Raw genomic sequence first — 124,818 nt, 5'->3', positions numbered from 1 at the left:
GCTGGCTGGGCCTGATCCCTTGGCCATCCTGTAGGTGCTGTGTGATTGCACTCCAGATGACCTGCTCCATAGTCTTGCCTGGCACTGAGGTCAGGCTGACAGGCCTGGAATTCCCTGGTTGTCCTGTAGCTCCTTCAGGTACTGGAAGGCTGCTCTAAGGTCTCCCTGGATCCTTCTCTTCTCCAGGCTGAACAGCCTCAGCCTATCCCCATATGGGAGGTTTTCCAGCCCCTTGATCATCTTCATGGCCTTCTCTGGTCCCTTTCCAACGAATCTGTGTCGTTCTTATGCTGGAGAATGCCTGGGGCATAGTGACCACGAAGGCTGTGGACGTTGTGTACCTGGACTTCAGGAAGGTCTTTGACACAGTTCTAGCATCCTCCTGGACAAGCTGGCTGCCCATGGCCTGGACATGCACACTGGGTCTAAAACTGTCTGATGGCCAGGCCCAAAGAGTGGTGGGGAATGGAGTGAAATCCATTTGGTGGCTGATCTCCAGAGCTTGGTGTTGGGTCCAGCTCGGTTTAACATCTTCATTGATGACCTCCACAAGGGGATTGAGGCAGTTAAGTTGCAGATGACACCAAGTCAGGTGGCAGTGTTGATCTGCAGAGGGACCTGGACATGCTGCATCAATGGGACAAAGCCAAGTGCCAGGTCCTGCGCTTGGGTCACACCAACCCCATGCAGTGCTACAAGCTTGGGCAGAGTGGCTGGAGAGCTGCTTGGCAGAGACCTGGAGGTACTGGTTGACAGCAGCTGAACATGAGGCAGGGTATGCCCAGGTGTCCAAGAAGACCACCAGCATCCTGGCCTGGATCAGCACTGGCATGGCCAGCAGGAATAGGGAGGTGATTTTGCCCCTGGACTGGCGCTGGTGAGGCTGCACCTTGAGAATTTGGTTCAGTTTTGGGGCTTTGCTCCAAGGAAATAGAGGCACTGGAACGTGTCCAGACAAGGGAGATGAAGCTGATGAGGGGTCCTGAACACAGGTCCTGTGAGGAGCAGCTGAGGGAGCTGGGGTTGTTTAGCCTGGAGAAGAGGAGACTGAGGGAGACCTCATTGCTCTCTACAGCTCCCTGAAAAGAGGTTGGAGCAAGGTGGGGGCCAGACAAGTGACAGGATGAGCAAAAATGGCCTCAAGGTGCACTGGGGGAGGTTCAGGTTGGAGATTCGGAAGAATGTCTTCACTGGAAGGGTCACTTGGCACCGGCACAGGCTGCCCAGGTGGTGAAGTCCACATCCCTGGAAGTGTTTGAAAGATGTTTGGATGAGGTGCTCAGGGACCTGATCTGACAGCTGTGCACAGGGAGATGTTAGGTCATGGCTGGACTCGATGACCTAAAGGTGTTTTTCAGCCAGGTGGGTCTATGATCCTTCAATACACTTGGCTTTTCAGGCTGCCAGCTTATGTGGGCAGCTCATGTCAAGCACCTCATCACCCAGCACCCCCAAGTCCTTCTCTGCAGGGCTGCTCTCACTCCACTCGTCATTGAGCCTACTCTTGTGGTTGGGATTGCCCTGACCCAGCTGCAGGACCTTGCACTTGGCCTTGTTGAACTTCATGAGGTTAGCTTGGGCCCAGCTCTCAAGCCTGTCCAGGCCCCTTCCCTCAAGCATGTCACCTGCACCACATAGCACAACTCCTATTGAGCTCCCACCACTGCCAGGTCAGGGTGCTGCCAAGAGCCTGCATCCAGACAGATGCTACTTCGCAAACCCTGTACCCAGAAAACAGCTGAGCTTTTGGTATTTTTCATTCAAAACAACATCAGTTCTATCTGATCTTGGGTGCAACAGGAAGAGCTGCACCAGCAGCCCATGCCATGGCTTGGGATGGGAATCATGGAGCCAGCCCAGCTGCAACGTCAAAGCATAGACACAGGAACACACCAGCAAGTCACTGCTGCTGTCAGGGGCATCATCAACTGCAAAAAGATGTCATCCATAAACAGGGCATAAAAGAGGAAAAGGAAGGCAGCAGCACACATCCACCAGGATGGCAGCAAAGAGGTGCAAGTGGGACAAGGAACTGGCAAAGAGAGCCCAAGAGACAGCTCAGAGGGAACATAAAGAGGAGCAGAGGCATCCAAGAGCACCATAACTTTTCACCAGAAGGACAAGAGCAAAAGGAGCACAGGGGACTGAAATGGGGACTCACACCCAGGTACTGATGGAGTATTTGGCAAGGAACAAAAACCCAACCCCAAAAAGCCCTGAAAGAGGCTCCTGAGTGCCCAGCTGTGGGATCAGCCCTTTCACTGCTACTGAGCTGACTGCCAGCAGCTGGATCAGCCAGGCTCCACCACACCAGCTGCTCTAGGATTGCTGCTGCTCCTGGGGACACCAGAGGTTAGCTGGTTTCTGTTAACTGCAAGCTTTTGAAGATCATGAATTCTTCTCCTGGCCCTTGGCCATGACCCAGCCTCTGTTGCTCACTGGAGTCTTCTGTCTTAAGTTTATGCTTAGCTTTGTGTGCAGACACACAAGTGGATGGCTTGAGTTAGTGACCTCTTTGCTCCCCATAAAACTGAGGGGCTGAGGTGGAGTTTAACCAGGGGAACAAATCTGCACAGAAAACACTGAAATACCAAAGAGTTTGGTACAATTGGAGTCATGTGAAAAGAAAGCAAAGGAAAAGCTAGGAGCACATTCCTGGAGCAGGGCCAGCCCCAGGCTGCCACACAAGCCTTGAACATAACATCAGGAACTCTGGAAAAATGTGATAAACCCAGGCCTGCAGAGATAAGGCCATAACTTAGACATAAAAAACCCAACCTAATTCCAACTCCCCTTCACAGGCTAAAAAACGTTTCCTGGGAATGGTCTGAATGCTTCTCACCACCCTCTCAGGTTCCAGGCACTGGGAGATGCAGGAGCTATGCCCACTGCCATCATCACCGTGGTGCCTGCTCATGGTCACACTGGCAAGATCACTATGGTGGTTTCAGTCCATCTCATCTCTTGGGAGTCAACAGCCCCAGACACAGGACTTCCCTGCTGGCCCAGAGTGGAAAGCCAGACTGAACCCCCATGGCAGCCTGAGCATGGGGACAAGCAGCCCACCAGCATCACAGCAGTACCAGGGAAGTAACCCTGGCCCTAGAGCCCCTGAGAAACTGCACCAAAACCCTGTTTGCTTCCAAAAACAACCCCATGTTCCCAGTGTGCACGCTTCTGACTTGTCAGAGTAATATCAAGAGTCTCCTCAGTGGCCTGAGCAATGCACACTTTCCATGCCTCTGGGGTCCCCAACAAGAGAGACATGGACCTGATGGAGAGGGTCCAGAGGAGACCACCAAGATGATCAGAGGGCTGGAGAACCTCTGATGTGGTGACAGGCTGAGACAGTTGGGGTTGTTCAGACTGGAGCAGAGAAGGACTGTTTTGAAGGGCCTGTGGTGATTAGATGAGGGGTAATGGTTTGAAACTGGAGCAGGGCAGATTTAGGTTGGACATCAGGAGGAAGTTCTGGACCATGAGGGCGGTGAGACACTGGAACAAGTTGCCCAGAGATGTGGTAGAGGCCCTGTCCCTGGAGACCTCCAAGATCAGACTTGATGTGCCCCAGGCAACCCACTGTAGTTGAAGTTGTTCCCTGCTGCCCGCAGGGGAGTTGGACAAGATGCTCTTTGAGGGACCCTTCCAACCTGATACAAACTGTGACTATAAATGAGCCACAGCTCCAGCTGCTGGCCTGAACCCCACCTGCCTGCAAATGCACTCACCTCAGACAGAATTTTTGGAAGGGGAATAGGGCCCAAGAGATCACAGTGCCCAAGCAGCAAGGTGCACGTGGAGGGATGGCACAGCAGGTGTGCAAAAAGCATGGGGAAGCGTGAAGCTTTTCGTGCATGACTGCATCTCATGAGGACAGCCCAGGTTTGCTCTCACTGGAAGGCTGAGCCTCCACAGGCACCTGCTGGGTTTTTATGACGGTCTGCACAGGCAGAATAAGTAAGAAGCCAAGCTGCTGCACTCTGTCCAGCCAGCCTCTGGGACACAGGTGATGGACATTTGCAAGCTTAGCTCATTCAAAACCAGTTTGGGTCCCTCCTGGCTGCCACTCCTGCTTGGCAAAGCCTAGGAATTAGAAATCAAAATTATTAGTAATTTTTAAAGGGTATTTCAGCCTGAAAGAGCATTCTGCTAGCACTCCCTGCTTAGATCTTCTCTCAAGGACTATCATAGAATCAGTCAGGGTTGAAAGGGACCACAAGGATCATCTAGTTCCAAACCCCCTGCCATGGGCAGGGACACCTCACACTAGATCAGGCTGGCCAGAGCCTCATCCAGCCTGCCCTTAAACACCTCCAGGGATGGGGCCTCAACCACTTCCCTGGGCAATCCATTCCAGGCTCTCACCACTCTCATGGTGAAGAACTTCTTCCTCACGTCCAGTCTGAATCTCCCCACTTCCAGCTTTGTTCCATCCCCTCCAGTCCTATCACTACCTGATATCCTAAAAGTCCCTCCCCAGCTTTCTTGTAGGCCCCTTCAGATACTGGAAGGTCAAAATAAGGTCACCTCAGAGCCTTCTCTTCTCCAAACTGAACAGCCCCAACTCTTTCAGTCTATCCTCATAGGAGAGGTGCTCCAGCCCTCTGATCATCCTGGTGGCCCTTCTCTGGACACCTTCCAGCATGTCCATATCCCTCTATGAATGTCAGCACAGGGGCCAGGAGAGAAAATAAAATTATTTTAACTGAAAAGAAGACTAGAATGGAAGGGACCAGACACAGGAAAAAAGAGTCACCTATAGGAAGATCTAACAAACCTGAAAAAACAGCCACTACCCCACAGGAGAGCCGGTTTTCATGGCACCATCACCCAAGTAACACCACACTCCAGGCAGCAAGCAAATTGCACCTAGATACTGCAAGCTCTTCACAAGGCCATCCAAAGGTAAGATGACAAACTCAACGGTCATTGGCAGCCCAAAGGCAGCTGTGTGCTGGGCTGCATCCAGAGCAGGGAGAGCAGGACAGCGAGAGGATTTTGCCCCTCTACTCTGCTGAGGCCCCACCTGCAGCACTGCCTCCAGTTCTGGGGCCTCCAGCACAAGAAGTGCTGGAACTGGTGGAGAGGGTCCACAGGAGGCCACAAAGATGATCAGAGGGCTGGAGAAGCTCCCTGTGGGGACAGGCTGAGGAAGTTGGGGCTGTTAGCCTGGAGAACAGAAGGATCAAGAGAGACCTTAGAGCAGCCTCCCAGTACCTGGGCTGGGAGTGACAGGATAAAGGACAATGGCTTTGAGCTGGGAGAGGGGAAATTGAGACTGGAGAGGAGGAAGAAATTCTTGAGAGTGAGGGTGGGGAGACACTGCAACAGGTTGCCCAGGGAGGCTGTGGATGTCCTCTGCCTGGAGGTGTTCAAGGACAGGTTGTATGAGGCTTTGAGCAACTGGCTGGTGGAAGGTGTCCCTGCCCATGGCAGGAAGCTTGGAAGAAGATGATCTTTAAGGTGCCTTTCAACCCAACCCATTCTATGACAGTAAAAAGATGTCTTCTCAGTTGGAGCTGTCAGCTTGAGACCAGTGCTGTGTGACCGCACAGCCCTCTATGAAGCCTTCCCTCCACTGCAGACTGTCTCTCCTGGGCATGCTGCTCAGCACAACTCAAGGAGGCATGCACCTGCCAAGGGTAGGAAAGGCTCAAGAAAAGCTGCAGGACACCCCTGCCTGAGGGAGCTTCACACCAGGCTGCGAGTAAACCCCTACAGCTTGACCTCCCCCTTTTTACTTCCATGCTGTGCAATTTTTGGACTTCTGTGCTCCAAGATAAGATCCCAACCCCTAACCCCACTTCCCTTCTTCAGGATGAGCCCTGTAGAGAACTAAGGCAGCACTAAGTGCTTCTTGGCCAAACACGACTCCATCTCAAATGAGATGTTTGAAGACTATTGCCCTCAAAAGGAGCCTGCAGCATGCTCCAAGGCATCCCTGGCACAAAGAAAGGCAACTCAGAAATCAAGCTGCTACTGCAGGGAACAGGGGCCTGAATGCATCCAGTGTATGGCCTCACATTCAGTATCACAGAATGATGGCTGCGCTCAGAGGACCAGGGACCCTCCTGGACAGCAGAAGACTGAAAACCTTGAGGGGACACAGGCCAACACAACCATGTTGATACTTATATCATCTCTGCACTTCATACGAAGTGTTGCTAGCACCCCCTGCACAGGACAGTCACCTTGGTGCATCCCTGCATGAAGAGCTGCAGTTCTTTGCTTACAGTTTCAAGCCAGGGCTTCTGAAACCTCTGCAAAGCCCCAGGAGGTGGTGGGAGGTCCCAGGACTGGGTAGATCCCAGGAAAGGTCATCTAATGGTGCATCAGTGTTAATATTAAGGACACATTAGGTGGTCTTCCTTGATGACTAAAAATGAAAGAGTTTAGCCATCAGCCAAACAAGGACTGAGCACAGCTCCCAGGGGCTGCTGATGTTGGGTCATGTGTGTGGGGCCCAGGACTCCTCACTGCAGCAAGAAGCTGGAGTGATAGGGACAGGCAGCCAAAATTACCCCTCTTAGAGACAGGGAGTTCAGAGACTCCTTCATTTGCTAACAGAATGTATGAGGAGGGGCCCACGAGAGGGAGCAGAAGCAGCCTTGAGGAGAACAAAGCCAGGTTTACAATCCCAACTGTTCCAAAGAGGCTCCAGCAGCAGACCAAGACCACTTAAGGAATAAGGAATAGGAACCATCCCAGAGACATCAAAGCTGCTGATATCACCTCTGCCCTCTGTGGGTCCAGGCTTCTGAGCAGCCCCGGATGCACTCAAGCACCCAAGAGCATCACGTTTGCCCCTTCTGCATGGTGGGCAAAGCCACCTCCAGCACACTGGATGGGTTGTCAGACTCTCCTCGCAAAACACTTCACTTAGTGCAGGCCAAGTAATCAACTGCAACATCCAAGTGGCTCCAAGCTGCTCTGATTTGCACACCAAAACCAGGATAAAGCTGTAAAACTCATCAGTATCCTTGGGCTGAGTAGGGACTCCAAGAAGGTCTCTAGCATCAGCTCCTTGAGGTGATGCTCCACTAGCTGACTCAGTCATCTTGGCTGAGAGGAGGTATTGAATAAAGACCAAGTCCAGAAAACCTGTCATTTCAGTTTAGGAAAAAGAAATAACCAAACCAAGCCTCTCAACCTTCTCCCCCCCATATATTTATGAACTTATTTTGAACACACATGCATCCTTCTAACAGAAATTACAGGGGAACTAAAATAAATATATTGTCAGCCTGTTCCTAAAATTGTCTTGCTTCCAAAAACAAGCACTGTGCAAAGAGACCAACCTGTGCTTCACAGCAGACAGACCAGACTGTGAAAATATAGAACAAATGGCTGCAACTGCTCAAAGCCTGAGCACATGCTCAGCTCCAGCAAGAGCAAAATGGGGACAGCCCTCTGAACGCAGGGCCCAGCCCAGCAACATGCCAGGTCAGAGAGGAGAACAACGCACAATACCATGACTTGGGTGGGTTGTAGGTAGGATCAGACCTGGAAAAGGTCCTAGCAGATCACACATCATCTCATTACTTGAGTGGGTTTGATTCAAGAAGCAAGCAAGCAAACAGACTTAGAGGCCTTGAGCAGCTGAGTCTAGCTGAGAGGCAGCCCTGCCTATGGTGGGGTGAGAGTAGATGACCTCTAATGTCCCTTCCACCTGGAGGCACACTGTGACTCTATGAAAAAAAAAAATCCAAATCAAACAAAGCTCCAAGCCTTCTGTTGATTGGTGTCTTCACAGATAGAGATGCCAGATGAGAAATTTCATGGCCTTTTGGTTGCTCAGGCTCTGCTGGTTTTTGCTTCTTCCCCAGCTCTTCCCAAACCTTCCCCCAGCCTTTGTGGCAGCACTGCTGGCTCCAGTCTTGCCACTCTGAGTCTCTCTCAGGTCAGGGCAGTATCAAAATTAACAGCAGATTCTTCCAAAATCCTCTCTCAGAGAGAAAACAATGACAGCAAGGACTTTCAGGACACAGCTGAGATTTCCTAGGGAGTGGGGAGGGGCTGGAAATCTGTCCCACTCACAAGAGGACCTGGGGGGACAGAGGGGGATCATCCCCAAAGGAGGACAGACACCATGTCAAGCTCTACTACAAAGACAGTCAACTTTATTCAAAGCCCAGAGTAGTCCCACAGGCATAACATCCTACAGCTTGACATCAGCACCTGAGCCTTGGGCAGGATGGATGCAGACATCAGAGTGCTGTATCTCAGCATGGAAAACGGAGAGCAGCACAGAAGGAAGTCCACCACACCAACCTCACAGTCTTCTTCATCCATTCTGTGCTGAGCAGGACTTGTTCAGCCCCAATGGCAGCACATGGCTTGTACTGATCCAGACCACGACATCAACCCCAGGCAAGCCGCAGAGTAACACAAAGAGCAGCTCACAGTGTGAGAAGACTGAGGGACTTGAAGTGCTGTTCACCACCCACACCATCCTCCATCTCTCACACCACAGGAGGGGGACTCTGCCACAGAGGGAAGTGTAAGTGGCAGGAAGCATCCCCATTTCCATGGCTTCAGGGCAGAGCACAAAGCATCTGCTGGATGGGCACTAACAAAGCAGGAAGAGTTCAAGTAGCAGAGATGTGGGCACACCTGCCAAGGAACTGCAGAGACCAGTGCTAAAGAAAGTTGCAGCTGAGGGCAAGAGAAGTGAAGTCCATTCAAAAACCTTGGAGGATGCAGACTGGGCATAGGTCTGGCTGTGGCTGCAGAGCCAGGGGAAGCACAGGCTCTCGCTGCAGCTCCTCTGTCAGAGGTGCAGAGCCAGGCTGGCTGCTGTGCGCAGGGAGAGGACCTGCTGCTCCCCCCTTGAAGACCAAGGGCCTCTTCTCTCTATTCCCAAGCTGTGGGTGAGCAGCAAAGACTGCTTATGGCTGGATACCGAGCAGATACTGAACATCTGGGCAGAGCCCAGAGAGTGGTGGTGAATGGTGCCACATCCAGCTGGCAGCCTGTCACTAGTGGTGTCCCCCAGGGATCAGTGCTGGGCTCCATCCTGTTCAATATCTTTATTGATGATCTGGATGAGGGGATTGAGTCCATCATCAGTAAATTTGCAGATGACACCAAGCTGGGAGCAGATGTTGATCTGTTAGAAGGTAGAAGGGCTCTGCAGAGGGACCTTGACAGGCTGGACAGATGGGCAGAGTCCAACATGATGGCATTCAACAAATCCAAGTGCCGGGTGCTCCACTTTGGCCACAACAACCCCATGCAGAGCTACAGGCTGGGGACAGAGTGGCTGGAGAGCAGCCAGGTGGAAAGGGACCTGGGGGTACTGGTTGATAGCTGCCTGAACATGAGCCAGCAGTGTGCCCAGGTGGCCAAGAGAGCCAATGGCATCCTGGCCTGCATCAGGAATAGTGTGGCCAGCAGGAGCAGGGAGGTCATTGTACCCCTGTACACAGCACTGGTTAGGCCACACCTTGAGTACTGTGTCCAGTTCTGGGCCCCTCAGTTTAGGAAAGATGTTGAATTGCTGGAGCATGTCCAGAGAAGGGCAACGAGGCCAGTGAGAGGCCTTGAGCACAAGCCCTATGAGGAGAGGCTGAGGGAGCTGGGACTGTTTAGCCTGGAGAAGAGAAGGCTCAGGGGTGACCTCATTGCTGTCTACAACTACCTGAAGGGAGGTTGTAGCCAGGAGGGGGTTGGGCTCTTCTCCCAGGCAACCAGCACCAGAACAAGAGGACACAGTCTCAAGCTGCGCCAGGGGAGGTTTAGGCTGGAGGTGAGGAGAAAGTTCTTCACAGAGTGGTTGGCCATTGGAATGTGCTGCCCAGGGAGCCACGTGGTGGAGTCACCATCCCTGGAGGTGTTCAAGAGGGGATTGGATGTGGCACTTGGTGCCATGGTTTAGATAGTCATGAGGTTTAGGGTGACAGGTTGGACTCGATCTTTGAGGTCTCTTCCAGCCTTCTTGATTCTATGATTCTATGATCCTCAGCAGAGGATGAAAGATACCAAATAGCATTCAGCATCAGAAAGGTTGCAGGTGCTCCCCCAGTCTTCTTGGAAGGGTCACCAAGCTGGCAGGGACACGGATCCAGCAGGACAGCCAATGCTATGGGTCTATCCCAGACAGCCCAGGCCTTTTACATGATGGGGGAACAAAATCTCTTGTAGAGCTTGAGCCCCAGGACACACAACAGCAAACTGGTTTCCTTTGCCTACAGGATCCACCTGGATAACCCCCCAAGCCCTCCAGCTGCCACCACAGCAATCCCTGGATCCCTCCTGCCACCACAGATGGCGTTTTCATTTTGCATGTCAGAGCACAGCCCAAACCCCCAGTCTTTCGACAGCCTCCCTAAACCTCTGCTTTGCCCCAGACACAGCAGCACCTCCAAAGCTCAGAGAAGGCTTCAACAGAGTTGTTTCTCCTTTTAAGGACTAAGCATTTGAGAGCAAGTTTCTGGAGAAAAAAGATAATAATAAATAAATGTGCTGGCAGTGTTCAGCCCCTTGCTCTCCTTCCAAAATGTGCTTCATGAATCCCCAGCCCCATCCAAATCCGAGCTGCTGGAGAGGGGAGGCAGCTGCGGGGGAGGCTCAGTGCCAGATGCACCATCCCTGCCCAGGGGCAAGGGATGTTCTGGAGAGGAAGAGAGGCCTGGCACAGTTCGGTGCTGTTCTCCCACCTGCACAGCCACAGCCTGCAGCAATCCCAGCACATGTGGTCAGGTTGTTGCCACTGGGACTTGAGGAACCCCAGCAGCACTGTGGTCCGACGGTGACTGCACCCCACCTCACCTTGCTCACAAGCAGACTCTGTGCCAAAAAGTAGGATTTGATGGGAAAACCTCAATTTCAGCAATATCCTTGAGAGGGAATGCTTCACAGCTGCTTCGGTGAAGGCATTACAGGACAACCTGCACGTTCAGCAACAACTGACCACCATGGCTGGGATGCAGCCTGCCCTGCATCCATCCCCTGCTGCTGCCCCAGGGCAGCTGCTTGACACCTTCCTACTGCCCATGGAGGCCACGGCCCAGTCACAGATGCTCTAAGGATGGCTCAATGAGCCTGTGTCACTGCAACCACCCACTGGGACATGGCCCCACCAAAGTGGGCAGCAGGTACTCAAAGCAGCTGCAGATCCATTCAAGCATGAGGTAGCCACAGTGAGGTACCCAAGGTCACACAACTGCTTCCTCTTGATGTCTGCTTGGGACACACCAGGGAAAGACAAGATCCTTGCAGCTGGAGCAAAGCTGGGCTTTATCTACCTTGAGGAGTATGTCACACAGTATCTGCCCAAAGTGGGATTCAAAGCACTTAAGAGGCCACCACTGGGTGAATATAACCCTAAAATTAGACCCAGCCTATCGCTGTGTTAATCAGGGGAATGGACATAGGGTAAGATGAAGAAATGGAGCCAGAACCCATACACAAGTCTCCTCTCTTGCTGATGAGCCCCAGCACTGTGGGGCTACCCATTGTTTGAAACCCTGCTTAGTGACCAAGAAGCTGAACAGGGCTTGCTCCTGTTTCCACGACCTCTAAGTCTTCCCACCTCTTGCCAGTCACCAGAAACTAGTGAATCAGAGGTGAGCAGGGTAACTCTTCCCAACGCTGACAAGGCTGTGCCCAGGGCCAAGAGCGACACAGTGCTGCAGCTACAGGAGACCATGCCTCTGCCAAAGGATGAAGGACAAAACCCCAGACCCCTGGAGAAGTAGTACATGCCAAGTGCTCTCTCTATGACAATGCAAGTAATGCCACACAGATGACATCCCTGCTATTTCAAGGACACAGCAACACCCGCTGCCCCCTCTGTCATTCTAGGAATTACTGATAAAGGTCCTGATTTATCCAGCTTACTGGCCAGCTGCTTCAGGACTGAGATTTACTCTTCACAACCTCCTGTAACACCACTACTGCTTTCAGGAATTCCTCTCAGCATGAAGCCCTTGCAGCCAAGGACTCTGCAGCTGCTGCCTTGACCAGTCGATGCTAAGGACAGCGGCACAGGAAGAGGAGGCTCCACAATCAGAAACTCATCTGCAAAAGCTGCCCTGCCACAAACCCAGTGACTGCTCCACTGCCCGTGCAGCAGCCCACATCACAGCCTACAACCAACTCCACAGCCAGCTGGTCACCATCATTTCTGTGCATGGGTAGACCACCCTGGGTTTAGTGACCACGCCACGTGTCGCACCAGCACAGACATGCCACAGTGCTGCAGGGCACTGTAGAGTTTCCCACACACAGAAGGATAAAACAAGAAATTTTGTACCACCTCTGTTGAAGGGAAGACCCAGCCCATAGCCCCTAGAACAAAGCAAAGCAGCCAAATGCCAGACGGTCCTTTAAACCGGGCAAAAAGATACTTTTTGCCACACAAGGGAACACTGAGCAACAAGGAGGAAATGTTTCGAGGTTTCTGAAATGCTGTGTGAAGACTGGGAAGACAGGAAGAGAAACCTACAGCAGCAGCAAAGGGAAAGCCATCAGAAGGTACCTCAGGACAATGCAACGTCCTTGGCAAGAACCTGCAGGGACAGGGACTAAAAGGACCTCTTGAGACGCTCACCTCTGATCTAAAATAACTCCACCAACCAGAAAAAAACACCACCACGACTTCAGCTTTTCTAAAGGAAGTGCAGGATCTGGCAGCAGTGGAGGATAGGGGCAGATCAAGGCTGTCATTACAGGGTGAAGCACCTGCAAGGCAAGGCTTACACCAACAGCCCAGTATCACCCAGGGTGCCAGCTTTTGACTCCCTACAAAGAGGCAGACCCAGAGCATACGGCTTTCAAGCACCAGTCTGCAAAGCTACTATCCGAAGCAGAAACATTTCTAACTGCATGGCATTAGCAAAATAATGGTCCTCTGTCTCTCTCCATTTAGAGGGCTGCCAGTCATTTATTAGCCGAAACACAGAGGCTCTTGAAAACTTGTGCACAACAGAGAGGAGTTTCAAGAGACTGAGTGATGTCTTGGCTACCAGAGCCCACAAGACCCTGGTGGCTAGAAGGACAAAACAAAGATGACAGTGTTTGATCACAACTTTTTTAGGCCTTCTCATTCTTTGGCACATCCCTCTGGCTGCAGTTGTCTCTGTTGGCTCTGCTGAAAAAAAAACGAACAAATACAGAGATGCTCTTCCAAGTATTAGCTGTCCCTGCTTGTTAATCATGACTCAAGTTAACCACTGCAGTGCCAGGTGGCAGAGGAATTTGGCAGCGAGTCAGACGAGCTAAGAATCACAGGGCACACACACCAGCGGCTGCTATCAGGAAACTCACTGCAATGGGACTCCATGCAGAGGAGCTGCTTCAGAGTCATCATTTTCCCTAGCCCAAAGCATATTAATTTCCTCTGGCAAGGGAAGACAGGCAGCAAATAAAGAGACAAAACCCTCAGCCACAGAGTTCATAAACCCTTCACAAAACAATGTGAATTTTTCATGAAAATTTCCTTTCCTACATTTGTTTTGCACATAGAAATTGCTGAAGGAAAAGCATGTGAGACATGGCAGACCAAAAACTGCACCATGCAACATTAGTCCCCTCCCACACACTTGTCCCAGGGAACAGTGAGTGGCTCCTGCTCTATGCATGCCTTGATTCTGAGAAGCTCACCCATGGATGAGCAGTTTGGGATGAAAAACATAGCCTGGCTTTGATCTTTTCCCATTGTTCTAATTCTGATGTAATAAACCATGAAAAAAACTTCCTCCAAAAGGAAAGGCGTGCTAAAGGGTTGCCCTGAACTGACATTCTTTGCTGAATCATCTCCAAAACATTATGGGCTGTATTTCAACCTCCACATCATGTGCTACACACTTGCACCTGTGAGACCAGCAGTGGCTATAGCAACACCTTCCAAGTACAAATAAACACCACTACCAGTTATGTGCAATTCTGCTGCTGTGTCATCAACAAGATCTGGCTTGATTTGATGAGAAGGACTGAATGGCTCCTGAATGGCTCCATCCTGACTCACAACACAGTCCCAGCCTGTGGAGAAGTGAACACCTCTGTAGCTCACGTGGCAGAACTGAGCACCACTAGTCAAAGCCCAGACTGTGCCTTGCTCTCACTGTGGCACAGGCAAAGGTGAGATTATCCTTCCCCAAAGGCAGCCAGAAGCAAGCTACCAGTGAACAATTGCCTCCGTCACCAAAGGCACTCAAGATGAGTCTCAGACGTTTCTCAGTTGTGACATGCCCAAGAGAAGAAACAGCTGGGCTGTGTGGGCTGGTACCATCCTAGGCAGGCTCCCTGGGCTCAACAGCCCCAGGGAGCAGCAGCCCTTGGCAGTGCCTCTGATGGTACCACAGCTCACACACCCTCCTGCAGTGCCTCTGATGGTACCACAGCTCACACACCCTGCCAAGAAACAACAGAAGGATGCAGTCTCTACCTGCAGACAAAACTGAGTAACTTCTTGCCCTGGACCAACCTCTTGCAGGCCATGTGCTCGTTTCTGCAGCTTCTCCAGGACAGAGTAAAAGGGGACAGGGAGGCTTTTACAGTTAATAGCCACAGTTTTGTAGAAGAACTCCCAGCATAAGCAATGGCCCAAACCCCACCTTTCCTACAGCTCCTCAGCAGGTGGCAAAAGCTTGGTGAAGGTATTTAGGACACACTTCCAATGGAAAGGAGGCTCATACAGGTGTGCTAATAGGGCTGGGAAAAAGCAGATGTGCACTTGAGGGTTTTAAACACAGCTAAATTCAACTCCTGCCAAGAACTGCTGAGGCACAAGTTTGAACACACAGGGTTATTCTGGTTAAATGACCAGGAGACAAGCAAAGAAATCATGCAGACCACAGCCTGTCCCAGATCAAGTTCAACTGGCAGCTAGTATCAGTATCAATAGTGATATCAGTCCAGGCTGGGTGATGATGAAATTGAGAGCAGCCCTGCAAAAAAAGACTTGGTGGGTGAGAAGCTGTACAGGAGCCAGCAATGGGCACTTGTAGCCTAAAAGGCCAATAGCAGCCTGGGCTGCATCCAAAGCAGTGTGGCCAGAGATGGAGAGAGGGGATCCTGCCACTCTGCTCTGGGGAGACCTCACCTGCAGTGCTGTGTCCAGCTATAGGGCCTCCAAGATAAGAGAAACATGGACCTGATAGAGTCCAGAAGATGCCACAAAGATGAAAGGGCTGAAGAACCTCTGCTATGGCGACAGGCTGAGGGAGTTTGGGCTGTTCAGCCTAGAGAAGGCAAGGCTCCAGGGAGATCTTTGAGCTGTATTTCAAGATCTGAAGGGGACCTGCAAGAAGGCTGGGGAGGGACTGTTCAGAAGGGCCTGTAGGGATAGGATGAGGGGCAATGGTTTGAAACTGGAACAGGGGAGGTTTAGGTTGGACATCAGGAGGAAGTTCTGCACAGTGAGGGTGGTGAGACCAGTTGAGGCCCCAGCCCTGAAGACATTCAAGATCAGACTTGATGTGTCCCTGGGCAGCCTGATCTAATTGGAGGTGTCCCTGCTGCCTGCAGTGGGCCTGGACAAGACAACCCAATGCAATCTGTGAATCTGGTGCTCCCCTTGACCAAGTCAGTCTGAAATAAACACTTAAATGTCTGTGCGTAGCTGGAAGAAATAAATGTGTCATCTGTTTGTGCTGGGTTAATGGGGGAAAGAAAAGATAAAAAGGAAAAAAAAGGCCTGGGTTTTCTTATAAATAGTACAAGTGGGCTCAGCTCAGGAGATGGCTGCAGAGCTGGCAGCCCTGGACAGAATCTCCAGAACAACATCACACACAAAAAAAAAAAAAAAAAATCCAGGAAATCCCCAGTGTCACTTCTCCCCACAATTGATTTGAAATGAGCTTATCCTCACACTTCATATATAAGGAAGAAGAAACTTCCTGGCTGCAAGGGGGGGAGCACAGTTATTAATAGCATCATAATGAGCAGGGCTCAGAACTTATGCTGCATCCCTGAAAGGTTTTGGCTGAATTTTGAAGATCTCTGTTGCCATGGCAGTACTTTCTATACATGGTAACAGTAAACAGTGGTGCGAGAACAATTTACTTTTTGATTTGGTGCCCAAAACAAGTTCCTTTTGTTTTCTCTCACCAAAATCCAAGCATTTATTAGCTTGTGTTCAGTCCAAAACTGAGCTTTTCACTTTCAGCAACAGCAGGGAAGGCAGCAGAAAAAGGGGAAAATGCAGAGAAATATCAAATCAGGAAGTGCTGCGTCCTCCTTGTACAGCACAAACAACAGACTGGGGCAAAGACCTGGACCACATTCAGCTTCCCCTTATATTTGATGTCCATCTAGACAGTCTTCATCTGCCTCCAATACAGGGCAGCTGCCACTGATAAAAAAAGTAAGAGCAAAAAAACAGGCATTGAATTCCATTTCCAGCAGTTAGAAGCAAGGACTTTTGCACCACAGGGTGACCTGGCACTCAATATGCAATGTGACAGCAGAGCATGGCGGGGTCCTGATTTCCTCGTTCTGCCCTCTGCTCCCCTCTCTGCTGTTCACGACCTCCTCCTCCCTTCCCACAACACTGCTGAATCCCAGCAGATATTTTGGCAGCAACACCTACTACCCCCAACAGCACCCCCAAATTCTGGTGATCAGGATTTCTTGCCTAGGTTCTCAGAGCCCATCAGCTCACACAGGGACTCAGCACAGCTGTTCCCAACCACAGCTTTCAGCCCTTTTCTAGACCACGTACAAACACTGCAAGCCACAGAGATCCCAGCCTGGCTCCCCAAGGGACAGTGGAGTCAGGCTGAGAAGATGAGGAGTAGGCTGCCAATCTTTTAACTATTTATCCATTCATGATGTCCCTTCCACAACACGTCCCATCCATTTACATTCCTACAGAACGCTGGTTCCTGGGAACTTTCAAGAACCTAAGATGGTTGCAGCCAGCTGTCTTTCCATCTTATCTACAGCTGGGACAACAGCAGAGGTTTATCAGGTGGAGCTCATGAGCCTGGTCACACACTGCTCCAGATCTCCATTCCAAACTAAAGAGTCACAATATTTTTACTTTCCCAAGGCAGGTGCTTTGTCCCTCTTTTTTCTTTGTCTTCTCTAAAGCCTCTCCAACACCACTGTCCCTCTCAAGATGTAGAAACCAGAAATGCATGCAGCCCCCAAGATACACACCCCAAGATGTTATAGAGGGTCAGAACGATGCCCTCCTCTTCAGCTTCCTTGCTGGTAGTGACCAAAATCTATTGGCCTTTTTGGCTAACATTGCACACTGAGCTGATGATGGCAGAGCACTGCTGCTGCTGACTCCAGGTTCAGCAACACACAGACCTGGTATAGGCAATTTTCTCCTACAGGTACCTCACATGTTGCTACACTGAAGTTCATCTGTCACTTATTTGTCCCCTTACTCAGTTCTGTGAGGTCTTTCTGGTTTTCTTCATCTTCAGTGAGCTATCCAACCACCTGAAGAACCTGAGGATCCTCTGCAAACCTGCGCCCCGCCACACTGGATGAAAACCAGTCCTAGGGCCTCACTGCTGACTCAGACCCATGCTTGCAGAATTACTTAAGCCCTACCCTCTCCACCCTGTGCTTTCTTTCACTTGCTCTCACAAGACCTTTCCTCCATGCTCATAGCAACTTAGTTTCTTAAGACCCTCTGGTGGAGAACCTTGTCAAAGGCTGTTTGCAAGTGCAGATCTATGAAGTCTATATCATTCATGCTGCCCAGATGCCCACTCAGCTCCAGCAGGCCCACAAGGCAGGGGTTGCCTCTACACAGGCTCTGCTAGCTCTTTTGCAAGAAGCTGTGCTTGGCCATGCCTTCAGTGATCTTGTTCTTCATTGCAGAGGAACAGGCATGGAGGTTAAACACATCAGCCTGTGCTCTCCAGGACCTCTACAGTTGTCTCCAGCAGTGCATCTGGCACGTCCTGAGCGACCCGATGTGCACCTCTTTGACTTCCGCAAGGTTCCTCCCTTTAAAAAATGCCATTGCATTGGTCACCACCAATTGCTGCGACACCAGGGACAGGATACACACAAAAGCATCTCAGCAATTTCAGATTTGAGGTCCTACAGTGCTCTTGAGTCAATGCTATCTGTTCCTTAGAGTTTCTTATCAGTTCTTCTATTTGCTCTAAAGCTACTTCTACTGACATGCAATCCAAGACAGCTTCTCAGACAGCTCTTCTGGAGTGAGCTTGTGGTTTGCAAAGCTACAAAGCTCCTCCACAACGGAGTCAAGATGGCCAAAAATGGTTTCATATTTATGTGATGGATTCCATGCCTCTCACACCTTGATTTCTTCTGCTGCTTGTCTCCAAAAGGTTTCTGATGCCTTTAAAAATTAATTCACTCTTCAAAAGTCTCACTCTAGCCTGCCTTAGTTTGATTTTATGTTACCTGCTGAAATATAAATTTTTTCTTGTGTAAATGCAGCTTTCCCTTTTCAACCAATGTCCTTCTCACTCCACCACCTCTGTTCCCCTCCACATTGCCTTTTGCTTGATTGTTTTTTAAAAAAAGCCTCTTACCTGTTCTTGGTAGAGATACGCATTCCCTCAGAGCCACCCGTGCCATCACCACATAACTTCCATACCACCTCTGCTCCTATCAGCTACTCTCTAGCAGAGGGACAGAGCCATACAAGGCAGACAAGCATCAGGGCTGTTACATGACCACAGCAGCCCCTTTTTAGCAGGCTCAGGAGTAAACACCAGCTTTATGGCAGGGCAGGCAAAAGTCTCACTGGTGTTATTAATGCTGCCTCTCATCAAGAGCCCATCATAACCACAGGCTCAGTTATGGTGACTGTTCCGAGGCACACACCTATGAGTTTTCACAGCTGGAAGCATGTTACACGACCAAAGCAACTCCTGAGGCACCCACCAGGCGAGAAGCAGAGGGGTCAAGGCTCCTTCTTCCTGGGACAACACAGGACCACAAAGCCCAGCCAAGATTCCAGGAGAGCAGTGACCTGTGCTAACCTCTCCCTTCCAGGGATGAGTCACAGCCTGGACCATCTCCCTTGTTTTCAGTACTGCTGAGCACACACAGCTGTAGTCAAGGTCAAGGCCCACATGGTTTCTGCCAAGGTCCTGCCAGAGACAAGAAGCAAGGCCCAATTGCTAAGAAACTGCAAGACAGGTTTAGTCAGTGACAGGCTTTAATTTAAAAGAAGAAAAAAAATCACCCATCAACGTTTGCCTGAAGCACAAGAAACAGAGAGGGGTTACCTCTCCAGGCATTCGTCGCTCTTCCTGACATCTTGGCACAGCTCAGCAGGTGAAGCCTGGCACTCTTCCACGTCTTGAGCAGCAGAGAAAGCTCTACATGGGACTGTGCCCTAGAAGGGGGCTGCCTGAACACCCCCTCCAGCAGCACTGGCATTGCTCTTTGTCCACAGGCCATGAACCACCTGTGCCAGTGCAGGCTGCACCCCCACACGCAGCACCAGAGCACTCCAGGCCCTGGCACAGACATGGCACCACTGGAGATGTTCATGCTCACAGGCAGCATTTGCCTTTCCCAGGGAAAACAGCCACTCTGTTAGGAGAGCTTACAGGTACAGGAGAAGAAACAAAAGCTCCTGCCACAGTTAACAGCCCAAAAATGGCCATTTTGTGGGAACTTTTTTAGCCCAAGTCTGGCTGGGACATTGAGGGCATGAAATGAGCAGCCCCACGAGAACCAGGTCTGTTCTCTGACCCTCCCCACACATTCACTTCAAGGAATGGTCCCTGCTGCATGTCACAGAGGTCTGACCAAGGTAAGAGGAACTGCACCCATGCCCTCCCAGTCTGCAGCACACTGTGCCTAGGGCTGGGCTCTGCACTGGGCAGGTGCCATGCATGCTGCCAGCACTGTGGAAAGGAAGCTGCTGCCACCACATCCAGGGGCAGTTTTATTTCAGGGCCCAGAGTGCAAGATGTATGTGGTATCACCAGACACTGTCACATAAGAAACTGCTCTTCCCCAAAGAGCCTCTGGTGCAAGATGAAGCCCAAACTCAACAGGCCCTGAGCACAGCTCACCACCTAAGCCATGCAGGCCAGGCAGCCACTGCAGCTCCCTGCTTTTACATTGGAAGTTGAACTCTGGGTTGTTCCACTCAGCTGGATGTTGATCACCATGCTGTCCACCCTTTCCACCTGCAGCCCCTGCCTCATGCTCCAGAGCCAGCAGGGTGGACAAAATAGCCCAAGATGAAGTCTCTCTCTAGACCCTCACAAGCACACCATGCACTGAACATGCTGGGTTAGCAAAATCTTCACCTCCCCCATGCACAGGCAGCTCTGGCAGCTCAGGAGAAGTTTTCTTCATCCAAACAGAGATACAAGCAAGTGATTTCTGCCCCCCAAGACACGTTTAAGCACACAAGTGCTCAGCTGTTACAGGCAGTGATGGGTGGCAAACGAGGGACTCTGCCACTGCACAATGAGTGGCCACCTTGCTGAGGAAGAGTTATGGGGAGCCAGAGAGGCTGAAATCACCAACATCTGACCCTTTGCCAAGTTTCATTCAGTGCTCCTTGTTTCGATTGCAGAACAATAAAACAGGTGTTGGCCACCAAAGGGAGTTCTGCCCCACAGCAGCTCTCCACCAGCCTCCCCCCTTTGGCATTCAAGGCCAAGGTCTCAACAATGCATCCAAAAATCACCCCTACAGCAGGGTGCCCTAAGCTGGTCCATGGTCAGCTGGGAGAGGGAACCAGATGATAGCTAGTACTGCTTTCACAGCAGAGCAGATGCAATGACTTGCTGCTGCTGGCAGGAAGAGTTCCCGCTGTGCTCACACACACCCTGCCCCACAGCGCACCCCCAGCACTCATCACACCAGAGCACTGGATCTCCTCAGGTCCCACACAGAGCTAACTCAGCTCGCTAACTGAAACCCATCCAGTTTCCTCTCACTTCACTGAACTCAGCTATTCTGGTGACAGGAGCTAGGGCCAGGAGAAATGAAGGTGACAGTGCACACCTTTTACACCCAGATGGTTATCACTAGCTGTCTTATTTTTTATGCTTATTGCCACCCCAAAACTGGCTCCTGCTTTAGAAAAGCCTTCAATCTCCAGAACCGCAAATTCATGTTTTGGACCAACTCCAAATTACAGCTTTAGGGAATTCAGGCTGAGTTATCATACCACCACTCACCAGGCATTTCCTCAGCAGCATCTAAACCAACAGTACAGAAAGGACCACAGCAGTTCCTTTTCTCCCTCATTTTCAGTGAGTTAAAAGCTAAATTTGTGACCAAACAGCTTACTTCAGGGGTGAGCTTTCTAAGGTGCTTCCAAGTCAAAACTGCAACTCTGGCGTCTGTGTTCTAATGCAGGACTGGAGGTAAGAGCCCAAGGGCAGCACTACCACAAGCACAAAGCTGCCCTCCAAGCCCCAGCACTGCTTGCTTCACGCTCATTTCACTTTACCAGCTGAATGCAGCTCTGTGCACCCTAGCCAGACCATCCATTGTACCACAGGGGTACAAACTGCTGAGGACAGAGAGGCTGAAATCACCAATTCCCATGGGCACCTGCCCATAGGCACACCTTGGTTCTCATGCTCGCCATGCTCTGGGCTCTGCACCTCAGCTCACAGCCCTTTTGCTTCACTCCATGTTGTTTCATCACCAAACATTCATAAAGCACCTGGAGCTTCTCCTCTCACCATAGCTTAGGGTAATGTTTGGAAGACCAATTAAAAAAACAAAAACAAAACAAAGAAACCCCCCAAAAAGCCCCCAGCAAATTACTGCAGCGAGGGTGCAAGGAAGGGCTAGAGAGTGTGGCTGACACACAGCTGGGATTTGTAGCTATCAAAGGACTACAATATACATGAGGAGGAAACAGCTGCCAGACCAGAAGACGACCAAATATGGCATTTACACTTTTAGAACAAACTGAACACATTGAAAGGAAAGTCACTGGCCCTAGAGTTACTGTTGAAAAGCACATAAGAGAAACTGGCAGCCTGGCCTCCATTGTGTGCCCATCTGCATCTCACCTGATGTCTGGAAAGAGCCCTGCACACAGGGCACCAAATGCACACAGGGGACAAGTCCAAAGCAGAGAAGGTTGCTTAGGGAGCATGGAAGGTAACGACTTAATTCTGCTCTTGCGAGACCCCCACCTCAAATACTGCCTCCAGTTCTGGTGCCCCCAGCAAGGGAAGGACTCAGAGCTGTTGGAGAGAGTCCAGAGGAGGCCACAAAGATGATCCAAGGGCTGCAGCATCTCTGCTGTGAGGACAGGCTAAGGGAGCTGGGGTTGCTTAGCCTGGAGAAGAGAAGACTCCAGGGGTACCTTAGAGCTGCCTTCCAATAGCTGAAGGGATCCTAAAGGAAGGCTGCAGAGAGACTTTTCCTGAGGGTGTCTACAGACAGGACAAGGGGGAATGGTTTGAAGCTGGGTTAGACTGGAGCTAAGGAAGAAGAAGTTCTTCAATATGAGGGTGGCGAGGCTTTTGAACAGGTTGCCCACAGAGGTTGTGGCTGCCTCCTCTCTGGGGGTGTTAAGGCCAGGTTGGACGAGACCTTGAGAAATCAAGTCTAGTTGAGAGGTGTCCCTGCCCACAGCAGAGGGTTTGGAGCCAATAATCTCTGAGGTCCCTTCCAAACTAAGCCGTTCTGTGGTATGACCAAGCTCTAGAACAGCTGGGGTAGCCAGGATCAGTTAGTTGGAGCAAGTCAGGATCCTGACAGCCACCCCAAGTGTAGAGGCACCAAAACCTGCAGCAAACATCCACTGCCTGGTCTGGCCACCGCCTCTGGAGAGGCATCATTCCAGGCAACTCTATACAGCTCACCCACTGCAGCCCCCAGGTCTGCATTTAATTATTCACCTATAAAGTCTCCCATGAAAACTTTTTTTCTCTGACTTCTTTTTGTTACTGAAAATATTTTACACCAATTCATCCTTCTCCTAACCTGAACCCTGGCTGCTGTCATGCATGGAAGCTCACTTGCAGAGCACTGCACTGCTTCAGAGTCAAAAAACCCAAGAGAGTTGAACTCCATGTGGTTAATGGGGATTTGCAGAACTCTGTCCCACCTCCTCTAGCAGCACTGTGCAGGGTTTTACTTAGTATCCACTGGTGATGGAGACAGTAAGCCTCTTTGTAATTCTTCTGGGAAAAAAGTAAACACAAGCAAAACCAAACAGAAAAAAACTCAGATCTACAGAACAAAGAAATTATCCCTGCTACAGTGCACCTGGCCCTAGGCCAGCAGTTCATGTCCAAGATTACACAAAATCCCACTACGCTCAGGCCTTTCTGTCTCTGAGTTTTCCATCCGGAAAGTAGCAACCTTGTTTGCCCAGGTAGGAAACAGTCCCACCTGCCAAAGCAAAGTGCCTGATGGCAGTGCCCCACACCTGCCAAGTTACACACAGGCTGAGCCCAGCGCACGATGAGTTCCCCCATGCTCACCACTGGGCTTGTCTGCTTTCGGTAGATCACAGACCCTGTGGCCAAGAAAAAAAGTCTGTTTAGAAGGGCCCAGGAATGTTCTGCTCCAGGATGAAATAGGAACATGCAGCAAGTTCAGGGAGCATGAGGTGCTTGCTGTCATCTTTGCTTCGTATCAGCTCAGAGGAGTTTTCACTGAAAAAAGGATAGTGCAGCATGTTTGTCTTGGGGAGCTGGGCACAAGCAGAATGAGAGAGATAAAATACATCCTCTGTGGAGAAAGTCTTCTATTTACCTCTGGTGGCTGATGAAAATGCCAGTGAATACTTTCACTGAATCCCAGTATGGTGGGGATTGGAAGGGACCTCTGGCAATTATCTCCTCCAACCCTGCTGCTAAAGCAGGGCACCCACAGCTCTTGCCCAGGACCACAACGGCCAGCAGGGGTAGAGACTTCACAACCTCTCTGAGCAGCCTGCTCCAGGGCTCCAGCACCCTCACACCGAAGAATTTTCTCCTCATGTTCAGGTGGAGCCTCCTGGGTTCCAGTTTGTTCCCATTGTCCTGTCCCTGGGCTCCACTGACAAGAGTCTGGCCCACATCCCCTTGCCCCTCACAGGTCCTTTAGCTGAGCATTGATCAGATCCTCTCTCAGGCTGCTCTTCTCCAGGCTCAACAAACCCAAGTCTCTCAGTTTTTCCTCGTCACACAGAGGCTCCAGGCCCCTCAGCATCTTCATAGCCTCCATTGGACTCTTTCCAGTAGCTCCCAGTCCCTCTTGAACTGGGAAGCCCAGAACTGGACCAAATACTACAGATGTGACCTCACTAGGGCAGGGTAGAAAGGGAGAACCTCCCCTGACCTGCTGGTCACACAGCATTTATGATCAGCTGCTGCCAGCACCCAGTGAGTGCTGGTAGAAACCTTGCTGGGAAGATCAACAGCACAGACCTGAGTTTCTGTCTGTCAGGTGAGACTCCTGTCATGTTCACAGAACGGCTCAGTTTGGAAGGGGTCTCAGACATCATCTACTCCAACCCCCCCTGCCATCATGGACAGGGTCACCTCAACTAGACTTGGCTCCTCAAGGTCTCATCCAACCTGGCCTTGAACACCCCCAGGGAAGAGACATCCACAACCTCCCCAGGCAACCTGTTCCGGAGTCTCACCACCCTTGTACTGAGCTCTCCCTCAGCTTCAAACCATTCCCCCTTGTCCTGTCACTGGACACCCTTGTGGAAAGTCCCTCTGCAGCCTCCCTGTAGGATCCCTTCAGGTATTTTCTACAGGTCTGCCTTATAGTCCAGTGTGTGATATCAGCAGTTCCCTACTCAACCACAGCCATCTTGTTATACATCCTGCACCAGTGGCAAATCCCACCCCTATGGATCCTGTGATCCCAATCAGACCTTGGGAATCACTACAATGTGTTCCATTAAAGCAAAACAGGAGCTTGGTCATGTTGGCTCAGATCATGTCGGCTCAGATCATGTCATCTGCTGTTGATAGCAAGCCTTTACACTTTTTAAGGTGAAACGTACAGATCTTTCAGGCTTCTCTGTTTCCTAAATTCCCCAGTACTTTACAGCATAAAGCCCTCAGGGGCATTTCATAAAAGATCTTGAGTCCAAAAATAAAAAGATAAAAGAGCCTGGAAAAAAACGCCAATCTCAGCACCCCTAGTGCTTTGGTCTTTCAGCCTGTTTCTTTCAGAGGCATTTTCTCAAGCCGGTACTGTCCAACCCGAGTCCCTTCTTCCCACCTCAAGCCCGTAACTGCAGGACCCAAGCTCTTGAGAGCTGCTATATTCACCACACCAATGCCACCCCAGGGATCACAGAGTCCTTTCCATTTCCCAAGCTTTGCTGCAAATGAGTGATGTAGATCTGCAGAATTCTCAGGATAAGCTTCTCAAACCTCTCTGCATAGCTATTCCAGCTACATTGCAGTTTGCTGATAAATATTCAGTTAGAAATACAAAAGACTCTTACTTCCATCAGTAACTTCCAACACCTGGAGCAGTAACTAGGATGAGCAAATATATCCAAAATAATGGTATTGTTTCCATTGCACCATGAGACAACGAGCAAAAAAAAAAAAAAATTCTCTTGACCTACAGTGTCTCATTCCAGATGTACAAGTCAGATGTACCTCAGGTCTGCTGCTTTAGTTAACACCTTTCTGCCACTCCAAAACCTGACTCCTATAAGGAGCTGCACAAAGCAGGAGACCAATCTTCCCCATGAGAAGTGCATGAACAATCAGAAGTTGCTCCAGTGGGCACTTATGACTGAGCTACTAAAAGCACAATAAATTGATCATTAAAGTCATCGTTCCTCCAAGGGAACTGCCTTTCTGCACACCTTGGCAAAGGCAGGAATTAATATCAAGTACGTAAGCAGTGACAGCAGAGCTCAAGAACTCTCTACAAACCCAGCTAAAACCACATCCCAGTGTCTGCTTTGGAATTTATTTTTATTTATAATAAGAGGCACTTCACTAACTGTTTGAATCTGCCTGGAGGGCTTTTTAAAGAAACAGGAGCATGTCACAACAAGGCACAAGTAATTGTGTTCCACCTGGGCAGGACTGATAGAGCATTTCAAATTCTGACATATTTATTTGCTCCTCCTCCTAGTTGCATCATCCACTGAGAAGGCCATTCCAGTAGTACAGCAGAAACGGAAACACTGGGAAAGGAGTCCACAGGCAAGGAGGAAATGTTGCACCTTTCCTTTGAACTTCTGATTATTTTCCATCAGAAGACACTGGTGTATCTGAAGGTGTTTCCCAATGATCAGGCTTTATCTGCAAAATCAAACACTAACTGCAGGCACAACTCCACCTCTGGAGCTACCTTCAAGCCCAGCTCAGCCTCCGATAGGACTAGCTTAAAATGAGTATGGCAGTGAATGCAGACAGGATGACTACCTTGTCATCCACAGCTTATTACCCCTCTTCTGCCTCTGCCAGCAGAGCTATCAGAGCAAAGCCACACTCTTTGTTTCACCTAAAGACATTTCATCCCAAGGAAACTGCCCTGGCAAACTCAGCAATAGCTGTAGCAGCACATTCAGAGGAGAAGCAAACACCAGGAGTATGTGGCAGAGGTCAGGCTGCTGATAACCTCTCCCACCTGCACTAATCTCCACCGAGGTCACAGCAAACACAGACCTTCACTCTCCAGCTGATTTGCTGTGAAAGGAGTTAATCACAGTGCTCATCCAGGAATAGGCTCACCCAGCAGACGGGAGTGGAACAACCTGCTGAGAGCAGACACTAGTCCTGTGGTCACAGCTATCCACTGAGAGGTCGTTTATTCATGGCCTTCTTTAAGCCACTTAAGAGGAAGATAAACCAGAACAGGGCACATGCACCCAGCTCAGAGGATGGAGGGAGCTCTGCACTGAGTAACAGCAGGAGGTTCAGAAGCTCTGCCAAAACCAGAAGGCCCCTTTGCTGCAGAGCCACAGCTGAGTCTGGGCACAAACCATCAGCAGCTCTGGGGCAGGCTGATGAAGTATGGAAGTCTTCACTGGCTCCTAAATTAAAGTTTTGGAAAAAACCACAGCAGTTAGTATTCAATTGAATTAAGGTCTGCGTTAGTCTTGATTAACTATATGCAACAAATTCATACTCAAGATATTGAAACTTAGTAACAAAATCCTTCAAGAGTCTTCAGGACACAGAACATGTGAATCCTTGATGTTTTGTATTAATCAAATCCAAAGAGGCAGCCAGACCAGCAGGTTTCCACTGAAGAAGCGCACTCAGTACCAACTCCAGTCTTTCTGCCCCCTCAGCTAACAGTGCACCAGCAATCCCCAGTACTTCTGGAAGGTCTCCTGCTCATACCCTGAGGCTACTGAATTCAAGTAGCCAAAAACATGCTGTTACAACTGCAAGCCCAAACTGAAAAGCTTTCTTCTCCATAGGTAAAATGGCAATCAGGTAATCTTACCTATTTAGAAATACAGATATGACACACATCCTTTGTGACTTCACAGAAAGGGTTCAAGAATCTGAGTACCTAGTAAACTGTACTGCGGGGGGGGGGGGGAATACCAAACAAATAAAACCAAAACAAAACACAGACAATAACCCAACCAACAAACACCCTCATGGGCCAAAAAGCCAGAATCCTACAGCAATTTATGCTTCCTTTAATTACAGAAGTGATTCCACTGAAGTTGATTTGCATTTTACAGTCCTTCCCACAGTCCCTCAACACTGCTTCATGGCTCTATGGGAAAAAAAAGAAAAACACAAACCAAAACACAACAACAACAAAACACACCTCCACACAAAACCCCCATCCCCTGGTTTGCAAAACTTCACCTTGTTGCCAGAAGGCAGCTGCCCCCATCTTGTGAAGACAACCCCTAAATAACAGCAGGATTGATTAAAAAGTCTCAAAGCTCAGATGCAAATACACTGAAATCTGCAAGATTTTCTTACCCATAATGCAGCCCATCACAGGCACCTCAGCCTCTCCTTTCATCTTTGCACCACAGCACATTACATTTTTCTAGAGATCATTTGAATGGGAGGCATCTGCCTTTTGTGCCCCTAAAGCAGGGCAGCGCTCCGTGAACCGAATTCTTCACATCTCATTGGCACATCAAACGTGCAAGTCTCTCATGAGGTTTTTAGCTGTGGATCCAGTAGAAGTCAGGCTGAAAGCAGCCTTCTGCATCTCAAGGACAACCATAAAATTATCTTGGTTACCAGCCCAGCATACTTAAGATCTGCCTGTGGCTCATCTGTTCCCAGCCAAGGCCAAGACATCTGTCCCAGCTAAGCAAACCTTCTGTGAATACAAGGAGGCACGTGAACCACACAGCCCAAAACCTGGCTTTGAAACCTACATTCCTGTCATCCACTGGGATTTCAGCATCACTTCAAACAGCCTCCAGCCAATGGACAGAAAAGGCTTGTCTCATCAGCCCAGTGAACACCATCACAAAGCACCCAAGATGCAGTCAGTGGGGATATGTTGGAAAACAGTGCAACAGTCCAGTGCAAGAAGCCCTGGACTCCTCTACACTGGCTAGCACAATGACAGCCCCAGATCTGCGTGGCTTTGTCATGTTTTCCAATTTATCTCCTGAAGTGAGCAACCTGCAGCCTTGACCCCTGAGCACCGAGTGCCCTTGGTGGACACGAGCAGGAAGGCCGCTCTGAGCTGCTGCTGCTGCTGGCAGACTGAGGGGGCTGCCTTGCTCATCAGTCTGCTCTGGATGGATTCTGCCACTCTACATTTGCTCTCCAAGAGATTTATTATTCCTTCCCAATATGCTCCTTCTTACAGACTAACTCAAACTGTGTTCTTCTGGAGAAGCAGAAGAGTCAGAAAAAAAACCCCAAACAAACAACAAAAAAACCGCTTCAAACACAAGAAAAATAAAAATCCCAATCACCTTGCACCATCGAGGCAAAATGCCAACAGAGCCCTCCCTTTTCTCCCCCAGACAAAGAGAATGTGAGAAGCCAGCTGAAATCTGTTGTCCCTGTGGAGAACCAAGCTAGCAGTAATGTTAAATCATTCTGAGTTTTCCATCTAGGACAAAAAGAAACAACACTGGCAAAACAGTGCAACAGCAACTAACACCAGCCACGGAGAGCTCAGTGCTTCTGCCAGGCTCTGCACCTTCCTCCCAGCACAGCCAAACTTAATCAACCACTTCTGACAGACACGCCAAGGCACAGTGACCAGAAGGAATTCTCTCTGAATAGAGTTATTCAGAGGAGCCATAAAATCCTCCTGCGTTTGTCAGCAGCAAGATGCAGCCTGGGAAACTGGCTTGGCTACCTGGCCCTCCATTTTCAGTGCCAACAGGTGATCCTGGCTCTCTAACCACTTCCAGGCGAGAAGCAAAGCCTCTCCTGGTCAGCTCTCAGCAAACCGGGGTCAGGGCCATCCCTGACCAGGCACACACCGCCACTCTGTAACTGCACTCGTTTTTTAGACGACGGAGAGCAACCTACGCGTGCAACCCACCCCAGAGCCTCCGAACCTGGTCCAAAACGGATCCAAAAATCAGAAACGTGCTTCTGATTAACCGTTCGTCTTCAGACGCGCCAGGGCACCCGGCACAGCTCGGCCGCAGGCCCCGGGGTGGGCGATGCTGGCCCCGCGAAGCCCAGGCGGGACGGGAGCTCAGGGTCTGGGCCTGTGCCCGCAGCTCGGCGAGACTCAGGGACAGCCGCCTCGCTTGGGGACCGCGAACAGCTCGGTTCTGGCACGGACCGAGGGAGCCTAAAGTCCAGGAAAAGCTGAGCCGTGCAGAGAGCCGATCTGCGGGTGTGCGGGGGCTGCCCTCGCGGACAAGCCAGCAGGGGCGTGAGGGCGGCGGGCAGCGGCCCGGGGAGCGGCGTCGGAGCTACTCCTCGCAAAGTTGGCCGCACGACTCGCCCGGCCCCGCCGCCGCCACGGGGCCCGGCCCGGCCGCCCTTCACCTGCCCGCCGGCTCACCCGACTCCGGGCTTGGCCTCCCCGCCCCCAGTTCGAGGGCGCCTCCCGGCCCGCTCCCCGCGCCGGTCCGGCAGGCCCCGAGCGCGGCGCTGCCTCCCGCCGCCTCAACAGGTGCGTCACGGCCGCACTCACCCCTCCGCCATGGCCCCTCTGCCGCTCCGCCAGAGACCGGGGCAGGATGTGAAACACGATCTCGGCCCCGCCCCGTGGGGGTGCGGCTCGGCCGCAGGGACCCTCAGCCGCTCCCCAGGTCCCTCTGCTGGGGGCCGCCGCGCCGGGACAGAGCGGAGCAGGCAGCGACGGGGCACACGGGTCGAGGACAGCCCCTGGCGGCGGCGGCGGCTGCTCCGGAGCCCTCCCGGGCTCGCCGAGTCGCTGCCCAGCCCCGCCCCGCTGGAGGGATGGAAATGAGGAGCCGAAGCCTCAGTTTTGGAACAGCTGCAGCATTATTTGAGCTTCGGTCAATGAAGAGACTCAGCTGCCGGTCGGGTGTCTGAGGAACACCGCGGTCACGACAGGAGTCGCAGCAGCCGAGCGGCTGGTGTGGGCCTCTGGAGAGCGCAGGCGACTCACACGCCTGATCCCCCGGGGGCTGTGCTTAGTTAGTGTCCCAGATCCCAGAGGCTGTGCTCGCTCCTGGATCGAGTTGCCTCAGTAACTCCTTTGTCCCGGTGAGGAGTATTCCCAGCGCTCGGCTGTGTCCGGAGCTCCCTTCGGCAGACGGGGCTTGCACGGCTCTGCTCTGTCCCCGGTCACTACTGACACCCTCCGAGGTTTGCCCAGCCATACCCTCTCTTTCACCCTGACAGTTTTATTTGGGCAGATTTTTGGGACCTTCTGTTTGTCTGCGTCCCTCAAACACAGTAGCTTGGTCAGGGCTGTGGCAGGTGTTCCCGACACATGTATGGACCAACCATCAGTGTTCCAACAGCAGTTCAGAGGCCCAAAGAAAAGGTGGAGTCTTGCTCCTCCACCAGCATGGGCAGTCTGAACATATAAACTCTGCACTAGAGGTCAGCCCTGTTAGATTATCTTCTGTCAGCCACCAATTCAGGGTATGTCACCCAGCACAGGGGCACAGCAGAGCCCCTGTTGTCTCAGTGACTGATGTAGTGTGCCACTGCTCTCAATGAATTTCATATAGAGTCCTATTCCAGAATCCAAAGGGCTCCATGTGGAGGCAAATCCTGAGGGCTGAGTTGCCCAGATGCCTCAGACCCCTCTAACTGGGAGTGAAAGACTTGGCAGACACTCAGTGGGTTTTGCCTCTAATAAAGTGATTCTGGGGCTGTATCACACCACGCAGCAATTTTTTGCTACATCAGAAAGGAGTCTGTTTGGTTTATTAATCACATCAGGCAAGCCACTGAACGGGGTCCATGCACAAAGTGATGCTGCACTTGCAGTGTTCTCTTGTAGATGGCATTTTGGCACCACCCAAAGAACTCCAGAGTAACCTGATCTGAAGACATTCATTTGAAAGTCCCACTCCACTTTTAAATAAGAAATAGAGGGACAGTCAGATCATGGTCACTTGGCTCACTGGCTGGACACACAACTGCGTTGTGCTTACCAGGGGCCTGTGTGGAGGGGCTGGAGAATGGGAAGTGGGAGCTGTGGAGCTGCTGCAGAAACCCATGGTGCTGCGGGAGAGCAGGCGCTGCAGGCTGAGTTTTGCAGGGCTGGAAAGCCTCGGGACTGAGGCATGGAATCACAGATTCACAGAAACATTCAGGTTGGAAAAGACCCTCAGGATCACCAAGTCCAACTGATAACTCTACTCTACAGAGTTCACCCCTAAACCATATCCCCAAGCACCACATCCAAATCACCTTTAAACACATCCAATGCTGGTGACTCAACCACCTCCCTGGGCAGCCCATTCCAATGCCTGACCACTCTTTTTGTGAAAATTTTTTTCCTAATGTCCAGTCTAAACCTATCGAGTCACAGCTTGAGGCCATTCTCTCTTGTTCTATCACTAATTACCTGTGAGAAGAGACCAGCACCAACCTCTCTACAGTGTCCTTTCAGGTAGCTGACACCATAGGCTAGCAGGGAGGCAAAGGAAGAACAGATCTGTGTTGGAAAGAAAGGATTGCTGTTGTAGCTTTAAGGTGGTTAAATATGCAACAGGCATTCCCTGTGGAGATGCAGGTGTTGTTCACCTTTGCCAATACAGACTACACCTCTCCTCCAAGGCAGGTGGCAGCACTGGGAAAATGCTTATGTCAGCCTGAACGTCTCTGTTCAAGGGCTCCTGTGGACACAGACTTGGTGTATAAAAACTTTCACAGCCCAGCTGACATCGCTGCACTAGCAAGAGCCTTTGGACGGACTGAAAATAGAAGCTGGAGACATGGGTATTTGCAATAGCCTCAGCTTCAAGGGCTCCCCAAAATGAGTGACCAAACATGGCACACAAGAAGTTGGCTGCAGGAGGGACCAGACAAGCATTTCATTTTTGATGTGACGCTCTCGTTTTATTTTATGTACACCAGGGTTTGATGATAACATGTAGGCTGATTTCAACCTCTGGCAGGCTTGCTGGAGAAGCTGTAACTTAATTGCTTAGGGGCTGTGACTAAAAACCTTGGGACATGAGTCTCCAGGTAGCGGGCCAAGAGATCTTCTTTTTGAGGCCAACACAGATGAACTGGAGGCACTGGTTGCAGGAGGCACACTAAGGTGACTTCTCAGATTGGTCCTACTCAGGGGCTAGCACCTGCATTTGGTTTGACCGAGCTGGAGTTAATTCTTCCCAAGCATCTTTCCAATGCTGTGTTTTGCAGTGCTGTATCTGGGTGTTGACAAAGCAGAGTTTTGGCTATTGCTGAGCCAAGCACCCAGGCTGTGCTTTCCCATCATTCCCTCTTCAACAGTAAGCTGAGGGGTGGGCAAGATCTTTGGAGGGGACACGGCTGGGCCAGCTGAACCACAGTGACCAAAGGGGTGCTCCATGCCATTTGAAGTCAGCTCAGATATAAAAGCTGAGTGAAATAAGGCAGTGTGGGGACACTGGTTGATGGCATCTGTCCTCCAGAGCAGCTGCTGCACAGATTGGACCCCTGCTTCCCAGGAGCAACCCAACACCGTCTGCTGACAGGGAGTGGAGAACAAGATTTCTGTCTGCTCTGCTTCCACATGTGGCTTTGGCTTTGCATCCTATTAAATTTCTTCTGTCTTGACCCACAACACTTTTTGTGTGACTTTGGCTTTGCATCCTATTAAATTTCTTCTGTCTTGACCCACAACACTTTTTGTGTGGCTTTGGTGGGCATCTGGCCCCCAGCCAAGGCCAAGCCACCGCTGCACCCCTGTGCTGCCTTGCACAAAGAAATGCAGCAGTAGGGCATCAAAATGAAGAGCAAGGAAACCACCATGAAAGCAAAACTGCCCCACCACAGGATGGTCACGTACACGCTGGCACTGAGGACACCCTTGGGAGCAGAAATCCCCACTGCTGGAAGAGAAAAGTTGGGCGAAAGAGGGTTCAGTTATCAGGCATGACAGATGGTTGTGAAGCTGTGTGTGATGTCACTGTAACACTGTAACTTGCACAGAAGTGCGAAACTGCCAGACCAGGGTCCATACCTTTGGGAGAGCCAGCGAGTGGTGGTGGGTATGAGCTGTGTGGACCCCAGTGACTCAGGGAGGGGGAGAAAAATCCCAGAGGTGGAAAATCAAGCAGCTAAGGAAAAAACTTCTTTGTGGAACATTTGCAGTGACTTATTTAGAGGCTTTCACAGTTAGTGATGGTCTGAGAAAAATATCTACTAGCAAGACGTGGTACAACACAAGGAGTCCTCCATAAACAGATGTAGGTCACTCTGTGACACATACATGAGAGATTGAGCCCACCAGCCACGAATCATGTCATCAATACACCAAAGATGGCATCAGGAGGCAAATATGAAGTATCTGAGCAGTCTTTGAGAGCATGGCCAAGACATCACAATGTCTCTGAGAACAGTGGGTTATAAACCCTGGTCCTTTTGCTAACAACAAAACCGCACTGCCTACAGGAAGAAATGGCCTCCATGAATTGTGAGACTGTGGACACCAGACCACAGTAAGATTAATTAAGAGATATGTGATTAATGTTTCCATGCCAAAATAGCCCCTTGCTGCCTGTTCTTGACTGAAAGATATTTCCTACAACTGTCACTGAAGAACTGCAAAAGGAGCCAGCTCCCTGACATCATGCTCAAATAACTTCTTCAGATACTGCTCCCAGATGGAAGAAGCTGTATCTGGAGTTGTACACCTACTCCCCTGTCATGAAGCTGCCTAGCTGGTGGACATTCATACTTGTGCACACATTCCATGGCAGGAATGACAGGTGGAGAACTTGGCATGAGGGCTCTTCCCCATCTATGGGTGTAGAAGAACCAGTGATGGTAAGGGTAAGGAAAGCTCAGTATGCCACTGCTGCTGCCCAGCCCAAATGCACAGTGCTGGGGAGATGGGGCAATGCCAGGGCAGATGTGCTACAGCTGTGAGTGCAGTCAGCCTGGTGCTCCAGAGGTTTGGGCCCAAGGGCACTGCCTCTATTCTGCCTCTTGTTAACAAACTGGACTGCACATCCTGGAACTAGCCCAGTCCCAGTCCCTGTCCCATGGTTAGTGTTTCCATATAGGGCAAAGGGACAGTAACAGCTCCAGTCAGCTCTGTGCATAAAGCCTGTGGTGAGAAGAGCCTGGGGATACTGTCACTGAACTCAGGAATCCAACTTCTTAATGCTGGGGGTTGCATTAATGAGCAACCGTTGCTTTACTACAAAGCTGTGCAAGTTTGGGTGCTGGGGGCATTCCCACAGATCCAGCACCCCAGCTGAAATCCCTGGTGGACATTTATACAGTGAGATGTAGAAGTTACAGCTCATGTCAACACCTACTGACCATACATTGGGCAGTTTCTCACTGGCTTCACATTAAAGTCCAGCTTCTTTTAAATTCAGTGGGCATGCTCAGAGGGCAAGGGGGATTATTTTGGGCAGAGGTCTTCCAGCCAGGAGATGTGGTCTCTAGGGTCTCTGATGGTCTTTCAGGTTTGAACTTTGTTTGAACCTTTGAATTCCTTTTCCGTTCTTGGTCACAAGTTACACCACCACTTAGCTGGCCAGGTCCTGGACCATACCACTTAGTTTTCACCAGCTTTGAAAGACACTTTATTAGTTAAGGAAAGATCCATGTGGAGGCTTCAGTGATAAGAATGCAAAGATTCTTTGTTGGTTCCAGGCAATAAGGATGTGGCTAAGTTGCTGAGATGGCCTGAGCTGCTCAAGATAATTAACATTTGCAAAGGTTTCCCAACAATTCCCCTCTTTGAGACTTCCAAGAATTTCTTTCTTGAGAGTCTCACTTTTGTGCTCTTATCAATAATAATAATATTTCTCTTCCCTGGGGTTTCTGCACAGTGTTGCTAGACACTGGGTGATCAACAGGACACACTGGATTATAATGCAACATAAAATCCACACAGCTGTTATTGCCACAATGGCCACCAACATTTCTTTAAGTCACTGCCAGTTTGGTAACCTAGGAGTAAGCCAGTTCCACCAGGATTTCTCTTTTGTCTTCCATTCTTGCACTGCTTTCTCAGTCAATGATACTCTTGATTGTTGGATCTTAAACCCATCTTCTACATCTGTGTAACATTCTTTTCCAATTATAGCAGAAGTGCCTCCATGCATCACTAATAAGTAATCTAAGGCCATCCTGCTTTGCAGAGCTCCCATCCCGACCTGTAACAACTCCAGTGAGGTGCTACTCAATACTTCAATGACAGCATTGGCCAGTTGTTCCACCAGCATGTTTCATTTTGTCTCTGTACATTCCCTTATTTCCCTGCAGCACACATGGGGCACATTATCTATCTGCCTTATTAAATTAATGACTTTGCTACAGAGAGTACTGCTCTTCGCTCAGGTCATATTAATGAACTTAGAGATCTCCAAATGACATGGATCTTGCATGTAATTCAGGCCAACCTAAAGGAATAACATTCCAGGGAAATGCCACTCCTCCAGTCATGGTTTGTGAGCAAATCCAACAGTTGGTCATGGTTATTGACTTTGCAAAGCTCCTGCTGACCATTCCATGCACGTTGTCATGACTGGTTGCTCAGATACAGTCATCCCCATTCCAAAACACATAATATGAAAAACGGCCTCATCCTTCTCTTAGTCTTATCATTAGATTTTCTGCTGACTCTCCACTGAGGTTCTTCTGGCATTGAGGCTCATTTCACTTGAGTGAAATGTATCCACAAGTTGATTCTTTCCACTCTGACCACTGTGTGGGTGATTTGCAGGCTTTAAGAGGTTGCTTGTCCTAGGTTACTGTTTTTGCCTTTGGCTTCAGTTTACTTTTACTAGTGCTGCCAATTCGGCTCTTCCAGGCTTCTCAGTGGGATTTTTTAGGAGGAATCTCTCTCCAAGATTCCTTTTTGATATTTCCTTTCCAGGGTGCTTCCTGTGACACATACACTTGTGCTCTCCAGACAGTGTTAGCTGAAATATGGATTTGAGCCTAGTTTCAGCTCAAAAGTTCTTTGTGCTCCTAATTTAATAAGTCTCTTCCCATCAGAGGTAATGGGCGTTTTAGCTTCACTTAGTTTGCCAGGTCCTGGACCATACTAATTGGTTTTCACCATTTTTGAAGGACGCTTTGTTAATTAAGGAAAGATCTATGCAAAAGCTTCAGTGATAACAATGCAAAAACTATTTGTTGGTTACAGGCAATAAGGATGTGATTAACTTGCTGAAATGTGGCCCAAGCTGCTCAGGCTAATTAACATTTGTAAATATTTCCTAACAATGACTGAAATGCTTGGCAAAGTTTGGGCTGGGCTTATGGCAAGCACTGACCTGGTGCAGCTGCAAACATCAACTTTTAGGGCACCAGTGACAGTGAGAGGATGAGGTGGGAGATGCTTCCATCAGTTGCTCCCTGCTCCACTTTGGAGCTGATCCTCACCTCAGCCCCACTTGAGTTGCAGTGAACCTTATGCCAGGCCTGGCACCTTGCTGACCCTAACCCACCAACTGGATCACTAGTCACTTGACCATGGCTGGCCCTGGTCACCATCACCTCCTGCTCTCCTCCTCTTTCATGGTGGGTACAATGCTGTCAAGCTGCCACCTTGTTTCCAGCCAGCCTGTCACATCCTACTGCCCCTGACACCACAAGAGGTCCCATGGCTGGGAGGAGCAGCAGCAGAAGGAGAAGTTCTGTGCACTCTTGTACTGAAGGAGACAATACCAGACAAGGTTCTGTGCTGTGAAAGCTGTAACTACTACCAAACCACTACTGGGAGTTGACAAGATCTCTCACCACAAAATGCATTTTCTTTGTTGCACCAGGAAACAAAATGCTAGGTTGACATGGGGATACAGTTCACCCACATGAGTGATAATCTCTCTGGAGATTATCAAGGTTTGGCTGTGCCAAAGCCATGGTCTGATGAAAGTCTCACTTCAAGCAACTTGGCTAACACCTTCCAAAGGTCTCTTCTGATTAACATATCTGCCATGCTGTGTCAAGGGGCTTAAGGTTCTAGCAGAGTAGGCAGCTGTGGTGAGCTCTCCATCATTTCAGAGCACAGGCACCTTGTATCAGTGTATCAAACACCTTGTTGAATGGCCTGGATGCAGGAGCTGCTAGCTGAGGTTCCCTGGATTGTGCCCTGTGAGAGTCCTCAACAACAAATGGCCTTATTTCAACTGAGGAAAATTTAAACCATCCCTGTTCTTAATGAACCCTGTCTGCGTTTTGAAGCAGAGCAAAGATATCAAGCAGCCCAGGACCATCCTAAGGAAAGAGCTAGCCAGAGATATTTGGCCATTTTCATAGATTCATAGAATGATTCGGGTTGGAAGGGACCTTAAAGATCATCCTGTTCCAAGCCCTCTGCCATGGGCAGGGACACCTCTCACCAGCCCAGGTTGCTCAAGGCTTCATCCAGTCTGGCCTTGAACACCTCCAGGCAGGTGGTGAACACATCCACAACCTCCCTGGGCAACCTGTTCCAGTGTCTCCACAGCCACACTATAAAGGATTTCTTCCTCATCTCCAGTCTCAATCTCCCCTCTCCCAGCTCAAAGCCATAGTCCCTCATCCTGGCACTCCCAGCCCTTGTCCAAAGTCCCTCCCCAGCTCTCCTGTAGCCCCTTCATGTACTGGAAGGCTGCTCTAAGGTCTCCCTGAAGAATTCTTTTCTCCAGGCTGAACAGACCAAAATCCATCACCCTGTCCCCATAGGGGACCTCCTCCAGCCTTTGGATCATCTTGGTGGCCTCCTCTGGACCCTTTCCAGTAGTTCCATGTCCTTCTTGTGCTGGGGACACCAGAACTGGAGTCTGTGCTGCAGGCGGGGGCTCAGCAGAGCAGAGCAGAGGGGCAGAATCCTATCACTTGTTACTGAAGTAACACTGAAGTATTACCAAAGCATTCAGTAGCCTTGCCAGTGTGAGCAAAAGGGTCACGAGTCATCAGCACAAAACCTCACACACAATCTGGCAAAGATGATGTTTAGGGGACACATCAAGGTCCTTGCTGAACTGTCCAAGTCCTTCTGGATGCAATCACAAAATCATAGAACGTTAGGGGTTGGAAAGGACCTACACAGGAACGCATCCAGGCAGGGTTTGAAAGTCTCCGGAGAAGGAGACTCCATCCCTTCCCTCCAGCATGTCAATCACACTGCACAGCTTGGTGGCATCCACAAACTTGCTGAGGGTGCCTCAATCCCACTGCCCATGACACCAACAAAGATGTTAAAACAGCACTGGCCCCAGTACTGATCCCAGGGGGACACCACTTGTCACTGGCCTCCATTTGTACATTGAGTCGTTGACTGCAACCCTCTGAGTGCAGCCATCCAGCCAATTCCTTATCCAGCCAGGGGTCCTCAAGCCCATGCTTTTCCCGTTTGGTGACCAGGATGTCACGGGGACAGTGTCAAACACTTCACACAAGTCCAGGTAGATGCCATCGGTTGCTCTTCCCATGTCCACTGATGCTGTAACTCCATCATAGAAAGCCACCAAGCTCATCAGGCAGGATTTGGCCTTGGTGAAGCTGTGTTGGTTACCACCAGTCACTTCTTCATTTTCCATGTGCCTTAGCAAGGCCTTCAGAAGGATCTGCCCCATGATCTTCCTAGGCACAGAGGTCAGACTGATTTGCCTGGAGTTTCCAGGGCCTTCCTTTGTTTCCCTTGTTGAAGGTGGTGGTGATGTTTCCCCTTTTCCAGTCATCAGGGACTTCTCCAGATTGATAGGACTTTTCAGATATGGTGGACAGTGGTTTGGCAGCTTCGTCTGCTAGCTCTCTCAGGACCCATGGGTGGATCATGTCGGGCCCCATGGACTTGCACATCTTCAAATGGTCTTGAACCTAATCTTCACTTACAATGGTCAGATCTCCCTTTCCCCGCGTTTGTAAATGGAGGGTTTTTAAGCAGCAGTCAGCAGGGTTTTTTACAGTGGGCATAATGTAAATTTGTATAACAAGACAAATGTTCTGCAATGGGGCTGTTTAGAAACCATCCTGTCCCAATTCTTTCCATCTTGCTGTCTTTAGGTACTTTGCAAAGCAAGCAGCCCTGCTCTCAGTACCAATGGCATTGGCAGGAGCTGGCTGTAACCCAGCCTCAGCAGCATGGGATGTGGAAACAGATGGAGCAGCAAATGCTTTTTGTTTCCTCTCCTGCTTTCTAAAACAGATTGTGACTGAAAACATACAGGAGAGGTTTCTTGCATCTTCCTTGGCTTCTGACAAAGCTACAGCATGAGCTCTAGCAGAGGTCACTGCTCCCCACAGCAAAGGAGAGCACTGCCTTTTAGATGTGAGCTGCAAAGAGGGGAAATAATCAGATATAATGATTACAAGCCCTTAGGAGGGAAAGAAAGGAGCAGTGGGTGAGATGGCTGAACTGAGCTGAGGGCTCTGATGCATCAAGGCCTGCTCCTCCTGCTGCTCTGAATCTTGGTTTTGGTGTTCATCTGAGCCTGGATGAACCACATCAGCTTGTTAGACTGGCACAAAACAGCAGTGAAGTGGTGTTTGCCAGGCTTGTAACCTGAACCGGCCTGATGGATGATCGGGCAAGCACTCGGATTCGGATGAGTAGCAGAGCCACATACCAGAACAGGCCAGGAGCAGAGAATAATGAGGAGGAAGGTGGAGGTGGGAATGTCCCAGGAGGTGGGAATGTGCCACATAAACCAGGAGATTGACTCTGCTGTGCTGGGTAGTCCTTGTCCCAAAGCTAAGCAGACACAAGTAGGGGAGTTCATGCTCCCAGGTCATTGTCCATGACCCAAACTCTCAGGCTGCTGGCAATGAAAGTCAGGAAAATGTCCACAGCAGAGGTCTGCTTGCCTTGTTTCAAAATTTCTGTCGGGTGAAACTTCCCAAAATAAGGTGCTTATGTCCCTATCACCACAACAGTTACAGGTTCCCAAGGGACTTCTACTCTTATCACAGCCTCTCACACCTCTGTGTCTAGTAAGAGCTCTGCTGTTTTCAGTCTCCATCCTCTAAGCCTTTACTAAGCTGTCCAAACACAGGAGCTGGGCAGTGGAGCTCTCTGCTCCTCAGAGCTATTATCTGTTGCAGAACACAAAACTCTGTGTGGGTCAGCTACTGAAGTCCCACCATCAGCTGCCTTGAGCTGGAGGACATCGGCCCAGAGCAGGGGACACTCACCAAGATGTGAGTGACACAAGACTGAGCTGGCACCACCATGTGCACCCACACAGCAATGTAAGCAGCAATGGCACAGCTGTCACTGACACTCCCTGCTCCCTCACCCACCTGTTTTTTGGCCACAGACAGAAGCTGTAATTCTTCAAGCTAATCCTGCAGACTGATGTTTTTTCTCTTCTTTCAGACCTTGACGAGTTAATTGAATCTCCATTACTGTGAGAAACCTAGAAGGAAAGTCCCATAGTCAGGACTCCAGAACTGAAGGAAGGTGTGGATTTGAAAAGTCACCTCCACCATTTCTCACCAGTGCAGAGGCTTTTCTGGGGGTATTTCTTGCTGGCCTTGTTTTCTCCTGGGGTGGTCATTCAGACATCTATCCTAGATCCTGTTAGAGTGTTTTGAAGTGCCAAAGTTGTGTAAACTTCATCCCATGGTTCCTCTCCTTAACTATCACAAAAGAAATGTCTCCTGTTTTGTTGTGTATAGATGTCCCCAGCTGAAGTATCTGCAGGTTATTATTTCTCACCACATCCTACCAGTGAAATCAAACAGATTTGTTTTCTTAAAACTTGAATGTAATCCCTTTTCCCCTCAGAGAGTGTCTTAAGTTCTGCCTGCTCACTAACACATACAAAAAGTCCTATAATGAACGCAAGAGGTGTTTCATTACTCTCTGTTGGGGCATTCGCGACATTGTACGATGTAGATGGGGAAGCATGTGTAAACAGTGTGGCTATGTTAACCAATCGGCTTCCTGGAAGGGGCGCGTGTAGTACGTGTGGACAAGACGGCGTAGCCAATAGAAGGACACATGCTCGCGGCATGAAGGCGGAGCGGAAAATTTGGTCGATATAAGCAACTACCGATGGTTCAATAAAGTTGGATTTGAATTTGCATCACATTGATGTGTCGTTCTTCCCGCTCGCCTGTATGGCCCGCGGCATTTGGTGACCCCGACGTGATACTGATTGGGGACGGAGACATCAGAGCTGCGGAGCGGTGAGGATCCTGCTGTCAGCGGAGAGGAAGCTGGGCGCCCGAAGAAAGGCGGATTCGTGCACGGCTGACCGGTGAGTCAGGGACAAAACAGGGCAGGATGGGGTCAACTGTATCAGCCATAGAAGAAGCCGTAGTAGATAGCCTGTTAAGGCTGGCTGAAAAAAGGGAAACTAATTTGCCGATGCCCGCGTTAATGGAACTGCTTGCTTGGGCACAAAGAAGGGGTTATTTGAATTCTGCGTGAGATGCTTATAGTCGGGAAGTTTGGCAGAAGATAGGACAGGAGCTCTGGGAGAGCGTGCAGACAGACTCTAAGGAGGCAAAACACTTGGCTAAAACATATCGAACAGTGCGTTTGTTGCTTGATCAAGTTCATGGGGAGGCGACCGCTGCGGCCGCTTGGAAACAGACGATCCAAGACGTCACCGCAAAGGAAACAAAGAATTGCCTGACAATTGGCCGCCTATCGATAGTTCTATAGACTGTCAAGACTCTCCCGTTGCTTGCCCTGTAACAACATCAAATATGACCAGGGCAGAGAAGATTGCCTGAGGTCTGGACGGGGATGATTTGCCCCCCTATAACCCCGATTGTGACCCAAATAAATCTTTGCCACCTTATGCAACTGGTCCGAATCAAAGTGACTCTGTTGTGATTAACATGATGGCACAGGGCGCTGCAAATACTGAGGCGACTGCCCCTTTTTCTGGAGAAAGCTGAAGCATGGAAATAGATTCCACTGCTTTTTGGGATCAATTGCAGACTGTTTTTTCCTCTTCAGCGACCTCGGGGAGGGATCACGGTAGTGCCACAGCTGCAAACAATCCATATCAAGAACTAAGAAAAGAACTGCGACAGCAGAGAGAGGCTATGACAGAACTTCTGGAGCAAATGAGGAGACTTGATCATGATTCGAAAAAACGGGACATCAAAGATGCTTATAAGGCAGCACATAGTTCTATAGTTACTGGGTTGAGAAATGTAGAAATGCAATTAGAAGAAATAGATAAAAAGGCCAGAGATTTTGAGAAAGCAAATATGTGCGGTGGGGGAAATGTTGATACTGATATACCAATGGTTTCATTGCCTAGAGAACCTTCATTTAATATGGATAAAAGGTATAGGGGTCTTGCTCAGAATTGTATCTTGCAAGGAGGTTTTAGTTTTGAACCCATTGCTGCGCCTGTAGTATGGCATGGTGGGGAACTGACTTGGGAGCCCTTGGATTGGAAGCTTGTTCAATCTATACAAAAGACAATAATGCAATTTGGGTATCAAAACAAGCTGGTTAAAAATCAAATCACGGATCTCATAAAATATCAAGATTTAGTTCCTGCTGATCTCAGGGCAGTAATGGAGCTCGTTTTAACCCCCACAGCTTTCATGTTATGGGTAACCAAATGGCAAGATTTGTTAGAGATAAAACAGGTAGAGAATTTGAATCTCCCCGGTACTGATGCTTTGCGTACGGCTACTCTGGATCAGTTAATGGGCAGTGGTCAGTTTAAGGACCCCTCAGTGCAAGTGGGAGTGCATCCACATATATTGAGCCAGTCAAAGAATGCTGGTCTGCAAGCCTTTTTGTCTCTACCTCAAATTGGTACTCCTTCCTTACCGTACACAAAAATCACTCAAGGACCAAATGAATTATTCTTTGGGTATGTAGATCGTATAAGGGAAGCCTTAGAAAATGCCCCCAATGTCGAACCTGAACTAAAGGGACTTCTCACCAAAGAAATTGCAGTGCAAAATGCGAAAGCAGCATGCAAGCAATTAATAGCAACTCTGCCACCAACAGCTTCTATTACTCAAATAATAGAAGTGTGTGCCAGAGCTCCTTTGATTGATGAACAAGAAAAGGCAAAAATACATGCTCATACATTGGCGGCCGCACTTAAAATGCAACAAAATTTAGGCAAAGGAGACAGGGGACCTTCACGCTGTTATCAATGTGGTCAACGTGGTCATTTTAAGAAGCAGTGTCCCAATCAAAATGGTAGCAGAAATAGTCTAAATGGCAATTGCGCTAGATGTGGTAAATATGGTCACTGGGCAGCAGATTGCCGATCCAAATTCAATAAGAATGGGATGCCATTAACATGGAATCAAAATCAGGGAAACAGAGTCAGCCGCGGGGGGCGGGACGCGGCCAACAAGTATCCCTCCCCTCAGAAAATGGCGATGGCTGTCTCAGCCGAATGCGAGCAGCTACAACAGGAAGTGCTGGGGTCGACTTGGCAGTGGCCGAACCAACAGACATATTTGATACCCAAATACATGTAGTATCTTCAACTGAGTCAGGGCCATTAGGGTTTGGGTTGTCGGCATTATTAATAGGGAGATCATCGGCAACAAAAAAAGGGATATTTGTGCTTCCAGGAGTTGTTGACGCCGACTGTCAGGGTGTAATTTGTATTATGGTTCGATATTTTGCGCCCCCTGTCCATATTCCAAAAGGAAGCACGATAGCGCAGTTGGTACCATTTAAATCACAAGTTCCCAATACAGAAAACAAGGAAAGGGGTACGGGAGGTTTTGGATCTACTGGCGAACCGCAGGTATTGTTCTGTAAAACGCTTGGTTTAGAAAGACCTTGGATGTCTGTAACAATTTCGGGTCCTGGTGGTATTATTTTAGAGGGCTTGCAGATGATGTTGGACACAGGGGCGGATGTATCTGTTTTACCCCTTGATCTCTGGCCTGTAGCATGGCCTTTGGAGGATCCTGGATCTGATTTAGTGGGAATCGGAGGGAGCAGTTCAACCAAAATTAGTAAGGAATTTGTTTTATTCACCAATGAGGAGGGACAGCAAGCTTGGGCAAAGCCCTATGTCCTACAGACAAATCTTCTCCTCTTGGGCAGAGATATACTGAGTCAATGGGGAGTTAAGATCCAGACAAATTTTTAGTTGCGGCCACTGATAGTAGCTCCCGCCCTACTCTAAAGTTGCAGTGGAAGAATGAAGATCCGCTATGGGTGGATCAGTGGCCGTTAACTCAAGAGAGGCTGCAAATTGTTGAAAGTTTAGTTCAGGAACAACTTGAATTGGGACATATAAAACCATCCATCAGTCCTTGGAACACGCCGATTTTTACTATACAGAAAAAATCGGGGAAGTGGAGACTGTTGCATGATTTAAGAGCAGTCAATAATGGAACGGTAGAAATGGGGGCATTACAATCAGGATTACCATCTCCGGTTATGTTGCCCCAACATTGGAATCTACTTATTTTGGATCTGAAAGATTGCTTTTTCACGATACCACTGCATGAGGAAGACAGCGATAGATTTGCTTTCACAGTTCCGTCTGTTAATAGATCTGCACCCTCTAAATGGTTTTGATGGGTGGTCCTGCCCCAAGGTATGAAAAATTCGCCAACAATTTGTCAATGGTTTGTAGATCAGGCATTAGCTCCGTGGAGAAAAAATAACCCTGACTTGATTACTTACCATTACATGGATGATTTGTTAATTGCCTCCCTAACACCACTTCCATTACAAAAAGAGCAAGAAGTGACTCAAGTATTAGCAAAATATGGTTTAGTAATTGCACAAGAGAAAATTCAGCGTCGTGCACCATGGGTGTATTTAGGCATGCAGATTCTAGAAACACGTTTGAGACCTCAAAAATTGAATCTTAATACAAAGATTGAAAATTTTAATGATGTGCAAAGACTGGTCGGTGATTTACAATGGTTAAGAATATATTGTGGGATCACCAATTCTGATTTAAAGCCACTAATTGATCTTTTAAAAGGTGGGAAATCCCCTTCTGACCTCGAGCATTGACTCCCACAGCATACCAGGCTTTACAAGTAATAGGAGAAAAAATACGGAATAATATGGCAGATCGAATTGTACCTGGTGTTCCTTTCACTATTATTTGTTATAATCAAGACAGGGAAGTGGCTGCTTTGATTACTCAGATTTCTAAAGATGATTCAGTGTTAATTCTGGAATGGGTATTCCATAGCAGTACGTTGAAGGCCACTATAACTACAAGGCCAGACGCAGTCGGAAATTTACTGTTAAAAGCAAGAAATAGATTAAGGACAATTGCGGTGACGGACCCAGCTCAGATTATTTTGCCATTGAAAAACATCTTGCAGATTCATGGATGGAGCAATCTGATGCTTTTGCAATGGCTGTCCATGGAATTAGACTGGATAATCATTACCCAAAACACCCTTTGTTTAAAACAAATTTGATAATAGAACAGGACTCCTTGCAAGTAGAATCTCCCCTTTCAGAGGGGATCACTATTTTTACGGATGCCAGTAGTATGACAGGGAAATATGGATATGCTCATCAAATCAACAGGCTATGGAATACCCGGGTAGAAAAGACAAAAGGGTCAGTTCAGATTTTGGAATTAAAAGCAGTTCTTATGGTATTTCAGGATTTCCGGAGGACACCCTTGAATATTATAATTGACTCAAAATATGTGGTTGAAGTAGTAAAGCGTTTAAATAATGCAATCTTAGGCGGTATAACTAATCCTGTCCTTGAGATATGTATCTTGGAGCTACAGTCTGAAATTATTGCACGTCAACATCCATGGTGGGTCATGCATATCAGAAGCCATTCTAATTTGCCGGGGTTACTAGCTGAAGGGAATTCATTCATAGACAGCAAAGTAGTAAGCAAAGTATCCACAGAAGATGTTTTGGCACAAGCACTTCAGTCACATAAGTTTTTTCATCAATCGGCACAGTCATTGATGAAGCCCTTTGGGATTTCTAAAACAGATGCTCGTTCAATAATTGCCAGTTGCCCTGATTGTGCCCGATTAACTCCCATTTCGGCTGAAGGGACTAATCCGCGGGGCCTAGAACCTCGCCAGGTCTGGCAAACTGATGTCACCGAATTTCCTCCGTTCGGTGCCCTTAAATACATCCATGTCACGATAGATACATGTTCTAAAGCAATTTGGGCAACTTCATATAAGTCAACCAACAGTTTGGCTTGTATTCAGCATTGGACAACAGCCATTGCAGTGTTAGGGCGACCAGATGCTATTAAGACCGACAATGCTCCAGCTTACTTGAGTAACAAAGTTCATGAGTTTTTTCAGAATTGGAAAATTACACACTTTACAGGTATACCCTATAATTCAGGAGGGCAAGCCATTGTTGAATGAGCACACCAGGATCTAAAACAGCTTTTGACAATATATAAAAAAGAGGGGGAAAGGAGTCCGTACCTCACTATAGCAAAGGCATGCTATGTGTTAAATTGGTTAAATCCACGGACAGAACAAAATTTAGTTCCTATGTTCTCTCACCTGCTTAACAAAAATGACTTTTCTCAGCATGAGGTATTAGTACCTTTGAATCTTTGAACCTTTGGCCCAGCGATGGAATGGACCAGTCCGCTTACTGACTTGGGGAAGGGGTTATGCTTGTGTGTCTACAGGAGAGTCAACAAGGTGGATTCCAGCCAAGTGGGTTCGACCGTGGATACGGCCCGCATCTGATCCAGGTCAAACAGACTCGGACGACAATACAAAAGATTGAAAATGAAGTCTCTGTTTTTGGCCCAAGGACATGGCCATCAAGAAATCGAGGGAATGTGTTGTTTTAATCTTTCAGCCCACAGCATATGTATTCAAAAAGATATTTGGATGCTCAAGGAAAATACAAAAAAAAGGTTAAGCAGCAAAGGGGTTCGTTAGACAATTGGTTTAATAGTTTGTTTTCAAATTGGGGTCTACCAGGCTGCGTTGCTGGTGTCCTTGAAATGCTGATACCTACAATTTTTGCTTTGCTAATTAATTATATGCTTATTGTTGCCATGTTTAATCCAATGCATGCTAAGTAGTGTAACGAAGAGTGTGAATTTGTTATTTAAGAAAAAGGGGGGAGGTGTTGGGGCATTCACAACATTGTACGATGTAGATGGGGAAGCATGTGTAAACAGTGTGGCTATGTTAACCAATCGGCTTCCTGGAAGGGGCGCGTGCAGTACGCGTGGACAAGACTGCGTAGCCAATAGAAGGACACATGCTCGCGGCATGAAGGCAGAGCGGAAAAGTTTGGTCGATATAAACAACTACCGATGGTTCAATAAAGTTGGATTTGAACTTGCATCACATTGATGTGTCGTTCTTCCTGCTCGCCTGTATGGCCTGCGGCACTCTCTTTCATGCTTTCTCCTACAGTCAAGGGTTGGAGGACTGCTGGTGGGAACAGCAGAAAGGTCTTTGCTCTACCATGGAACTACGGAGAGAAGTTAAGCCTCTGAACCTGTAGCTGCCAGCACTGCAAGGCCAAGCATCCCTGTTTGCATTTGCTGCACTGACTGTCAGGCATCGGCGGCTCCTCTCAGCATCCAGCTGTCCAGCTTTAGGCAAACCACTTGGAAAGCTGTTCCTTGCTGTTGTGTTAAAAGTCTTAGGAAACTACTCAGTTGACCAACTCAGTGAACAGGTTCTTGTAATTTGAGTGCTGTGAACACAGGCTGGGTGCTGACAACTTGAATGCTTCTCTGTCTTAAGTTCCTCTGTGGCTGCTCTTCCTGAACAGCTGTTGTTAGAGGAGAGAGGAACTGACCAGCATCTCCAGGGACCACCTAATGCATACTCAGGTAATCTTCCAAGACAGCACATCTGTACGAGGCCATGGTCAGTCCCACTGTGCCAGAGTTGTCTCACAGGGCAGCTCTTGGGGATGGGTCAGGTCTGAGGCCAGCCTGTAGAGTTGGAAGTCAGGGTCAGGATTAAGGCAGTGATGATGACTAGAGTCAGACACAGCCCAGTGACAGCCATGCAGGTCTATAGTGACAAGGCAGAGCCAAGGTTGGGCCAGGCAAGCAGTGCCAGTCAGGGCCAGAGAGATCCAGGGCTGGGCACAGGCATGGACACAGGCATATCTGTGAGAGAACTGGAGACAAGCACATCTCCAGAACCTATTCAGGATCTTTTCTGATGGCATATGGACATGGTCTGCACCACCTTCACATTTTTGGGGACATTTTAGTTCTAATTTAATATTTCAATAGCTTTTTTTACCATTTTTGTGGCCTATTTTTAGCCTTTTCCCTCCTACTGATGTAAACTGTTCCAAGCCATTTTAGCAATCCCCAACCTTCTTCTTGTGTTCTTTTGGCTCATTCATTTTGGAATAAGCTCTTTTGTGACGGCTTTCTTTGTTGCTATTGTTTTCATACTGCTGTTCTTTCAATGATACCAAGTTGAATACATTATACTCCCTCTTACACATAGATTTTTTAATAGCACAGTTGTGAATGAAGCCCCTCATATATCTCAGCACTCAACTCAGCTGTTTCTTTTATGCTCCCCAACCAGATGCTCCAAAAAATCAAGCTTTTGTGGTTTCTAAAATGTAGCATGTACATCATATGCTGATGTACCAGTTACTCAGTGTAGGGTAATTGGGGACTCTTCGTAATGATGATGTTTTCTTCCTTGGCAGCCCCTCTGATCTCTTAGATATATCACTGCTACCACCACTGGTTTCGAAGACCATTCACAACAATTGTCCTACCATTCACTTTTGCCTATTTTGATGTTAATTTTCTAACAGGGGTTCTGTGTTACATGTTGGAAGGTTGAAATTGCTGAGGCATTTTGACTCTGAGGTTTCTTTGTCATCCAGTGTGCTTCCACAAGCACAATTTAGTTGTGTCTTCCTGCAAGAATCTCTTGTCTGCCAGTGTCCCACTGTCGACTTGCCTCATGCCAATTTCTGATAAGGCTGTCTCAGTCAAAACTGGGTAGCCCAGTTGTTCTGCCTTATTTTTTGATTGCTAGAACTTGTACAGAAGCACGTTTGTGGCTTTTACCCACTTTCTGTACTTTTTTAGACCAGATATCATTTGTTCATCCTCATGGTTGTCATTTCCTCCACCACCATCTCTTAACTATGAAAATTTTAATGACAATGGGCAAAGATAACTCTGAATTTTGTGGGCTTTTGCACATCAGCCTTCACTTAATGCAAAAACTCCTTTGTAACTTGCTGAGGTGCTGCAGCCCAACTGCTCCACTCGCAACCCGTGTCCGTGCAGTCCCAGACCAGCCTGCCCGAGCTCCTCCCAGCAGCCCCACCCGGTCTTGGTCACTTCGCTCGGGAATGGCTGTGTAGGGATAGGCGCCCGAGCGGTCCCGCAGACCCAGGGTGCAGCTCTCGGCGCGGCTGCCCGGCGCCGAGGCCCAGTGGTGGCCGAGGCGGAGCGGTGCCCACCGGGCAGCCCCCGCCCGCATCTCCAGCGCTCCCCGGCCGGCGGCGCAGGCAGCGGGTGGGGTAGGTAGGGCGCAGGTTGGGCGCGCAACACGAGCAGAGCGGGCAGTGCGAGCGGGACGGGCATAAACAGCAGGCGGCGCAGCAGGCAGGCTGGGCAGACAACAGGCACACGGTACACGAGCTGAGCAGGCTGAGCAAGTAGCAGGCGGCACGGCGAACGCTACTGGTAAGCGATCCCACATGGTCTAGCGGTTAGGATTCCTGGTTTTCACCCAGGCGGCCCGGGTTCGACTCCCGGTGTGGGAAAAACACCAGAAGTTTTTCCTCCCATTCTGCCGACGTTTCTTTTTCTCTGGTTATCTATGCACGACCCCTTCCGCCACATGCGGTGCGGGGTGAGGTGCCTCCCGCCCCCACTCTTGACCATCTGCGTCCGCCCCAGGGACGCGCGTTAAACAAACGCCCCGGCGCCCGTGGCAGAGTCGGGGCGCTGAGAAAGCAGCGGCCATAGTTGTTGTCACCAGGCGTTGTAGAGCCAGCGCACAACAGAGAAAACTTCGGTCAGGAAACGTGCTCCTGAGAGCTACCCCCGGCCTTCCTCTTGGCTCCAGAGAACCCAGCCAACAGCCCCGCAGAGCTGAGCATCCGTAGCGACTGGCCAAGGTAGTGTTGCTGCAGGACACGCTCCTCAGCAGCTGTATTGTGCAATAAGTGCACAATGGAGCTAGGAGACTAGGAATCCACTATGGTTACGTGGTGCTCAGGAAGGCTAAAAGAAAAAAAAAAAAATCACACTTTCCACAGCAAATATACCTAACCTGGTCGAGATACCTGTGTAAAGTCAGGACGGTGGCTGCAGCATACTACAGAATAAAACCTGAGGCTAGGAGTTGCAACAAGTTTGCCAGAAGGCAGGAGAATGTGACAGGGCTCCCCTCAAGCAGGGCTCAGTGCTTGGTCTCTAGACCCCAGGAATGCCCTGAAGGACTCAGGACAAGGCTGCTCCTGAGCCAAAAAAAGAATGGAGACTCTGAGCCTGAAGGTATTGTTACGAAAATTGTTTAATTTATAAACGATATCACAGTATATCAGAGGTTGGAAGGGACCTCAAGAGATCATCAGGTCCAACCCCCCTGCCAGAGCAGCATCACTTAGGGTAGTCTGCACAGGAATGCATCCAGGTGGGTTTTGAAAGTCTCCAGAGAAGGGGACTCCACAATCCCCCTGAGCAGCCTGTTCCAGTGCTCCTTCACCCTTACTCTAAAGAAGTTTCTCCTCATGTTGAGGTGAAATCTTCTATGTTCAAGTTTGAACCCATGGCTCCTTGTCTTATCACTGTGAACCACCAAAAAGATCCTGGCCCCATCCTCTTGACACCCACCCCTCAGATATTTATACACATTGATGAGATCCCCTCTCAGTCTTCTCTTCTCAAGACTAAATAAACATATGGCAAACAAATATTAATAAACATATTAATAACATTTTATTAACATGAAAAATTGCCAAAAAGTTATTAAATAGGTTTGATGTATGGTTAGAATATATATTTACAGTGGGAATGTAAAGTATCTGGGCAAATATAACAATTTTAACAATTTTACTCAAACTGGGAGAAAATAACACGGAAAGAGAGAATCCCTGGGAGCAAAATGGCACTCAACCACAGTCAGGGGAGACTCTACAAGAACCGTTAAGCCAAAGAGGCACTGCTGATTCCCCCGATGGTGGGGAGTGGTGCTGCTGTGTATTAGCTGTTGCAGCTTTGAGGCACTCTCATGTGCCAGGCACGGCAGGCTGCTGGCAGGAAGGCCATGTGGTCTTGGGGCTGGTCTGGCTTCAGCAGGACAGCAGGCGGTTTTCGATGCTTATCGCAATGGGCACTTGCTTTGTCTTGGGTAAACTGAGGCATGGCAAAATTCTGGTTGTAAGGGGAAGCAGGCTTGGCTCTGGCTCCTAAGCTTGTGGCTTCTCTAGCTTGGAGTGGGCAGGCTTGTGGCTTTCATCCCAGGCTCTGGACCGGGCAACTTGGGGCAAAGCAGGGCAACTCAAGGCGAGGCAGGGCAACTCGAGGCAGAGAAGGCAATTTAAGCAAGGCAATTCAAGCAAGGCGAGACAACTAGAAATCAGCCTGTATATATACCTTGTCCGAAATTCAATTGGGCCAATAAGGCAACTGAAGCCAGCACATAGTTACCCAATGAAAAGGGGTTCTGCCAGGCTGTGGCCATAAAAGGCAGAAACATAGGCCTGGTTAGGGAGGAGCAGTGGCCAGTACACATGCTCTTATTCCAGAAGCAAACTCACTAACCAGACATGAACAGTCCTGTCCTCTTTGTTCCCTTTCCTGCCTTACGACGACTTTCTGCAGGAAGGAGGGGGAAGAGTGGAACCATGTCTAGACACATCGGGGGCTGTCTGGGTTTTGTGCTGGGCTCTTCTGGCCCTACCATGAACGGTATGCTGCTGCTCAACCACACTGAACCACCCCAAGCTCTTGGACACAAAATGCAGCCACTGCCCTGCTTCAGCAGTAGAATCATAGAATGACAGTCAGAATGTTTTGAGTTGGAAGGGATCTTTAAAGGTCATCACATCCAACATCCTGCAGGGAGCAGACATGAACTAGAACAGGTTGCTCAGAGCCCTATCCTACCTGACCTGGGATGGCTCCAGAAATGGAGCATCTACCACCTCTCTGAGTAACCCATGTCTGCGTTTCACCACCCTCGAAGTGAGTAACTTCTTCCTTACATCTAGTTTGAATTACCTTTCAGTTTAAAACCATCCCTCCTTGTCCTGTTCAACAGGCCCCGTTACAAAGATTGCCCCCATCTTGCCTGTATGCCCCCTTTAAGTACTGGAAAGCCACAAGAAGGTGCCCCAGAGACTTCTCCAGGCCCAAATCTCTCAGCCTGTCCTCACAGCAGAGGGCTTCCAGCTCTTGGATCATTTTTGTCCATGCTTTCCTGCCAGCACCACAGTGGGGTCTCAGCAGGGTGAAGCAGGGGGACAGAATTCCCTCCCTCCATGCTGGGAAGCCGCCCAGGCCGCAGTTGGCTTCTGAGCTGAGCGCACATTGCTGGCTCATGACCAGCAGGGCTGCTGTCACTTCTTTCATCCCCAGCCTCGATCGATACCAGGGGCTGACCTGACCCAGGTGCAGAATCCTGCACTTTTCCTTGTTGAACCTGAAGTTCACACAGACCCACTTCTCAAACCTGCTAGGTCCCTCTGGATGGCATCCCTTCCCTCTGGCATGTCAACTGCCTCACTCAGCTGGGTGTCATCTGGGAAATTGTTGAGAGTGCACCTGATCGTCCCCATCAATGATAAAGACATTGAACAGCACTGGACCTCATATGGAGCCCTGAAGGACTGCACTTGTCACCGATCACTGTCCTCTGGACATGCACCGTCAACCACCGTCAGGATATGACTATCCAGCCAATACCTCATTCACTGAACAGCCCATCGGGGACAACGCCCAGGGCCGCCCACGGGGAGCCAGGCCCGGCTAGGGCGAAGGTGGTAGCGCTCCTCCTCTGCCAGAGAAGGAGCGCCGAGCCCGAGGCAGCCACTCACCTCTACGCCACCGGACAGGCGAGTCGCACAAGCTCTCGCGAGAGCGGAGCCGCGTGAGGACCCCACCCCTCTGGCCAAATCTCGCGAGTGTTTGAGCCGGCGCTTCCGGGTGCGGTGTCTCGCGAGAGGTGGCGGGCGCGGGCTCCTTGTCTAGCTCTGCATCTCGCGAGAGCCCCTGTGTCGTGTTCTGGTCGCCCCCGTGCCGTGCGCGATCCTGCCAGCAGCGAGAGGCGGCGGGCGCCATTTCGGGGAGCAGCCGCTGGTGCCAGAGCCGGGGTCCCGCTCTGGTCCGGAGACCACTCGCCACAGTCACGCCGCCCCTCGTCGTCTGCCACCCTGGGGCTGCCCGAGGACGCCGCATAGCTGAGCTTTGGACGCCTGGAGAGGGCTCCCTAGCCCTCGTCTCATCCCCCACCGCCCGCGCAGCCCGCGCCGGGACTGGGAGTCGCCGTTGCTACCACCGGACCTCGGGCGACCGATCGAGCGCAGCACCCGCCCGCGGCGCAGGTAACTGCTGTTCGGGGACCGGACCCCATCGCTGGGCGAGCTGCGGCCTGGCTTGCGGAGCAGTGTGGCGCTAGCCTGCGGCCGGCCCAGAAGGCCCGTGCTCCTCCCGCCGCCATGATCGCCTCTTTTTAGCCGAGTTGCTCCGAGGCCGTGGCCTGGCCATGCAGGGTTTGGCCTTTTCTGTGGCCAAGTAGCGGGCGGGCCTGCCGTCACCGCCGCGGCGTTGTCTCTCCGCGGTTTCCCCCACGATGGCGCTGTGTGGAGCGACAGGGCCGGACGGCGCCGGGCTCCGGCCCTGCTATTGCAGCTGGAACTGGCAGGGCCGGGGCCGAGCGGCGGGAAGCTACCGCGGGGCTGTTTACGTAGTGAGTCGAGGCGGGGGAGCGCTGGTGCGCCGCGGACCTCTAGTTCCCGGTACGCGGTAGCCGGCGCGCGGGTGGCCCAAGGGCTTTGGAGGACGCGGACCTGGTGCAGTGCTCGGAGCGGGCCGTAGCCCTGGCGGAATGGGCTGAGTTGGTTCTAGCGCAGTAATGTGTTTGACACCCGGACTTGTTAAGCTCTTACGGCTTTAGGAGAGTTTAGAGGATCGCGAGTGGGAATTTTTTGAGCAGAGATGCTACTGAGAGCCGAACTGCCTTCCCGGAGCGTCCATATTTTCCCTAAGCTCGCCTGGTGCCTTTCAAGGAAGCTTCTTGGAAAACGAGTTCAATTGTCATTTTTTCCTATTTCCAAATAATTTCAAAAAGAGGACCTTTTAAAACTCTCTTGATGTAATATAAAGTCAAAACGAGACGGGATCTGCCTTTAAAATGGTAGATGGATCAGCAGTTAACAGTAACACTGTCCCTTTGGGTTTTCTGTAGATCCACAATGTTCCCAGTGTAATTCTGCCATGTTTATTCCAGTGGTTTGGTTTTTTTGCTTGTTTGTTTTTCTATTCACAGAAATATCAGGCATATGCCCCTTTTTTGAGGAAGCTGAAAACGTTTTATGAATTTTTTTTGAGTTTAAATTTTTTTCGAGTTTAGTGCAAAATACTTAAATCATCAGTCCGTATTTTGTGCTGATTTGAAATTAATAAGGACTCTTGTTTCATTATTTTTGAAATAATAACTTTACATGCCGCATTGTTATATGCATTGCATGAATTACTATGTCAATAGCAGGTCTGTGTTTTTTGAACAGAAGGTGTTCTGATAAAAACATGATGTTACACCAGGGAGTGTGCTTTGTGCAGCGTACAAAGGGCACAGATTGCATGGGGAGAGACCAAAGGTTCCTGTAACTCAGGATCTTGTCTGTGCTGGCCAAAAGTAAATGACTAAGAAAAGCCAGAAACGCAGGCAATGATGAAGTGATAGTTTGTTTTTTTTTTTTTTTACTGTGTGCTTTTAGTTGTCAACTAGTTGTGGCTCAGGGTCACAAAGCCTGTCTTCGTTTAATAAAAAGCTCTTACTGTAAACTTTTGTGCTGTTTTTCTTTTTGTGTGTTTTTATATTTTTCTTTTTTTAATATTGCCTATGGGTTTTTTTTCCCTCTTTGCTAGCCTCCACAGTGCTCTGTAACAGTGAATTCCACGGTTAAATGCTGTGTGAACCAGGACCTTTGTTTTGCAGGAACCCAGTAGTAGGTCATTCACTGTTCTAATTCGGTTGAGGGTGGTAGTAGCCACTCCCTCTCCACTTTTCCATGCCGACGATGATTTTGGTAGTTCCTGTAATGGCCCCATTCCTACCTTTGGCTTCACTTCTTCAGGGTGAAGCTGGATATGTTGGCTAAAGTACACGTGTGAAAATGTTGGTAGGAGCTGTCACTGGTGGAAATTGTCTTGTAGAATGTGGGCTTGGCCTGGTGCCTTTTCATGGTCGTTAATCGTATTCCTATGCTTGTGTCTACTAAATACTGGTGAATTAAATTATGCATGTATGTAGATGACTTGATAAGCTGAATGGAAACACTGCAGTAAACCCACATAAACTAAGGACAGTCGTATTTGTGATAGCCTGGGAATTTGAAAATGGGGTTCACTTACCTTAGTTCAGTAATTGAGTATGAGCTGCCAGTGCTCTGATTGGTAAAGGATTTTCTCTTATTCTTGATTGTATTAATGGGTGATGGTCAGAGGGAGGTGGGGGAGCTACTTGACTCTTACATGAGTTGCTGCTCTGGTGTTGTATTGATTATGAGGGAACAGCTTAAAGGATCTTGAAATGTTGGACTGATTCAATTTGTACTGGTCAAGTGCCTGGACAGCACAGTCGTATGGCCATGCTTATAACCAAGATGCAGTGATTAATGTGTATGATTAAAAATCTGTTTTATACCACACATGTAGGAATATCTTGGGCTTGGACTTGGGTGTAGAGGACTGGGCATTTTTGAGCTTAAAAAAGAAAAAGGAGAGGAACTATTTCTATTAAAAGATAGGAAGTAGAGCCTCTCTAGAAAAACCACCACATAAAGTCTGTAGTGACTAGTGTTGCATAGCATGCTGGGTGGTTTTTTATCTGAAACCTGAATTTCCAGACTGCATGGATCTCGTGTCCTTTAGGAGCTCTTAATGCTTGAGTCATAACTGTTTCTTCTGTGGCTTGCATTATGCAGGGGGCTGCATTTCTCAAAGGACCACAGAGTCCTTTAAGTCTTCAGTTTAGTAAATGTAGTATCATATGCTGGGAAGCTGTGAACAAGTTTGTCTGAATGTTTGTTCTGTGTTCTTTAAATGCTTCTCTAGTCATTCAGTGAAGCATGGGTCCTTCTAAGATGGCAACGAGACCTGTGTTTTTGTATTGTATATGATCTGTGCTCTTTGTTTTGAAAGAAAGGTGGAATACCTCTGGGGTTTTCACTGGCTACTTGGGTTGAATGGCATTTTGTTGTTTGCAGCTGTAATTGGTTTGTGTCATATTATTTATCATCTCGCTGGGCAGAGCTTCCTTGCAGTTCTTGTTGGAAATGAGGCATTGCTTTGTGAATTGGAGCCAGTGCATTGATGGCCTCTTAAGCAAAAGCCTTTGGAAGCACAAGGGTATTTTCCATCTAAGGTGGATTTTGCTTCTTCTTTCAGGTGTCCTGAAAAATGGCTGATGATATTGATATTGAAGCAATGCTTGAAGCTCCTTACAAGAAGGTGAGAAAAATGTGCCAGTGAGGTCCTGTTTACCTTAATTTAGCATTATTCATGAAACTACTGCTGAACTGTAAACTAACATCCCTGGAGCCCTCGTGATTTGTCTTACTGGAGATGCATTACATGTAACTTACAAATAAATATATACTGTTAATGTAATTATATTGTGCAGTAGTTTCACTTCAGCGTGATGAATAAATGCCCATCTATCTCTCTTTGTAGACTTGCCTAACGATATCTCACCTCTACTCCCATGAATTCACCTTTGATTCCAGTGTGAACTGTCAATCATAAGGTAGTAATTGAGTGACGTATCGCTGTACCGTGGTCCCCTAGGTTTAAAAAACAAAACCAAACAAAAATGAACAAACCCCCCCCCCCCAAAACGACAAACAAAACCACCCCAAAAAACTCACCCAAAATCAACCAACCAAAAAAAAGCCAACCTAAAAGCAAAACCAAAACCTACCCATCTGAAAAAAACGAGAAACCTAAAACCTCTTCTAACATTGTCAGGTCCAGTTTGATATAGCAATAAGGTGAATGTAGTTGTTTGGGAAAACAGCAGGGTTCCAAGAATACCCTTTTCACCAGTCCCATGGCAAGTAAATATTTGACCAGTCTGCTCAGTGCAAGAGGAGTGAGACTTGCATTTAATGCAGAAGACTGGTGATGGTTAATCTTTGAACAGGGCAGGTGGAAATCAGTTGCTGAGTGAATGAATTGATGGAAATTCTTGGATCCCTGAGCAGAATGTTTGTAGCAAGTAAAAAGACAGTATCACAGTCTGCAGTGGCATTCTAAAACAAGTTCTTGTATTCTTCTGTCCTATTTGTTTAATTAGGAAATAGCAGTTTTTGTGGAAAATTTTTATCAATTTTTAGTGTAGCAATGTCTTTTACCTAAACCAGCAGCAAATGAATACTGTCTTTGTTTATCACCAAATGGTGGTGATGTTAATTTTATGCATGCTTTAGCACTGGTTTTACAAGAAATGTATATTAAGTGGCTTAGTAATTGTACTTTTGATGTAACTAATGTGATTAAACTGTAAAGAAAGTATATCAGTTATTTAGCAGCTATTGTTAGTCTGTTCTGCAGTGTTTATTACAACCATGTGATGAATTTTGGATGAGCATTTGTAAGCTTTAAGTGGTATATTTAGTTTATGTAATACTTAGCAGTTATGTTAAAAACTTCAAGAAAAATTGTTATGTTGAAATTCTTGTGTCCTGGTTTAACATGGATATTTTCCATGTAAACAGGTATGGAAATAGGGAATGTTTAGGCTGGACTGGTGGATTATTGATGACTTTCTTGGGAGTCGACGTTACTAAAGCAGTGTGAATCCCTGTTTGCTTCAGGGCGAGATGTGTGACAGAGGTGACAACAAGCTCTTACAACCCTTCAACGAAAATGAGCGAAGATCTCGGGAATGGCATCGGTCACAGGAAATCCATAGTGGCTGGCTGCTAGCGTAGCCACTGGGGCTTAGGCAGATATATAGCCTTGGTACTGATCCGAGGGGCACACAAACACAAACCTCGATTTTCCTCTTACACTTTATAGAAATAACATTTAACCACTTGAGTGCTGAATTCTACAGGATAACTTGCTCTCTAAATCATGTAAGGAAGTATCTACAATTTAATACACACTTTTAAACGATGTAAGTCTTGTATTTTGTAATTGTATGACTTAAATTTAAGCAGCAAAGTGGTTAAACATGCCTATCTAAATTTTCTAAAGTTTTCCACATTAAACTGTAAACAAGTAACTTAGTATTAAAATTTTTGTTTTGTATTTTCTTATTCCTATTCCCATTACCCTTTGACCACTTGAAATGTTTCCGCTTCGTCCTCATGATGTTCTTCTATCAACCCTGCTTAGGATGAGAACAAATTGAGCAGTGCCAATGGCCACGAAGAACGCAGCAAGAAGTAAGTATTTGCCTACTGCTATGTGTTTTGGGGAGAGGCTGCTGATTTTTGTGGACTTGTAAATGCATGTTAGTACTGTTTAGGGAAATGAAATGGAGAAGCTTTCTATTTGGAATTGTTGAAACTGCAGCAATTACAAATTTTGTACACAAATGTAGTTAACACCCCATTGTTAGTGGAAAAAGTTCATGTTAAATAAAAAGACCTTATGGGGTCAGCATATTTAATTTTGTACTGTAATCTTTCTAAAGAACCAGAGTACAGGCCTACCTTCTCCTGGAGGAATGATTCTGGGGTCTTGACACCTGCTGATAATCCAGACAGTCTGGAATTGAAGAAAAGCACCTTGCTTAGAAGAGTTTCTTAAATACCTCAAATAAATAGAAGGTATTTAGGTCTGTAAAACAAGTTCTGTAGTTTACAAGCATCATTTGGTGATGGGATAGTTGATGTAGGAAGAATAGCGATGATAGTTGAGTAACCAGGGAATCTTGTGATACACGGCTGACTTAAGAGGTATGTTTGCTGTTGTTGTCTTACAAAATCATACAGATGCAATGCTGAAGGGATCTAGATATTTAGGAAATGAGAAATCTAATGTCAGACTTAAGTTGGAATCTGATAATCTAAAATTGATGATCCTGCACAGCTGCGTTGTCAGCAATACTGCCAACAATACAGTGTTCTTATGCTGAATACTGAGACACCTAAACCTCCATCAAAAATAGCAGCTCCCAGTATTTTTAAGGTCTGGATTTTTGTTGCTTTAAAGTAGCTGTATGTAGCACGTAAAACTATGCTTTTGTTTGGATGCCTGGTCTCAAAATAGAACCTGGTATCTAAAAGAAGAGCAGTTTTTAAGTTTTAGAGTTGGTTCTGACATTGCTTGCTGGTAAAATTATGGGAGTACTGGAACCTATTTTGGTTCTTTTCCTTAGTTGCTGTAACCTAAGACTAAAGACATCTTCTAATGGTCTCAATTTCAGGTTGGACCTACATGCTCTGAGTTTGCGTTTTTAGTTCAGAAAATCAGTGAATTTAAATTTGGTAAAAGAATGATTTTTTAAAATAGAAACCAGTCAAGGTGTTTTGCTACTGTTAGTCTTGCAATGTTATTTATGTGGAGTTTAACTTCTCTTCTGCTTTCCTAATGGTACCCTTGTGTCCAGAAAGGTTGCTCCTGTGCTGTCTTCATGGTTCAGCATTTGAGTTAGCAATGGCTAAAAAGTTTGTTACTCTTTTCCTGCAGCTTCCTGACAGTATAAAGCTTGTCCCAGGAGTTTTTTCCCCATAATCTTTCACAGTTGAACTATTGCGTTTTGTATGTGACTTGTGACAATGTGCTCTTGCTGAAGGCTAAGGTGTATATGGGCTTTATCAGACTCCTTGCTTGGCTGTCAGTTACATTGCTTGCAGTGACAGTATCTGTAGGATATTCTTTACTTCCTTCAGTAGGACAGTACTGAAAGAAGATTCAAACTGTTAGGAAAACCATAATCCACAGCAAAACATCAACATCTAAGAAATGACAGAGTCAGTGTGCAGCTACGGTGAAATTTTTTTTTTTTTTTTTTTTTTTTTTTTTTTTTTTTAGAAATTGACAGGATTAAGAATCTGCAGCATTCCTAGTGGTCTGTACTGGATGTCCAGTTTAATCATGGTTTGAAGGCACAACATGGTTCTTGACAGAAGTCTTTGCATGCAAAGAGCTCACTGTTGGGTAGCAAGTAGTTTCTGTCTTTAGTGAAGATTAGCTGCAGTTAGTGGTACTGGCCAGTGTACTGAGCTGAAGGTATTAATTTTTGGAGCTATTATGGTAGTGTTTGAGGATTTTAACTTACTGAGATTGTGGTTGTTTAAGGTAAGATCCAAGGAGGGAGAGATTTTGTGCACCTGTCACAGTTTGCACCACAGTAGGAAGTGTGGTTAAGTGCTGCTGATGCAGACTGATAACTCGTGATTTCTGGGTGACAACAGAGATTGCGAAGCTTCTGAATAACATACGTTGATGCAGCAACTTCTGTCCACACAAAAATAATTAAGAAAATAGTAGAGTATTTTAGGTAAGCAATTAAAAAAATAAATATTCCAGTTTTTAAAACCAAATGATACAATGTTTCTCTTGAGAGATAAATACAAAGGTGGTTTTAATGGGTCTTCCTAGAATCATAAAATCAACCAGGTTAGAAGAGACCTCCAAGATCATCCAGTCCAACCCATCACCCAGCCCTATCCAATCAACTAGACCATGGCACTAAGTGCCTCATCCAGTCTTTTCTTGAACGTCTCCAGGGACAGTGACTCCACCACCTTCCTGGGCAGCCCATTCCAATGGCAAATCTCTCTCTCTGTGAAGAACTTCCTCCTAATAGCCAGCCTATACCTCCCCTGGCACAACTTGAGACTGTGTCCCCTTGTTCTGCTGCTGGTTGTCTGGGAGAAGAGGCTGACCCCGACCTGGTTACAACCTCCCTTCAGGTAGTTGTAGACAGCAATGAGGTCTCCCCTGAACATCCTCTTCTCCAGGCTAAACACCCCCAGCTCCCTCAGCCTCTCCTCATAGGCCTGTGTTCCAGGCCCCTAACCAGCTTTGTCACCCTTCTCTGGACACATTACAGTACCTCAACATCTTTCTTGAATTGAGGAGCCCAGAACTGGACACAGTACTCAAGGTATGGCCTGACCAGTGCTGAGTACAGGGGAAGAATAACCTCCCTTGTCCTGCTGGCCATACTATTCCTGATACAGACTAGAATGCCATTGGCTCCCCTGGCCACCTGGGCACACTGCTGGCTCATGCTCAGCCTACTATCACCCCGCACCCCCAGGTCCCTTTCTGTCTGGCTGCTCTTCAGCCACTCTGTCCCCAGCCTGTAGTGCTGCTTAGGGTTGTTGAGGCTGAAGTGTAGAACCCTGCACTTAGCCTTGTTAAATCTCGTCCCATTGGCGTCTGCCCACCCATCCAGCCTGGCAAGGTCCCTCTGCAGGGCCCTCCTACCCTCCAACAGAGCGACACCTGCTCCTAACTTGGTGTCATCTGCAAACTTACTGATGGTGGGCTCAATCCCCTCACCCAGATCATCAGTAAAGATACTGAATAGGATGGGGCCAAGCACTGATCCCTGGGGGACACCACTAATGACTGGCTGCCAACTGGATGTGGCACCGTTCTTAGGTGGAGATTGGAGACCAAAAGCTGTTAGTGATGGTTGAGCTCAGTTAAATGTGGGAGATTTTTACTTCAGTAATTGAAACCAACTAGAAGTCATAGTTTATACAAGCCATAGAAAGTGAAAGGGATGAACGTATTTAGAAAGCAGGGGTGCATGCAAAGCTTTACAGTGTATTAGCAATCACACTGAAAAACGGTGTGTGTAATCAGAAAGCACAGGAGGAGGCCAGGAAAAGTTCAGTACCAAAGGATGTTTTGAATTTCAGTTTAGCAGTGAAGTTGGTTATTCCCACAATTTAGTTTGTGGTAAATTACTGTCCTAAGCAGTTGCTTGTGCATCTCTTTAATGTGTTTTATGTACACATGCATACATGTTTTTAAAGCTAGCAAATTGCAAGTTTCTGTGGTCCAAGACAAAGATTTAAAAAAAAAAAATAAAATCCAAAATTAGTCTGCCAAGAGTGACAAAATGACTCACTGCTCTTTAAATAAGAGATTTCAAGTATAGGAGATTTTAAAAGTTTGAATTTTTGAAATAAATGAATAAAATTATGAAGATCTGCAGTTTGCCCCAAACCTGTAGGAGCCAAAGATTTGGGAGTAGCAAGTAGGAAATTAAACTCTTGGGCAGTATATGAAGATTTGACAGCAAAGAGTATCAAGAGAAACTAACTTTCCTTTCCCCCAGACTTGCATCTTCTTTTGTATCTGTTGTAAAAATGTAATTCATTCTTAGCATCTTGGTGGTGTATGTAAAGTATGTTGGAAAGACAGATGAAGTACTGCATTTAGTATGTACTGGACCTAATGCAGGAAATATTTGTTCAGTCCTTTTATTGTTTCTGGAAACATTCTTCACAAAGAGTAAACCAAAAAAGTTCTTTGGAGCACTTTGTGCTGCTCGTGAGGAGCTGTGAAAGGTCGCTGACAGGCTTTGTTCAGCAAAAGGAGCTTGGAGAAATGCCAACAGGTAGAAGCTTTTTGCTGTCAGTGTCTGTGACATCAGGTTACGGGAACTGTGGAAGGTGTAATCAAAGTTGCATTTTCATTTTGCAGGAGAAAAAAGAGCAAGAGCCGGAGTCGAAGCCATGACAGGAAGAGGAGCAGAAGTAAGGATCGCAAACGGAGCCGAGATCGGGAAAGGAAGAAGAGCAGAAGCCGGGAAAGGAAGCGGAGCAGGAGCAAAGAACGCAGGCGCAGCCGTTCTAGGAGTAGAGATCGCAGATTCAGAGGCCGCTATAGAAGTCCCTAGTAGGTTATTGTGTAGAGTTGCATGTCTGCTGTTTCAGTGTGTGATATGGAACCTTAAAGTTTTTAGCTCTGCTTTCTAAATTGGTCACGAGCCATCTCAAAAGGTGAGGTTAAGGTTGAAGGATGCCAATAAATAAGGAGCAAAAAAAGAAGACAGTGATGTATTCAGTTCCTTCTGTTAGATTTCATTCTTGAATGCACAAAGATGCAAAAAGAGGTCAGAGAATATGTGAAACTGACTGGAAGCTAAAGCTTCTGTAAAGATGCTCTAGACTTCAAGTCTGAAAATTTGTTGGCTCTTCACCACCTGTAACATTACAGTAGCTAGTTGGGTTGTGCCAGTGCCACCATTGTGGCTCCGTACTGCCTCATAAACAGGACCTTGATCAGGATCTCCAGCCTTCCATGTGTAAGCCTGCTGGTCTTTGCTCCTTTGTGTGTTGCATAGAGGGGGTGTCTTGTAATTGTATCACTTGGGTGGGAGTTGCTGCATTCTGCTAGCTGTGTAAGAGGGTTTTGTTCTTTGGGATTTTTTTCTGTTGCTGAGGGAGAAATTTCTTCATCTGGAGAAATTTGGGACTTCCAGTATTCTGATCTTCCAAAAGAATTTTCTCAAGTAGAGGTCATTACTACATTAGGACTATGTGGACATTGCTACAGTAACTCTTGTCTTCATTGAAATACTTTGCTCCAGTAAGGTAGATGACTGTGAGGTGTGTTCATTGCCATAGCTGTTCTGGGCAATTTCTCTGGTATTTAGAGACATTTAGTGAACATAAAGGTGATGTGATCTGGTATCCCCTGAGGAGTTGAGGATGCTCTCATTGGTTTGGCAGCATTCTGTTCTCTGCTTCAGTTACTGAATAATTGCTTTCATATAACGAAGTAGAACTTCATCCAAGTGGGAGCTTGGAGTAGGGCAGCCATGCAGCCCAGAGCCATTGGTAATGACTGCTGCATAGCCAGCAGTTGGCTGTCATTCATTTATAGGGCATGGAGGCTGCTGCTGAAGTGCTACACAGGCTAATGCAATTCCAGAATTCTAGTTTGGGCTTGGAATGTGTCAAAGAGAAGGACTTCAGAAGTCAGGAGAACTCTTCATTTCTTCTTCAAGACTTTTCACTGCAGAGATGTGTCTTTCAAATGAGTGTAACAGGTGCTGACTGTAAGGGATGCAGAAGTTGCAGAGAGAGTCTCCTCCATCACCAGACTCTCTTGGATTGGATACCTTTGATCTACCAAAAGTGGTGCTTCCGTGTGAGCAGCACTACCAGCTCAACATCTAAAATACAACTACCAGAGTGTGCTTGCTGTCTGGAGAATTTGAATGTGGAATCTAACCTTGTGGGGTTGTTCTCACAGTTCTGAGTTGATGCTACTGCAGGCAGTGTTACAGCTGACTGCAGCTTTTAGTTCAAAATGCTTTGTGTGGCTGAGATTTTTTAGTAAATTTTTTTAGTAATTTTTTTTTAACTCTTCCACCTCCTGATCTTTGTCATTTGTTTTATAAAGGCCCCTTTTCAAGCCAGTGCCTCAAAATTGAGGTGTTTTGCTGCAGGGGGTGATCTGGAAATGTCTGTGCAATAATGAGAAGAGAAAATACAGTAAAGGTGATTCTGAAGGAAGAATGTGCTGCAGAGAACTTGAGGACTTTACATTTGGCATCTTTCAACATGAAATAATTAAATGTTCTTAATTTTTAAAAATTGGGTGACTGGCTTGCATTGCTCAATGTTTGTTCAGGGGATTTTAATGTTATTCTTGATATCTTGCCTTTTGAGTATTTTACAGATACATTATTCGGTCTTTTAGAGCTTTACCAAGTATTCTTGCTTGGACATGTCTTGACAAATCCCAGCTACTGCTAATGTACAGCAGAAGTCACCTAGATTGTCTGTTGCTGTTCCAGAACCAAAAATTTGGACAAAACTTCTTGAAAGATGATTATTTCATGATTGAAAGTTTGTGGTAATTCCACTGAACTTCATTAGCCTGAAACTTCCCTCCGCTGAATTGTTGTAGTCTTGGATATATCTAAGCAGATGAAAGCTGGTATTTTACTATCTTCTGACTACTGTTCTTGCGCCATGTGGCATCACACAGAATGTGTACCTAGCTCTGCCCCAGAGGTTGCACAGGACTTAGTGCGTTTGGGTTATGAAGAAAGTTGACCAGATTCAAAGATTGCATCAGGTCAGAAGGGACCCTTAGAACTCATCTTGTTCAACCCCCTTGTAGGGAGCAGGGACACCTTCATTTAGATCAGGCTGCCCAGGTCCATATCAAATCTGACCATGAATGTCTCCAGAGACAGGACCGCCTCCACATCCCTGGGCAACCTGTTCCAGTGTCTCACCACCTTCACTGTGCAGAACTTCCTCCTGATGTCCAACCTATATCTCCCCTGCTCCAGTTTCAAACCATTGCCTCTTGTCCTATCACCATAAGCTTTTCCACACAGTCCCTCCCCAGCCTTCCTGTGGGTCCCTTTCCAATACTGTGAAAGCCCTGACATAAGGAGACGTTGCCTGTGACTCACTGTTTTCCTAGGAGATAGCAGGAAGCAAGCAGTGATGGCAAAAAAGTTCTAGGTGGTAGGAGGAATGAGGAAAATGCCCCTGAGATCTACAGCCTTACAAACAAGTCTCTCTAGACAAACCCAGAGAAACAGATCTCAAAGAATACTCTTGAAGAGAACGTTTAGAAGGTAACTTGGCCCATACTGTTGCCCCAGGTAGCTTTCTGCTTGGTCCATTCCTGTGGGCTTTTATGGCTGGAACTGGTTACCGGGGTTCTTCAGTATTTCTTGCATGTAGTCATGTAAGTACCATGGTGCTTGCTTGTTGGGAGTGGAAGTGAAATATTTGGTGGGGGGAGAGGGTTGGGTGTGAGAGGTTTTCTTGTTTTGTTTTCCTGCAAAGTTGTATTTGAAAATTTTGATAGTGTATCTTTCCAGAATGATTTTAATTACATTTAGACAAAATATTTTCACTGGTTTCCAACAAACTCATGACCTTGATTACGGACCATCATTTAGTTAGTCTACTTGTTAATTGTAATTGGTTTGTCTTGCTGCATATGAATTGAAATGAAGAACACCAAGGTCTATATAAGGAGGTGTGAAAACGCAAGCTAATCCCACCTCTGTTAAGAAGCCAGCCTCTGGAATTAGTGTTGCCAGGTGTAGCTTTTGGCTCCATGTGTCATAGATTTTGGGGAATCAGAGTGGATGCTCAGCATCTGTTTGTCTGAACTCAAGTGGGAGACAGAATAATTTATTCTAGGGGGAGGGAAGAGTCTGGTTATGATAAATAGTGATCTCATCTCAACATGTCTGTTTACTGTGTCTTATTTTCTCTTAAGTGGTTTCTAAATTTATTTTTGTTTGGTTTTGGTGTTATACAGGACTGTATTTCTCTTGCTTTAACCTGGCTATCATGGCTTTAGATATTGGCTTCTCCCTGTGTCATAACATGCTTTAAAATGGGCATCCTTCTTCTTGTTGTGGAGGCCAAGTTTAACTGTAAACATTACTGCTCCAACCACTAGCAAGAAGGTGTTTATCAGACTGAATGCATTTAGTGAAAGACTATTTAATGTCTTCAGACTGCCATCTCTTCCAGGGTGCTTTCACATCAGTTCATAGCCATAGCATAAGGAATCAGTTCTTTGTAGATGGACAGACAAAACCCCTAGCATTCACTTTGTGCAGCTGTGTTGTCATTTGGTGGATGTGCAGGAAGAATGTGAACAGGTGCTGTTCTTTGCCTTGTATCTACAAGGAGATCAAGCTCATGGAGAACATGATAGGACGAGTCTTGGTGCTCGTGTCTGTTACTCTGTGCCACAGTAGCTAGAGGACTGTCCTTAATGTGGAAGCAGACTGCAGATAGCCATTTGTTCTAGCAGTCTCTGTGAAGCTTGGAGAACTAAAATTTGATTTAGCCCAGAGATTGGATTCCTTCTGTGGTGACATCTATATAAGGCTGACTGGTGGCTCAGTTCTGTGTTTTGATGCCCAGTAAGAACTTTACTTGAAGCTGCATTTGCATATTCGTAGCACTTGAGCAGCTAGAGCTGAGGCAGCAGTAGTGAACATGTCCCTTGCAGATATCTGCAGAGTGCTACTTCGGTTTCCCCTTGCACTTTAAATTTCATGACATGTAAAGAAGGTTACAGCAGTAACTATAACTCAGAGTATTTTGTACATATAAATGTGCCATGTCTGGCTGGCTCATGATTAAGTTCTTCCTTGGAGTCCTGTGTGCTCTGGGGTTTTCCACAGAGGTGGAACTGAGCTGGGAGCATGTTTTGAGCCTATTGTTTTGGAGTGCTGCACACAGGGTGCTGCTAATGGAAAATGTTTACAAGCTTAGGGGCAAGAGTGGGTGAGCACTTGCAATGTAATGTGAGTGAAGACAGGAAATCTTGAATTCAGGTACTCTGAGTAATTTCTGTTTTTGCTTTTGCCATAGTTCTGGTCCAAAATTCAACAGTGCCATCAGAGGGAAGATTGGTCTGCCTCACAGCATGAAATTAAGGTTTCTGAGTTTTCTCTGCTTTTTATTGCATCATTAATAGATTTTGCTTAAACTAAGACTGATACATATAAGGGTTTTTTTAAATTCTTGATTTCTCTTTACAGCAGACGACGTTCCAGAAGCAAAAGTCCCTTCAGAAAAGACAAGAGCCCTGTTAGGTAGGAATTTTTACACATACTTGGGTTCATTTTTTTTGATCGAACTGAAGTTGCAAAAGTAACAGTGAAATAAGGCATGAAATAAGCTCTCCCGTGCTGGAATGCACTCCGCCTGTGAGAGCGGAGCATTGAAATAAGTAACTTTTCTCATATGTTGTAAGCTATCCTTCCCTCTAATAACAGTGTATAATTGTAAAGAATGTGCACAATGTGTCTTGCTTTGAATTTCGTATTCTCAATGTCAACTGTGACTTAAATTGGCTAGCTTTTCTGCCAAATCTTACTTAATAATCCTAAGTAAGGAATGAAAAAGTACTGTACAGATGCTGCCTCGTCCTAGCCAGTGTGTACTGATGTTATTTATGGAGGAGCTGGGAACCTCTGAATTCCAGGAGATGCTTATCCATTCTTAGGCTTCTCATTTAAGGGAATCGGATTTGGATAGCTGCTAATGAGATTGTTCTCTAAATTAAAATGCAGTTAAATTTAACCAATCTTGCTTTGTTTCTCTAATTAGCGAACCCTGAGATGGATAAGTTTAATTTTTTTCTTTTGTATTTCCAGTAATTTTTTAGACTATTATAGATATATAGTACATGACTCGGAACTCAGCCCAGGACCCAGTATACTAATTCTGTCTTATACGGAAGTACAAGTCAAACATTTTGTATTCTTTTTAGATGTGAAGTTTTAATGTCTTAAAAGTGGTGCACCTAATTTCAGCTAGTGATAACTATTGAAATAAAATTAACCTAGTGCTCTTGTTGTCATGGGTGAGAGCAGTTCCTGACTCTTCATACTTTTCTATGATGTAACAAACTGTAAATTTAAAATAAGAACTGGGAATTCAGTTTGTATAGGTGTCAGTATTGTTTATACAGTGATTGCAGTGACTCCCAAGTGACTGGATGGATGTAAGGTTTTAGTTTGCAAAGCAACTGAAGTTGATACTGTTTGTCTGAGAGTTCTGACAGCTAGTTTGTGCTAATCGATCACATTTTCGTTTGTTTTCCTGTCCTTCAATCTCATCTGTTTGACTGCACCTGGTGATACTGTTACTTGTGCTGGACAGGTAACATATTCAATGCTTACAGTTGAAATGGGATGTTTACTTGGGTTGAAGTAGTAAGAATACTAATATCAGGTGTGTTCTGCTCAGTTCTTTAGTATGGCAAGTGGGGTTTTTTTGGGTGTATGGTTTGGTGTTTTTTTTTTTTTCCATATCATACTTTCAACTACTAATTTTTTTCCAGGTTTCATGCGTGGTCCAGAGATGAGTTGTCTTCATTCACAGTATCTTTTTAAACTGATCTTTCCTTTTTTCCAGAGAACCTATTGACAATCTTACCCCTGAAGAGAGGGATGCTCGAACAGTATTCTGCATGCAACTGGCTGCAAGAATTCGACCAAGAGACCTGGAAGAATTTTTCTCTACAGTAGGGAAGGTAATTAGTAGGGAGGTTAAAGTAATTCTGAATACTTGCTCAAGCTGTACAGGGTTGGGATTCTGCAGAATTGCAAGCAAGTGCTTTTCTGGAGTTTCACCTATATAGGAAAGAGAATGAATGACGGCAGATTAATTTTTAAAGAGTTCAAATATGAAAGTGCAATGTCTGAGGAGTTCATTGTTCAGCCTGTGGTGCATTGCAAAACATAGCAATGCAGTACTGATTCTGGCAACTTCCTTTTTCAGATGTTTCTTTTTTTTTTTCAGATAGGTCTGCTAGTTGTAGTGTAATACAAAAATCCATTTAACTTCTCATCTTGAAAAGTTTTATTTGTCCTATGAGCTGTAATACTTAAAGCATTACAGTGCTGCAGGTATTTTACTATCCTTGTGTTCTTGTACACCGCACTCTTGTGCACTCTACATTGGGGTTTGAATGGCTTTTAATCCTAGGTAGCTTTATGCTGCTCTAGATTTGCAGTACAGTTGCAAAGCCTTTGGCTTAGCAGATAATTATCTGATTATTAATACCTTCCTGTGAGATGAACTGCTTTAGTTCTTTCCTTTATCTCTAACGCTGTCTGTGCTTACCTTTCAGGTTCGTGATGTGCGAATGATTTCAGATAGAAATTCCAGGCGTTCAAAGGGAATTGCTTATGTAGAATTTGTCGATGTTAGTTCAGTGCCCCTGGCGATAGGACTGACTGGACAGAGAGTCCTGGGTGTACCAATCATAGTGCAAGCATCACAGGTAAGGAGTTGTAAACCTCAGTTTTATTCATGTTGTGTGGCACCTCTACTTTCTTGCTGGAAAACTTACTGTTTGTAAACTTGGTTACCATTGAGCATTTGGAATCCAAACTTTAACAAGGATGACTTTTGAATGGACATTTGGGTTATGTAGTTGAGAGGCAAATTTAAACAGTGGTATAAACACATTTTGAAAATACAGATGTAAAAAAGATAGTAATAATGAAACTTAGAGAATTGTAGTATGTATTATGTATGCTTTCCAGTGCTTCTGAAGAGTAAACATTTTAGTTCATTAGGTACAAGCCAAAATTCTGCATGAAGTTGTTCAGTTTGAAGGTCTTAGAAGCTATCTCTTCTATACTTGGTCATGGTCTTAAATCTTACAGATCTTGAGCTGAAGTCTGGTGGCTAATGTGGATCCTGCTTGTCATTTTGTAAATCTGCTTGTTATTATCTGCTAGATGTATCCAGCTTATCGTAGGGGCTTTTTTATTGACTCTTACAGAAGGTGAGCTTTTCTGTTTTCCTTTTCTTAGGCAGAGAAGAACAGAGCAGCAGCAATGGCAAATAACTTGCAGAAGGGCAGTGCAGGTCCTATGAGGCTCTATGTGGGATCATTACACTTCAACATAACTGAAGATATGCTTCGAGGAATTTTTGAGCCCTTTGGCAGGGTAAATTTTGATTTGGTTTGTTCTGTTACAGTTGTTGATCTCAAAAACCAATATTAGTTGAAGACCACTCAGCTTCTGGGAATAACTGAGCTTCACACCTGCAGAGCATTTGTTTTTGTCACTCTTCTGTGCTTGTATGTCCACAAGGCTTTTAGATACATAGTTAGTATTGGAGAAGAGTGAGAACCTTGATCTGTGATTTGGTCCCCATGATTTTCAACAGCAGGTCTTATGGAAGAAAGCTGAGAGTGAGCACCCATAGTTGCAAAACTAAAAAAACACCCAAACAAATCACTGAGCGATGTCCTGCTTCTGCAGCTTGTAAATAGCTTCTTCCCCCACTGCCCTCCATGGCTGTGAAGAAGCTCCATTTCAAAGTTAAAACACAGAATTGGGTCAGAGTTCTGTTCACTCTGGATGCAGTAGTTTTAATCTGTAAGGATTGGTGCTGGAGTTGTAGCTCATGTCATACCTCAAACATCTCTGTCACAGGCCCCTTCTCCTGATCGCAGGAGAAGTGACCAGCCCTGGTTTGCAGCATGGTTGTTGGATGTGTTATGATCATGGCAGTGAGTGGGGCTAATCTGAAGCCTCCAACACAGTCACAATAAACGTTGGTCCTGCTATGTCAACTAATTTATTCTCCATATATCTTCATTAGACAGGGGAAAAGCTGAATGCCTCATATGCTGCTTAATGGGAAAAAACAAACAAATCTATTGGTTTTTTTTAATATTTTTCCCCAATACTACTTTTGTTGGAATGGGTCTAGAGGAGGCCATGAAGATGAGCAGAAGGCTGAAGCACCTCTCCTATGAAGGCAGGTTAAGAGTCAGGGTTGTTCAGCTTGGAGAAGAGAAGGCTCCAGGGAGACCCTAGAGCTTCTTTGCAGTATTTGATGGAGACCTACAGGAAGGCTGGGGAGGGATTGTTCAGGAGGGCCTGTGGGGATAGGACCAAGGGGGCAAGGGTTGGAAACTGGAGGAGGGCAAATTTAGGTTGGACATGAGGAGGAAATTCTGCACAATGAGGGTGGTGAGACGCTGGAACAGGTTGCCCAGAGAGGTGGCGGAGGCCCCATCCCTGGAGAAGACATTCAAGATCTGATGTTATGTGTCCCTGGGCAGCCTGATCTGGTTGGAGGTGTCTCCGCTGCCTTCAGGGGGGTTGGACAAGATGCCTTTTGCAGTCACCTTCCAACCCAATGCAATCTGTGAATCTTTAATATGAACCCTGTCTCATGTTGTGATATTGCTTTTCTGATGCTTTATTGAGATTCAGTAGGTGTACCTCTATAATTTTGTTGTGGAAGAATCTGGAAAATTGCAGCAGTTTATTAAATTTTAACCCACATTGCTGTTTTAGTTTTTTTTCTCAGGGTCTGGCAGTAGGATTAATGTGATTTAGGAGGCTGATGTGTGGAGCTGTGACTTTTTTTTTCCACTTCTGATTCCATATATTCCATTCTTGCACTTCGTCCTTCCTCTTCTGTGCTGCTTTCTCTTCCCAACGCTGTTTTATGGCTTGTGAATGACTTGCTGATAGGTTCTAAACTTGTAATTACAAACTTTAAGGAGTTCTCATATGACAATAATTATGTAAAATATGCATCTTAAAGACCCTGGATGAAGTTGTGCAGACTGCTTACCTTGTAAAATGGAGTTCCTCAGCCTGTGAGATGCCACAGTTGTAATGTTCCAGTTAGGATTTGATGGGGTCTGAATGCTTCTTGTCTGCTGGAATGTTGCATCAGTACCAAGCCTCTACCAGTGGCTGGACTCAACAGACAACTTGTGCATCACCTTTACAATTACAGCGTTCTGTTTTAGTATCACAGTACCTGTCTAGCTGCCTGAACGCTTAATTCTGTCTAGCTGCCTGAACGCTTAATTCTGTCTAGCTGCCTGAACGCTTAATTCTGTCTAGCTGCCTGAACGCTTAATGAGAACGCAAGGAATGAGAAACTGTTTGAAGAGCCCCAGCAGTCATTTGACATTCCTTTCTGTTCACGTGGCAGGGTTGCATTCATGTTTTGTTTTGGTATCTTGTGGTTTGTTCCAGAATGTCTGATAATAAATAGTTTTACTTTTCTTTTCAGATTGAAAGCATTCAGCTGATGATGGACAGTGAAACTGGACGCTCAAAAGGATATGGATTTATTACGGTATGGCTGGAACTGCCAGGCTTCTTAGACGTTTACCCCTGTAGTTGTGTAGCATACTCAGCAGTCTCTGTTAAGTCTCACCTTGGAGGTGTCACGTTGTAGGATGTGGAACAATGGCCTTGTCCTTTGTTTCTGCCTGTTCTCTCTGGATGTGGTGATTGAACAATGCAGATGTTTCGAATGGAATAGCATACTTTGTGCTTAGTGCCTGGTGAAGCAGTGGTGTCTTCTGCAGACAAAGACCTACTGTCTTCTACTAGCAAAGACCAGCACCTTCAAAGTGCTGTAAAAATGATTGAGCTTTCTAAGGCAAATAGAATTTTAGATGCTAAAACATTCAGTTGAAAACATCTTTACTCTCAGATACAGAACTTTGTGAATTTGAGTTTCTTGGCTAACGTGGCAGTTCATCATGAAAAAAAAAAGTTTCAGCTGGGACCATTGGCCCTTGGAGACAAGTGAAGTCTAACTATATAACTAAATACTTGATGCTTTTAATGCTGGCGAAATACTTAATTTGATGTTACACAGAATCAAGTAGAGCGTTTGCTAAGAATAGCCAGTAAATGTGTAGCAGTGGTTACAAAGCAAGTATTGAAAGAGAATTGCAGCCATGGCTCGTGTTGATTGCAATATCTAGATGCTCTAGCTTCTACAGCAATGTGTATTAAAATACCTTCTTACCTCAATAGGAGAAAATAAATATCCAAACTCTGTGTGTGTTCAGTTGAATTGGAAAATAGGGAGCATGTTTAAGTTAGCTTGTAGTTATTTGTCACCTTAAACATACTGTTTCTCACGATTATGTACCTGGCTGTCCCACACAGCAGGAGAGTCGCTGAATGCTGTAGGCATTATTACTGAGTTAATATTTTCCAATCTACAGTTCTCAGACTCTGAGTGTGCCAAAAAGGCCTTGGAACAACTCAATGGATTTGAACTGGCTGGTAGGCCAATGAAAGTTGGACATGTAACTGAGCGCACTGATGCTTCCAGTGCCAGCTCGTTTTTGGACAGTGACGAGTTGGAACGGACTGGAATTGACTTGGGAACAACTGGGCGCCTTCAGTTGATGGCGAGACTCGCAGAAGGTGCGCGTGGGGGGAATGAATGGGACAGGTGTGAGAGGGCAGGGGGGAAGTTGGGATTACTGCTGCTGGCAGAATGTTGTGCTAAGTGCATGGGATGGCGTTGTTAAGCTTTTGAGAACAAGATCTCTGACACTTAAGGTGCCTCATCCCTGGGTGAGAAGTGCTTGCTCCAAGATGCCATCCTATCCCTTTGCAGGTACTGGTTTGCAGATTCCTCCTGCTGCTCAACAGGCTCTGCAGATGAGCGGATCCTTGGCATTTGGAGCTGTGGCAGGTAAATGACAACCTCTTTCTTTTTCAAAAATAACTTGGCTTTATAATTGCGAGACAAGGTCCTTAACTGCATTTAAAGTGAGAATGTAGGTATGACAGCATGTCTTACAAACTCCAGTGTTGCAAATTCACAGTAGCAGTATATGGCAGCTTGGATGGGCGTCATCTACTTTGCTTTTTTTTTTGTCAGATTTATTGTAGTTTGCTTAATTCATCCCAAGACTTCATTTTGGGATGAAGTCTTTCGTCCCCTGTACTAAAGGAGAATTTTGTGTTTTACTCTTGACTGTTAAAAACGGCAGACTCAAATGGCAGGGGATTGACCCTTCTGAAAAAGCAGAGGTGTACCGGGGCAAGATTATTAGGACTTTATGGGCAACATGGCAGCTAAGACTGCAGGAGTGTTAGGTGTATACAGTGTATATATAAAACACATATCAAGGGCACTGTACGGCAGGGGATCTGAGTTGTTTTATAGTTTGTGTGTGCTGAAAGTGGGCATTTGGGTGTGTTACTGAGACTTAATTTTGTTGCGGGAGGGAATGAGGCTGAGGATACGATTGCTGCTAGTTCACGGATGGCCTCAACAGGTTGTTCAAGAGGGCTTCAGAACTAGAACAATGGGTAACTTCCTGCAGGAGATTAGGCATTTACAGAGTGAAATCTCTTGGTTTTTTATGAGTGGAAGAACAAAAGGCAGTAGAGAACACTTAAATGTCACAAATAACTAGATGCTGGGAAGTGTGAGAAATGTCAGAAAATCAGTGAAGAAAAGATGGCATTGCTTTGTTTGTCATCCAGCATTTTGTGACAGAAGTGATTCAGAATTTAGATGCACCTCAATGTTACTAAAGTTCTATAGATAGATCCTTTGAAGGGAAAGGAGCTGGCTAGTGAAAGAAAACTGTGTGTAGTCAGTGAGAACTGAGAAATTTTAAAATGAACCAGTCTTTTCCCCACCCCCATACTTGAAACAAGCAAGACAAAGACATCCAGGCTCCCCATCTTGGATACGTGGCCAAAATTGTGTGACACAGCTGAACTGTTAGGACAGCATGGAATCGGCATGAGCCAACGTGGCTATGGAGGAATAAGTGATATGGCTGAATCCAGGTTTATTGAGGAATGTGCATGTTATTAAGTAGCAATAAAAGTGGTAGGAGTATCATTGTTTATTCCAGTTGTATTGTACAAAAGGAATAATGCAAACATGTGCAACTTGAGTAACTTTGGAAAAGGATAAAGCTTTTTACTACCATAGAGTCGTGAGCTATCCCCAAAGTGAGATTTAGTTATGGATTAAAGATCTCTTTACTCTTGTTAGAGAAAATTACTACCAGGAATTGTGTCATTATGGGAGACTTTAACTTCCCTGATACAGATTGGAGAAGAATTGCTAGTAATAATGGTGGGGCCCAGATATTCCTGGATGTGATATCCGACAAATTTCTTCATCAAACACTCACTGACTCATGAAGAGGGGATGCTATTTTAAACTCAATTTGGTAAGTAATGAAGATGTTATGGATGAGAATAGAAATGAGCATTGACTTGAGGGATCATGAGTTACTCAAGTTTAAATGGAAGAATAAACAAAGCAGGTCTGTAACTAAGGCTTCTGATTGCGAAAGTGGTGGCTGCAGAAACGGCAATGAAGTCATCTGGTCTAAGCAACTTGGGTGTTTGAACAGGCAGGATGTAAAAAGTATCTGCAGTTCCAAACTGCTAGTGCTATGTTGGAGCTGGGGTCCATGGAAAGAAAGAACAAACAGTCATGGTAGAAATGAGCTCCACACTGAACTGGGTGATTATTTCAAGATAAATAAGGAGTAAGCACAGGGCCTATGAACTACTTCTACTTTGGGAAATAGATGAAATGAGAATTGTCTGCTATCAGTCAGGTTGAGACAGACCTTGTACAAGACCTGAAAGCATAGATGAAGATTTACCAAAAGTCTTAAACTAAAGGGAAGTTGGGCTGAGGTTGAATGAAATATTGCTCTCAAGATGTTTCAGAAAAATCTCATTGCTTCAGTTTGTAGTGGGGACACTGGTCATAAAGTTTGAAAATTAAGTAAAGTAGGAATATGGATTAAAAAAAAGGAAAATTTTTATAAAGGTCAAAGCTAAAAGCAAGAGCTGAAGTTACTCAGCTCTGAGTAGTAAGGAAGCTTCCACCAATTTAGTGAAGAAATAGGTACAAGAGATATGAGGGCTGATATCTGGTATTGCAAATAAATTTTTTTAAATCTGTAATGCCTTATATAGCTGGAGCATCAAATTCTCCACTTAGGAGAAAGGAAACAACAATATTATCTTGCTGGTCTGGAGAAGATTTTTAACATACAGCATACTTAGAGAAACTACATATAAAGACTGACAGTCTTTGACACAACTGGCTTTCCCAGACAGAGGAGAAGTAGTAGAACTCTTCTCTCTAAAGATTTGGAAGCTAATAAACCATAGAAGGGGGTAATACAGGAAGTGCTATGGAAAGTACAAGGTGTGTAAAGGTGCAACGTCAAAGCAAGACGTTTTTTTTGAGGGGAAAGCTGGGAAATTCAGAAGCTGTTGTTAAAGCTGAAGTTCAGGTGCTGGGCCAATCTTCGTTACTATTTAGATGAATAACAATTTTCATCAAGTAGTAGTGAGGTGAATAAATACAGAGGTGCTGTCAGTGAGGGATTTTTGGGGTGTTGTACATTGTTCACCTGTTCAGGATTGAAACAACTTCTAGTTCTGTAGCCTGGGAGTTGAGCAATGAAAGATGGCCAAGGAGAGGGAAAATACCTAAATACTCATTTCACCAGTCAATGAATATGAACTGTCAGGGTGACAGATTCTTGAAGGGACAGCTGTTCCTAAAGGTAGCACACTTGTGCATCTGAGATGTTACAAACATTCACGAACAGTTCAGGTTACTTGTGTTGAAGATGGATTGAGTCAAACTTAAATAGAGAAATTAAAGAATTAATTTTATGTGAGACCTGAGAACTTGGATGCTTAAACTCATGGAGAAAATTCCATCAGGAAGAAGAATTGAAACTAAACAGTTGTAACTGTGTAATTTCTGTTCTCTTGTAAATTCTGTTTGAAATTCTGAAACTTAAGAGCCATGAGGTTGTAGAACACTTTTCTAATGCTTTCTGGGCCAAAACTTTCCTTGTTTGTGGAAAAAATGGTGCTGCAATGGAGGGATGAGTAAATGTCATCAGGACCTCTTTGATCTGCTGTTGTGGTATAGCTATTTACATAGAAGACTGGGGAATACTTGACAGGCTTTTCTTTATTTAAACCTAGCTATGCTTCAAAATAAACATGCAAGTTCATTTTGGTTTAAGACATGGATGTCTCTGTATTTCTTTGTTAGTCATGCTAAATTCTGCCCTTATAGGTTATATACACAGAACATACTGAAAAAGTGACTTTGATCTTAACTTGGCAGATGGATTAATTTCAGTTTCCACGTACTATTGAAAACTGCATGTAGGGAAGGGTAAGAGTTGACAGTGAAGACTGAAAATGAATTTCTAAGTTCTGAGTGAATTTAGAAGCAAGAGGACTATTCAGTCATGAGCAACAGGAAAATTCAGTTCAGCTGACAGGAGTTACGTTTCAGAGGTGGTAGATAACCTGCCTGTCAAACTTGTTCCACAAGGTACTGTTAGCTGGTCTTAGGTTTACAGCAGATTTGTCTCTTGACCCTAGACAGAACTTGAGCTGGTCATCTCTGTAGGGTGGCCACATTCACATCAGGCTGGCTGATAAGTTTGAGTTAGCGAACGATGCAGTGTGCAGTTGTCAGAATTGCAGAGTGAGAAGTCTGTTCTCATTGAATAGAGTGACTTAGGATCTTACTCTAATTTTTTAAAAACATTTCTTTACAAAAAAGTTTGGGTAGTAATGAACTAGGTAATTAGTTTGAGATATGGCCAAATCCATGCAAATTCTGTAGAGAGTACAGGCTAAGACAGTGTTTCTCATTATGGTATTTTGAGGAGTTTTGTTCAAATACATGCTAAATGGACCCAGCTCTTGTTAGAGCTCAGACTTCAGAGCTAGTACCTTCCACTGTTTTCTTTTTTTCAAGCTGGTCCCTGTTATGTGTTCTATAGAAGCCACTTGGAAAGGCACTTGAAGCCCCTTCTGGGGCTCTCACTGTCTAATACTTAGAGCAAAAAGTTCACTCGTGGAGGAGGGTTGATTAGAAAGCAGGAAAATGTGGTGATAACTCACACCAGCAGGTATTTTCAAATAAGCTTGGAAACCTACCTGTGATCAATCACCTCTCTGCTTTCTAAACAAGTGAATGCTGGTAGACTTGAGTCTTCCACCTCCTTGTGTTGATGTGAATTTAAGTGGAGCACAAGTGAAGAGAGTTACAGTTACGTTTCTGGCATTCTGAAGTTATCTCTTGGTCTAAAGATGTCAAGTATTGGAGTCACAAACTGGAAAATGGTTGCTCTCCATTTGCCTGTTCCCATTACTACAAACTGGGACAGCTATGTGTTGTTAAACATTTCATTGGTGTTTTGTTGGCAAGTTAAATGTTCTGAGCATTTGAAAATGTTTAGAATCTGAAAAATAACCAAGTAACTGGTGCCATATGGCATCTATAGGAAAAGATTCCAGGTGATGCGCAACCCTCCTCTATTTGAAATTTGTTAACTGCTTTCAGAACGTCACGGTGTAACTGTGCTTAAATGCTTCCTGCCAAATTGCTAATGCGTGTGAGAATTGCTGCTGTTGTTTTCTCATAGAACAATATATGTTTTTCAAAGTAAGCACAGCAAAGGCAAGGTGGAAACTACATATTGAATTAAAGGACATGGTCATGTCTTTCCTTTAAGGGTATTGTTTTCCTTTGAAATGTTCCTGTGGGCATAGAATACAGAATTATTTCAGCTGAGAAGCTGGAGTTAGTGAAACTAGAGAGGAACGGTGATAGTGGGTTGAGGTACTTGTCTTAGCCACAAAAATGCAAGCTAAACAACCTGGGTGGCAGGTAACAATACAGTAATGCTAGCAAGAATACTAATTAACTTCTGTGTATTTTTCTTTAGATTTGCAGACAAGACTATCTCAGCAGAATGAAGGTAAATTAGCATTTGATAGAACTTGGCACTAGTAGGTTTCCTTGCAGATGTCTATAAGTGAAATGCTTCTGGGATGGCATTTGCCAACAGCCTGAGAAATTGCCTTAGTGCCTGTAGGAGTTGTTCTGTGTAGTGATTATCCACTGAAAACAGCAGAACATATGTTAAACACTTCACCTTTTCTTTGTAGCATTTCTCTAGTGTTGGGAGCATTTCCCAGCCATGTGTTAGTCCTGGAAGAAGGGTGGGTTTGTGGTTTTATTTGTGGATTTGGGTGTGGTTGTGTGTGTGGGGATTTCCTGTCTTCGAGGTAGGGACTAGAGAGATTATTTGGGAATTTGGGGTTCCTCTCCCTGGAGTAGTCATCACCTTACTCTGAATGTGCAACGCTTAATTGTCTGTGTAGGGGGGAGAGTGGGTGGCAGTTACTGCAGCTAAATGAACACAAAGTTGCAGCCTGTAGCAGGGTGGTATTAACGATGTGCTGTGATGCTGAGTGACAACAAGTGATAATTGTTACTGGGAAGGGGCATAGATCTGTTCACTGTTAAAATGTTTGTTGGTTTAGTTGTCAAATTGCCCGTTTACGAGGGACAATAGACTTTTTTTGAAGGATAATTCACTGTGCTTAAAATAATTTTGAGTGTTCTCAAAATACATCTGTCATCTCTTGTGAGATCAGATGGGATGGTACCACTCTATCCTGAGCTGCTGCTCAGCTTCCCTGAGGAGAAAAAAATGGAATGTGCTGCTGGCATACCACTCAGGCAGGCTTTGTAGGTGCATGTGGAAATGCAGACATCTGCATTTCAGTGTTTAACTTGAAAATCTGCCAGAGCCAATGTTCAGGGTTACCTTCTCAGCATCAGCTGTAGTTCAGCTGCACTATTTTCTGTATGGATCAGTTGAATATTTCTGGCACAGATAGTGCCATGCTTTCCTGCCTTCACTTTTCTGTTTAGTTAGAACTGTTGCTGTTACTGAGTGTTGGGGTTGTAAAGAATACATAAAAGATACTCATTGAAACTGGAGCCATGTGTAGCTGGTTCTTAGATTTGGGGTCATTGTGTTGTTGTTGTTGTTTTTTTTTTTTCTTCCCCCCCATTACCACAGTTCTGGCTGCAGCTGCTTCTGTACAGCCCCTTGCAACACAGTGCTTCCAGCTTTCCAACATGTTTAATCCTCAAACGTAAGTGATTTATCATTTTCTGTTTGTGTGGCATTTGTAGATGACTTTTGCATCTGAGGAAGTAGTCAGATGTTGCAGAGGGGGTTTTTGGTGGGTTTCAGGGTGGATTTGTATGAGTAATGATCTGTCCTGTTCTTCTTCCCACCTCCTACAGTGAAGAAGAAGCTGGCTGGGATACAGAAATTAAAGATGATGTGATTGAGGAATGTAACAAACATGGGGGAGTTATCCACATCTATGTAGACAAAAACTCTGCTCAGGTATGCTTGATTCCATGGAGAACACAAAAGCAGCAGCCTCAAGGAGACTGGTAGCTTTGTGGTGCTAAAGGGAGCACTACAAATACTGTGGTGGTGCTCTTTTTGCACCTAACCCAAATCTGAATTTCTTGGAGCTGCTTGCAGTTTTTGTAGAATGTAGAGGTTCTTTCCTGGTTTGAGTCACTGTGTAGCTCAAATGCAGGCAGGTGAGCAGTGTCCTGGTGCTGCAGTCTACTCTTACGGAGTGACACAGCTGAAGTTACTGTGGAGACACAGGCTGAAGAGTAGTGACCTCTTCAGTACTGGCATTTGGCTCTTCCCTTGAGCTGTGCATTTACCCAAAGCCAGGAGCTTCCTCTGTTGCTGGGGAACAAGGGCTTTAGCACAAAGGGCACCCCCTTCTCACAGGCTTGAGATCACTGAGTCATGGAACGGTTTGGCTTGGAAGGGACCCTAAAGAAGATCATCCAGTTCCAACCCCCCTGCCGTAGACAGGGACACTTCCCACTAGATCAGGTTGCTCAGGGCCTCATCTAACCTGGCCTTGAACGCTTACAGGGCTGGGGTATCCACAGTTTCTCTGGGCAACTTGTGTCAGTGCTTTGCCAGTAAGAAGTGAAGAGCTTCTTACATCTAATTAAACCTCCCCTCTTTCAGTGTAAAACCACTCCTCTTCATATTCCCAGCTGTGCAGTTCATGTGTACCTAAAAATGGCTATGCTTGGGGGTGATGTTTTAAGTCCTGAAGTGGGCAGGAGGAGCCCCTGAAGTTGTAAGAGGGAGGAGACAAACAGGGGCTACTGGTGCAGGCTTAATTACTGTTTGAGGACTTGGCCCGCATCTTTAAAAGGCTAATGAATTTTTGTTCTGTATTCACTTTCATTTACATGGTCCCCAGACTGTCTCTCTCTTTCCCCTGTATTTCAGCACTTGGAATACAAACTGTGGAAGGTTTGTAAAAGACAGGGCTTTTTGGAACCCCTTTTTTATAGATTTTCTACTCCAAACTGAAGTACAGTTTTCAAATACTCTAACAGCCAGATTAACTCTTACCATTTCTACCTTTGGAAGTGTACTGTTGTCTTCAGGGCTGAAATCTACACTGCTCTCCCTGTCAGGATTACCTCCCTGGGATTGTTCTGCCCCAGTAATGCACTTGGTATTCACAGCCCTTTGTTACCATTGTGCTGCTTCTACAGAAGACTTGTGTCACTCAGCCCTTTCCACGTGGGTTAATGAGAGAGCAGATGAGAGATGAGCCATAGCCTCATAGAACAGCACACAATCTTTCCTAGTGTGTTTTAAACTTCAGGATCATTGCTCTGTTGGATCTGCTGGGCTGATGTGAGGTAGAAGCCTTTCCTACACTTAGATGAGTCCATTACTGTCTTCCAAGAAAAGAAAGGGTCCTTTGACAGATGGGAATAAAAACCCAACACACAACTCCTCCCAAAGCATCACCCTGAAACCACAACAGCATACCTCACCGAGGTTCTGAGCACCTACAGCTGCAAACCTGGTTCATGTTAGTGAGTAGATTTAAAATGAAAGCTGCAGCTACTATGTGCTGAGAGAGCTGTGCACCATAAGGAGTCCCTTTGATCACAGCACAGACACAAGTGCCCACTGGTATCTAAAAGCACTGTGTTTGAATGGAGGTTTTGTCTGTGCTGTTCTGTGTTCCAGGCTTCAGATTTTGGTCATGTTCTCTTCAAGTGATTCCAGCTCCCTTTTTTTTAGGGTTCTTTTGCAGACTTATCAGGCCATGGGCTTTCAATGATTAGCTGTGTAGGTGTGGTTTGTTGTGGGTGAGAAAACAGCAGTCCCAGTTGCACACCTGGCCTTGTGTCTGCACAGTAGTCTGTGGGGGAACACTTAAGCTTTATGTTGCTGTACCTCATGTCAAGGCTTGAGTAGGGGAGTCTGAGAACAGAACTGTCTGTTAATTGCTTACTGCCATAAACATCAGCCCCTGGGCTCACATTTCCCCTCCAAGAAGAAATGAGTTGAATTGCAGTGGGGAGAGTTAATGCAGACTAACTGTGGGCATCTGCAGTTCTTGCAGTTGTTGAATGTGAACATTGCTGTGCTCCAGATTACAGACTCACAGTTTGCATTGGGTTGGAAGGGACCCTCAAAGGTTGTCTTGTCCAGCCTCCCCTGCTGGTCCCCTGCAGGTACACCTCCAGCTAGATCAGGCTGCCCAGGACCACATCAAATCTGACCTTGAATGTCTCCAGGGACAGGGCCTCAACCACATCCCTGGGCAGCCTGTTCCAGTATTTCACCACCCTCCTGATACCCAGTCAGGCAGGCTTCATGCTCTATTCATAGATGGAAACCATCAGGTGTCTCTGGCACAGTTAAAGTTCAGTTTGTCCCTCACGTTAGTTATCATCATAGGCCCAACTTGCGCTGCTGTGGTGGGATTTTTCCCTTTGTCTCAGTCCATGATCAAGTAAAGACAGATGCTGAGATTCACATAGGAAAACTTGAACAGTCTTCCTCCAAGTGCAGGATGTCCTTCCTGCCCAGGGCAGTGCTTAATCCCTCTGAAAACTAGACTGGGCTTCATGTCCAGCCAGGCATTTGTGGTTGGTGATTTGGCAGAAGTTGATGGCTAGCCTGCAGCAGCAGTAGAGGCAGCCACACTCGTGGATTTTTTGGTGAGGGATCTGTAATCAGGAGCCATTAGATCCTCTCTTGGAAGGGTGATCAGTGCAAGTGAGCAATCCATTACTTTCTGGTTTCAGCTCAAGCTTTGCTTCTGGTGTGTTTTGCCAGTCCCTGTTTGGAGAAGCTCCAAGCTAGGTTAACTGTTAGTCTGGTGAGGCACCGCCAGTCGCATTCTGCCTGCTGCTCTGTGTGCTTAGACTCAGTCTATGCTGTTGGTCGATCCCAGTAGGAACATGGCTTCTGTCACAGCCTCACCAGAGAGGTGTCTTCAGAGTGGTGGTGTGGGATGTTCCTGAGCTCCTCATGGACTGTGACACTTTGTGTATTGCAGGGCAATGTGTACGTCAAATGTCCTTCCATTGCTGCTGCTATTGCAGCTGTGAATGCACTGCATGGGAGGTGGTTTGCAGGTGAGTGCACTTTCTGGAGAGACCTGCATTTACTCATTAGGTACAGAAATGACCAAATCTCGTTGCTGTTAAAACTGGTTTTGCTCTTCTGTTTAGGTAAAATGATTACAGCAGCATATGTACCTCTTCCGACATACCACAGCCTTTTCCCAGACTCTATGACTGCAACCCAACTACTGGTTCCTGTTCGACGATGAAGATGGATTTAGTCAGTTTTGTACATAGTTATTTTTTGGAGGAAGATTGAGTTATCTTTTATTTAGATAAAACTAAAGGAAATGATTTAATGTCATTTTGTGTACACTTCCTGCTATCTTTAAAATAAACTGAAGTAAGCAGAAATGCAGTGTGTTCATTCTCCGACTAGCGTTTCCACTGTATACAAAGCTGTTGACTTCTTGTTCTGCCTTGTAATTCCTGTACATTTACTGAGGTGATATGTAGGAACTGAGAAGTAGCTCATAGAAAACAAGTTATCTGTAAAAGGCAGATGGGACATGATGACATTTTTAATGTTTAACAGCCTTTCTTTTACGGCAGCGATTACATTTTACATTTCACTAAATGTAGATGATCTGCTCAAGGTTAATATTGGAGATAGAATCGGGAGGGATATATTTAGCGTTTTGTATAAATGGAAACTTCAAAGGCTACTGAAAGCTGACTCTAGAGAGCCGCTAAGCTTGATTTGTGCTGGATAATTGCTAAGGATTGAAGGGGTTTATTTCTTGATGGTAACTTTTGATTAATGTATCTGTAAAAGTTTCTTTGTAAATACTGTGTGAGGTGTGTCTATAAGTTTCCAAACAAAACCATCTCTGCATTTCCAGAGGAGTTTCTATGTATGCAGTGTGGCACAACTGAAGGATTCTAGCAGTCTGAACATGTGTGGGAAATACAGAAACGTGTTTTGTTGTGGTTGCATATAATCTTTGCTCTTTTTAAGCTCTGTGAGCTCTGAAATATATTTTTGGGTTACTTCAGTGTGTTTGACAAGACAGCTTGATATTTCTATCAAAGACTTTCATATTGCAACAATCTTTGTAAGAACCACTCAAATAAAATTCTCTTAAAAAGGCCTTCATGAAGCTTTATTTCTCTGCTCTCCTAGTGTGATGGTAAGCAGTGTGTGCCGAAGGCCGGCAGCGGGTGCTGTGCAGTGGTAGATGATGGAATGCTGCTCCTCCAAAAGCAAGCATGGGAACCAGTTCCTGCTGTTGGGAACCCTCTGTGCTAGCTGTGAGTGCTTTGCAGTGGTAGATGGTGGAATGCTACTCCTGCAGGAAAAAGCACGGAGTCAGTTTCTGCTGTCAGGAACCCTCTGTTCAGAGTGGTTCAGGGCTGGTGGGTTTTCTGTCCACAGAAGTGGGCGGCTCCTGCCCTTTCTCAGGCCTGCTGCAGATTTATTCCAGAGGCTCTGCCCTGCCCACCTCCATCTTTCACAAATGGCTGTGAATCGTGGGCATGGAGCAGTCATTTCTGTTGGCCTTTAATCTGTTTTTGTAGAGAAGCTTGGCAAAGCTCATGGCTCTGTTAGTACCCTTTCCCATCTCCCTGTCACTTGTAACCACTGGCTACTAAAATCACTGAATCCCACCATGGTGGGGTTAGAAAGGAGTTCTGAAGATCTAGTCCAACTCCCCTCCTCTAGCAGTCACCCATAGCAGGTTCCTCAGGATTGCAATGTCCAGGTGGGTTTGGAATCTCTCCACAGAAGGAGCTTTTTCTGGGGGTGTGTGAAGAGTGAATCGAAAGCTTGTGGGTCAGGATTAAGGAGCAGACTCATGGGAGACAGGAACTGCTTGCTCAGGATGAGGAAGCTGATGAGGCCTTCCCCAGGCAGCTGGAAGTGGCCTTGCAGTTAGCCTCTGGCTATCATGGGGGATTTCAATTGCCCTGACAGTTGCTGGGGAAAACCATACAGTACCTGGAGTCAAGACGGTGCCTCCAGTGCATTAACGATCAGGTGATGGGAGAGCTGAGGAGTACAGCTGGACCTCATACTGACAAGGACTGGGTGAGGTAGGGGGCTGCCTTGGCTGTAGTGATCCTCACATAGTGGAGTTCAGGATCATAAGTAGTAGACACAGCCACAAGCAGGACTTCAGAAAGGCTAACTTCGGCCTTTTTAAGGAACTGCTTGGAGAAGTCCTGTGGGATAGGGCTCCAGATGGTAGAGGGGCCCAAGTGAGCTTGGTCAGTATTCAGGTGCTGTTTCCTCCAAGCTCAAGATCCTGAAGATAATTGAAGAGAGCTAGGGGACCTGCATGGGTGAGCAGGGAGCTGCTGAATAAAAACTGAGAAGAACGTCAACAGCATGGGACATGGGGCTGGCCACTGGAGTTACAAGACTAAGAATCAGAGGATTTTGGGGCACAACAAGGAAAGCTCAGGCTGCCTTAGGACTCAACCTGTCAGGGGAGATCAAGAACAGGAAAGGCTTCCTCAAGTATGCTGGAGGCAAAAGGAAGACCAGAGGAAACGTGGGCTCACTGCTGCATTAGGTGGGTACCCTGGTGAGTGAGGATACAGAGAATGCTGCCTTTGCCTTGGTCTTTACTGCTAAGGCCAGCTCTCAGGAGTCCCAGATCCTTCAAACCACAGAGGAATTCAGGAGAAAGGTCAACCTTGCCTCAGTTGAAGAGGATTGGGTTTGGAGATCAGTTAAGTGAACTGAACGTCCACAGATCTATGGGCCCTGATGGGCAATTGCAAGTGCTGAGGGAGCTGGCTGGAGTCATTGCTACACCACTCTCCATGTCTTTGAAAAGTCTTGGAGAGGTGCCTGAGGATTGGAGGAAGGCCACTGTCACTCTTATCTTCAAAAAGCATAAGAAGGAACACCTGGGACTGGTCAGCTTCACTTCCATCCCTGGAAAGCTGATGGAACATCTTGTTCTTGGTGCTATCTCAAAATATGTTGAGGAAAAGAGGCTTATCACAACTAGTCAGTAGGGATTCACCAAGGAGAAGTTGTGCTTGACCAATGTGATAGCCTTTTATGATGGCGTAACTAGATGGATGGACAAGAGGAGAGCAGTGATTGTGGTCTACCTCAACTTGAGCAAGGCTTTCAACGCTACCTGCCATGGCATCCTCACAGCCAAGCTGAAGAACTGCAGACTAGATTGTAGGATGGACGATAATTGGTTGAAGGAAAGGGCTCAGAGAGTTGCTGTGGTCGGGGGGCACAAATCTAGTTGGAGGCCTGTGACTAGTGATGTCCCCCAGGTGTCAGCTCTATTGAATGTCTTCATCAATGGTCTGGGTGAAGGGACACAGTTGGGGAGCAGCTCTGGGGAAAAGGACCTGGAAGTGCTGGTGGACAACAGGATGACCCTGGGCTAGCAATCTGCCCTCATGGCCAAGAAGGTGCTTCAAGAGGAACATGGCTGGCAGGTCAATGGAGGTTCTTCTTCCTCTATGCTGCTGAGGCCACATCTGGAGCGTTGTGTGCAGTTCTGGGCTCCCCAGCTCAAGGACAGGGACTTGCTGGAGAGAGTACAGCAAAGGGCTACAAAGATGCTGAGGGGACTGGAACAGCTCTGATGAGGAAAGGCTGAGAGAATTCAGGCTGTTTAGTGTGGAAAAGAGAGGACCAAGGGGGAATCTCATCAATGCTGATCAGTACTCAAAGGGTGGATGTCAGGATGGGACCAGAGCTTTTTCAGTGGTGCCCAGTGACAGGACAAGGAACAAAAGGCACAAACTTGAACATCTAAGTTCCATCTAAACGAAAGGAAGAACTTCTTCAAGGGTGATGGAGCACTGGAACAGGCTGCCCAGAAAAGTTGTAGTCTTCATCTTTGGAGACACTCAAAACCTGCCTGGGTGTGTTTCTGTGACCTCTAGGTGACCCTGCCTTGGCAAGGACATTGGACTGGATGATCTCCAGAGGTCCCTTTCAAACCCTGCCAGTCTGTGATTCTGTGACTCCACAACCTCCCTGGGAAGCCTGGGCCAGGGCTCTGGCACCCTCACAACGAACAACTTCCAGCTCAGATGGAAGCTGGATTTGACAAAGGTGTGGAGCATGGATTCCACCCAGGTTCAATTTGCTGCCAGGGGAATGCTGCCAGTGTTCTGAAACGGGATGGGGTGGTAGCCTGGCTTCCAGCTGTTTAGGTTCTGTGCAGCTGTGGCCCAGCTGTGGCAGGGCAGGAGGCTGACCAGAAATAAAGGGTAGAGCTGGGATGGAATGGGACTGGTAATTGGAGGTCCTTCACAGGCAGATGTGGGGAGGATCCAGGAATGTATGACAAGCCAACAGCTGAGGAAAGCCAAGCAAAGCTGCTCTGGTTTAGCTTGAAGAAACTTTTTTTGGTTGTCAGTTGCAATCCATCAGTGCCAGCTGGGGTAAAACCTGAGCCATGGCAGAGCAGCTGTGCTGTTCAACTTGGTTGTCACTAGTGCAGTTTCTTCCTTGGAAGCTACACAGCTGCATGACAGAGCAGGGGCTTAGTGGCAGATTTGTGTTCCTCACTTAATAAAGGGAAAAAAAACACACTTAGACTAGGTAAAGGCTGTGTAGGTGCTGATCCAGGTTCTGGAGATGTTAACCTGCGCTGTCAAACAGCAGTGAAAGTGGAGGGAAGATCAGTGCTGCTCCAAAAGGCAAGCAGATGGAGATGGCAACAACAAACCAGTTCAGTCACAGGATGCACCAGAGGTGGGTGAGCAGTACTCCTGTTCTCTCTGTGCCGGGCTGCACCTTGCAGACCCAAGGCAAGCTAGGAAAAGACTTCCTGTTGGTGCAGCTCTTGCCAGTGCAGCCCCTGCCCTTTTTCAGGGAACAGAAAGAGCTGCAGCAAGTCTTACTGCTGGAGGTGGCTGCAGCTGCCAGCTCTGACTCACTCACTGTGCAGCTCAGCTTTAGCAGCTTTAGCAAGGACATTGCTCAAGGGCTAACAGGGAGGTCAGACCTTCCAGGCCTAGTGTCATCCTCATGACTCATTGCACATCAATGTCTGGCTGTCACAGGACAGGAGGGGTTCTGCACCATTGCTGCCAACCTGGCTGGAGAAAGGTGCCTGAGTGGCTCTAGCTTGCCCTCAGCTGCAGGACTTGCCCAAATCCTCCTGCGGGGAGCACTTGCCCCACATTACCTGGAACTCAGAAATGGAGTCTACTTCAATTTGTGCAACAGGAAAGGAATTTGACAGTTGATCTGAATTGGCCACAGAGTAATTCTTCAGGAATGTGTGAATGCAATGTAGCTGCCCGGGTAATAAGGGGAGAGACATGCACTGCACTTACACCTCTGAAACAGGAACTTTAATGTAGTACAAAGGGTTATTAATTCTTCTTGTCGTGAGAGCAAAGAGTCAGGAAGAAAGTAGAAATTTGGTAAAAAGCAGGTTCACAATCAACAGAGCAAGGAGGATGATGCTTCACTGTCTCATGAGGAGCTCTCACCTCCAAGTATCTCAACATTTTATTATGGTACAGAGGAGAAACAGCCAGGCAGGGGCACTCCAGGACGAAGCCCAAACTTCAGGTTAGCAGCGGATTCCCATACCAATAGCCATGAATGTCCCAAATGTCCCTCCACTTTGCATCATCGTTTTGCCAACTCCACCCATCAGCTCTCGTCCTCTCATGCCAATCCTGAGAAAAAGAAAAACACAGGAAGTAAGTAAAAGCTGAAGCCTGGCTTTTAAGCACTACCATGACTGTAGGGTCTAAGGAATTTTGTGTCTTTGATTTTTAAACCACAGATTTTCCCTCTAAAATGGTACAGTAGAAGCTGTGACATTAGAGTGTAACAGAGCCACTGCAACTGCTTCTTCTGAACATGATGCCAGCACTGTGCCACCTGGGAATCCTCTGCAGGACTTCAGAGGAATTGGAGACCTTTTCAAACTCCATCAGATTAGGCTTTGTGCCTTTTCATCCTTCTGGCTCGCTACCAAATCATCACCCATGTTTAAGCACAGATTAAAACAACTCCATCAGAGTTCTGAAAATGTGGAGCTGATTTCAGTAACTCCTTTTCATAGCTGACGTGTGCCAGAAGGGGTGGGTGAGCAGCATGAGAGCTGAGGTGCAGCAGCAAGCACTATTTGCCCCTGTGCTGGCATGCCAGGGAGTGCTGGGGGAAGCTGGAATATTGTTACTCTCTGATTCTCAGTGGGATTCTGCCAGTGCCAACCAGAGTTCTGCCTACACTCCTGGAATTAAGACTTGGGGTCAGTGCAGTAATTGCCTCTGTTCAGAGGGATCGGACACCCAATGCATGATGCAGATACCTGAGAGTTTGCAGAATACCTCAGGAACCTTTAGGGAAGAGGGCTGCATGTGTATCTGCACAGACTACTCATCCAGCTCAGCTTCCTCAGCCTCAGCATCCCAAGGCAACTTCCCTCAGGAACAGCAGAAAAAGGTCTGTGAAACTGCACTCTCCTTGTACACAGCTGACCCAAAGGTGATGCCGCACCATTGTCACACTTTGAGGCTGGGGCCAGCTGCAGGCTCTCAAACTGTGTCTAATTCAGAGCCACAGGCAAAGTTTCACTTGTGTGAGAACACAGGGACAGAACCACACCTCCCTCCCAGCCCCAAGGCATTTCTCTCCTCTTGCTCCATCACGACTTGCCTTTGAATGCCATTTCCTTGGCATACCTGAGGCAGGAAAAAGTGCCAAACAGTGCTCCTGCTGCCATGCCCACTGCAAAGCCCATCATGAAACCCATCTTGACTCTGTCGAAGCAGCTGGGCTGCGATTGCCCGTAGGGGCCCACTGTCACAGGCATCTAGAAAAGAAAGAACAAAACCCTACATGGATCTACTGCTCTAACAAGCCTCGACAAGCAAATTGGGCTGGACAGCAGGCCCACATGCGTCAGGGTATCTCTTAACTGTGGTTACATGCGTTCAGACTTGTGTCCTCGCCTGTCAAGTACGAAAAAACAGGGGGGGAACGCCGGTGACTTGATGTCCGCCGAGTTTTGCCGTCAGCAAGACCCTGTGAGCACAGCTATGTCTCAGAGGCCAGTTTCAGAGCCTCACTGAGCTTTTCGTCTCTCGATGCCGGGCCTGTCCTCCCGAACTGCAACTGAGCTCGGAGGCAGCAGAGAGAGACAGCGAAGACAGGCAGCGAATCCGCCCGTCAGGACCAAAGAATCCCCGGGAGGGGCGGCCTACCGCCTCCCGGCGCAAGGCCTCGCTCCCGGCGCAGCAGGGCCCCCACCTCTCGCTTCCCCTCAAGGGTACTTCGGCTGCGGCCCGACCCTTTCCCCGGAAACGCGGGCCTCAACCACGGCCCCCCTGCGGCGGGAAGGGTGGCAACCGGTACCCCACCTGTACCTCACTACCTCCGGCCGCGTCGCGCCCTCCACCGCTGCCCGCTCCGAAGCCCACTTCCGGCGCGCGCCAGACGCCACAGGAAGGGGCAGGTCCTGCGCAGTCCCGCGGCCATGCTGCTGTGGCGGCTCCTGGCGGCCCCGCGGGGGGCTTTCGCCCTTCGTTGGCTCTCGGCGGCCGCGCCGCGACCGGCACCAGGACAGGCACAAGCACCGGGACAGGGTAAGGCAATGGTTGGGGCAGAGCCCAAGGTGTTGGCAGGTCCGGCCGGCGGAACGCGGTCTCGCCTCTCCCGCCTGCTCCCGTCATCGGTTCGTCCTCTTCCTCCTGCTCCCCTCAGGGCCAAGCGGCGATGGAGTGGGCACCCCGCGGCCTCTCTACATGGACGTCCAGGCCACCACCCCTCTGGTAAGGGCCGGGTAGCGTTCTATCCGCCTCCTCGCGCATTCCTCCTGGCGCTGCAGCAGCTGTCTCCCCGGGTCCGCCCCGGGAGCAGGACACACGGGGGGCACGCAGAAACAAGTGCTGTCTCTGGAGCGCTCGCCTGGCACCCAAGGCTCCGGCTGTCTTTGCGCTCTCGGGCTGGCCGCAGGGAAGCAACGGCACCCGAAGGAGCTGCTACTACACCGGGGCTTTGACTCGGGGCACGGAGGGGTCGAGGTCAGCCTTTTAATGGCGCTGCGACAGTGTCGTCCCTCTCCACCCCGTAGTGTGCGGGCTCGGTGCTTCCGCTGCTATCCGATGTGCCGCGGGGTGGGAGCAGCGGCAGGGCCACGTTGGAACTTCCCCTGGCATCTGCGGGGGTGGGTGTTGCTTTGAGAGGCCGCAAGGAAGTCTTCTGACCAAATTCTTCAACTGTGTGATTTTCCCTGACTTTTTAAGACTTTGTGTTTCTTTTGCTCAGAAAACACTTCTTCTGTGTTCATCTTGATGTAGATTTAGGTTAACGTGCGAGAGCACAGAACACGACTGCTGGCTGCTCCCATCTGCAAGGGGAGATGTTGTGGATGATAGAATAGCATCACGTTGTGGGCATCTGGCTGGAGCTAAATGCAGGCACTGCAGCATCAGTGCTGTGAATTCTGGGGCAGGGGGAGGCTGTCGGGGTGTAGCAGGGATATAGATGCTTTAGCTTCTCTGCTTCTAAGGCTGTGGTTTGTGTCCCACAGGATCCCAGGGTGCTGGACAGCATGCTGCCATACCTGATGGCCTACTATGGCAATCCCCACTCCAGGACCCATGCCTATGGCTGGGAGAGCGAGGCTGCCATGGAGAAGGCAAGGCGGGTGAGTCTGGCGCTCCCTGCAGCCAGGGTGGTTTTCCTGCTGGTGAGAGGCTCAGTGTCGAAGGAAAATCAAAAGCAAGGATAAACCACTGTAGTTGGTTAGTTCTCTGTGGGCTGGAATTAGCAGCTTCCCTTTTGCTTAGCTATATTTCAGCAGATTTAGTGTCAGACAAAATAGTGAGATTTGAGCAATTGAAGGGTCAGAAACTTATGCTTTAGGCGAAAGCACCTCAGGATTTGTAGTTTCCTGAGGACATAAGCATGCTGCTGTAGTAGCTGGGCTTGCTTCATGGTTTATTATTTTCCTACTCTTAGGTGGGGGTCTTGTCATTTCCTTTGGAAGTCATACGTTTGTTTTTTTTTTTTTGTCTACTTAACTTCTGTGTTCTTGTATGACAGGGTAATTAATGCTTTATGCCACTGCTTCTAATGACTATGGATTCCTAATGGATTTTATAGATACTGAGACTATTGTACCTGTGGCATGACTGTTCAATACTAGCTGCGATCCCTTTGAGGCCCAAGGGGGTATTCTTGAGAAAATTTTGCATGTGTTTTGCGATGGTGAACTCATTGAATTTTACATGCAAATGAAATGTGCATTTCTTTTTAAACAGCAAGTTGCAGATTTAATAGGAGCTGATTCAAGGGAAATTATCTTTACCAGTGGTGCAACAGAATCAAATAATATGGCAATTAAGGTAAAAGATTTACAATGATAGTTATTTATTACATTAAAATTATACTCTTAAGAACTTCATGCGACTTTCAGATGGTTGTGCTCATTAGCAAATAATATGCATTCCTGGATTTATTCCCTGTGGTATTCTGCTACATACATGGAGGAAATACTGGGATGTTTTGGTACCCAGGACAAGTTTTTGAGGAGAGAGTATAATACTCAGTGTTTATCTCATATACAACAAATACAGTCCTTCTGCTTAGGTGCTTAAAGTCTTTGTCATGAAATACAGCAGAGGTGCTGATTACAAGCTTCTGACTAAAACTAGGTAGTGTTTTTAACCCTTAGTACCTGGTTGTTCAGACTTCTCACTGCATGTGACTCCACTGCAAATGTTAACAGTGTCTAGAACTTACATTTCGCTGATGATACAAAACTGGAGGTGGCTGACACCCTGTCAGGCTGTGCTGCCATCCAGTGTGACCTGAACAGGCTGAGAGCTGGGTACAGACAAACCTCATGAAGTTTAATAAGGACAAGTGCAGGGTCCTACATCTGGGGAGAAATAACAGCAGGCACCAGTACAGGTTAGAGGCTGCCCTGCTGGAGAGCAGCTCCACAGAGAAAGACCTTGGAGTGCTGGTGGGCAGCAAGTTCTCCATGGAACAACAATGTGCTCTTGTGGCCAAGAGAGCCAATGGGATCCTGGGATGTATCAAGAAAGGTGTCCAGCAGGTCTAGGGAAGTTCTTCTACCTCTCTACTCTGCCCTGGTGAGCCCACACCTGGAGTACTGTGTCCAGTTTTGGGCTCCCCAGTTCAAGAGAGACAGAGACCTGCTGGAGAGAATCCAAGGGAGAGCCATGAGGATGATTAGGGGACTTGAGCATCTCCCCTGTGAAGAGAGACTTAGAGCCCTGGGGCTGTTTAGTCTGGAGAAGAGAAGACTGAGAGGGATCTGATCAGTGTCTATAAATATCTGAGGGATGGGGGGCAAGTGGAGGGGTCCAGGCTCTTTTGGGTGGTTCACAGTGATAGGCCAAGGAACAATGGGTTCAAACTTGAACATAGAAGATTTCACCTCAACATGAGGAGACACTTCTTTACAGGGAGGGTGAGAGAGCACTGGAACAGGCTCCCGAGCGGGGTTGTGGAGTCTCCTTCTCTGGAGACTTTCAAAACCCACCTGGATGCATTGCTGTGCAGACTACCCTAAGTGATCCTGCTCTGGCAGGGAGGTTGGACCTGATGATCTCTTGAGGTCCTTCCAACCTCTGATATACTGTGAAACTCTGATTTCCCAGGCTCTTTGCAATCTGAGATGCTTTGAGTAATGAGCTCTAATGGAAAGATGCAGGGGGAATTACAGGAGAGGACCTTTGAGGTGCATGACAGGGCAAATGGAGATCTGCATTAGTTCTGTCTAAATTATAATTTCATGTCTCTGATGATTTTCTGTAAAGCTTGCACTCTTCAGTGGTCTGATGACAGATTTGTTGTTTATGGATTGTGCTGACAGGGTGTTGCAAGGTTCTATAAGTCCAGGAAAAAGCATATCATCACCACGCAGACAGAGCACAAGTGTGTGTTGGATTCTTGCCGCTCCTTGGAGTCAGAAGGTTTTCAGGTCACGTATCTGCCTGTTAAAAAAAATGGGCTCATAGACTTGAAGGTAGGTTGTTTGCTGACGGGAAGAAAGTGGGAATAGAAGATGTTTTTCCTTCAAATTGATACTCGTGTGATGTGTGCTTTTGATAATAAAGAAGAAAGGATGATAAGTATCACAAGGTAGAACGACAGTCACATCTCCATCACAGCTGGAGAAGGATTTTCTGTTCTGTCTGGTGCTGTATACTTCTTCTCAGCCAAAACACCCATCTCACCCCACTGTTCACCTGCTGCCATTCATACCCATGCAGTGGAGCTGTCGCATACCCTATTGAGAACCCAGTACATGACTAAGAGGAGGCTGCCTTTGATACAGCAGTCAGTGGTTGAAATTTCATGACCTAAGCTACTCAAGGCATCAGACACAGTGATTACAATGCTCTGCTATCCATGCACAGACCTTTCTGGCTGTACTGGCTGCAGTCTGTATTTCCTCCTTTGTCCTGTAATACAGGACAACGTCAGTTTTATTTCTAGCCCTGTCATCTGGCATGGAGAGACCTTGTTTGTACGTGGTGGGGTAGAGAGAGCAAAGCCTGCAGGCACAGGAGTGCTATGTGCGTTCTCAGAGAAGTTCGCTGTGAGACCCCAACTTGAACACTCTCCCCATCACAAGAAGAACAGAACTCTTGGAGCAAGTCCAGAGGAGGGCCACAAGGCTGGTCCAAAGGCTGGAGCACCTCTGCTATGAGGACAGGCTGAGGGAGCTGGAGGTGTTCAGCATGGAGAGGAGAAGACTCCGGAGGGACCTTAGAGCTGCCTTCCAATACCTGAAGGGATCCTAGAGGAAGGCTACAAAGGGACTTTTAATGAGGGTGTCTAGAGACAGGACAAGGAGGAATGGTTTGAAGCTGAGGCAGAGCAGGGTTAGACTGGAGCTGAGGAAGAAGTTCTTCTGTCAAGGGTGGTGAGACTCTGGAGTAGGTTGTCCAGAGAGGTTGTGGATGCACCCTCTTTGGAGGTGCTCAGGGCCAGAGTGGATGAGGCCTTGAGCAGCTGAGTCTAGTTGAGAGGCATGCCTTTCCCTGGCAAGGGAGTTGGAGTAGATGAGCTCTGAGGTCCCTTCCAACCTGAGATATTCTGTAATTCTGTGACTCCATTGCAGGATGCTTTCTTGTAGATACTGCAGTACCTTTATAGCCACCTCGCTTTGTCTAGATGTGGCTTAAGATGTTTTGTGGGTGGCTAATTCATTAAGGAAAACAGTTCAGGAGAGTGTATGAGACACAGCAAAAGCCTATTCTGAGCTGATGCAGGGTGCATCTAGTCCAACCTTTCTGGGTGATAGTGTAGTTGATGTGAGCTGGCCCAGCACCTTGTCAAGTGAGTCTTAAAACTGTCCAACACAGGGGAATCCACTGCTTCCCTTGGGAGATGATTCCAATGTCTGACTGTTCGCATGGGGAAACATTTTCTTCTGGAGTGCAATGGGAATGTCCCCAGCAGTACCTTGCCCCTGTGACTTTTCCATGAGACTCCTTGTAAAAAGGGAGTTTCCGTCCTCCACCCTTTATGGACTAATCCACAGTAGTAAGGTCTTCCCTAGGTCTTCTCTTTGTATTCACACGGGTTGGTGCTCTCATCAAGACTGTCAGAGCCCAGGGGATTGTTGGTGGTTAAGATTTGCTGGCAAATTGAAGGTGTGCACAGGAATCTTGGAGCAACTTATCCTTGGCGCTGTCCATAGGCATATCAAGGACAAGGGTCATGAGGAGTGGTCAACATGGCTTTACCAAAGGGAAGTCATGTTTGACCAACTTGATAGCCTTTTATGAGAACATAACCAGGTGGATAGATGATGGTAGAGCAGTGGATGTGGTCTATCCTGATTTCAGTAAGGCATTTGACACCGTCTCCCACAGCATCCTTGCAACTAAAACGAGTCAGTGTGGTCTCGATGATCAGGTAGTGAGGTGGATTGTGAGCTGGTTGAAGGAAAGAAGTCAAAGAGTTGTGGTCAATGGGATGGAGTCTAGTTGGAGGCCTGTGTCTAGTGGAGTTCCTCAGGGGTCAGTACTGGGACCAGTACTGTTCAATATACTCGTGGATGACTTGGATGAGGGCACAGAGTGCAAGTTTGCTGACAACACAAAGCTGGGTGGAGTGGCTGACACACCAGAAGGTTGTGCTGCCATTCAGCAAGACTTGGACAGACTGGAGAGAGGGTCAGGGAGAAATTTGATGAAGTTCAACAAGGGCAAGTGTAGAGTCTTGCACCTGGGAAGGAACAACTCCATGCGCTAGTATAGGTTGGGGACTGACCTGATGGAGAGCAGTGAAGGCGAAAGGGGCCTAGGGCTCCTGGTGGATGGAATGGTGACCATGAGCCAGCAATGTGCTCTTGTGGCCAAGAAGGCCAATGCCATTCTGGGGTGGATTAGAAGGGGTGTGACCAGTAGGTCAAGAGTCATTTTCCTCCCCCTCTACTGTGCACTGGTGAGGCTGCATCTGGAATACTGTGTCCAGTTCTGGGACCCTCAGTTCAAGAAAGACAGGGAGCTACTTGAAAGAGTCCAGCACAGAGCCACGAGGATGATTAAGGGAGTGGAACATCTTCCATACAAGGAGAGACTGAGGGAGCTGAGGGCTCTTTAGCTTAGAGGAGAGGAGACTGAGAGGTGACCTCATCAATGTTTATGTAAAGGGTGAGTGCCAAGAGCCAGGCTCTTCTCGGTGGTGCCCAATGACAGGACAAGGGGCAATGGGTGGAAGTTGAGGCAGAGGAAGTTTCACGTAAATATGAGGAAAAATGTTGTCCCTGTGAGGGTGATGGAGCACTGGAACAGGCTGCCCAGGGGGGTTGTGGAGTCTCCCTCGCTGGAGATACTCAAAACTCGCCTGGATGCGTTCCTGTGTAATCCGGTGTAGGTGATCCTGCTCTGGCAGGGGGGTTAGACTAGATGATGTTTCGAGGTCCCTTCCAGCCCCTGAAATTCTGTGATTCTTCTTTAGTCACAGCTTCTGCCTGTTTGAATGTTTTACCAGGAGTTGGAGGCTGCGTTCCGGCCAGATACGAGTTTGGTTTCTGTAATGACTGTGAATAATGAAATAGGAGTAAAGCAGCCAGTTGGTGACATTGGTGAGTACTCCATGGCTTCCAGAGGCCAGCTACTCTCACTGCTGCTTCATTGCACTCCATGTTTGCATAGCCAGGTGCTGCTGATGCAAAAGATAAGGTGTAATATAGTTAAGGAATAAATAATAATGCTGTCCCAAATAAAAGTGTCTTAAAAGGGAAATGAGGATGAAATTCAGTATTTTTGCAGCAAGTGACAGCCTTGTAGTGCAGACCAGCTGCAGGGCCTCCAGTTTCATTCTGAATTGTACAATGGATGGAAACATTGCACAGAGTAACTGGCCAGATTGAGGTTATGGACTCAAATGGATTATTGAGTACTTGTTTAATACGCAGAATTTGGGGTGGCAAGGGATGGTGACCACTTAGACATTGCTTTGCCCCCAGTATTGCTGTGTACCATCATGAATAATTGATTTGGAGGTCAAAAGGCCATTAAAAAGCCAGGTTACTGGAACCGGAGGCTGGGAGCCAAGCTCTTGAGTGGGCAGATGGAGAGACAGGCACCTCAAAGTAGGTGAAGAGAGACCTGGATAGCCAGGGTTCTTTTTGTCACCTGTGCTTATTTTGTCAAGGCTGTTACTATTGTGTCATGCTTGAATGGCAGAGATAGCTGGTGCCAAGCTCTAGTTTCCACAGCCAGTTCTTGTAACACCTTGGTAGCAGGTCCCATAGCCTAGGGCTGTGGCCTGTGAGGTTAACCTAAGGCCTGGTTAGTGTGAGGCCTGTGGCCTGCCCTGAGCAGTGGCAATACTGCTCTTGCTTGACCATGGGAGGACAGCGGCTCCTGTTGAAGGTAATGCTGAACTTGAGCAAAGGAGGGATCTAGGGTACAACTGTGCTAGGTACAGACTGTGGAGGATTAGTCTGAAATTTTTGGATGACAGAAGTGAATAATTCAGTTCACTGCCCATAAACACTGCATTGTTCTGTTCCTTGGTGTACTTTAGTTTAGCTCTGGATGCAAAGATGTTGATTACAAGCTAGTGTGGCTTCAAGTGGCAGTAATTAGCCACTTGTGTGAGGACTAGTGACAATTCTGTGAACACTTTTGAAGCTGAGGATTGCAGTACTTGGAAAATAGAGGAAATGGCAAACAATGCTTGGCAAGTATAAACTTGAAAGTAAAGCTGGACTGGTGTTGAGAAGAAATGGAAGGAAGAGAAAAGTAATTTTGTCCAGCTGTGGAGTCATCCCTGTGGGGAAACTGTTTGCAGTAGTTTGTGCTTAAAACAAGGTGTGGCTTTGGAAACAATCTCACTTTTTAACATCAGAAGACTTTTTAACTGCTCAACTGAAAATAATCCCTGTAGTCTTACCTTCTGACCTGCCTAAACCTGTGCCCAGCAAGGTATCAGCCACAGGGCTTTAGACGCTTCATTGTGAAAGAAACTTGACAGCACCCATTTCTCCCTTCTTCGCCTCAGAACCGGTCCCTGCTTAACCTGATGCTTCAGATTCCTTGTCCTGATCCCTGCAGTCATAACAATGAGATGAGATAATGTGGGGGGATTGTTTTTCTGTTCCAGGTGAGATCTGCCGTGCACACAAGGTTTTCTTCCACACAGACGCTGCACAAGCAATTGGTAAAATTCCTATGGATGTCAACGACATGAAAATAGATCTAATGAGCATCAGTGGCCACAAAATTTATGGTCCCAAAGGTACTTTTGTTGAAGTGCTTTTTTAGAGAGTTTTTGTTTCCAGGCCTACCTTAAGGACACAAGATGTGAGCCAAACCTCTCTGCTTATTGGACTGCATGTGGAGTAGTTCATACACTGCTGCCAGACTTAAAGCTGCAATAAGTGGATCTTTAGTCCTGATGGGTTGTGAGGTGGCTTCACCAAAGGAAGATACGGTAGCATTAGGATGCTTTTCAGATGTCATCTGCATGGTGTAAAGCAGAATTGATGCTGAAATGGTTGAAAGGAAGTCACCAAGTTATAGGGCAAAGTTTAAACCCAAGTCTAACTTGCAACAAGGAATCTGAAAGTTAACTGTAAAGTTTCAATTCTTGGTGATTTTGGCTGTTGTCCACTTCCAATGGCTTCTTCCCCCCAACCCCAGTTCTGCATCATCTTTGAAGAAAGGGATTTAAAATCTGGCTATGAATTTTATTCCCAGATACTAAAGGTTCAGCTGTTATCACTGGCACAGTCCATTTAGTTTGTCACACTGGATGTGGATAGACAGAAATCAGGTTTGCTGTCATCTGTGTCCTATTTGGAAACAAAGGCAAATTTAGTATTTTTTCAGTGTTTTGTTTTTTTCTGTATAAGCTCTCCTTAGAACCTCTGGATGAGGACTAAATTTTCAACTAATAACTTTGGGCAGATCACAGACAATTTTTCACAAAATATTATGAGCAGAAGTTACAAACATTCTTCCTGTGGTGACAGTCACTCATTGTGTATGCCAAGGCATGAAAATCAGGTTTCTAGGTAGGAAAACCAGAGTTTGAAATAGGCTGACTGTCAAAACTGGCTTATCTATTCGGCCTGTTGGAAATTGGTGCCTCTGATGAGTATCCTTAATGAGAAGAAGGAGAAAGGACTCCTGGGACTGCTGCTGGCCTGGTAATCCAGGGAAAGGAGTTCTGGAGCTTTCAGTTGGAATTAGTAAGGGAACTTCAATGAAATACCTGTGTGTAAAAGCTTCGGTGGAAAGGGAAGAACTCCAGCCATGCACAGGAATTGTGAGAATTAAGGGAAGCACAGAGTCCCTAGATGGCTGAAGAACACAGAGGCTCAAGAAGCTGCAGTTCAGTTTCTCCCATTGCTGAGGATCTGGGAACCTGAACAAAGAGGAGCATAAGCAGTGGGAACTAAGCCCGTTCATAGATAATGTGCTTCTGTGTCTGTGCTCACACGTTTCCTCAGCAAGCTGTCCCTAGGGTGTGTGCTGAGGAAATGAGGAATGTTTCCAAACCTTGAGTCCAGAGTTTTGTCACTGTGGGTGCACACTGAAGCTGCCCTCCTTGTTTTCCAGGGGTTGGTGCCATCTACGTTCGCCGCCGGCCACGTGTAAGGCTGGAGCCCCTGCAAAGTGGGGGAGGCCAGGAGAGAGGGCTGCGGTCAGGGACTGTGCCCACTCCTTTAGCAGTGGGCCTGGGGGCAGCATGTGAAGTGGCACAGCAAGAGATGGAGGTATGTGGGAGAAGATTCGTGGCCTATATTCCAGAAAGTAATGTATCAGGGCTGGCTGGGTCTTAGATTTCTTAGGTCTTTTTCAGTCTGTGTGCCCGAATTAAATTTGAGTCTCGTGTTACAACATGAAGTAAATGTTTTGAGATCCTCAGGGATGGTTTTGGGTAATTGGGAATTGATTTTTCAGCTTTCTGAAGTTTCTTTTTTCTTTATGTGGTTTCAATCAAATTTTCCACAACAGGTTTACAGTTGACAGTTTAAGTGGTAACACAGTTTTAATTGCTTGGACTCATCTCTCCGTTATGGATATATTAGCAGCATCTCTGAAATGGAATAAATCATGTTTATGTAATGTTTAGTGACCAAAAAAAGACTCCGTAGTCCATTATCATGCTTATAAAATGTAAAAAGTTCAAGTTTGCAGTTTTGCAACTAAGAATCTTTTTAATAGCTTGGACAGTAAAATTTTTTCTAGGTCTGGTGTCCAAGCCTCTGTATGCTGTTTTAACTGTCTGTGGGCACCAATGCATTCCTGCAACTGGAATGCAAACGTCCTTGAAGGTAGTGCCAATGGAATGTGTAAGTCTGACATCCATATACATAGTATAGCAGCCTTCCAGTACCTGGAAAGGGCTTTCAAGAAAGCTGGGAAAGGACTTCTGACAAGGGCTTGTTGAGATGGAGTAAGGGGCAGTTGATTGAAGGTTGAGAAGGACAGGTTTAGACTGGAGACTAGGAGGAAAATCTTCACATTGAGGGTGGGGAGACATTGGAGCAGGTTTCCCAGGGAGGCTGTGGATGTCCCCTCCCTGGAGGTGTTCAGGGCCAGGCTGGATGAGGCCTTGAGCAACCTGGCTTGGTGGGAGGTGTCCCTGCCCATGGCAGGGGAATTGGAACTGGATGGTCTTTAAGGTCCCTTCCAATCCAACCCATTCCATGAATCTATGATTCTTCCTGGGAGACAGGCAGAGGCTCACCTTATGAGCTGGGTGGTTAGAGAAGCCTTGTTGGAGGCTAGAGAGCCTGCAGAGCCTGAATTCTCCATGAGCTTCATATCTGGATTCTCTTCTTGACTGGCAGGGCGTTGGTGTTTCTAAGTCATTTAGTATTTGAGATAGCCTTATTTTCTTCTAAAGCGTTTTCAGACTTGTAAACAGGCATGAATAGCATGTGTGCTGGTACCACACTTTAATGGTTTTTTAATGTAAGTGACTTCATTTTTCAGTCTAAAACAGGACACTGCATGTGGGCAGTTCTCACTGCGTCAGGTGTTGTAAAGGCTGAGCTCAGAGTAACTCATCGTTAGTCCTTGTCTACAAAAATGCTCAGGGGGTTGGAAAACCTCTGCTATGAGGACAGGCTGAGTGAGCTGGGGTTGTTCAGCATGGAGAAGAGAAGGCTCAAGGGAGACCTAATAGTGACCTTCCAGTACCTGAAGGCTGCAGAGGGACTGCAGGGACAGGACCAGGGGCAATGGCTTCAAACTAGAGCAGAGCAGATTTAGATTGGATGTGAGGAAAAAATTCTGCACCGTGAGGGTGGTGGAACACTGCAACAGGTTGTTCAAGGAGGTGGTTGGGCCCCGTCCCTGGATATATTCAAGGTGAGGCTGGACAGGGTTCTGGGCAGCCTGATCTAGTGGAGGATGTCCCTACTGAGTACAGGGGGTTTGGAATGGATGAGCTTTAGAGATTGCTTCCAACCCAAACCATTCTGTGATTCTATGATTTATGTAGTTTGAGAGCTCCTAGGGAAATAAGGGGCCCTGGCCAGAGCAGACATTTTTGCTTGTGTTGCAGAATGCATCATGTTCTGCACTCCCTGACTTGTCTTTAAGCATACAGAACCCTGTGCTTGTAGCAAAGCCCATTTGACAGCTTGTATACAGGGATCTTTCTGAGTGGTGTGGGATATTTCTGAAGGCTGATTTACCTACAAACAAACTGGTAACTGACTTTTAAAACAGAGCAGGCAAAACTTGACACAGTCTTTTTAAGTTTCAGATGAGTTCTTTCTGTAGTCTAACTAAATCCAGCTGCTTCAGTATGCTCCTGGCTGGTGACACAAACCGGTTTGAATGAAGTCAAACTTGGCGCTGTTAATTGTTTTGGTGTCTTTTCTGGTTTTTTGCTAGTATGACCATAAGCGAATCTCCCAGCTGGCAGAACGACTGGTTACAAACATAATGAGTGAGGTTCCTGATGTGGTTATGAATGGAGATAGAGAGCATCGCTACCCAGGTAACACCAGCAAAGTCCTGAGCCGCTTGGAACCCTCTGGCTCCTTGGTGTCAACGGCCATGGCTGAAAAATGCACTTCAACTACACACTGTGTAACCACTGCCACATGGGGTGGGATTTGCCCTAGATTTCACAGAATCACAGAACCATTCAGGTTGGAAAAGACCCTTGGGATTACCTAATCCAACCATTAACCCTACTCCACCAAGTTCACCCCTAAACCGTATCCCCAAGCACTACATCTAAACGACTTTTAAACACCTCCCTGGGCAGCCTGTGCCAATGTCTGATCACTCTTGCTGTGAAAAAAATTCAGTTGATGGAAGTTTGTGGGTTTTTTTCATTTATTGGTATGTAGGATGCATCAACTTATCTTTTGCATATGTGGAAGGGGAAAGCCTTCTGATGGCTCTGAAAGACGTGGCTCTGTCTTCAGGAAGGTAGGTGGAATGTGTGGGAAGGATAGCAGTATGTTTGGGAGGGAAAGCAACATCTGTTAATGGAGGTACAAACCAAGGAGTGGTCTCCTCTGTGCCCTGTATTTGGTTAAGGAGTCAGTCTGGCATTGGTTGCATTCCAAGGTGATGTTTCTCTGAAGCGGCACATTTCAAATGAAGGTCAAATTTACTCCTCCTGAAAACAACAAACACCAACTCCTCCACCCCAAAACAAAAGCATAAAAAACACCCTAGAAATTCCTACCTGCCAGCCATGCACTCTGGTTCCCTGTGATACTACTGGCCTTGGCTTGGAACTGCTGGCGACACTTCCATTCTGAAGGCCACTAATGCTCGAGCAGCTTCTGTCCTTATCAGGATTTCATACGAGTGGCAGATTATGACTAGAACCTATCAAGACTGGACAAATACCTGAGTTAAAGTAGCTCACAGTGCCTGTGTTTATGCCAGAGCGGCAGGAATATGGCACACATGATGGAGTTAATGCAGTGTACAGGTGCCCTCCTTTTCTCACCTTTGAGAATGAAGTGGTCAGCATATCCTAATGAGAAATTTGCTGGCACTGTGAACAGGAAGAACAAGTCTCCACATGACTCTCTCTGAAGCTGAATACTTCTATAACTTAAAAATCTCTTCTGAGGCTCTGCTTTGTGCACTGCAGACAGCACTTTGGTTTGTTCTGTGTGTTGCTACCTGTAAAACTGAGTAACAGCACGTAACCAGCTTTGCCTGCTGCTTCAGGATGGCAGTTCTCTCTGCTGACAACCACTAGCTAGATCATCTTGCTCTGGAGTCCTCTCTGTACTGTTTCATTCTGCTGCATAACAGCAGCTTGTGAAGTTTTATTTGCTTTTCTGCTTTGATGTTCTGTTGGTATGTTACAATCTCTGGATAGTTCTGCTTTGGATCCTTTCTCTCTTTTTCATAGCTGTCATTTAGCTACCTCTTAGTCTGTTTTCATAGACTCATAGAATTGTTTTGGTTGGAAAAGATCTCCAAGGTTACCGAGTCCAACCCAAGACCACTGTGGCCATCAAACCATGTCCACAGCCTCCAGGGACAGTGAGTCCACCATCTCCCTGAGCAATCTATTCCAATGCCTGACCAATTCCAATGAGATCCAGAGGAAACAGGTTTGGCTTGCAGAGGAGCTCCCAAAGCAGCTTGCTTTTGGAAAGAGACCTCAGCCATACCACTGCCCTGCCTCTGTAGCCAGCCTGCATTCCTGCTGTGTCTGTTTGCCCTTGTGTTGATTCTTCCTGCATTTCCTGTGTTACCTCTTTGTCCCTTGTGCTTCTATTCATTACCCTTATTCCCCTCTGATGTCTGGCCCTTGCATTCTTCAACCACAGGAATAGCTCTTTTCTTGCTTATGTTCATTGCTGGTTTCTAAGAGGCTGGGCAAGCTGATACAGGTTGTCATAAAGAGTCATAGTAATGATACATGTCTGTAAGTGGCCTGTTCTTTGTTGGAGGAGGTTACTGAGGTTTCTTCAGTGTAACATCTGCACGTGAACAGAAGTTTGAAATTTGTTTGCCTCCCCTTTTCCCAGTGCCTGCACATCAGCTTCTCTGGAGCCTTCCTATGTTTTGCGAGCAATTGGGACGGATGAAGACTTGGCTCACTCGTCTATAAGGTGTGTGAGGTGCTCTTCCCTATGCTTCCAAGGATTTCTCTTTTCTGATAAAAGTAGGTAGTGGATGTGTCCCAGCTCTCTGTTTGCATGTGATCCTAGTCTTTAATGGTTTTCTTTGGGTGTAGATTTGGCATTGGCCGTTTCACCACAGAAGAAGAAGTGGATTATACAGTGCGGAAGTGCATACAGCATGTCAAGAGGCTGCGGGAGATGAGGTGAGCATCTGCACTTACTGCACATCAGCACTTCTAGGTGTGACAGTCATCAAGGAGCTGGATTTAGTTGGAAGTTGTGCCTCTGTATGGTGTTGCCAGAGTGGATAGGGAGCCTGGTCTTAACAGGAGTGAGAATTTTTTAAGGAAGCAATCCTTTTAACAAACCTTCTCCCAGATCCTGCCTTGGTCAGGGAAAAAATACAAGTAGGGCAAACGCTTCATGCCCAGCATGGAAGCGGGTAATGAGGTGGAGCCACCTGCCCTCTCACCTCTTGTGTTTTGGGTTGAGGACACAGTTGAGGACTGGTTGTCTGAAGGTTGCTGACCTCCAGGAGAAGATGGGTAGATAGGTATCTCCTAATTTCTCATGTCACTGATTAAATTGCCTGTTTGATTATTGTTGTTGATGTTGTGTGCATTTTTGATAGCCCTCATTTGTCTCCTTTCTTTACAGCCCCCTCTGGGAAATGGTGCAGGATGGAATTGATCTCAAAAGCATTAAATGGACTCAGCACTGAGAGAACATCTCTATCCATGGACTAGATGTGGATGTAGATTAAAATGCATTTTCTGTACATTCCTGAACAAATTTTCCAGCACTTCTGGGTTTTGATGCTTGCAGTTTGACTGGGAAATTACCTTCTGTGACCACAAAGTCTAAGAAGCCAAAAATTAAACTAGTCTTTATCCTGGAGAGAAGCAGGATGCTGTAACACATATTGCATTTATATTGACACAGAGAAATTGATGCTAAAACATAATTTATTTGGAAATGCCTTCTCTAATTAGAAAAGGAAATCAGGTTGTTGCGCCTGGGCCTGCAGGATGCTGGTGAGAGGTTTGTTGTTCCTCGGTGTGAAAGGTCCCTTTGTACCTGTTGTGTTTGCAGCACAGAGCTGTTGCCATGAGTCCTGCGTGTTTGGGGTGGGCATCCTGCAACAGCAGCTGGTTTAGTGCTACTCAGATGTGTTGTACTGTGAGAAATTCTCAGATGAGAAGAAGCTTGGCACTTCTAGAGGAAGAGGACATCTCAATGTGGTTGTGTGCCTTCGCAGTTCAGTTGTACGTGCAGTTCAGAACAGTTTTTCTTAAACACTATTTTTGGCTCCATCCTTGGTTTTATCTGGTTTGGGGAGATGCTTGTACAAACTACTTTGCATTAATTCAAAACATCCTTTTGCATTAGAATTCACAATACAACGGTGACGCACTTTGCTGTTGCCTCCATTGTGCTGTTCCATGCAAGTTTTTTCGAAGGAAAGAAAACTGGAATGTGTGGGGGAGTGAGGTGTGCAGAACCTGTCAGTCAGTGGCAATACCAGTTTGGTTAGGACACAGTGGTGGTGGTGGTTGGGAGAGCAGGTAAAGTGCAATGCCTTAATGCAGCCTGGGTTTTTTTGCTTCCCTTGGGATGAGTCCTTTGCTGTTACTCTGTTTGCCTGTGAGCTGTTGGCTTCTGTCACGTCAGGGAGTCTTGCCCAGCTGCGCCTGGATGTTTTGTTGGAGAAACGAACGGGTAGCTCTGGGTGGCAGACCTCACTGCCGTCTGACTAGTGACTTGCATGGGAACCCATTCTCTGCAAGTTCTGGGGGAAAGGGTCTATTAAAAATGAGATTAATTCATAGTAAATTCTCTTTTGTTATCTTTGTTGATCTTTCCAGTAGGAAGCCTAACTCCTTATCACCAAGTGCCTTTGTTTCAGCTGCATAAGCAGACAGTTCTCCAATTGGTTGTGTTAATGGATGGATGCTGTATTAGATGCTGCATTGAATGCACCCTGAAGAGAGCACACCTTTAGTTCTGGGTGGTATCTACCTCAAGGGTGTAAAAGCTGAAGCTAAGTCCCACAAGCTGGATTGTGCTATAGCAGCTTGTGTTTGGAGGTTTTTCTTTTGTGTTCCCAAGGACAGATTTGGTCGCAATGCAAAGCTAATCCTCAGTTGTTCTAGTTGAATCTTCTGGCCTTAGCAGTTCTGATGCAGTAGGGCTGGCACCTTATGTTTCATCTCAACATTGTAAAAGCTACCATGTGCATAAAGAGCTTTTGGAGCTGTATGTGCCCTGCCCTCTCCATGGGCTGTATGCTTTTTCTGGATTAAGCATGTGAGAACATTTTCCCAGCATGTTTTAGAACTATGTGTTTTATGGATGATAAAAAAAGTATAGATAAGACCTAAACTTGGCTACTTTCAGTCTTTTTGGATCCACCTGTCTGGCTGAACTAGGCAGCACAATCAGCTGATAAATTTCAGCCTTTCATTAGAGAACAGCAGAAGATCCAACTCCTTCATTTCCTTTCTGTCATGAAGTCATAGAATGGCTCAGGTTGGAAGGGGCCTTAGAGATCATCTACTCCAACCCTCCTGCCATGGGCAGGGACACCTCTCTACTAGACTTTGTTGCTCAAGGCCTCATCCATCGTGGCCTTAAACACCTCCAAGGAGACATCCACATCCTCCCTGGGCAACCTGTTCCACTGTCTTACCACCCTTGTATTGAATAACTTCCTAAGATCCAGTCTAACCCTGCTCTCCCTCAGCTTCAAACCATTCCCCCTTGTCCTGTTGATGGACACCTTTCCCAGCTCTCATGTAGGATCCCTTCAGCTATTGGAAAGCAGCTCTTAGTTCTTCTGTAGTCTTCTCCAGGCTGAACACCCCCAGCTCCTTCATCCTGTCCTCATATCAGAGATGCTTCAGCCCTTGGATCATCCTTGTGGCCCTCCTCTGGACTCACTCCAATAGTTCCATGTCCTTATGATGGGGACAACAGAACAGGACACAGTATTCGAGGTGGGGGGGGGAGTCTCACAAGAGCAGAGTAGAGTCAACCCTTGACTTTTGATGAGTCTTTCTCAAACTCAATGCCTGAACTGTTGTTTAAAAAAATCAAATACCTTAAATTGTGATCATTTTGAGAAAAAGGAGCTCCAAATTGTGACGATTCTGCAATACAGAATTCTGATGGAACACAGAAATTCCGCATGTAGAGACTAGGAAAGCTCATTCACACTCTTAACAAATGTTAAAAAATTCCAGAGCAGGATGAGAACAAAATTTCTTGTGGAGATACTTTTGCCCATGATGCAAATAAATAACACCAGGGATGAGCAACTGGTTGTACACCACTGAATACAGCTACAGCATTTTGTATGGGGAAGTAAACTTTGGGAGGAGAATATTTACAGGTGGAACTGCCAGTAACTCAGAAGTGAGGGAGATGTGAAGGCTTGTGCAAGTGGGAGGGGCGTTGGTGATTAATTGCAGCCATCTGCAGGGCCTTAAATGAATAAAACAAGATGAGGATACCAGGAGGGTGAAGATTTAGTGCCACTATTTTGTGAGTGTCCTAGAGATTGAACTAGTGTGACAAGGAGGAGTAAAAGAAACTTTCAGTAGTGCAAGATGGTTAAGTAATACACAAGGGGAGCAAAACATTCTGACTGATGGATTTTACTGTTTCTAAACACTGATAGAGCATATCACCTAAACACACAAATTATTGGATGATACAGAGGGAGATGTTTACCTGTTACGGACTTGAGATGATGATGAGGGTCAGTTAACAGACTTGTTAACAGTGTTATACAGCCAGCCATAAACTTTACTGGTTTTTAAATTAGAAATAAACATAAACACTATTGCTCCCAACAAAATACCACCTCCTAGGTTCCATCTTCCAGCTGCCTGACAGAGAAGCCAATCAGTGGTGTGCTGTCAGTCATGGCCAAACTGTTCTCTGTGCCCTGTGCTTTGAAATGAGACAGTTGCTCAAGACTGAGAGCTGGCTAAAGAGATGTTCTCCACTGAAGATAGTTCTGATGAAATTTCAGGACGGTTGACTATCAGGTCCTGCACTGCACTGCAAGCAAGCAAATGCCAGCTTTAAAAATGGACAAGATGAGTGCTTGGGAGGACTGAGCACAGGTGGTGTTCCTCCTACCTGTCCAAAACAGAGTAACAAAATAGCCCGGTAGATCACAGAACCATAGACTGGTCTGAGTTGGAAGGTGTGGTAGTTTGAGCTCTGAGTTTAGGAGCTCAAATGATAATAGATTGAAATTCCTCCCCCTGCCCCTCTCCCTTTTCTCTCAGCAGGGTGGAGAGAGAGAAGAAAGGAAAACAAAAAAAAGAAGGGTAGGGGAAAGAAAAAAAAATAAATTCGTGAAAGAAATAGTCTGAAGTCAGTTTGGAAGTAGGAGAAGTAAATTTTTCCTTTTTTACAAAAGGGAAAGGAAAAATAATTTTGTATATATATATATATAGCAGTAACAGGGGGGGGTTCACAGAGGTGAGGGATGAGGGTAAGCGGGGAAAAATATACAAAACCAAGCCTGGATGGCCTTGTGTTCCCCTGGATGTCGGTGGATTCAGTTGGGAGAGAGAAAGGGCTCCAGCCACGTGGTCCAGTGCAGGAGACAGTGACAGCAACAGCAGTAGCAGATCTTCTTCAGCAGATGAGGCAGGAAAGAGAGAGCGAGCAGCAAGATGTCCGCCCTTTTTATAGGCTTGCTGGACAGGAAGGGGGAGTGGAATAGACCACCTTTGAGTCAGGGGACCACCTTCTCCCAGCAGGGGAGGGGCCAAGCCCTCCCCCAGATTAAGTTTCTTTTGTCCACCTGGGGCTGGGTTCTTCTCAGCCCCATCCAGGATGGGTGTGCCCCAGCACAGTCCACCCCCTCTATTTCACTTCCACTTTCCTGTCACAGTTTCTTTATCCAGTCATGAGTTGTGGTATTAGAGTCCATGTGCAAGTCCCTCTTTCTCCCAGCTGTGTGTGTCTCTCTCAGGGCAGTCTCTCTCTATCCTGGCTGTGTCTCTCTCTCCCTTTCTCAGGGCTCTCTCTCCGGTGCCAGTTGATGCAGGTGGTGCTTGAGCTGGGCAGGAACGTGGGGAAGAATAAGAGAGAACAGGAAACCATCTTCACCTCTGAAGGGGAGTCAGGAACAGTCTATTGCTGTATGGGAAGCAGGAGCAGGCGTAGGCAAGATGATGCAGAAGTCCTTTTGAGCTGATACTTGTGTGCAGTGGGTTCATGCTGGATCCTGGACACCAGGTTGTTATCAAACTAGGAGAGAAAACTTAAAACGACTTATAACTATTATACAGTGATTACATTAATTGGTGTTACCTTCAGAGGCTATACCTTTTCAGCCAACGTCACGTTTCGTTGTGGCACACATTGAATATCCCCAGTCTCTAGCATGACCCAGTATGTGTGACCAGGCCCCTCAGCAGAGACCACCCCTCGGGTTGGTTTGCCCCCACCAACAGCAGGGAAAACCCATACTGATTTTCCCAGTAGGTTTTTCTCATTGATCACAGGAACTCCATCTCCATCCACTGTTTGCAGCAGATTGGACTGGGCAGGACCAGCTTGGTTTACAGACCCTCTGCTATTCACTAACCAAGTGGCCTGAGCTAGATGTCTTTCCCAGTTCCTAAAGGTTCCACCCCCCATGGCTTTTAGAGTGGTCTTCAACAAGCCATTGTAGCGTTCAACCTTCCCTGCAGCTGGTGCATGATATGGATATGGTAAATGCATTCAATCCCATGTTCCTTTGCCCAGGCCCTTGTGAGATGGTTCTTGAAGTGGGTTCCATTGTCCAACTCGATCCTCTCTGGGGTGCCGTGTCTCCACAGGACGTGTCTCTCCAGGCCCAGGATGGTGTTGCGGGCAGTGGCATGAGGTACTGGGTAGGTTTCCAGCCCCCTGTACTTGCCTCTCCCATGGTCAGTACGTACTGCTTGCCACTGTGAGATCGAGGAAGGGTGATGCAGTCGATCTGCCAGGCCTCTCCTTACTTATACTTTGACCATTTCCCCCCATACAACAAAGGCTTCATGCGCTTAGCCTGTTTTATGGCAGCACAGATGTCACACTCATGAATAACCTGGGAGATGGCTTCCATGGATATGTCCACTGACCTGTCCCGAGCCCACCGGTATGTGGCATCTCTCCCTTGGTAACCTGAAGTGTCTTGGGCCCAGTGAGCTAGGAATAGCTCACCCTTGTGTTCCCAGTCCAAGTCTATCTGGGAGATTTTAGCAGCCAGATCTGCTTGGTGGTTGTGCTGGTGTTCCTCAGTGGCTCTGCTTTTGGGAATGTGTGCATTGATGTGCCGTACCTTTATTGGCAGCCTGTCCAGATGGGCAGCGATGTCTTGTCACAGGTCTGCAGCCCAGATAGCCTTTCATTTCCTCTGCCATCCGTTCTTCCATTCCTTCAGCCACCCCCATAAGGCATTTGCCACTATCCAGGAGTCAGTATATAGGTAAAGCACCGGCCAGTTCTCCCGTTTTGCTATATCCAGGGCCAGCTGGACAGCTTTTACCTCTGCATACTGACTGGATTCGCCTTCTCCATCCCTTGCTTCTGCCACTTGCCTTGTTGGGCTCCAGACAGCTGCCTTCCATCTCCGCTTGCTCCCTACAAGACGGCAAGATCCATCTGTGAATAGAGCATAGCCCTTTTCATTATCAGGGAGGTCATTATATGGGGGAGCCTCCTCAGCACAGGTCACTGTTTTCTCTGGTGGCATCCCAAAGTCAGCATCCTCTGGCCAGTTGGTGATCACTTCTACTATGCCAGGGCGTTCAAAGTTCCCCATTCGAGCTCGCTGAGTTATCAGGGCCATCCATTTACTCCAGGTGGCATCTGTGGCATGATGTGGGGTTGAGCCCCTCCCTTTAAACATCCAAGTCAGGACTGGAAGCCTTGGAGCTAAAAGGAGTGGTGAATCAGTCCCAATTACCTCAGAAGCAGCTCGGACTCCCTCATAGGCAGCTAGGATCTCCTTTTCTGTTGCAGTGTAGTTGGCCTCAGAACCTTTGTACCCCTTACTCCAGAAACCTAGGGGCCTGCCCCTTGTCTCACCAGGAGCTTTCTGCCACAAACTCCATGTAGGACCACTCTCACCAGCCGCACTATACAGCACATTCTTGATCTCTGGCCCAGTTCGAACAGGTCCCAGAGCCATAGCATGGACCACTTCTCATTTTATCTGGTCAAATGCTACCTGTTGCTCAGATCCCCACACAAAACTATTTTTCTTCCGTGTTACATGGAAGAGGGGTTTCACTATTTGACTGTACCCAGGAATGTGCATTTTCCAGAAGCCCACAAGCCCCAAGAAGGATTGTGTCTCTTTCTTACTAGTGGGTTGCACCATAGTGGCTACCTTATTCACCACATCCTGAGGGATGTGGCGACGGCCATCCTTGCCATCGAACTCCCATAAACTGGATCTCTCTGGCAGGCCCTTTTACCTTGCTTCTCTTTATGGCAAAGCCAGCCTCCAACAGGATATCGATTATCCTCTTACCCTTCTCATAGACCTCCTCTGCTGTCTCACCCCATACAATGATGTCATCAATGAACTGCAGGTGCTCAGGGGCTCCACCCTTCTCCAGTGCAGTTTGGATCACTTCATGGCAGATGGTAGAACTGTGTTTCCACCCCTGGGGGAGATGATTCCATTGATATTGGACACCTCTCCAGGTGAAATCAAACTGGCCTACATTCTTCTGCAATGGGAATGGAGAAGAAAGCCTTAGCAATGTCTATTGTGGCATACCAGTTGGCTGCCTTCGATTCCAGTTCGTACTGGAGCTCCAACATGTCTGGCACAGCAGCACTCATCGGAGGAGTCACTTCATTCAGGCCACGGTAGTCCACAGTCAATCTCCATTCCCCGTTTGCCTTCTGCACTGGCCATATTGGGCTGTTGAAGGGTGAATGAGCTTTGCTGATGACCTTCTGGCTCTCCAGTCATCGAACCAGTTGATGTATGGGGTGCAGAGAGTCTCAGTTGGTCCTGTATTGCCTGTGATGCACTATGTGAGAAGCAGTTGGTAACTTCAAATCCTGCACTTTATGGCTGCCAACTACGGAGGAGTCATCTGACAGCTCAGGCATGGCAGACAGCTGTTCCTTGTCTGCAGTCCCTACAGCTGCTACCCCAAATGCCCACTTGTGCCCCTTAGGGTCCTTAAAACATCCCTCCCGCAGAAAGTCAATGCCAAGAATGCAAGGTGCATCTGGACCAGTCACTATGGTGTGCTTTCCCCACTCATTCCCAGTCAGGCTTATCTCAGCCTGCAGTACAGTCAGATCTTGTGAGCCCCCTGTGACCCCTTGAATGGTTATGGGCTCGGTCCCTCTGTAGCTTGATGGTATTAGGGTGCATTGGGCCCCTGTGTCCACCAGAGCTCGGTACTTCAGGGCTTCCGAAGTGCCAGGCCATTTCACAAACACATCCCAGTACACTCTGTTGTCCCTGACCTCCGCCTGGCTGGAGGCAGGGCACCTCTAATGCTGGCGGCGATGCCCACATTTGTCACAGGGCCCTGTGTTACTGGGAGAAAGGTCTCTTGAACGGGAGGAACCACCCTGGGAAACTGGGGCTGCCCTTCTCCTGGGCGAGTTATTCCCATTGGGGCCACCTTGCAGTTCCCATACTCTGGCCCAGAGTGCAGAGGTGGGTTGGCCATCCCAGCGGTTCATGTTTTCCCCATGGTCACAGAGAGCTCTCCACAGAGCCACCCTTGACATCCCTGATTAGCTTGGGGTGATCTCCTAGGGGGAGGAGAATGACGTTTATTCCTGATGGCTGAAACATGGATCCATTCTGATGGAGAAGGTGAAGGGAGAGAAAAGGTGTCATCTCCTTCCTTCAGTTCAGGCTTGGAGGCCTTAATCTCTTTGATGATGTCTTTAGTCATAGCCTCTATGGCTGAGATTACGGGCATGTGACTGACATTGTCTTCATATTCCCTCAGGTCACTAGCAAACTCACCCACAGTTTTAGGACTTCCATCCTGTTCAGTCAGAAGCATCCCTCCTAGTGTGTGTGCATATCTTTGAGGGGCACCCTGGGTGAGTTTCTTTACTAAGGACTGTTTCATGGACACCTGATCTGGGTCCAAGGGGAGCTGGCCATTTCCATAGATGATCTCCAGCACAGCCATCTGTCTCAGGTACCGAATGCCCTGTTCCATAGCTGTCCATTTAATTAGGGCCCAAGGCAAATCCTCTCTGGTAGGGTACCTGCGCTTTATAGCATTAGTAATCCGAGCCCAGAGAGTGTGTGTTCCATCGAGTTTTGCTAATTCTTTATCCAAACCAGCATCATGAGACAGGGAGTCTAGAAGCTTTGCCTCCCTCTTATCTAGATCTACAGTTTCTGCACCCTCATCCCAACATTTTAGGGTCCAGTTTAGTATTGTCTCACCCTCTCTCCGTGCGTAGTCCAGACGAGTTTGCCTTAATTCTTTTCTGGGCAGAGATGTGATGGTTATGATCTCCTGATCTGAGTCCTCTCCATCTGCTGGTGGGTTCTGAGTTGTGCTGGGTCCTGCTGAGGTGCCTTCTTCACCATCCGTATTTGGAGCTGATTTTTGCATCTTTTTCCTGCGTGTGGTAACTGGTGCTAAGGAAACTACAGGTGGAGGAGCATCAGGGGTTATGTGTGAAGCTGTTGGTGGGGGGTCAAACCCGCGGGGCTGGGCCTCAGGTTTGGCCAGCCTCCATCGGGCTGGACAGCATTCACAGCAGCCAGACCCCTCCCTCCTGTTTTCATAAACATTATCACAGTGTCTGCAGTGCTTACAGCTCTCCACCGTTGGGCCATTAAGGCTTACAAAAGAATTCCCTAAACCCATTGTCCCTCCACAGATAGCTCTTAATGGGTTGGGGCACCCCCTTCCCCAGGTGGCCAGAGCATGATTATCAAGATTACATTTAAGCCTACAGAACATATTTTTACATAGTCCCATTCTCCTTCAGCAATATTTTTATCCACAAGTTTAGTTTCATAATAGGTTTTAGAGAAATTCTTTATGTCAGAAAAGTTTGAGAAGTGCCCACCGCCAGTAATATTGATGGAATTCAAGAGGTACATGCAAAACTGCATTGGCAGAGTTTTTATCCAGTCAAGCAGCATCTCTATAATTAACCAAAGCACATGGTAAGTCAGTAGTTTATACACATGCGTCCAAAAGATCCAGCCAACAGCCCATCCAAAAACTTGAACCATAAGAATCTGTAAAATTACCATCTCTACTTCCAAACCCTTCTTTCCCAATCAGGTATTATTTTCAAGCAAAAAATATTATTTCCCAAGCCCCACCTTGGGCACCAAAAATATTGTGGTAGTTTGAGCTCTGAGTTTAGGAGCTCAAATGATAATAGATATAAATTCCTCCCCCTGCCCCTCTCCCTTTTCTCTCAGCAGGGTGGAGAAAGAGAAGAAAGGAAAACAAAAAAAGAAGGGTAGGGGAAAGAAAAAAAAATCGTGAAAGAAATATTCTGAAGTCGGTTTGGAAGTAGGAGGAGTAAATTTTTTTTTTTTTTACAAAAGGGAAAGGAAAAATAATTTTGTGTGTGTATATATATATATATATATATATATATATATATATATCAGTAACAGGGGGGGTTCACAGAGGTGAGGGATGAGGGTAAGCGGGAAAAATATACAAAACCAAGCCTAGATGGCCTTGTGTTCCCCTGGATGTCGGTGGATTCAGTTGGGAGAGAGAAAGGGCTCCAGCCACGTGGTCCGGTGCAGGAGGCAGTGACAGCAACAGCAGTAGCAGATCTTCTTCAGCGGATGAGGCAGGAAAGAGAGAGCGAGCAGCAAGATGTCCGCCCTTTTTATAGGCTTGCCGGACAGGAAGGGGGAGTGGAATAGACCACCTTTGAGTCAGGGGACCACCTTCTCCCAGCAGGGGAGGGGCCAAGCCCTCCCCCAGATTAAGTTTCTTTTGTCCACCTGGGGTTGGGTTCTTCTCAGACCCATCCAGGATGGGTGTGCCCCAGCACAGAAGGGATCTCCAAAGCCCATCCAGCCCAACCCCCCTGCACTCAGTAGGGACATCCTCCACTAGATCAGGCTGCCCAGAACCCTGTCCAGCCTCACCTTGAATATATCCAGGGACGGGGCCCAACCACCTCCTTGAACAACCTGTTGCAGTGTTCCACCACCCTCATGGTGCAGAACTTGTTCCTCACATCCAGTCTCAATCTGCTCTGCTCTAGGTTGAAGCCATTGCCCCTGGTCCTGTCCCTGCAGGCATTTGCAAAGAGTCCCTCTGCAGCCTTCATGTAGCCCCTTCAGGTGCTGGAAGGTCACTATTAGGTCTCCCTGGAGCCTTCTCTTCTCCATGCTGAACAACCCCAGCTCCCTCAACCTGTTCTTGTAGCAGAGGTGCTCCGTCCCCCTGAGCATTTTTGTGGCCTTCCTATGGACCTGTTCCATCATGTCCATGTCCTTTTTGTATTGCTCCTATTATGTTCCTATAAGAAGGAAAGCTCACACTCATGAACAGTCCAAGTGGTTTTGTGCTGAGCAGGCACAGTAAAACCAACAATGTGTTTAATTTTGAAAAGTAACTATATAGGATCAAGAAGGCACAGCACAGCTGAGAGATTTGCACAAGCCAAGCCTAATTGGTAATGTGAAATAACAAGTGTTTTATACACAACAAAGCACAACTAAGGCATAGCAAACCAATTAACACTATTACTAATATTAAGAGTCTAATATTAAGAGTCTAGTCTGCACTAACCCTTTCAGCCAAACGCTCAAGTCCAGCCAAGCATCTAGATGTCTTGTTTTACCTTTTGAAAGTGAGCAATTAATTGCTGAGTTTCTTTATGAATAGATTTAGAGTGATCTTGCAGATCCATACAACACAATCCTTCAAATTCATCACACCCATACTAGTGGCGTTCGCCTGCTTGACTACCAAGCAAGCTAGTCTTCCTAAATTTGATGTGTTGTAGCTGCTTTGGGATTTGTAAGGCTGCTGTTGCAGTCAGCATCCAAAGGATGATGAAGGCACCGGTCAAACCCATCGTGCTGGGACCTTATGTGGTCCAAAACCTGTTGAGACACAAGCATATCCTCCACCCCAAGTTATTAATTCACAGGGATCAGACCACTGACCTGTTTCTAGATCCCGAACTTTTACTTTGACACCTGATGGCACTGCACTGGTGGTGGGGAAAGAATTGAAATGATGTATCATTGGAGTTTCCTGGGAATCATTCAAGAACTGCAAAAGGTTTAAAACATACATAGCTTTGTTCAACCCGGCCTCTGGAGAATCTCCTGCCATTCCCCCTCTTTGTTTTTGCAAAAGTTGCTTCAGTGTGCCATGTAGGGGAAGGGATAATACTGGGAACATGAGTGATAGCCCACAACTGCGATAACGAATTAACTTTACCAGATAGGTAGGCTGGGCCATTTGTCTGTTCCTGGCTAAACATTGTTTAGCTATAACATTTTGGTGACTTAACATATAAATACACATATTCTCTAATTACATGACATTAAGGCATTGAGGCATTCAGTCCTGAATGAGATGTTTCCTCGGGGGACACTCGTGCAGTCAGCTTCAGATAGACACTTCTGATCTCAGTTAAACAGGCGCTGTGGTCAGACTCAGTGGTCAGCTGATTGTCAGCTTCACGGATGCCGCTGTTTGTCCCATCTTTTGAGTCTTGCGCTGGGCTTTGCCATGCTGCCATTAGGAAAAAAACTGTAGGTGGAAAAGATTAATCCCTTTCTTAGCCTTGAGTTTTCCCTAGGGTAAAACTCTGTATCAAAAAAAAGAGAAAAGAAATTTTTTTGTGATTTTTTTTTGTTGTTTTCATATTCTTATAATCCTTATCTTAAAACCTGTATAAACACAAAAACCAAAACAACACTCTATAACATTCCTAAAATAAACTCTTAAGTCCTGCTAATACCAAAAAAGGTCCCAAAAACTTAAAAAACTACGTGAGAATTAAACCATCAATGTAATGTGCAAGAAAACAACAACAAAAAAGAGATGATATATTATATAATGCACGCTTTTCAAAATGAAAACTTATTACCATATATAGAGAGCTCTTTTTGAAATTTGCCAGCAGACTCAAAAATGGAAGGTTCGAACCAGAAAAAAGAAAGGAAAAACCTTAACCTATAAACTTATAAACCCAGTAGCACTTATACAGTGTTATGCTTATTGATTAGGAAAAATACTTAATAACTAAAAACTTATAAGCAAACGTCATTTTCTATAACACTTAACATACCTTATTACAAATACCAAATTTGGTTTTTGGGTAGTCAATAATCATCATGCTTATTGTAAAAAACGTAACAATTGCAAACACTAAAATAATAAATTTCTCAAATGTGTTACAATCAGAAATAATGATAAAAACAATACATATATATCAAGTTTGCATAAAATGGCGAGATACCTTTCTTAAGAAAACTTAACACTGTTACTTTAAAATCAGAACACAGGTTTCTGCAGACCTTCAACAGGTGCAAAACAAGGGAGTGAGATAAGGAGGGAGAAGGAAGGAGGGGGGGAGAGGAAGGAGGGGTGAAGAAGAGGGAGGAAGGAGGGGGAAGGAGGGAGAATGGTAGGAGGGAGGGCAGGGGGGAAAGGAGGGAGGTGGGGGAAGGCACTTTTTTTTTTTTTTTTTTACTCCGTAGAATTCCTTTAATTGCCACTAACTACAAGTCTGTAAAAGATTTGGAAAAAAAACAGCTATATTTGAGCTGCAGGTCAGTCCTCGTAGGCTTTGCAGGACAGTGCCTGAAGCCACTGCTGCCACCAATTCACCTCTGTGGGCAGCTGCAGCTGAGTCCTCACTGATGTCAGTGCTGGAACCTTTCTTGCCATTGCTGGAGGGGGTGGACTTCCCATATCCGAGTTCAGCTCAGAGACTCAGAGATCTGTTGGTCCTTCCTCTTTCAGAGTCTCTGTCCTGCCCTGCGCTCTGCTCTCCACCTCTTTGAGCTCTGTAGCTCTGCTGGCTCTGAGGATGCTGCTGACTGCCGTGCAGTTGCAGAAGGATGGACTATGAGGGCTTTGGCATAGTTTGCAATCTGAGTCACAGAGGAGACGCTTTCACTGCTCTCAGAGGGGCTTCCCTCTGCTGGGGCTGGCTCCGGAGAGAGGACAGCCCAGCTCTCCTCTGAGGGTCTCTTGGGAGCAGTGGGGTAGCTTCCCTCCAGGTCTGCAGGGGCAGATTCGTTCTCTGTTGCTTCTGGAAATTTGATGTTTGCACAAGGCAAGACATCCCCAAGAGCTCCTCTTCATCCTCTTCTTAGCCTGGCTCCTCTTGGTGAATGCTCTGCTCTGCACTGCTCGCTGCTTCAGAGACTTTGAGTAGGGGTCTCAGTGACTCTAAATCTGATCCACTGCAAATCTTCCATAAGGGTCTGGATATCAGCAAGAGTTTTTAACTCAGTCTTAAACGTAGTTTTCTGGGGGACAATGATGCTGTCGTTAATAGACCACTCAAGGCACTGATCGATGCACCTTTTCCGGCGCTACTTGCAGTCCCGCTTGCCCCAGTACTTGATTACGGCGATGTTGACGGAGGCCGTAGGGTGATGATAGCGGCCGTTCCTCTGCCATCACGCTGCCGCCGCTCCCGCGGTGTTCCCGGGTTCAGGCCTAAGGGCAGGCTGGCATCACCGCTCTGAGGCTCCTAATGTCCCAGTCAGGGGCCATCTCCTTCCTCCGCTTCCGCACTGATGTCTGTGCAGTTTGAAAATTCAAAGCCTGGGGGGGAGAAGCTACAAAAAGCCTCCACTGCCAAAGTCTCTGTATGTTTATGCGTGCAAGCTGTTAGCACCTCATTCACAGCAGGATTTCCCAAGGCACACAAAACTCTTTGGCAATCAATGTTTCTCTTGCTTTTCTTGCTTTTCTAAGGCAACCTCAGTGTCGGGCACTGCTTTAATCTCTCTGATCTTATCTTCCTTCTTAGCACAGTCCCAAAACTTAGCTCTGGTCTTATCCTGGATTCCTGGGTCATGTTAGAAAGGTGGTGCTTCGTTGCTGACCAGTCTCTGGGGCTGCTTTTTCCACAGGGAAAGCCATGGGCTCACTAGAGTTATCAGAAATACTCATAAGGGAATGCATCTGCACTGGAGTGGTAATCGTATGTGGCACCCCTAAGGCAGCTTTCTGATGAACCAGCTGCCAAAGTCTCGATGGTGATGGAGGGGTTACAGGGAGGTAAAAGTCGACATTCTCCTCCTCCCACAGTCTTTTGCGACCTCACAGCCCAGGGTGAGATCTCCTTCTCACCTTCCTCACTGTAGGGGACGAAAATTGCTGCTGCTGTTGAGGATCGTTAGGGTAGACCAATAACAGTTGAACAAAGTCTCGGGGGCTTTTCCACTTCATAGGGATTTTAAGCTGCTCATTAGGAAGAGGATTTTCTACTCTCCAGCACCCTTTTCCTCTGGAACCATCAGAGCAGCTGGGCAGCTAAGGGAGGGGGGCGCGGAGACTGCTGGTATGTCATCCACTGCTTTAGTTATCTCCCCTACACCCAGCTCAATTCCCTTTTCTTTTAGCTTCGTTTTAAATTCCTCCTCCTTTTTATCTTGCTCTTGCTTGGTGTCTTTTAGCGTTTCATTAAGCATTCGCCGAGTAGTAGCCATATCTACAAGTTCTTTATCTCCTTTCATTAAGGCTTCCCATAAATAATTAACCAGCTTCTGCCATGCAGCAACACTAAAGGTGGAGCCGCGAAAGAAATTTCTTACTGCTTCCCCCATAAAATTCAGCCTCTTTAAATCATAGTCACTAGCTTTTATACCTCTACGCTTTAGGAGCGTTTCCCAAATTCCAATGACTAAATCCTTTTCCTTTGTTAGATTCTGTCCCATTATGTTCCTGGTGGCTCACCTTAATAGGTGTCGAAGTACAGGTCCGGGCTGAGGTGGATTCCTATGATGCAGGCTGGGGGGCTTCTCCTGCGGGGCCGCACACCTCGGGGGCAGGCTGCGGCGCAGTTCTCTCGCCTCCGGCGGCCCCCGGGTCCCTTGCCCGTGGCAGTGGCGGTGGGTCGGTGCTGCCCTGCCCTTGACTGGACTCCGGCCACTGGATGCTGGCGGCAAGGCTGTGCGAGGGTGGGCTGGGCTGTGGCACCGTCGCTTGTCCAACAACCTGCGTCTGTGTGTCTGTCTTGTCTTGTCTGCGCTGCTGCAATAGGGTGAGTGCCTCCCGCTCCTAATACCGTTCGCACTTCAGCCGTACCTGCCTCCCGCTTCTCTGTGATACTAAACATGAGTTCCGGGTCCTTCAAATGTCCTTTTTCTTTTACCCATTGACAGAGCTCTTTGAGCCTCTTCATGCTCACGCCAGCATCTTGCTTAGCAAGCAGTAGCGTGAATGCCGCCTCCCAATTCATACTTGGTTAAGCGGTCTTCCGTAGTAGGTCCAAGAACTGGCGCGCTCAGTTGATTTCCAGCTCTCCCTCTAGGGTGCCATCCGCTTCAATCTCCTGTCCCCCGTCCGCACCTTTTTCCGATGTGGGGTTCCTGGGTCCCAATACAGGAGGTGAGATGTAACCTCACCCCCCAGCTGCCGCGGTCTTTTTACCTCGCAGCACCACTCCTGTTCCGGGTCAGAAACAGTCACATAGTAACCCGTCTCTCTGCCAGCTTAGGCCACAGCTTCTTGGCATAGCCTGTCTTCTCGTTGCTTCTGTGAGACGGGTCCAAGTGGGCTTGAAGCAAGGTTTGAGCAAGGCAAGGGTGACTACCAAATCACTTGTATATATACATCTTGCCAGAGATCGATTGGTCCAATTGATGCAAGAGAATTGGGAATTAGAGAAAGATTGATTGACCAAGGGCAAGTAAACTGGACATTATATCGCTTACATTTAGGGCTTGCAAAAGCAGGATGAGAGGGTGTAAGGTCTAAGGTTTCGCTGCTTGTTTGCCTGTGAAAAGGGATGAAAAGATACAGGTGTAAGGCTTCACTGCTTCACTGCCTGTGAAAGGAGGATGAGAAGATGAAAGGCTACTATGATAAGGGAGGAACCGCTTGCAAAAACAAGATGAGAGGAAAGGCAGTGGAAGGCCATCATGATAGGAAAGCCATGACTTAATTCTTGATCATCGGAACCCCCTTGGACCAGCGAGGAGGCTAGTCAAGAAGCATGTGTGAGGAAGAAAGGTGAAAAGTTCATCTCTGAGGAAAACTATTTACTTCATCCTGTACAACCACCACACGACCACCACAGAACACTGCTCAGGCGCAAAAGGGACTTTAAGCTCATTCTAATATGAAGTGAGACTAGGACATGAATATGTATAGGTGTATTGTGAGACCCAATGCATAGGTAACATTTCAGGGAATAAATAGGGTAGTTAATGCTGCTGAAGGTATGCATGCTTTGGAGGAATTATCCCCATGCGCCTCAGCTCTGAATAAATACCTACCTACTTTACAACTTTTGAGTTGTGGAGTTTTTCCACGCATCACAATGGGGCACTGAAGCTAACCTGTAGTTGCCCGATGGAAAGGCGTTCTGCCAGACTATAACCATAAAAGGCAGAAGCAAGACCTTGTTTCTGGGGGAACAGTGGTCAACTTACATGCTCTCACACCGGATAAACATCTTGTTTACCAGAGAGGCAGGGGTCCTGTCCCCTTTGTTCTTTTTCTTGCATTGCCCTGTTTTCCTGCAGGAAGGAGGGGAGAGAAAGGGACCCTGTCTAGACACAGGCCTCTCTGGGTTTGTACTGGGCCGTGTCATGGCCCTACCATGACAGTTGTCCAGGGAGGTTGTAGATGCCCCCTCCCTGTGATTTAGAGAAGGACAGGAAACTCAGTAAGTTTCTTGTATTACGCCTTTATTACAGCGCTGGACACAGGTAGGATCTCTCCAAAAGACCTGTGTATCGAAAGAGATTTCAGTACAAACTTATATAGTCCATGCTTCTTATCTTATTCGGAAATATATCAATGCGAAAATAACAGAGGGATGTTGAGGTTTACACAGGCAACCCCGTTTCCTCCTGTCTATACAAAGGTTATCTATCTCAAGATGACAGGGGATGGCAATATTTCACAGAAAGTCAAAGGTTATCTATACAGGGGATGGAAGTCCTGGTTCCTGTTTGTTGGGCTTTTCCTTCTTTTCTTTAATCACCTGGAGGTGTTTAAGGGCCTTGAGGGAAGAAAGAGAGAAAAGAAGCAGAGATTATGTTAGGTCAGGCTGTTATCTTCACAGTGAAGGAAGCAAGGAGTGTAGAAACACCCTGCTAGACTGCTACAACAGAACTGAATATTGTTTTGAGAACTAAATCTTAAGGGAGCTATCCTTCCAATGGAATTGTTTAGAATAATCATTATTTTCTTTTTTACACCCAATAGTGATTTATTTACATTCCTATTACTTTCTGCTCAAGATCTGTGAAAAATTTTAAAAGCATAGCCCTAAAACCAGTACAGCTGGAAAGGGAATATCTTTGTAGGCCTCAGATAAGGAGATGATGATTCCTGGAAGGAAGGGCAATAAATTGTGAAGTCAGCAGTTTTCTTGAAGTTAAGAAAGCACAGAGACTCTTCCAGACAATTAAGACTTTCACTAATGAGTCCACACCTCTCTGAGCATGTAGAAACCTCAGGGTCAGCTAGCAAGCAGAGTGATAAATAGCATTGGAGCATCAGAGGGGGAGGCAGTCAGGGGAATTCTTCTTGAAGCCCCTTCCCCAAAATTCACCAGAGGCTGGGAGTGTGCCAGTGGAAGACAGATTTGCATAATTAGCATGAGCTCCGAAATGTTGATGACTATGTTAATGATTCTTTGCAAAAGCAATGACTGTGCATTGATGTGTGTTTTATAGGACTGGATCCAAACCTGTTTGGGATGCAGGGACTCTGTAGAATGATTTGCTCCCATAAATGCCTTTTGACTCCCTAAAACTTTCAAACTGGTCTCAGAGAGTTTGAATTTGAGATTATTTGGTAGCAGTGGGAGGTGTCCCTGCCTATGGCAGGAGAGTTGGAATGAAACGGTCTTTAAGGTCCTTTCCAACCCAACCCATTCTATGAATTTATGAATTGTCATGGTTCTGAGGCCAGATTCTGAGCCCCAGGCCAGTTCTCATCTCAGGACAGCACACCCATCACACCTTTGAGCCCTGGTTTCTACTAAGCATTGAAAAACTACCAAATATATTGTTGAACTGCCAAACTTGCTGGAAAAGTGTTTGTGACATGAGGCAATGA

The 124,818-nt window shown here is 47.0% G+C and overlaps 3 protein-coding genes and 1 non-coding gene across 10 annotated transcripts; 3 read left to right on the top strand and 1 right to left on the bottom strand.

Annotated features, from left to right (window-relative positions):
- Nucleotides 1-49,973: 49,973 nt before the first annotated feature.
- On the top strand, nt 49,974-50,045 carry TRNAE-UUC (transfer RNA glutamic acid (anticodon UUC)). The gene has a single exon. It is a non-coding gene; the product is annotated as a tRNA-Glu (tRNA).
- A 3,748-nt stretch (nt 50,046-53,793) lies between these two features.
- On the top strand, nt 53,794-85,127 carry RBM39 (RNA binding motif protein 39). Of its 5 annotated transcripts, XM_054391994.1 has the most exons (17): nt 53,794-53,831; nt 56,899-56,961; nt 58,852-58,901; nt 63,130-63,324; nt 67,800-67,865; nt 67,970-68,023; nt 69,351-69,468; nt 70,069-70,221; nt 70,760-70,897; nt 72,996-73,061; nt 73,948-74,152; nt 74,349-74,426; nt 79,489-79,521; nt 80,635-80,710; nt 80,865-80,970; nt 83,978-84,056; nt 84,153-85,127. In XM_054391994.1, the coding sequence occupies exons 2-17, from the start codon at nt 56,911-56,913 to the stop codon at nt 84,251-84,253; spliced, it is 1,569 nt and encodes a 522-aa protein (XP_054247969.1). In that variant the 5' UTR covers nt 53,794-53,831; nt 56,899-56,910; the 3' UTR covers nt 84,254-85,127. The 5 variants fall into 5 exon arrangements, with proteins under 5 accessions (XP_054247969.1, XP_054247970.1, XP_054247971.1 ...); XM_054391995.1 differs by lacking the exon at nt 67,800-67,865; XM_054391996.1 differs by lacking the exon at nt 70,760-70,897.
- Nucleotides 85,128-89,319: 4,192 nt separating this feature from the next.
- Nucleotides 89,320-91,404, bottom strand: ROMO1 (reactive oxygen species modulator 1). 3 transcript variants are annotated; one of them, XM_054391973.1, is made up of 3 exons: nt 91,356-91,404; nt 90,678-90,808; nt 89,320-89,663 (listed from the first exon to the last, which is right to left on the bottom strand). In XM_054391973.1, exons 2-3 carry the CDS (start codon nt 90,806-90,808, stop codon nt 89,555-89,557), a joined length of 240 nt encoding a protein of 79 aa, XP_054247948.1. In that variant the 5' UTR covers nt 91,356-91,404; the 3' UTR covers nt 89,320-89,554. The 3 variants fall into 3 exon arrangements, with proteins under 3 accessions (XP_054247948.1, XP_054247947.1, XP_054247949.1); XM_054391972.1 differs by having other exon boundaries at nt 91,362-91,404; XM_054391974.1 differs by lacking the exon at nt 91,356-91,404 and adding an exon at nt 90,915-90,948.
- Nucleotides 91,405-91,548: 144 nt separating this feature from the next.
- NFS1 (NFS1 cysteine desulfurase) lies at nt 91,549-107,931 on the top strand. Its single transcript, XM_054392102.1, has 13 exons — nt 91,549-91,580; nt 91,699-91,766; nt 92,528-92,644; nt 93,261-93,344; nt 94,844-94,996; nt 97,978-98,071; nt 99,598-99,732; nt 101,058-101,215; nt 103,350-103,455; nt 103,814-103,895; nt 105,467-105,550; nt 105,676-105,765; nt 106,220-107,931. Exons 2-13 carry the CDS (start codon nt 91,740-91,742, stop codon nt 106,281-106,283), a joined length of 1,194 nt encoding a protein of 397 aa, XP_054248077.1. The 5' UTR covers nt 91,549-91,580; nt 91,699-91,739; the 3' UTR covers nt 106,284-107,931.
- Nucleotides 107,932-124,818: the final 16,887 nt, after the last annotated feature.

The sequence above is a fragment of the Indicator indicator genome, chromosome 24 (genome assembly GCF_027791375.1).
Source record: "Indicator indicator isolate 239-I01 chromosome 24, UM_Iind_1.1, whole genome shotgun sequence".
Lineage (NCBI taxonomy): Eukaryota > Metazoa > Chordata > Aves > Piciformes > Indicatoridae > Indicator > Indicator indicator.
This window is presented reverse-complemented; position numbering and strand designations above follow the sequence as displayed.

What these genes read in the sequence shown, in the direction of transcription:
- ROMO1 (XM_054391973.1), bottom strand. Translation starts at nt 90,808, where the DNA reads ATGCCTGTGACAGTGGGCCCCTACGGGCAATCGCAGCCCAGCTGCTTC. An exon ending in GGCACTTTTTCCTGCCTCAG is followed by an intron (nt 89,664 to 90,677) that starts GTATGCCAAGGA and finishes TCTTTTTCTCAG; the next exon opens with GATTGGCATGAGAGGACGAG.
- NFS1 (XM_054392102.1), top strand. Translation starts at nt 91,740, where the DNA reads ATGGACGTCCAGGCCACCACCCCTCTG. An exon ending in GCAGCCAGTTGGTGACATTG is followed by an intron (nt 98,072 to 99,597) that starts GTGAGTACTCCA and finishes TTTCTGTTCCAG; the next exon opens with GTGAGATCTGCCGTGCACAC. An exon ending in GTGGCTCTGTCTTCAGGAAG is followed by an intron (nt 103,896 to 105,466) that starts GTAGGTGGAATG and finishes CCCTTTTCCCAG; the next exon opens with TGCCTGCACATCAGCTTCTC.
- RBM39 (XM_054391994.1), top strand. Translation starts at nt 56,911, where the DNA reads ATGGCTGATGATATTGATATTGAAGCAATGCTTGAAGCTCCTTACAAG. An exon ending in TTTTTGAGCCCTTTGGCAGG is followed by an intron (nt 70,898 to 72,995) that starts GTAAATTTTGAT and finishes TTTTCTTTTCAG; the next exon opens with ATTGAAAGCATTCAGCTGAT. An exon ending in AAGGATATGGATTTATTACG is followed by an intron (nt 73,062 to 73,947) that starts GTATGGCTGGAA and finishes TCCAATCTACAG; the next exon opens with TTCTCAGACTCTGAGTGTGC.